Raw genomic sequence first — 127,406 nt, 5'->3', positions numbered from 1 at the left:
GCACAAGATAGCAACATTGTTGGTAGAAAGTATACTCAATCAGGTACAGGGTACTGCATGTGAAATCCCAGGGATGTACAATTTCTTCAGTCCTTTCTTTCTTTCCTTTGCAATGGAGGTGTCTCCTTGCTGCCTGTCCATGCCCCACATAGGACACATGCCAAGAGCACATAAATCTCCATGACTGTGATTGCACCAAGAGTCTTCAGTCTTGAATTTTCACTTTTTTTCTCCTGTCCAACTCCCTCAAATCTTTCCCCATTTTCAGTCACCACTTACATGTTGGAATGGGCATGGAGAGGGTAGCTAGAGTAACGCAGTTTTTATTTACAGCAAATTGCACAGTGATTTTTTTTTCCATCTGGCACTTGGGGTACATATCAAAATTCCACACCCAGATCTTTCCTAATCCTATTATTCCCTTATTTTTTGAGGGGAGGAAGTCCTTAAAATTCTCATTTAATGTTCTACCTTTAAATTCAGTACCATTAGCTTAGCATTCATGAGCAACCCTGTAAATCAAATCAATGTGTGCGTGTGATAGAGAATAAAGTTACAATCAGAGAAACAGTTTCTAGCTTCCAAAAGATGTTTATAAACAGCTGCTCAAAACTTAGCTCGTAAGTCACTCAGTCACAATTGCAGAAACTCCACATTTTTTAAAAAAGCGCTGTTGAAATTGACTCACAGCAGAGTACTTCAGCTCTTTAAAACCAAAATCTATGCAGTATTAAAATGTAACTTTCTAATGAAGGATTGAAATCATAACCATAAAACTCAAAACATTTTAAAGTAAATGTAAACTGACGTCTAATCCATTGAAATAGCTTTTTCCCCAAGATGCTCTTCCCCCCCCCCCCCAATATCTTTCTCTATTTATCTATCTTCCCTGCCTCTACCCAATTTTGAGAAAATATTGTGTTAATCTTGACTGATAACCAACAGAAATAGTTGCACTCTGTAGTAACTATGAAAGTAGTTTGTTTTACTATCCCTAGTCAGGCACTTGTTTGGTCGATATGTGAGGATAGGGAAGGACTATCATCTACTTTTTACCAGCAGGGAACTGACACACAAATTCAGTGACTTGCCAAAAGTTACACAGGAAGCCAGCGACAGTTTGGTTATTGAATTTAATATATCATGGATTGTAATAAAGTGCCTTAACCACAACTCCTCCCCTTCCCCAGATAGTGATGCAGACTGGTATCAAACTGGGCCAGAATCTGGGCAATGGAGAAACAACCTAAATATTCCATCAGATCTAGATGTAAAACATTATGGTTGCATGGTTTAAACACTTTCAATCAGGATATACATAAATTATGCTTGCATGTTTGTATGCATTACAATGGTCTGAGAATATGAGCAAATATTTCTCAAGTAATACAGTAGTATAATACCTAGCACTTACATAGTGCTTATAAACTAGCTCTGTTTCACAAAGGAAAGGAAGAGAAATTATATACTTCTACACCCTTGGATATATGGGTGTAGTTTTGTGTACTGTGCATATGCTAGAAACCCCCTTGTAATTAATTTCTACACAGCTGGGCAGTGTATGAAGTGGGGATCTTAGAAGGTGGAGGAAGTATGATTTGAAAATGTTTAGTATGTAGCTAAGTTAGCCATCCATGAGTAGTCCAGTCTTCCTTAGTTGAAAATCACAAGCTTAGCATGATTATTGTTTAAAAATGTACTGTACTTGTGCAAAGTGGCTTTTCTTAAAAACAATTATAATTTGTCCAGTCAAAATACATTTTTACTGGAATGCTCAAAGGCACTTCTTAATGAGGACTATTCTCTGCCAAACTTCAGCCATCTACTCCAGCTGCTTCAGGACTAAAGCTGACTTTTGTCTTCTATAAAAAGTCACAATGAGAAGTGGAGGGAATATGGGTGTTTTTCACTTTGTTCTCAAACTGCTCAATCATTTTGCCTGACTTCAAGAACAAAACAAAAAAACTCTTGTGAACAAAGATTAGAGTCTAGGTTAGACATTTTTGGGAGGTTATGAATAACTCAGAATGGAGTTAGAATGGAAATGCTTAGGCAACCTTAATTGTAAAGTGGGAATACTAACAACAGCTACAATATTTCCTCCTTTGGGATATCAGACTGGAGTTCTGTAATGGAGAACTTATTGACATGCAGTGTTGAATGCAAGGATTATGTAGCTTAAATTCTCCTGTAGACAAACCTGTTTCTTTTCTCAATCTGAGGGATGAAGACACTGTTTGCTTTTCCTGGGGGTGGCATCTGTTGATATTGGTGAATAGGTATGGTTTGTTCCTGAAATAGCTACGGTTTGTTCCTGTAGCTGGTCCTTGGAGCAGCACTTGTGAGTAAAATTACAAGACGGAGAAGGTGTGATAAGATGAAATTGCAAATCTGAGTAACATCTTTTCAAATCTAAATGTACTTTCCCCACCGGTAAAACAGTGACCCTTTCATACTCTGTTACACTGTTGTGTATTCTTGTTCTGTGCCTGTGCCACTGCTTTTCGAAACGCCATTGCTGTACAGCTCTAGAGGGTGCCTTGCTGGTGGCCTGTTTGTGCTGCCAGGCCTTCCTGGTCATCATTGTTCCATCATAGGATGGTAAAGGCAACATGTGGCAGCAGTAATGTGAGCCAGTAACTTTCAAAGCACACTTCTGTGCCCCAGTTCACTTCCAAAGTCTTAGCCTACAGCCCCACTGTAATGGCAACCAACATGTATAGCTGTGTGGGGAGAAGTTTTGGCTGGAACACTGGGGACAAACTCCAAGTGATACGGCATTAGCACACTAATTGAGACAATACAGAACCTTTGGGGGGGTGGTTTTTTTTTTTAAGATCTCCATTTGAAAGACCCATCTTAGCAGCAGCCTGCATTGTACTGTCCATTTATCTCTAAGGGTAGAAGGGTGTGGGGTGAGCAGTTGGCACTTGAAGCTGTGTTAGCAAGGTGCGAAGGTCATAACAAACCTGATGCTTGCAGATTTAAACCAGGTGGTCTTACTGCTAGGATTTATGAAGAAGGAAATCACTTAAAAGGCGCAGCAGATAATGGTGCTGGTATAACAGGTTCTGGTTGGGCTTCACTTGCAGTGTTTGTCACCTAAGAATCTTTAATAAATAATAATAATTAATAATAAAAAGGCATTTGCAGAAGATGCCGAGCCAGGAAGGTATTTTAAATTACATGTTTTTGTTTTAAATTTTAACAGATGGAGAATAAAGTCTGACCACCTGCACCTTTCTTCGTGACTAGGAAATAAAACTGGAGGGAGGAGGGCTATTTAATTGAGGCGTTCTAGTATCTGGTTTATAGATGAGTACTAATGTGTGTTAGGTTGTTTGTTTTTTTTTAAGGACTACAGATGGAACTACTGGGAATTCCTAATAACTGTAAACATCTAAGAACTTTTAAACTACATCGTGAATAAAATATGAAAGTAATCTCTCGGTAACAACAAATTATTTTGAGTCACTGGAATATTATTTCAGGTTTCAGAGTAACAGCCGTGTTAGTCTGTATTTGCAAAAAGAAAAGGAGTACTTGTGGCACCTTAGAGACTAACCAGTTTATTTGAGCATAAGCTTTCATGAGCTACAGCATCTGATGCATCCGATACTGTAGCTCACGAAAGCTTATGCTCAAATAAACTGGTTAGTCTCTAAGGTGCCACAAGTACTCCTTTTCTTTTTGGAATATTATTCTCCCTCCCCATTTTTCTTGTTTCCTAAAATTGTATCATTTTGTAGTGTTATGAATTTCACAATTCTGTCTTACACTGAGAAGTATCTTACAGCTCGAGTAGTCCAACTGGAATCTATTGCTCTGTTCTTACAGTAAAGGGCTACTTGCTGTTAGGGTGGTAGAATCAGGCCCCTAATTTGTCAAGGGGCACTTTATTTTAAAGCAAACTTAAAATTCCAAGCTTTCCAGTCTGTGCCTCAGTGTTTGTCTCAAATTTACCTGTCAACCAAAATAAGACACTGCAGCATAGCCTATTTTCATAATGAGATGTTACTCTTAGTACTGATTTGCTTACAGCACATATGAAATAGTCCTTGGGATTTACCCCCTTTAATCAGACAGGTTCTTCATTGGTTTGTAATGAGGCATTAAGTATGAATTCATTCTATTTGGATTTCCAGTAAATTCTTGTTAACACTAAAGCTCGGGATCTATTATTTACTTGTGAGTTATGTGTTGTAATTCCTCCATGACATAAATCAGCCTTTTAGAGTAACTACTCCTACTGTGTTCTTTAACTATGGACACCAAGTAGAGAGAGAATGAAATACTTGCTGTGCAGCTCAGAGTTCATAATAACTAAGCAGGATCATGTGGCGGCACATGTCACTGGATAACAAACCAGCACTGTTTGATCTCAATGTTCCTTTTATCCCTTTGATTCCAGGACAGCTGGAACTTTTGCTGGCTCTTATTTACCGATTAAACCATTGCACTCAAAAGGGATTCCTGAAAAAGCAACAAGGGAAGAATCTGTTTTAACCCATACTTCATTTCACTTCTCTTGAATCTAGATACAAGTGCGTAGTAGATGGGCAACAAATGCCTGGGATATTGCTGAATAACTCATTAGGTTAAGAGACAAAGTGGATGAGGTAATATCTTTTATTGGACCAACTTCTGTTAGGGTGAGAGACAAGCTTTCCATCTACCCAGAGCTCTTCCGATCTGGGAAAGATAATCCGAGTGTTACAGCTAAATACAAGGTTATGCTAAAGAGATGGAGTTAACATGTAAGAGACCATTCTAGGTGAAGTGGGCAGTTAACACTGCTGCAGTCATAGGACAAAAGAGGGTTAGTGGGTTACAGATTGTTGTAGTAAGCCATAAATCCAGTATTTTTGATTTTTAGCATCTAACAAAGTTATGAATTTAACCTGGGCTTGTCTTTTGAAGGTGTTGTGCAGGTTTCCTCTGAGCACAAGGACTGAGAGATGATACGGAATAATCATTTTGAGAAAAAGTGTTCGCCCATAGGTGATATGTCTGCAGGTTTTGCATCTGTTGTTCTGGCAGGGGCTGTGTTCCTTTGAATTGGTGGATCCTGGTCTGTGGGCAGCTTGCTTTTAATGACGAGATTGAAGTGTTGTTTGAAGGCAAAAAGCGGGGAGTAAGGATAATATTTATTTCAGAATGTAGTCCTCATTGTGTATGAGTAGTAATTGTCTGGGTTCCAGTGTGGGGTGGTAGGTGACGAGTAGGGGTGTGCGGTTGCATAGGTTTCGTTTCTTCTTGCATTGAAACAGGTTCTTTTAGGGTATTTGAGTGGTGTGTTCCATGATGTGATCTACTTCTCTGATGAAGTATCCTTGTTTTGATGAAGGCGATTTTAAGTGTGTTAAGGTGTATATCCTGGACTTTCTCCTCAGAACATATGCTCTGATATCTGAGTGCCTGGCTGCAGATAAGATTTCTGGGTGTGTTTGGGTGGTTACTGGATCAGTGAAGGTAAGTGTGGTGATCTGCAGATTTCTTGTCTGTAGGGTTCCATTGTTGAAGCTGATTGTGATGTCCAGGAAGTTCATGCTGCGAGAGACGACTGGTGCCTGCTGTGTGTGTGTGGGGGGGTGTATTTAAAGGCTTGGCTCCCCAACAGCTTGAGTCACTCCCCCCCCCCGGCACTTCCCCCTTTTTACCCTCAGCGGCCCCTCCTTGTGCCTTCCAGTGTTTAGCTCTGCAGGAAGAGGCAGCAGCTAACAACTGGATGCTTCAGGGAGAGCCACTGGCTCTATAGGGAGAGCAAAAAGGTTCTATAGCAGTGGTGGGCAACCTGCAGCCCGTCAGGGTAATCTGCTGGCGGGCCACCAGACAAATGTTTGTTTACATTTGCACGGCCACCCGCAGCCATAGGTGCAGACTCTGTGGGTGCTTTGGGGCTGAAGCACCCACAGGGAAAAATTAGCGAGTGCTCCATACCACCGGCAGCTAAGCTCCCCGCTCCTTTCCTCCTTCTCCCCCGAGCGTGCCGCGTCCCCACTCCTCCCCCTTCCTCCCAGCACTTCCTTCCCCTCTCTCGCCTAACAGCTGTTTGGCGGCGCTTCGGACTTTCTGGAGGGAGGAGGAGAGGTGGGGATGCGGCACACTCGGAGGAGGAGGAGGAGAAGAGGCAGGGCAGGGACAGGGACTTGGGGGAAAGGGGTGGGGCTGGGGTGGGAAAAGGCGGGGTGGGGCGGGGACTTTGGGAAAGGAGTGGAAGGGGGGTGAGGCGAGGGCAGTGCAGGGGCAAGAAGAGGTGGGGGGGGGTCAAGCACCCACCGGGCAGAGGGGAATTCGGTGCCTATGCCCGCATCTCCCGGTGGCTGCAGTTCACCGTTCCAAGCCAAGGGGAGCTGTGGGAAGCAGCGTGGTGGCTGCTGCTTCCTGCAGCCCCCAGTGGCCGGGAATGACGAACCACGGCCACTGTGAGCTGCAGGAGGCTGTGTAAATGTAAACAAAGTGTCTGGCAGCCCACCAGCAGATTATCGTGAGGAGCCACAGGGTGCCCACCCCTGCTCTATAGACTTGATTTAGCAAAACACTTGCCAGTGTGCTTAAGTTAATTGAATCAATGGGCTGTTAGCATGTGCTTAAAGCCTCTGAGTTGGGGACTACAGTAACTCCTTGCTTAACGTAGTTATGTTCCTGAAAAATGCTACTGTAAGTGAATCCAGTTTTCCCATAAGAATTAATGTAGATGGGGGAGGGGGTTAGGTTCCAGGAAAAAAAATTTCACCAGACAAGACATACATTCATTTTATTTATATAAAATATAAATACACTCACTCTCTCAAGTTTTTTAAACAATTTAAACAAACAATTTAATACTGGTACACAGCGATGATGATTGTGAAGCTTGGTTGAGGTGGTGAAGTCAGAGGGTGGGATATTTCCCAGGTAATGCCTTGCTGCTAAATGATGAACTAGCACTCGGCGGAGTCCTCAAGGGTTAACACATTGTTGTTAATGTAGCCTCACACTCTACAAGGCAGCACTGGATTGAGGCAGGAAGGAGGAGACAGAATAGATGCACGGCAGTGGCTGCAAACACTTCCCTGTGGAAACTGAACATGATGATGAACCCTCGCTATCCCACTGGAGCGCATCACACACTCCTCCGGATGGCGCATGCATGGTTGAATACGCACCGACTTTCCAGAGTGCCAGGGAGGTGCGTGTGTGTGTGAGAGAGAGAGAGACAGACAGACAGAGATGCACATTGCCCCTTTAAGTACGCTGACCCCACTTTAAGTATGCTGCCCTCTCAAGTAGATCAGCAAGTTCAGACAGGAGCTGCTGCCAGCAAGCTCCCTCTGTCCTGAGCCCTGTCGTGTTCCCCCTGCTTTGCGGAGATGGGGTACAGGTAAAGGAGCGGGGGAAGGGGGACACCCTGACATCAGCACCCCTCTTCTTCGCAGCTGCCCAGTCACACAGGGAACTTAGGGGGGCTGCCGGCCCACCCTGGTTCCAAGCCCCCACCAACTAGGTCCAATGGGCTGGTCTTTCTGCAAGCAGCGGACAGAGCAGGCGGCTGTCAAAAAACGTTATAAGGGAGCATTGCACAACTTTAAACGAGCATGTTCTCTAATATATCAGTAATGAAATGATGTTGACCTGGACGACATTAAGTGAGGAGTTACTGTATATGCTGTTTACCAATGCTCTGAACTTTCCAGTCCAACCCTTTAAATAACATTAACATATGTATTGAAATAAAAGTGAGAGAAATGTATATGAAGATCAGGATTATGACTATGAAGTGTATTCATCTTGTCATAGTGTTTGTCATAGTCTCTGCTCTTAGGGAATTTATAATAATGCCACTACTTCAGAGCTGGCATCTGAACCTGATTCTCCTCTCTGGAACATTTTAACTGTTAATGATTCAGTAAATATTTTTTTCTCAAATATCCTTCTTCACTCTATACCCTTTAAAAAGTAGTATTTGCTAAGCTGTATGGAATAGTGGTGCGCTATTATGTCACTTTTGAGAAATCTGGGTTCAAATCCTGATTAGGTCACAAGTGTTAGTGTGATGTTTGCACCAGTGTCAAGAAATCACTGCACAGATGGGCATAATTCACAGCCTTTGCTTTTGGGAGCACCATGAATGACAGCTCAGTAGGGAAGCCTCCAGTCTTCTGCCACTATCCACTGAGAAGTTTCTCTTTTCTGTGAGACCCAAACTTACATCCCTTTCAAACAATGTTTTACATATTTTGGTCATTCTTTCCTTCCGCAAAATTAGCAGGGGAAAAGTATTATTTTAAAGACTCGCAGATAGTCTTTTTAGTACCTGCAATATTAAAGCAGAGCTTCTTATGTCTGAGGGAGGTTAAATAAATTTTCTAGAACGGAATTTAAAATATTTCACACAAATCCAGCACTTGCATAGTTTGCATTGTGGCCAGTGGGTGGTGCTATTGTTTTACATATTTTTTGTCAGCCCATAGCTATTCAGAATTGTTTTTCTCGAGCCACTGGTTTAATGTTTTTAGTATTCTGGCTCTTCAGACTATTTCCTGTTTACTATAATGACTTTGGTCATCACATTAATGTGCTTTTTTTTTCCTGTTATAGCACATCCTCAACCTGGAATCTGGGCCAGATGGGCCATTCAGGTCTTTTCCTGTGAATCTAAAATCCAATTCTTTTTCACGGTAAAATGAGAGATTAATGTGTGGGTATGGAGATGTCCAATACGCATTGACATGAATGGGCGCTATGCCCCTAAAACGCTGCATACCTATTGAACATTTATCCCTGAATTTCTCAACATATGTACACAGCTGTGTCTACCTCTCCCCTGCTCAACCATATGCTCAAATAAGTTTTTGTTAATCTTGTGATTAAATACTTTGGATTCAATGGAATACTTTTTGATGCCTGCACTAGTGTGTATGGCTCTGTTCCAGCTTCCCTTTGCCAAGGGTTTATAAATCTGTGGCTTAACAAATTCTGTTTTATAGCTTTCAAGCTTCAGTGCAAGCTTACATTGCAGTGTATGGGGAAACTAAAAGGCTTTTGGCATTAGATTATTTGAGAAACGCTTATCAATTCAGTAGGAAAGAGCCTGCTACTTTGGGTGAAGGTGGGAGGAATGAATGAACAGATGGATTTCTGACTTTCAAATGGTTGAGAGGAGATAAGATGTTAACCACACGAAGAGATTAAGACATTTTTGTGGGGTGCCCTGGACTGTGAGGCACCTTGTTACTCCCCTGCCACCAGCAAGAAGATTTGCATAATTGGATGTCAGCTCCCTGGCAACTCCAGTCTGTAAGTTACCCAAACAATCTCCTCAAGGCTCTGCCAGCCCTTACTTTGTCTTGCAAGATAACAGAAAGTGCACTGCAGTCCTGAGTGCCCTTGAAGCATTCCCCTGCAGTGTTCAGCCCTTAACACCTGGACTCCCCCAGAAATGACCAGGTAAGCTGTTCCCAAAGGAACAGGGGACACACCAACTTGTTGGAGCTGATCCTCATCCCAATCAAATATAACATTTACAGCACTGATGTATATTTATGGTGAAAACAGTTATAAAATTATCAAAGACTAAGGCCTTGTCTACACTACACAGTTTTGTCGACAAAAGTCAGTTTTCATCAACAAAACAGTGGAGGTGTACACACAACAATGTTCCTCCTGCTGATTTAACTCTCCTGCTATGCTGACATCATGAAACCACCTCGACGAGCAGCAGAGAGCTTTTTGCGATGAGGTTAGAGCAACACAGTGACAGTGTAGGCAATGCCCTGGCTTAGGGCCTAAGTGGCTTCCAGGAGGTGTCCCACAATGCCCATCATGACCACTGTGGTAAACAGTTTCTAGTCCATTTCTCTGTAGCTAGGTACCCAGGGCAAGCACCCCTCCCTCTTTAAAGCCCCAGGAATTTTTGAAATTGTACTTCCTGTTTGCTTGGCGTGGACAGCTCACACTGCATCTTCCTAGCTGACCATGCCAGCTTTCCACAGCAAACACACTCCTGCCTGGAGTACACCAGAGTTGCTGGATCTATTGGGTCCATGGGGAGAGAAGGCTGTGCAGTTGCAGCTCCAATCCAGCCGTAGGAACTTTGACGCCTACGAGCAGATTGTTCGTGGCATGGATGAGAAGGGGCAGAAAAGGTACATGCAGCAGTGCCATGCTAAGCGCAAGGAGCGGAGGCAGGCGTACCAGAAGGCAAGGAATGCTATCCATCATTCTGGTGCAGCAGTGAAAACATGTTGCTTCTAGAAGGAGCTGCATGCCATCCTCTGCAGCAACCCCAGCTCAACTGCCAAGAGCCCCATGGATACTTTGTGGGGACTGGAGGCAACAGCCAGGAGAGTCAACCCTGAGGACAAAGTGGTGGAAGAGGAGGTCGAGTTGGAGGAGGATGTAGGACAGACAACAGGCTCATCAGGTGATGTGGCAAGCCAAAACCTCTTTTTGACTCCGGAGGACTCTAGCCAGTCCAGCTCTGGCACGCCTGAAGCAGGAGAGGGGAACGCTGGTAAGTACTCATTTTTCTTTGATAGTGCATGGTTACATGAGGTAGAGGGGGTCCTTTATTTTGTTATATGATGAATGTGGGAGAAGGGCTTGAAATTAACAATGCTAGGCACTGTTTGCATCTGTTTCTCCTTCCCCTGTGCGCATGGGCGACAGGTCACATAAGCTGGGGGAGGCTTTGCCTCCCCAAACACCCAGGTGAGGCCCCACCTGCTGCTGTGCGCAGCTCAAGTCCTCCAGCTCCAGTCCCCTAGTACTGGACGGGGGCCCTGCGCTGCCTATTCTCCTGTGCTCCGGAGCTGGGGGAGGGGCACTGGGTCTGAGCGCCTCCCGCACTCTGGAGGTAAACAGTGAGTGGCAAAATTTGCAGATGATACAAAATTGCTCAAGATAATGAAGTCCCAGGCAGACTGCAAAGAGCTACAAAAGGATCTCTAAAAACTGGGTGACTGGGCAACAAAATGGCAGATGAAATCAATGTTGATAAATGCAAAGTAATGCACATTGGAAAGCATAATCCCAACTATACATACAAAATGATGGGGTCTAAATTGGCTGTTACCACTGAAGAAAGAGATCTTGGAGTCATTGTGGATAGTTCTCTGAAAACATGCAATGTGCAGCAGCCATCAAAAAAGCGAACGGAATGTTGGGAGTCATTAAGAAAGGGATAGATAATAAGACCAAAAATATCTTGCCTCTATATAAATCCATGGTACACCCAGATCTTGAATACTACCTGCAGATGTGGTCGTCTCATCTCAAAAAAGATATACTGGAATTGGAAAAGGTTCAGAAAAGGGCAACTAAAATGATTAGGGGTATGTAACGGCTTCTGTATGAGGAGAGATTGGGACTTTTCAGTTTGGAAAAGAGACGACCAAGGGTGGATATGCTATAGGTCTATAAAATCATGACTGGTGTGGAGAAAGTAAATAAGGAAGTGTTATTTACTCCTTCTCATAACACACAAACTAGGGGCCACCAAATGAAATTAATAAGCAGCAGGTTTAAAACAAACAAAATGCACAGTCAACCTGTGGAACTCCTTGCCAGAGGATGTTGTGAAGGGTTCAAAAAAAGAACTAGATAAGTTCATGAAGGATAGGTCCATCAACGGCTATTAGCTGGGATGGACAGGGCTGGTGTCCCTAGCCTCTGTTTGCCAGAAACTGGGAATGGGCAACAGGGGATGGATCACTTGGTGGTTACCTGTTCTGTTCATTCCCTCTTGGGGCCCCTGGCATTGGCCACTGTCAGAAGACAAGATACTGGGCTAGATGGACCTTTGGTCTGACCCAGTATAGCCATTCTTATGTTCTTATCAGAATGTCATGTGGGACTGTGTCAAAATCCTGGAACTGGGGAGGCAGGGGCTGCGCACCACCCATCCTCCGGGGCTGGAGAAGCTGGGGCCATGCACCTGCCCTCCCAGGGTCCTTTGGGGCTGGGGGCGAGCTGTGGGACTGGACCAGTGACAGCGGTGGGGGTGTGGGCAGCGACTCTGGGCTGTCTAGGATTGCAGGAAGGTTTCCTTGGCTGAAGGTTCCTTTGCAGAGCTGCTTTGTTTCTTCCTCCATTGTAGGAAACTTTGCCATGACAATTGGCAATTACTTCAGCAGGAACCAAAGCAGTACACAGGTGAGCAGCATACGGACTTGGTCTGAAGCCACAGACATGCAGGAGATGCACTCTTGCATCCTTGGTTACCCTCAGTAGTGTGATTTCAGCTTCGATCGCCCCTGGTTGTGGAAAATGGTGCCAGTGTTCGGAGTAGTGTCCCCAGGTGCTTGTACTGATCCCCTTCTGAAACCACCCAGGCCCTTTGTCCCATCTTGCACCCTTGTGTGTTTGCCAAGGGAAAGTGAGAAAGAGGCGTATGTCACTTTTATGATTCAAGACTGTGAATGCATTTCATCCCTAGGGACATTTTCCATAACTACAGCTGGACTTTCACACAGCTGTGAGATTCTCATTTCAGAATGCCTGTCACTGTCCATGTGTCTTGTAAGAAATGTTAATCTGTGTATTGCTGTTTAATAAAAAATGAGTCTTACAAAGAGTGATTCTTTATTTGTGACCTACACATGGTGTTTACAGCAGAAATTCATACACAGTGGCAGTCTGCACATTTGCAGACTACAATTAACGCTCAGACAGGAATCATTACAAGGTCATTCAAGGTGGCAAGTAAACAATGCCTGGTTGAATGCAGTACAGAAAGACACATTACTGGGGCTCATTATCAAAATGCTGCCTCAAAGCCTCCCTGATTCAAATAGCCCCCCACTGAGCCCCTCGAGCAGCCAGACACCAAGGCTATTAAAAACCAGCTGCCAGGTGATCCACCCCGGGGAAGTGTTTCCCCCTTGGCTTTACAAATGTTATGTAGAGCACAGCAGGCTGTTATTACCATTGGAATATTTTCCTTATTGAAGTCTAACTTGCCAAACACACATTCTACCATCATTCTGCACCTGCTGAGCCTGTTGTTAGAGCGCTCCTTGCTGCTGTCAAGGTTTCTGACTTAAGGCTTCATGAGCCATGGGAGCAAGGGGTAGGCTGGGCCTCCCAGGATTGCTATGGGCATTTCAACATGCCTTATCGGAATCTTCTGGTCTGGAAAGAAAGTTCCTGCATGCAGCTTTCTTTACAAGGCAGTGTTCATGCACCTTCTCTGACCACCCAGTGTTGATGTCAGTGAAACAACCCAGGCGATCTACCAACACCGGCAATATCGTAGAGAAGTAGCTCTTTCTGTTGATGTACTCAGTTGCAAGATGGTTGGCCAAAATTGGGATGTGCATGCCATTTATCATCCTGCCACAGTTAGGGAATCCTATTGCCACAAAGCCATCCACTATTTCCCACACATTGCCAGAGTCACACTCCTTCATAGCAAGAGGAGATTAATGGCCCTGCACACTTGCATCACTGCAGCCCCCATGGTGGACTTCCCAACTCCAAACTATTTCGCAGCTGACAGATAGCAGTCTGGAGTTGCCAGCTTCCACATGCTTTTCCACCATTAGGGCAGTTCTTATTCTGGTGTCCTTCCACCACACCGCAGGGCAGGGCTGAGCTCTACACACAGTTTAAGGAAGGTGGCTTTGAGTATACAACAGTTCTGCAGTCACTGCTCATCATCCCATACCTAAATCACAATCCATTTCCACTGCTCAGTGCTTGTTTCCTGAGCCCTGTAGTGACGTCCACCATGTGCAGCTGCTTTGTGAATGCCAACTGTCATAAATATAAAAGGAAGGCTAACCACTTTTAAATCCCTCCTGGCCAGAGGAAAAAACCCTTTCACCTGTAAAGGGTTAAGAAGCTAAAGATAACCTCGCTGGCACCTGACCAAAATGACCAATGAGGAGACAAGATACTTTCAAAGCTGGAGGGGGGGTGGAAAACAAAGGGTTCTCTCTGTCTGTGCCTGGACCAGAGCAGGAATGCAGGTTACAACTCCTGTAAAGGGCTAATAAGCAATCTAGTTAGATATGCGTTAGATTCTGTTTTGTTTAAATGGCTGATAAAATAAGTTGTGCTGAATGGAATATATATTTCTGTTTTTGTGTCTCTTTGTCACTTAAGGTTTTGCCTAGAGGGATTCTCTATGTTTTTGAATCTGATTACCCTGTAAGGTATTTACCATCCTGATTTTACAGAGGTGATTCTTTTACTTTTTCTTCAATTAAAATTCTTCTTTTAAGAACCTGATTGCTTTTTCATTGTTCTTAAGATCCAAGGGTTTGGGTCTGTGTTCACCTATGCAAATTGGTGAGGATTTTTATCAAGCCTTCCCCAGGAAAGGAGGTGTAGGGTTTGGGAGGATTTTGGGTGGGGGGAGAAAGACGTTTCCAAGCGGGCTTTTTCCCTGTTATATATTTGTTAGACGCTTGGTGGTGGCAGCAATAAAGTCCAAGGGCAAAAGGTAAAATAGTTTGTACCTTGGGGAAGTTTTAACCTAAGCTGGAAAAATAAGCTTAGGGGGTTTTTCATGCAGGTCCCCACAACTGTACCCTAGAGTTCAGAGTGGGGAAGGAATCTTGACACCAACATCAATCTTGAATTATTTCTTTCCATGGCACACAGCAGGGCAGGCACCTCAGATTCCTGTTCAGATTCACAGCTCATGAAATACTGCAGGATCAGCCACATTGTGCTCATAACGCTCATCTCAACACTGGAGAGCAGTGCAGGATCTATGCTTTCAGGCAGAGATGGCAGGCGCAAAATTTATGGGGCAGTTGAAAATCAGCACGAAGCGTAGTCAGAATCCCTTGGAATTACGGGATAGAGAAAACTGCATCATGGGGTGGGGATCACGCTCCCATGATGCACTCCGATCCATTCCCAGAACTCCTAGTGGCAGAAGGTGGTGATTCGCATGGTGGGATAGCTATCCACAATGCACTGCTGTCTCTGTCAGTGCTAAAGCACCAGCTGTCGATTGTGCTCCACTGGCACAAACAGCATTGTGTGAACATGTACAAGCGATGTAATGACACTGGTTTATGATCATCGATGTAACTTAAATCGACTTAACTCTGTAGTGTAGACATAGCCAAGGATTTAAGAGATAGTGAGTGGGGATAACAGAAACAGACAATAGAAACAGGAATGGTTACACAAAACTAAAATTATGTTTTCTAGAATCTAAACTTAACTTCAGCAGGCTAAACCCTTGTCTAAAGTGGTTTCTCAGCTAAAGCAATTTCCCAATGGCTCCAGCCAACATGTCTGGGATCCCTCTTTCATGAATGCAAAAAAAGCTGTCCTTTTTGCTTCCTCAGAGAAGAATAAAGGTATCCTTTTGCCTTCTGCTTCTATCCCCAAAGTTCATTGTTTTGTCCCCAGAGCCAGAATGACCGCCTTGGCATGCTGGCTCCATGTTGCCTTCACATCCTTATGTTGACATCATATGTGTGGCTTACAATGATTATTTTACAGGTGAACCAAGGCAGACAGGTAAATATACCTCCTTTGCCTGGTTAAAACTTGGTTGTCAACTCTGCTTCAATTCAGACTTTAAAGCATATTTTCCAATATATACACACAACTCCTTAAATATCATCTGTACATACATTTCACAGTGATTTTGAGGCTAGTATAGCATAAGCTTTTATTAGAGACCTCAGCTGACACTCTTTGGATAAATACTATGACAGCAATGTGTGGGGTGTAATGAGTTTGTCAGGAGTTACTGTTTCAGAATAGTAAACACTTTGCAGGCTGGCATTGAGGGGTTCTTAGGGACACAGAAATAAGTGAGGATGGAAGAGTGGAAGGATGTCACAGATGCAAAAAATAATTTTGTTCACTATGACGACAGGGCTTCTGCCATTTCTCACTATGTTTTTTATTGTCAGAGGAATTACACACCTGATTCTTCCCATCAGCACCATCCCCTGCTTAAAACCTATGACCCATCATAACATTTTAGTTTATGGAGAGGGTGTATCCTTCCCCATTAAATGCTCTTTGAAAAGTCTAAAGGTAAAATAGGATATCCTTGATCAGATCTATTTTACCTTTAGACTTTTCAAAGAGCATTTAATGGGGAAGGATACACCCTCCCACTGCACTTCAGTACAAGGGCTTCATCCACGCCTCTGCAAATATGTCAAACACTGACAGAAAACAAGTATCTGAAATCAGCAGCCTCTCTGCTTTCTGTCAAAACCTCCACAACTCTCACAGAAGACAAAGGCACCTGTCAAGGACTGGCTCTCAATAAACAATGACAGGAATGTTTCACGGCTCAATTTTATTTGAAATTTGAAGACAAGGCTCAGGATTTTATTTCAGCCATGCACAGGCCAGAAAACTCAATGTTCTTCTCTAGTCACCTGCCCCTGTTCCCGCACAGGTGGCCCATTCAATTTATTTACTTTCTAAAACATCACTATTGAAGAGTTTGTTTTCTGAACTCCCGTTTCAAGAGTTAGTCAGCTAAACCCAGATCCCGCAGCGACATCAAGACAAAGGCCAAGAAAGCAAAAAGAACAGGAGTACTTGTGGCACCTTAGAGACTAACAAATTTATTTGAGCATAAGCTTTCGTGAGCTCCCGAAAGCCTATGTTCAGATAAATTTGTTAGTCTTTAAGGTGCCACAAGTACTCCTGTTCTTAGGATTGCAGCTGCTAGAATCTCTCAGTTTCAAAGAATCAGCCCCAGAATTGCCTGGGAGGTGGGGTTTTTGGTAAGAGGGAACCTTGTAGTAAGGAGTGTTAGTAGAAGCTAGGCAGCTGTATTTGGGGAAGGAACTTCTCCTTGTTGCAAACCACATGTATATCTAGGCCAGTGTTTTTAATAATAAAATATTAATAATAGAGAGAAGAAAATATTTTTACCTGACTCTTATTAAATAAGTAAATATGTACAAAGGAATTTCTGAATTATGTTGTTGCATCTGGGTTGCTAATTATCCAAAAATTTGAGTTTTCAATAAAAAATTACAATGAAATACTTATTTTATTAAATCTAAATAACAGAAACATTACTTTTGAAGAGTTACTGTGAACTAACCCACTATATTATTTATACTTTATTATGATAGTCCAGATGTTGAGTAATTCATTTTTCTTTCCAGAAAGTATATACTATATGAGCATAGGAGGGCCTCTGTATGTAATTAATTAATTGATTGGACTGACTGCTTAAATTCAGGGTGGTAAAGAGAGAATTTTTTTCTCCATCATTTATATTCCGCTTTGGATGTGCCCTAAGCAGGGGGTGAGTTATCCCTGCTCAGTAATAAAGCTTAGTGAAGATGAATACCTGGTTATAACTAATCAGCCATCTTAAGCCAACAGCAAGAACTTCATAATATTTGAAAGAGAAATGAAAACCCAGCTAGGTTTCTTCTAAGCTGTCAAGTGATGCAGTAACAGTTTAAAATGAAAAAAAAAAAAAACCCAAAACACAACTTTTGTATTACAGCACTAACATACTCTACAGGGCACACATTATATTGTAATTGTTTCATGTCTCTCCACGCGCCCCAACTGTGCCATTATCACAGTATTACTCAGACCCTGTTGTGGGCTATAAAACAGCCACTGCTAAGGAAGCCAGAGTTAGCTTTTACATTGAAAACTACAGACACTCACCCCTCCCAGAAACACACAATGTGGTAATGGTGTTAGAGGAAGCTGTTACTCTGTACTGTATATAAAAGCAGCACTGACAGTATGGCCATATGTAGTCAGTCAGTAAGTCCTAAAAGTAATTCATTCTGGACCTTAGAGACTGACCTGGTTACAGTATAACAGAACATATGTTAAAAGATCAGAACAGAGAAGGTCTTACAGGAAAATACAGAATTTAGTGTAATGTCTCTGAAAATATGTAATCTGGAAATCTGCGAACTTTTTCCTTTGACCACTGATATGCAAAATTCCTCTAAACCAGCCCAGTTTATTGATAACTTAATACTTGTGATAGCTCTTGTTAACAAAGTGGATTTTTCTTAATCTCATTTAATGCAAATATATTGAACACACTATAATACCACATCATGATGATGATGATGAAGACATGCCTGTGTTTACAATTACTGTTGGGAGAAGGAAGGTAACATAGGTGACTAGAAAATATTATGCAGCAACCCCTATTGACAACACCACTTGCCATTTTTCTGATAATGAAGACCTAATTAAAAAATGTTTGTATCATCGGTCTCTTGCCGTGCAATCAGTAACATTGGACATCGTTTGCAAAGAGGGGGTAAAAAGAATAGGCCTGCTTGGCCATTGCTGTGTACCTTGTGTAATCACTTACACCTGAGCAAAAGACAGTGTAGATCACTACTAGGTCAGAATTGTAGAGTTTTACATCCAGTTTGCAGAAGCATTAATGACTGCACAAGGTGTAGGGCAATGGAGAATAGAGCCTGCTCAGTTGAATAACTCCTTCCATCTGCCTTGTAAAGGGCTGATTCTTTTCTCACTCAGAACAGTTTACATCTGTTGTAACTTCTCTGACTTAATAGAAGTGGATGCTGATTTATACCAGAATGTGACGTTATCTGATTAAAATATAACCATATCGATCATTGTTGCAACCACTGTTATATATTTGTGGCAAATCTTGTACAAAGGTTGTCAAGTGAGGTGTCTGTGAAAAGGTTATGATTTGCTGGTTATGATTATGCTATCTGTATGCATGTACCATTTTTGTATCTGAAGTCATGAATATTGACTCTATGTCTGGATTTCAAATGTTTGCTCCTGGAGTAATGCTCACAAGGTAGCTAGGCAGCACATCTTGGAGGGACTATTCAAATTGAGTAGCCCATCGAAAGAACATTTAACTGACAATGGACCGTGGATGACACCTATCTACATTTAATGGAATTTTCTGCAATGACTAGGTGAAATGCATGGACATGTGACTTGCCCATATGACACCAAACTCCATCTTACTTTGGAAAATTACAACAACAAGAACAATGGGATTCCCTCCACATGGCCGAAGCTATAAAAGGCCCTGGAAACGCCTCCATTTAGCCTCTCTCCTGCGCCAGGCTCTTTCTTGCCCAAACCTCTGGACTATACTAATGGGAGCATTCTAACCAAGGGACTGAGGTCCTTCCAATGATTTGGAAGCAACCAGAGATTTATTAAGCCAGCAATTTATTCTATCACTGCTACAAGTAATTACTGTATGTATTTGATTCTTTTAACCAATTTTAACTCTCACCCTTCTTTCTTTTTATGAGTAAACCTTTAGATTTTAGATACTAAAGGACTGGCATCTGTGTGATTTCCGGGTAAGATCTAAGTTATATATTAACTTGGGTGTGTGGCTGGTCCTTTGGGATCAGAAGAACCTTTCATTTGATGAGACTGGTTGTAAAGAACCACCCATCCTGGAATCCAGTGGTTTTGGTGGTGATATAAGAACTGCTTTTATGACTTCTTGTTAGCCAGTGTAGTAGAACAGGAGTTTGTTTTTGTTGCTGGTTTGGTATATCTTATAAAAGAATAACCACCAGTTTTGGGTTGTGTTTGCCCTATATCTTGGCAGTTTGTCCTGAATTTAGCATCCTCAATTGTGACCCACTGAGGCACAGTTACACAGAGTAAGATTAGAGTCAGGCTCCAAGTTTCTATTGGGCTTCAGCTCCTTACTAGTAAGCACTGTCTATTTCACCTGATAAATTATCTAGGGCCTGGCCATGTGATGGTATTAATCAGTGCAGATCTATCCCCCTCTATTTTAGATATTGACAATTTCCTGTATCATCATAGTTTTTAAAAAAATGGACCTATCCAGAACTTTCTTCCATATAATTGTGGTAAGACTTGAACAAATTATAGATATATAGATATATATATTTAAATGCAGGGTCTGGATTGTGCTTATTTATGCTGAATCTACTTCCCTCCCTTTGGGGAAGCTGTGAAATGGCAGTAATATCATACTCAGATAATTTACTAAAATTACCTATTTTTAGTAAATTAGTCACTTATCAGTTACCGTATGATAATCTGCTGAAACCTTTAATCGTCAATAGGTGTGAAGCGAAGAAAGAGGCCCCTGGATTTTCAGTGTGGAAAGGCTGGCAGATCAGCATTTTCCAGTGTAGAAGTACTGTATGTTGACTTTTAGATTGCTGAAAAAATTGCTTTTTCTTTTGTTTTAATTCACTTTGACTTTGCCTTCCAGCAAGTGTTAGAATACAATTACACCAGGTACAGTAGGTATTGTACTCTTGTAGTATGACTAGAATTATACTCTCGAATGTTATATTTGGACTGCCAATATATTTTATGGTTCCTACAAGAGTTTGACAAGTTGTAGACTTCAAATCTTATATTTTTTCAAGCAATGAGCCAAATTTTGCTTTCAGTTACTATGGTGAAACCTCTCTTGGAGCTGTATGGTGTAACTAAGAACAGAATTTAGTGGATGATGATTGAGATATTGCTGAATGTAATGACTGACAAGTGACAGTCCTTTGTAGAAGCATACTTAGGTTACATGTTGTAATGAGTTTTCTGATTCAAACAACAGAATTACACACATACAGCTCTCCCTTTTGCTGTCTTTTTGTTTTCTCTCACTTCCTTCCCTGTCTGTGTCTCATTATGTTTTTCTTTTTTTTTTCTTCTTTCCTCTGACCCTCTTTTTCACACAGATAGGTAAGATGTTAATGAATATTATTAACCTCCACTTCAACACAACAATATTCTCTTCTTTTTTCATTGCTATCCTTTTTTTTTTTTTTTGTTCCCTTAAATACTGACAGACATGTTGGACCCAATTGAAACTTTTAGTATTTCCCTTTAAAGGTTTCCCACCCAGTTTCATGTGCTGATTTCCATTGATGTTTCTTTTTCTGGACTTGATCCAAACTACTCTCATGTCATTCAACCCATCCTATGTGCTTCTGAGCATAACTTCTCAGCCCAGTAGTGGTGGAGGTCACCCCAGGTAGTGATTGGTTCCATGGTTAAGACAGCACACAACACACAGCTGTAAACATTCAGCTGTGGTCTCTTAATTATTTTGTTTCAAGTAATAGTGCAAGCAGCTTTGAGAGCCACTTACCAGTAACACCCTGAAAGCCTGAAATGAACTCAGTTAAACAATTAAAGAAATACAGTATGGGGAAACACTAGAATATAAATGAAAAAGCTATTTGTACCTGTTCATGCATGGTTGTAAAAAAAGATAAAGTGCTTTAATAAGAAAGGCAAAGAGGCATTTACTTTCTCTCAGCTGTAGAGAAGTTAAGGAGCTTGTCAGTACTGGATTGTGCTCATTTATGCTGAATGTACTATTCATCCACCAGTATTATCTGTGTCTATATAAAATAGGTGTACTACCATTAATTTAGCTTTTTACATGTAGCACTGAACAAGCATTTATCTCATACTCACTCATCTTGCTGTATTTCTGAGGCCAGTGGTTGTCTACCATATCTTTTGCTGGGACATCACTGTTAGAGGCAGCTGTGTCCCAGCAAGAAACGGGTTGTCAGTGCAGAAAATGTAAGTGTGGGCTGGTTTAAAATGTTTAAAAAGCTTTTTATGTGAGTTTTCCCTCTTGTCAAATGTCAACACCCTCTCTTGGGGACAATTTCTGTCTTTGGCTATTCGGGTCACCACTGTTCACAGATGAAACACCAGGCAGAGAGATGCGGTGGAAATCAGGTTCTGAATCTATTCTGTAGGTCTTTGGGGGAAATATGTTATTCTCTGGCTGCTTTTGCTTACTAAGAAATCATTCTGCTTTTCTCAAATAGCTTCAGCAAAGTCATGACTCGCAGAGCTAATCTGCATAGTGGATTGCTCAATCAACCTGGAATGCCTTCATCTAATTCTGAGTTCTCCTGTAACTTTCTACAGTGCTACTTTGTAGTAAAGATTGAAAAAAATACCTGCTGTGCAGAAACAGAACCCGAATGGAAGGAAGTGGCTGCTCCATCAGCTCTGGCTGACTTCTGAGTAGTACGGCAGGCAAAGATACTGCAACTGTGGGTGTAGTCTGTAGCACCATTTCTAACTTAGGCCATGTCTCCACTACAAGCTTTTGCTGATGCAAGTTATGTCAGCATTAAGCTGCCGCTGTTAGTATATCACTTGTGTGTGTGTGTGTTTACTTGGCTTCTTGCATCGGTACTATACGTACTCACCAGGAGTGCTTGTGTTGATGCACAGTGTGGTGCACCATTGGTAGGTATCCCCGTGCACAACTCACCACTGCCCAGTGCACTGTCTTTTGGAAAGTTTTGGCAATGCAAGGTGGGGTGGAAATAAGTCATTCAGGGGAGACTGGGAGCAAGGGGTCATCTTCCCAGCATGCAACTGTTTCCATCCCATAATTTTTGCCTTTTAAATAATCCTATGAACTCACATGGCCCACCTTGCTGTCCGCCATCTCTGATAGAAGCATGGAGCTTGCACAGCTGTGCACTATTGTCATGAGTGTTGCAAACACAGTATGCACAATCCTCTGGTATTAGCAGAGTTGGAAGAAGAACTGAATCTGTGGGGAACATGAAGATTCCGTGGAGGACAGATTGCTGTGGGACATAGTGAGAGCCAATTCATGGTTGGTGGTGGCATTCATGGAGCAGCTGTAGACAGTGGAGTGCAGCTTCTGGGCCCGAGAAACACGTACTGACTGGTGGGATTGGATCCAGTGCAGGGACTCAAAAACTAGAGCTGCACTGAGAATGGAAGAGTGAGTGGCAACTGCACTGTGGAAACTTGACAATGGATTGCTACCAGTCAGGGAGAAATCATTCTGGAGCTGGAAAATCCCCAGTGGTGGCTGTTGCCATGCAAGCGTGCAGGGCAATTGATTGTTTCCTGCTATGTAGGAGTCTGACTCTTTGGCATCTTTTCTATGGTTATGCAAGTGTTAGTGGATCACTGGGGATGCTCCACCAACATCAGTGTTGGCTGGTCAGGGCAGGTACATGACGCTTGCATTTTTAAGGACACAGGACTATTCAGAAAGCTACATGCAGGGATGTTCTTTCTCGCCTGGTGGATTACTATGGACAGTGTTGAAATGTCAGCTCTCCTGGCTCATGAGGCCATACACTGACCACCTTGACAGCACCAAGGAAAGATTGAACTACAGGCTCTGCAGGTGCAGAATGACAGTTGAATGTGCTATTGGTAGACTGAAGGGGTGCTGGCATGGTTTACTCACAAGATTGGATCTCAGTGAAAAAGAATCCCAATGATTATAACTGTCTGCTGTGTAGACAGCTTTTGGTTCAGCTTGGGGTTCAGGCCTGTCATCCATAACATTATTTATTATTAATCAAACCATCCAGAGTATTTCTTTTGATCAACCATTTTCAGTGTGCTCTTCTGCTGACAATTAGCTGGTGGCCTGAGCTCACCTCTGTGGACATTGGAGACAGAGACTTTCTTCCTCCTGCTGGGGAGACACCAGGCCGTCAGGGCACCCAGAAAGTTCACAAGGGGGTGCTGCTCCTTCCATGCCACTATAAGCTTATAATTTTGGTCAAATGAAATTATAAAAGACAAAATAATTTGATGTCGATACTTTTGTTCATGAACTGCACTCGATAAATGAATTGTACACATTGTCTGATCCTAAAGGCTCTCTCTTGCTGCTAAACACATTATTTAGTATAATAAGAACATTAAATCAGGTCTGGACAGACCTGATGAAGAGCTCTGTGTAAGCTCAAAAGCTTGTCTCTCACACCAACAGAAGTTGGTCCAATAAAAGATATTACCTCACCCACCTTGTCTCTAATATCCTGGGACCAACATGGCTAGAACAACACTGCATTCAGGAAGAGAGAGTTAACTTAGAGCATATGTTTAATTTCCCCATCTACAATTGGCCACTTATTTCTATATACATTTCTCTGCCAGTTATTTCCAGTTGCAGAAGGCTTTTTTTTGTTTCTATTTTTTTTTTTTTTGGCTTCAGCTTTTATACGTAGCTTGAGAAGATCTTGATGAACACGTGTGAAATCCTGTGTGGATTAGCAGAGGACTATCTGGCATGGGCTACCATGGTTGCAAACTTCCAGTAATGGAGATGCCACATAAGAAGAGGAGCAGCCTTTTCCCCTTGATGGGTGTTTATTTGAATTGTTTTGTTGTAAAATGTCAGTGGGACAAAACCATTCATGCAGGAATTAATTTTAATTCTCTTTCTGGTTTTCATCGTTCCAATAATTGCAGATGCAACAACCTGGGCAACACCATGCATTCTCCGATGAAAGAGTGGACTCTGTTAATGGGTAGGATCTTTATCACAATATGGAAGCATATTTTAGTCTTTAGTCTTTAGTCTAAGTCTTTCATCTGCTTCACTGGCACGTCTCCAAAGGAATTGATTTAGGTTTAACAACACTCCGGATGGCAATGAGTGCTGTTCTGTTGGGAGGTAATTCCACCTAACTGGGTCATCTGCAAATGATGAAGTGATAGTAGGTCTGTGCCTTGAGTATCATGCTAAAGCTGTGTGTCCGCTCCTTTAACAATGTTTATTTCTTGGCTGTGATATATGCGGAAAACATATGAACTGCCTTCTCACTTCCTGATCCTGGCTTTTGGCACCTTCCATTCCACCTATAATAATTTATATATACTGAGCTGCAGCCCTGGACACCTCTCAGCTGCCCTTGCCAGTAGCACAGGGCTAGCAGCAGGCTCAGTCCTTGTCTTATTACACATTCTCCAGTAATGACACTGATTAGCCCAAGCTGTGCAGTTTTCTGTTGGACAACATTAATAGGAACCAAAATTACGTCTTGTTTTAGCTGGGAATTCTGCTTAGTCAGGACAGAAGTCCTGCCACCAAGGTGCCTGATTAAGCAGATTGTGCTGAATTGACCATGAGAAAATATTAACTATCGACTTCATAGGTTATTAGATGAACCTCTACTGTTTTGGCTCATTACATCTATTTTCTTCTATTGTTACAGTATAGAGCTTTTGCCTTATGAATAAACAAAACATTTCAAGGTGATAAAGGATTTACAGGTTTCAGAGTAACAGCCGTGTTAGTCTGTATTCGCAAAAAGAAAAGGAGTACTTGTGGCACCTTAGAGACTAACCAATTTATTTGAGCATAAGCTTTCGTGAGCTACAGCTCACTTCATCGGATGCATACTGTGGAAACTGCAGAAGACAACTGTTGTCTTTATGTAAATGTTAGGTGCAAAGTCATAAATGATTGTGTTAATTTACTGTACTTATTTTAAATTAAAACATTTTAATTACAAAAGGACTTGCGCTATAAAAAGGACAACATCCTTCCCTCCGCCTTCTTGCACAGCTTTCATTTGACATCAATAAGGATTTCAGCCCAGATTAGGGGAGTAGATGGCTCTAAGTAAATGACAGATTTGATCACAGATTGTACATTGTTCAGGACACAGACCCTGCTTTTCTATCTGCAGATGCAGAGCCTCACACAATGGGGCCTTAATCCTGAACTGAGCCTTTCGGCACTGCTACAATACAAATTATAATCAATAATAAATATGTGCATTGGATCTCTGCTAGATGGCTCTCTTTTAAAAATAGACTTCAAATTACTGCTAAAGGATTATATTGTCGTTCTTATAGTAAAGGAACATATAGTAAAGGAACAAATAAGAAAGAACATACAAAATGTACATACATAACATACAAAAAGTCAGCATTCTTGAATCTGTGGGCACTGGGGAGAGGGAATACAGAGACCGTGTGAAGAATGTGTTTTGCTGTTTAACTGGGAAGATATATCTGATAATAACTCTGGTATTGAAGTTCTCACTGTGCTAGACTGACAAAATCCTAAAGAAATCTTATAGAATTAAGATAACTTTATTGAAATACATTAGACCTCATAGAATTAGGGTTAATACCTTTGGGGTACATAGTACTAGAAGGCAATTGTGCATGCGTGTTGCTGTGACATTGTACAGTATGTACCTTTTCTTGTAGGGAGTGGGGATGCTAATGTACTTACTTCATTATCTACCCTTTGAAGCCAACCCCTGGGGAGATATGCATATACTAGTTCAAACTGGATGCTCCAGGAACCAACAGAGAAAGGGTTTTTGGATAAACAGCCTAATTTTAAACTGGCTCAGGGCCTTCTTCCTGATCTAGCAAATGGACAGGACCCCTGGTCCATGGAGGGCCCTAATCTTTAGGATAGGATTGGATGGACTGGGCCTACTGAGGCCTCATAAGACTGGAGGCTTGTTCTGCGCTGAAGCTGTGATGAACTGGTAACAACAAGCAGGGCCGTCCCTACCCATACGCAAAGTACGCAGCTGCGTCGGGCACCAGAAAATTTGGGGCACCAAATTTCCTGGTGCCCTACACAGCCGCATACTGCTCCAGCCCCTGTTCCGCTTCTTCCCCATGGCCGCACCCCTGCTCCGCCCCACTCCACCCCTTCCCCAAAACCCCTGCCCCTGCTCTGCCCTCTTCCTGCCCCTGGTCCGCCCCAGCCCCGCCCCCACTCCCCTGAGGACTGCAGCAGGGGGCGGGCCCGCACTCACCAATGGTGGTAAGTGGAGCGACCCAGCCCCAGCCTGCTCCACTCTGCCAGCTCCCAGCCATGCCACTGGTGAGTGCTGGGGGGCAGTTACCCTCTGCCCCCCAAGCCCTAAGGCTGAGAGCTGGGGGAGCAGAGCTGAGCAGGCTGGGGCCAGGTCACTCCATTTACCGCTGCCCTGTGAGTGCGAGGTCAGGCCTGCCCTGCGTTCACCCAGCGGCAGGAAGTGGAACGACCCGGCCCCAACCCGCTCCACTCTGCTGGCTCATGCTGGGGGGCGGTTTTCACCCTGCCCCCCAAGTCAGCCCCCTCCCATGGAGGCCTGGGGCCTCATGCAGCCCCCCACAGGGGGGCTGCTTAGGGCGCCAAAATGGCTAGGGACGGCCCTGACAACAAGGAATCCCCTGGGGTGGGATTCGGGAGTTGAAGGACTGCTCCTGCCCGAATCCATGTTAGGATGAATTTATTAGCATGTGTGTAGGTTCTTTTATTGTTTTTAATGTTCTCTTTGTAATGCTTTTTACCTTAAGAATAACGTAGACTTGCATAGGAAGTACTGTGTGGGACCCCATAGCTGTAGCAATTACGCTGTCTCTGAAGAGAAAGCAAGCAGGTGTCCTTGGGCAACCTGTCTGTGCTGGGAAATACACTGTGAAGGCAGGACCTGTGCAGCCTGGAAATAAAAGACAAACGATCTGCAGTTATTTGCAAACATCTGATTTATGATCCTCCAAGAAACCCAAAGCAAAACAAAAAGCAGTAATGCATTTTATTTTTCTAGTGCCTATTTGCCAAGACCTTCTGGGCAATTTGCAAATGACATAAAATGTTCATATAGTACTCATTCATGAATATAATTTAAAATATTGGATACAATAAATTCTATAGACTTTTCTGAAGAGATACAACATTCCTGTAATGAATGAGACCCTTGTGGATCTCTGTTTACATTTTCTTTTTGTATACGTATTTTTCCTTTTGGACAACCTTGAGTAAAATAAAAAACTTCCCATGATATAAAGCATATAAAGTTACAAATCTAAATCATTCTCAGCTATGTGGAACTCCACCGTCTCTTCACAAAGTCTTCCCTTGCCTGCTAATCATTTAATCTCTGTGCTTCTGTTTTCCTTCCCAATTTTCGTGTCTCTGATTTATACTGTAAGATCTTCAGGGCAGGGACTCTCACTATGTACTTTGCCTAGTACAGTGGAGTTACTATTACAGTTGGGGCCTCTAGGCACTACTATTATATTAGTAATAATTAACTGCCTTGCCTCTCTAACATGCACTGTTTAAGAGAAAAGTAATGGAAAAGGTCCAGGATCATTTCAACAATGCCATCCAAAAGAAGGTTCTAATCTGGGGCAGGTCTTAAATTGGAACTTTACTGGCCAGGATCGCGAGAAGCGTAGTTGTTTTAGACTGGGGTCAATGGGCCCTTTATGGTCACATGCAACGAGGCATTTTTGTCATGCTAGAACTCTAAGCTGCTCCTGATATGACTGACAATGGGTTATTGCTTCAGTAACTCATGGACTGGTTGGTTATTATGTCTGCTATTGCCCTCCAGCGGTTGAAGTCATAACTAGAAGATAATAGTCAATGAGTGAAGATGGAAAATTGTACATCATCTCTGGGAGCCTTGAAATACACTGTCACTCTTTCATCTCGCCATTATCACTCATGTTGCTCCAATGTGTAATGAGGCCTTTTGAAGAGATAATTTCCAAATATAAGGCAGAGTAACGACAGTAAGCTAATTATACACAATTCTGCATCTCTTGACCATGCACTCATGATTTCAATAGAAGTTTTGAGTGGGCAAGGGTTGTATGAGCTGGCCTTCATCAGTCAACAGAGTTACCATGGTGATGAGCTCAATAAAATTCCATATGATGGAAATAATAGCACTGGGTGAATCACTAGCTACTGCAGTCTTTAAAGGAACTTGTATATTGTGTGGATTAGTCCCTCTCACCACATCAATTCTCACCACTGTAAAATTCTGTAGAAAGTTCCTGTATACATTTATACATTCCTGTATACATGAATATTTGACATTACGCCCAATTCATTTTCTGTTATTCAAATAATTTTCATTATGCAATGGAGTACACTTTTAAACTGCAAAGATAGAGGTTTTGTAAATAGGGATAATAAGTTTTGTCCAATATTCAGTTTTTAAAATTCCAGAAGTAGATTTTTTTTTAATACTGCCATAAATTAGGAGTTTGTTTTAATCTTTTTATGGTATCTTTTTTGAAACAGTGTTTTCATCTTTAAATACACATGGATGCTGTCATTTCCTCTTGATGTGTGCAGCATTGTAGGAATGTTGGTCCTAGACATTAGAGAGTCTGGCCACTTCACCTTGAATAGTCCTGTAGTGAGGTGGAGTGGCCTCCCTCCCCACTTGAGGGCGAGGGACCACGACAAGTCCTTTACAGTATGTGATAATTACTTATGCTAAACAAATCTGTTCCACCTTGTATTTAGCTGTAACATTCTTTGTACCTTTCCCAGATCTGAAGAAGAGTTCTGTATAAGCTCAAAATCTTGTCTGTCTCACTGACAGAAATTGGTCCAATAAAGTATATTACCTCACCAATTTTGTCTCTCTAATTATCATTCCCACTGAGATAATTCTCCATTTATGGTCCTCTTTGACTATATGCTGGGAAATCAGCAATGAAAGGTGGCTGAACAGGTTCACTTGAGAGAAATGAGAAGAGGAAGCCTTGTGTTTTTTTCTTCCTGCTGGAATGCTTTCAACCAGCGGACATAACCACCTTCTTCCCCCACAAATGGCTATCAGTCTAACATCTAATCTTTTTTTCACATTAATCACCATCCTGGCAGACTACCTCTGTTGCCCTTCAGTTACATATCTTAAAACCCAAGCCAACAACTAAAAGTACATAGAGAAAATGAACAGATAAAACTTATGTTGCCTTTAAAGTGTCTGGAGATCTCTTGGTTTCTCAGCTCAGCTTTAATCTTCTGAGCTACAAGTGCAGCAAGGATTCTGAGTCACTCAAGACAAAGACTCTACATCATATCAAAGCTTTTTGACATGGGGCTTTTTGATATGGGGCTTCTATAGACTCTGTAGATTCTCTCTGATGAGAACTGTCATGACTATTGCCAATTATCTATTCTGGTATTGAAGAAAAGAAAGTGCGGCGCATTCTTCCTTATCAGCATGGAAGATGTGTAGCTACATGGCAGTGTATGTTGCATTTTCTGCCAAATTCTAATGGGCCAAATCTCATCTAATCCTTCTCTGTGGGGACCCGAACGACCTGAAATACAGGAGAGCTGCTGGGGTTTTGCTGCCTGGGAGGAAGTGGTGCCAGGAAGAAGCTGCTTGGAGGGACCCCATACCACTTGTATACTGTGGAGTAGTGTCCATGGTCCTTTCCTCTTTGCAATAGTATGCAGAAAAATTCTGGCTGTAGCACTTGTGAGCAGGGCTAGCCCTTCAGTCTTGCAAAGCCTGTGACTACAGACCTCACTGCTTGGAGGGAGCTAGAAAGACTCTCAGGTTACATTCCTTTCAAAAAGCTATGCTTTTATCCCTTTTCCTTGTGAAGAGAAACTTGAAAGCATAAATTGATGTAACCCAATTGCTCTGGTTGAAAGGAATGAGTAGCTGGACTCTGCTTCTGGAGCCGAAGGCATTATGGGAGGAGGGCTGTTGTGGGGCATACTCACTAGCAAAGTGTCCCCTAGAAGCAGAGTGTGATGTTGCCACTATAGAAATCCATGGTATGCCCACACCTTGAATACTGCATGCACTTCTGGTTGTTCATCTCAGAAAAAGATATACTAGAATCGGAAAAGGTCAGGGAAAAGCAACAGGAATGATTACTGGGATGGAACAGCTTCTATATGAAGAGAGATTAAAAAGACTAGGACTGTTCTGCTTAGAAAAGAGATGACTAGGGGATATGACTGTGGTTTGTAAAATCACAAATGATATGGAGAAAGGGAATAGGGAAGTGTTGTTTACCCCTTCACATAACACAAAAATCAGGGCTCACCTAATGAAATTAATGGGGAGAGGGTTTAAAACAAACATAAGGAAGTACTTTTTCACACAGCACACAGTCAGCCTGTGCAACTCATTTTCAGTGGATGTTGTGAAATCCAAAAGTGTTGTTTGGAATAAAAAAAATTAGGTAAATTCATGGAGATAGGTCCATCAATGGTTGTTAGCCAAGATGGGCAGGGACACAATCCCATGCTCGGGGTATCCCTAAATCTCTGACTGCCAGAAGCTGGGGCAGGATGACGGGATAGATCACACAATACATTGCCCTGTTCTATTAATTGCCTCTGAAGTATCTGGCATTGGCCACTGTCAGAAGACAGGATACTGTGGTAGATGGACCATTGGTCTGACCCCATATGGCCATTCTTATGCTCTCATGAGTAGAGGTTGCACACCACAGAATCATAGAAGATTAGGGTTGGAAGAGCCCTCAGGAGGTCATCTAGTCCAACCCCCTGCTCAAAGTAGGACCAACACCAACTAAATCAACCAGTAAGAACCTGTCCTTGAATCTCTAGCAGTTTAATGTAGTTTAATTAAAATCATGTTTGAATTAAAGGAGGAGGAAGGTGAAACATGTCGTGTGTAATATAATTTCAAGGTCATATATCTTAAGTGCTAGAAGCAGTCTGGAATGATCTAGGAAGTTCCGTCACAAATAGGTTCCATGCTGGTATCCAAATGACAATTGACCTGCTATCAACCCTTGTGCTGAAAGGTGATCCATTACAAAAACACACCCACACACACACATGTTTGGATTGCATTCTTACTAATTCCACCTCTAAAAATTTCCCAGAGGATTCTAGAGATCATAGGGGGGAAGGTAAGGTGAGGGGTGTTTGTAGCATGATGCTGTAGGCCCTGGGCAGTCCCCTCCTTTGCAGAATATATCAGAGTTAAGGTGTAGGGGTCCTAGGTCCTGTAGTGGTAAAATGTTTAGCATCCCAAAGCAGAGAGGTCAAAGAGGAGAATGGCCATCCGAAATACATGGAGCTGAATGCTTTTGGTTGGTCTAGTTCTGGAGAGCTTACTCAATGGGACAATTCGTGTGTAAGTACTACTCAGTGTCAGTAAGGATTTGCAGAATTGAGTCCTAAGTGATACTGGGAAGCATCCAGTTCTCCCTAATAATATATTTGACAAATGTCCTAGTCCGGGTTGTTAACCCTTCACTCTATGTACAGTTAAGTCTGGCAAAGGTAACTTTTCTCAGTATTCTTTTCAGGATACTTGGGGTCCTTTTGGTGGCTGTGCAATTTGTGGAGAGGGAGTAAGGAACTTTCCCCTGCACAGCTCATAGAAGGGTGGCCCGAGTTACCCCCACTCCCGCCCTTGGGGAGTGCATGGTTGCTACCTTGAATGTGGTTCATGGGCCCCAAAGGGGCTACTGAGGGCAGGATGTAGGCAGAGCTATGTCTTCCCTCCCTCAACTAGCAGTTCAGGAGAAAGATAAGAATGCTGTACCCCTTAAAGGGGTGTGTTAGTAGTTGCATTCCCTCAGCGAGCTCAAGGAGGCATTCTGTGAAGCAGAACGTTATGGTAGTCTCACTGGAGCATCATGGTTCTGTACGGTCCCTAATGCAGGGCTGCGCTGAACAAGCACATCCTAGCTTTCAGGGTTTCAGTTATTTTATTCCTTTTGAAAGCACACTTACACCAGGGTGACAAAGGTTAGAAGAAAAAGAATTAAACACTATCAAGAAATCTTGGAAAACTCTCTGCTGCAGCCGCCTTTATATATTTTACTGAAACATTTGTGAAGCCAACCTCTGAAGTTTCTCCAGACTCATTTGATTAGCGTCTGCAGAATATTTGTGAGTACTAGCTTGCACTCCTCAACCATGTGCAAATTTTAATTACAGCTGGGCCATACTGAGAGTTATGACTCTGAATCAAAATTTCTTCAAGGTCAGAAGGACTCTGGATGTGATGTTCTGGTTCAGTCCTGCTTCTAGTTTGTACACAAGCTGGAGAGAGAGAGAAGAAAAATTGAATTGGAATTATTGTCATCGGGAATTGTGAGTAATGGTTATGTGGGTGTGTAAGGTGATTAATGAAGAGAGAGAAACAGATCAGATGAGATCATAGGAAAGAAAATAATCAACCCATTCCCTTTGTGTTAACTAGAGATGGGCCTATTTCCAGAAACCTGAATCTGCACATCTGCAGTCTTTGAGGAGGTAAACATCTGGACCTGAATATTGAGCCAAATTTCATGAAGACCTGTATTACATGAATATATATTATCTCCACAAGGGGCCAAATCAGCTCTGCAAATCTGAGCACCCCTGATCTCTGGGTGAAAGGAAAGGAAGGTCAAAATCTGGACCCAAACCTAGATCAGAATTTTGTGAATAGACCCTATTACACGGGCAAGATTGTGGCTGGATAGCAGAGTAAGGATTTTCCCCTGCTTTGCATGGCCACATTAGATCCTAGCAGCTCTCAGCAAGTGAATGGGGAGTCAGTGGAGTGGAACTAGCTGGACATGAGAGGGGAGGGGGAAATATGTCGCATCCTACAAAGGAGCATTCAAATTACTTGCCATTCCACGCTGGTGCAACAGGGGAGTATAGGAGAAACGTTCTATGAGGGGTGTCTTGAATTACACTGCCTCCTAGTACTCCCTTTGGGCTGCACCTCAATGGCACAGCGTAACCCTATATTACTGGCTGGACTCAAACTTACTTTGGGCCAATTTCTAATATTAGCAAGTCCAGATCTGCTTGTTTTGAGAGCTACTGAGATGGCACGAGCACATACACTTTTGGTAGCAGGGACTGCCTTTGTTTGTGTTTGTGCAGTGTCCAGCATAGTGTGATCCCAGTCCTGAATGGGCCCCTTGGCACTTCTGTAGTATAAATCTGAAATAGTAATGCTGGGTTGCCTTTCTAAATACTCATTGCATGTTTGTAATCATGCTGTGAAGCCATCTGCTAGTGCAGTTTTTTGTTAGAACCATTATTATCTTTTAAAACTCATGATTTCCTTACCCAAAAGAAATGCAAGACAAGGGACAGGGAAGATTTGGTTTTAGGTCTCCCTGTATGCAAAAGTGTTCTTAGCCTGGAACCTGGAATATGGAATTAATGGAAAAATGAGAATGAGCAGGATTTGACATTTCGCCAGATTAGCAACTAGTAAGGGATGATATTTATTGAGCACAGGCTATTTTCTCTTATGTGATTCAAGTAATTAAAGTTGTTTCTTTGACTTACTTAATATTCCCATCCAATAGACTTTTCTTAAATAACATGATCAGCCTAGGCACCATATGTCTTCTCAAAATTGCAGTTTTAATTTTTTCATGCCTTAATTCCTTTAGCAAAAGGGTAAGAGATATGAAAATACTGTAACTGACTGCCAGCGGGGCTTAGAAATGTAAAGGTGCAGTAGCTATAAATACAGTGCAATTAGAAAAGTATAAATTTTAATGACTTCAATAAACAAGATTGAGTTAGTGCTAATTTAGAGACCACTTCTGCATTCTTAGTGACACAAATCTCCCATTAAAATAATGAGCCAAATTCTGATCTCAGTTAAACTAGTGTAAAGTTAGACAAATTTTACTGAAGTGGAGTTATTTTGGTGCTGTACTATTATGACAGCAGAATTAGGCCCACTGGTAGTTTAGGATGCTCCACGAATGAAGGATTAGGCCCTAAACCCATTCTCCCAGAGTTCAGTACTTGGGAGCTTGGTGGAGGGACTGGTGTCCATGTTATCTTGCTGAATTTGTCTATATAAATTTTTATTATTCAATAATAAAACTGTTCTGGAGTTTGGTTCTTTATGTTCTAGAGATACCATAAATGGCTCTCATTTGTTTCAGGGACTGTTAAACTGGCTATTTTATTATTTTTCCTATGGCAAAGAAGTATTCATGAAAGCTGAGAAAGACCACAGACTTTGGAATGACTATACACCAATATTATCTGGACCTATCAGAATTGCATACAGGACCACATCCAGCAGTTTACACACACACTTTAGTCAAAAAGGTGAAACTGATCCTGCAAATAGTAAGACTAGTTCTGGATGAAATTTTTTGGCTGAGAAATGCAGGTTTGGGTCAACTGAAACATTCTGTGAATTTGGGTCAAGTTTGCCAAATATTTTATTTGGGGGAAAATATCAGAAAAATAATCAAAATATTTTGTTTCAACATTTTTTAAGTAAAACGGTTAGATTCTTTTTATTTGAAACACCTTTTTGTTTTGAAATTTCATTCAACATTAACAATTTTTTAAAATGTTTTTTAAAAACTCTGAAATAGAAATGAAATATTTTGTTTCAGGTCAAACGAAATATTTTGTTCAACCTGAAACTTTTTTTTTTTTTTTTTTAACTTTTCAGTTCACCAAAAAGTTCTAAGTTTTTTTTAAATTTTAGGTCAACCTAAAATTAATTTATTTTTTATTGTTTGTGTTTTAGTACAGCCAGTGGACCAAAAAAACATTTATTCACACAGCTTAACTAAGACCTGTGGGACTGAGAGTACATTTGCTGGGTATATGTGTGTTAGAGAGGTAGCAGCCTTGCCTCCTTTTTAGCCCCCAAACCTTTCAGAATGGAGGGGAAGATTTTAAAGGAACTCTGTGAGATTCATCTCTAGGTGGTCGCCAGAACTCTCAAATCCTCTCTCTTAGTGATGGTATAATTTAACCCACATTTTGACATGCTTTCTTCCCAATTCCATAGCAACCAGTGAAGCAAAAATGTGTTGCAATTCACATTGAAAAGTGAGATTGTTCCTAAAGTTCATCCAGAAGCTGTCTAGGATCTCTGTCTGCTTAAACGGTGTGATTGATGTTCAAACAGGCTCTTGTTTTGTGGCCTGTTTATAAAATACTGATGAGAGCGCCCATTTATTTTTCTATAAGAATGTAGATAAAGTGCTCTGGAAAAAAACCAGTGAGACAATGAGTTTTCCTGAGGTCATATAACACTTTGGGAACTTTCACGTTTAGTGCTGAGGTAAGGAGTAAAATATAGACAAATTCTATACTTCTGGAATAATTCCACTGAAACCAATTGCATTATTCTAGAATTGCACTGGTGCAAATGAGAGTGGAATATGTAGAAGTAAATTGCATAAGATCATATTATTGAGAAATCTTTGCACTAGAAAGGTGATGGATAAGGTGACTTAATACATAGATGTGTTTTCTCTAACTTTTGGGGGATTTGATGATAGTCTTCTACATCTTCTCAGTTTTTGCTTAAGGGATTTAGGCCTTGTGTATACTACTGGGGTAAGTCAACCTAAATTACGCTAAATTACTTGAATAATGCAGCTGGAGTCGACGAAGCTTAGGTTGACTTATCACGGTGTCTTTACTGCTCTGCGTCGACAGCAGACTCTCTCCAGTCAACTGCAGCAGCATTGATCTTCTGGTAGTGAAGACAAGCCCTTAGGTTCACTGAAAAGCTAATCAGTTTGACTCCTGTTGGCTGTTGATGTGGTTGATAGCTGTAGAATTCCCCAAGCCAATCATTATTCAGAACTTTTCAGTGTTCATCTTGATTTTCCAAAATGTACAGCACTTTCCTTACTTTCACATAGCAAAAGCTTTGGCACATAAAAGGGTAATTTTGTTGAAGTCACAATATGATCATACTCATACAAGTGCTCCTATTTGGCAGGATTCCAAGAAGACTTAGCGGGAAATGAATGCTGTGAGATAATAAAAAAAAATAATTTCAGCCTAGGAAAGGATTATCGTTGCCCACAGAATAGTTGTTCAAAATGGATCACAAGTTACATTTTGGTTCCAACACTTTTGTATTTAGCTTGAGCACTTTGGGAGCTCAGGAATTTTGAAGTGTCTTTCCCCCCGCTATTTTATTTAGCGAATAAAGCAGTAGAAGAAAGAGTATGACTATATCCTTAAATTGTTCCTTTGAAAAATCATGACGTTCTATGCAACATACAGCCAGTCATTTTGTTTGAATGGCTGGATATTTCTAACTGCAATTTTTAATCAGTTTAATCAGTTTAATCAAACTTGCACTGTTTGTAATGAATACCTCTGTCTGGCTTGTGATGTGTGTGTGTGTGTGTGTGTGTGTGTGTGAGTGTGTGTGTGTGTGCACACCACTGATCTTTACTTGAGCACTGCTGTTGGCCCTACATTACTAAATTGAGATGCTCTTTTAGCTTAAGTGGTAGAAGTCTGTGTGTCTGTAACAGGAAATCTGAATTCTAGTTTTGTAAAGTTCAGCGTGATCAGAGCATACAGCATGATGACAGCTATAAAGTATTAGATAGTTCTGATTTCATACACAATTTTGGTTTCTCTTCTTCCTGTTTCATTTTGGAGAGAACTGCTTAGAGTCACTGTAGGGTGTTACATTCCGAACCACTCTCTCTAATCTATACAATAGAAAGTGCTCTCTGGTTACTGAATACATTTATATTACACAAAAATGAGTACTACAACATATGCCTATTGGTACATAGATCATTTAAATGCATTGGATTATGCTGGTAAGAAAAACAAGCTTGTTTTTGTCTTTCAAGACTCCCAGGGCCAGTCTTTTAAAGGTATTTAGGCATCTTAAGATGCAGATAGGCACCTAGCAGGAGTTTCAAAAGCACTTAGGCACCTAATTCCCATTGATTTCAATACACCTCGGTGCTTTTGAAACACCGGTAGGTGCCTATCTGCATTGCTGGTGCCTAAATACCCATAAAAATCTGGCTCTAAGTGACTTTACTCTAAATATCTTTCAGATTTATGTCTGCCAACTACTGCGTGTTAAGCATTAGTCTGGAATTCTTTAACTCCAAGGGTAATGAAATTCAAGTAAAAAAGCCCATGTGTCTGTCTTTTCTAGTTGGCTATGACATTTGGTAGTTTGATAAATTAATAGTATTATTCTGTCTGCTGGAACGGGACACTGCTCTTGAGGTATTAATAAAATAAAGCACCTTTGTGCACCTTAACCTTTAGAGAACTGAGGCTAATGGCACTCATCCTTAGTATTCTGAAATGCAAAAGTGAGTATTCATCACGCTCCTCCCATGCACCTTCCTAATTCCCGTTCCTTTCTTTATCCTTTCAAAGACAAGACCTTCTTTTTTCCCTATTTCCTTTCCCCTTTAGCACTGGAAGTATTGCCCCACGCCAAGCAGTCAGAGACTCTCAGTGACTGTCTTTGTGCCAGAAACTTCTTTGCTGTAGATGTGCACCTCTGTACCTGCCACTTACTAGCCTGAAGGAGATGAGGCCTGGCAGCCTTATCTCTTAGGGTTTATCTAAATGGGATTTTTAAACTGGATTAGACTGAGTTAATCAGGTTTTAAAATTCTTGTGTACACATGATGTAATCCATCAGTTCACACTAACTCAGTTTATCATGACTTCTGGAGTCCTCTTGCGAAGTGGACTAGATGTGCTTCATATTGAATTTGTTTGGTCTATTGTTCATGTGGATGCAATTTCTGTGCATGACTTTTTGCATGCTTCCTATGACTATCCCACAACGCTTTTCAGGTCGACTGTTATTGACCTGTCTGTTTACTTGTGTGCCCAGCCTGCTCTGGTGTCTGGTTCCCAGGTTGACCCTTCCCCCTCATTTAATGTCCAGACATCCTTTCTCCTCCCTCCCCACAATGCCTAGCCCTCTGGATATTAAGCAGTTCCAGCTAGAGATTAACTGGATGCCCAAGGGTTAAGGTACATGTACTTATGCAGTACAGAATTGCCAAAATTACTACACTATCAGCCTGTATCAATAACAGCTATATTTTATGCTGTATAATGTATTGAAAACAGATATTTAATTTGGTTTAAATTAACATTAGGTTATACTTGTTTGTTTCTGAGACAAATAAGTTATATTATACTGCTAAAAAATTATATCCTTATTGCCTTTGCCTGTAAAGGAATAATAAACTCAAATCCCACACGAACTTTGAGTCTATTAATTGTGCTGCCTCTGATGCTTTCAATTCACGTTACAGAGAAATTATTTTAGGTTATTTAACTGAAGGAATAATGATCACATCTGTAGAGATTGTTTAAAGAGAGCTCTGAGAGAAATCATTAGCAGATTTGAGTGAAGTTAAGCCGATGTTTTTTGTTTCTTTAGAATCTACATTATAGTGTATGATAAAAATGAATACAATGAATAGATGTATGCTGTCGGGATTCTCTTACCCGTTGCAGATTGTAGTACCCTTTCTATGTTCAGTTACATGCAATGCTGAGAAGAAAGAATAACCATTTACTATCCTTAGGAAAAAGAAGACAGAGTAGAAAGGATTTATATGAATTTATATCAATTTCAGTAAAATTGGGGTATCTGAAATTTAAATGAAATGTTTCATGCTAAATTAAGTTATTTTACAGTAGCATTTTAGCAGAGCTCCCCAGGAAAGAGTGCAATTTTCTGTATTTTATATTACTTGAAAGATGAATGATCTACAAAGCCTTGGGCCTGATTCTCATTTACTCTACATCCCCTTTGCGCTTGTCTCCCTTTATTAAAAAAAAAAGGGGGGGGGCCTTAATTTACTTTCTCTTGAAGGCCCCTTTAGGCTGTCTCAGTAGCCCAAAAGGGGCTTAGTGTACATGATGATTGGTCCAAAATGGGATTTTCGTGTGGGTGATTTCCCTTTTGGGCACAGAGACTTAGCATGGGAGTGTAAATCTACAGCACACTAGCCTGCTGCACATTAAATTGCCATGTCAGCCCTGCTACTGATTCAAATGGCAGTAGGTCAAAGCGCACTATGGAATTTTTAGTGTGTGGTAGCAGGGTTCACACTGTGACTTAGTGCATAACAAGCTAGCAAGCTGTCCAGCCACACCATGGCTTGCTGCACTAGGTCACTGTGTGGACAAGCTCTGAAATGTTGAGATTGGTTTAGTTTGGGATCCTTTCATAAAACACTAAAGCCTTATTTTCATTAACACTGCATATTGTGTACATACTGTAGCTGTGATAATGTTAATTTAAAAAACCAGAGGTGTGGGAGGAACTTTCCACCTCCATTTCTTGACCATTCATGTTAGTTGCTTGCTTGCTTTTATTATTGGAAATTAGTGCAACTATTAATAATGCAAGTTCTTGGTTTAATGGGAATTAGAGTCCCTCTGACTTTTTTTTTCACCTGCATTATACTGATTGACTAGCAGCATACTAAGATGATGATAAACCATAAATACTGTATCAGAGATCAAATTAATACACATTACATGAAAGGGAGAAATGCAAACCTACCTGTATAGAATTTAGGGGAAACCTGCAGGTTGTTGAGGAATGTGTTGGCTGGGTGGTAGATGAGAAGAACTTTTACATCTGCCCTGACCTCTACCAATATTTGACAGGGAAATTTATTTGCCATTTTAGTGTTAGACTATAGAGTTAGACTGTACTGGCTGGGGTTTAGTGCCAGTTCTGTATTTTTATTTAATGGTTTTATGTATTTAGCCTCTCAGGATAGTTTTAGCTTAATATGTTGGATTAAATATATGTCTTGCTGAAATGAAAGGTATTAAAGTAAGAGGACTGATTCTGCTGTCACTGAAACCAGAACAAAACATCAAACATTCACATCAAAATGGGAAGTCTATGGATGGGATTGTCAAAAGTATTTCAGTAAGGTAGTCCTATTGGTTTTCAATGAGACTGGCACTTCTAAGTCACATAAGTGATTTGAAAATTGAACCGTATGGTCATCACAGAATGAAGTAAAATTTTTAACTAGCCTTCCCAAAAGCTTTGTAAATAATTCCCATTAAGGGGACTCTTTGTTCCATTTAAATGTTGTTTTGTTAGTGGCATTCTGGTAGCAGCAGGGAGCGAATACAGTTTGTCTGGACTTGGAGAACTAGATAGAATGGCAGTTATTTTGTGATCGTTTCTTTGCAACTGGATTGTCCATTGTAATCTGCCCTTGCATTGATAACCTGCTACCACTGTATAACACTTCATAAAAAGAGGTTTTTTAAAAAATGTGGGCATGAGCAGAGGTGCTGGAACAATTTGTGTAGCGGGGTGCGGAGAGCCATTGAACCAAACTGTAAATCCTGTATATAATGGAAGCCACTTCAAGCAGGGGGTGCAGCAGCACCCCTAGTTCCAGCACCTGTGGGCATGAGACTTGATAACTCAAGCACTTCAGACGACAAAATACATAAGATGGATCTAAAAACAAAAGACTGCTATAAAATACAGTTGCTACATCTTTGTGGAACATCATCCTGGAATGTCTGCTTTTGGCTGCTCTCTCGCTGTCTTACACATGGATGTTACGCTATTCTAGCTTTTGCAGTAAAGCATATATCCTAATGGTGACTATGATGCGATTTATCCTGTGCTTTAGGAGGGAATGAAGATGAATTGATGCGGAACTCATCTGAAGAGTAATAGTAGCCTCAAACTCATAGTGTACCAACACCGCTGCCGCAATGAGATGATGCCACTACGCTTAACAAATTCCTTGTTAAGCAGATCCTGACACCCTTTTTTCCCTTCCACTGAGTAATTTCCAAGCTCCAGTCCTCCTGGTGTTGGCTGCTGGACTGAGAGACATTAAAAGGCAGTTGGTCTCTCAGTAGCAACCCTATTCTCCCGCCAGTGTAGAGCTATTCAATCTTGATGGCACCTTGATGGCCCTGCTTCAGCTTCCCAGATTTAGTCTGTTCCTGCTACTAAATGGAAGTTCTAATCCACAATGGTTAGGATCAATCATAAATTGTATGGTTACTCCTGGCTGGTCCCAGGGATGAATGAGCAAGTGGCCCTCATGGCTGGTCCCTGTACCCAGAATGTCCTAGTGGATGCAAATACTGACTGTTTCTTTCTTCTTTGTGGGATGGAGTAAGCAGCTTGTTCTAGGAAAGTCCCTGGAGAAAGGGATATGTGGTTCACATGGTTGGTCCTTGCTTCCCCTAATGTTCTGGCACCTGTTGCTCCTGACCTCTTCTCTTCCCACATTCCTCCCTGAACTGGTACAGAAAGCCACTGCCCTCTCCTCACTTAAATACCTCTTGAAGACCCGCTTCTTCCATGGTACCTGTAGAAAACTAGCTAACTCAGAAGCCGATTGAACTCCCATTGAAGTCAACAGAAATAAACTCACTGGCTTCAACGGAAGTTGGATTGGATCTTTAGTCATCTACTTATCTATTTCATTTATCTCATGAGTGAACTGCTCTTGTGTGTTGAAGGAGGGGACCATGGGCACTGGAATTGAAGCTGCAAATTGTTTACTGCATCCTGTATGATGCATAGCCATCTGAGAATTGGTTTTAGGCAATCAGCTAGAACAGAAAGAAGCAGAGCCAGAGACAGCATTGTCCCTTAAGAACAGGGCTGAAAATCACAATAACATAATTTCAGTTATAATAATCTCATTATGAAAAAGTATTGATGATGAATTGATATTCCTTTTAAATAAAAAATTGCCATTATTGCTCATCCCAATTTGTTTAACCCAGAAATAATTTCATTCTTTAAGAAATTGGATGTTTTCTGAAAAATTGGTCCCTAAATCCAAATATATCCTACCCTGTTTGCTCCTAAATGTATGTTCATATGGTGAGTTTTCACATACTCCATTCTAAAACTACTAATGGAAAAACTGAGACATTGTAACAAGTCTTTTAATTTCATTAAGAAAAGATAGGCAGGTAGGCCATCTTTGTGCCACTTCAGCTGGGAGCGCTTATTTTGCACTTGGGAAAACAGTGGGGTATTCAGGATATTCATTCTGAATCTGATCTATGATATAACCATTTACCATTGAGAATTTGCACTGAATGCTCTTTGGAAAGGATATGGAAGGTGGAGAGAAATAATATATCTAAAACAATATCTCACCAGTGATCCTATTTGACTCACTGCATTGCCAGACTTTGTGTCCACATGTTTAGATGTTTTATCAGTGCAAACACTGAAGAAAACAAACAATCATTGAATGTCTACATAGAAATAAAAGTCCTGGTGCATGGCTGTGGCTGGTCTACGTAAGCTGACTTGGGCTCATGGGGCTCCAGCTGCAAGGCTAAAAATCACTGTGAAGACTTTTGGGTTTGGGCTGGAGCCTGAGCTCAAGGAGCCTCCCTCCACCATTGCTATTCATAAGCTTGAAATCTTGTTACCCTCACCAACAAACATTACCTCACCCATTATCTTTGTCTCGCTAATATTCAGGGACTAACACAGCTACAACAACACTACACAAAAGATGAAAGACTTTAGTCACAATCAACTTGGCTGTCATGGTATTTGTTTGGAACAAGGGAGAAAGTGGGGGCAAGGCCAGCAAACTGAATAGACTGGACATGAATTAGCAGAGTGCCAACTTTGTCCTGTTATACACAAATAAAGGAAAAAACAATGTGTTGCTTTATGGCTTTAGAAATTGTTTTGTGAGACCTGATATAAATAAGAGCCTAAATGAATAGATCACTTTTCCAGTAGGGCTTTTGAAAAGGAGGTCTGCAAATCAGTAAGTTTCCATTTAGAAAAATAAATTTTAAAATAGGCAAAATGGTTGTTTGCAAAGAATCAGGCTTGATTATTAAGGAGAGGACAAGCAACCACAAAGAATTTCCAAATCCTTTTTGAGTTCTAAAGAACTTTCTTTTTACTTCATTTGAGCCTAAGATCTCAGATGAAGAGGGTTGCCATGATACCACTTGGGGGAGCATTTTACCTAAAGAGATTAACTAGCATTGCTTACCCATAAAGTATGTGGTAATCTAAAGAGCTGGATTTAGTTCCACTTGGCTCATTTTGCTGTGCTATAAAACCACTACACTGTGAAATCAAAGTAAAAAATTGACAGCATACCAAAATTTGCCCCAAAATTAATCCTGTCTAGAAGTAAACAAGTTTGATCATGTATTTAACCGAGCTTAAAATATCCATGATTATAGTTGTGTAATGAACCATCATATACACTTACTTTAGAAGTACCTTTTTTAACAATAGAGATTTCAGTTTCACAAATTTTGTTTTGTTGCTGCATACAAATTGTGGAACGCTTGACTGCACACATTTAATCACAGTATTGTATTATGTGTGGATGCATTTTCCTAGAGAATTTTTTGAGCTTGGTTTCAGGCTTCAAAATTGCAGCCTGAAACTAGTCAGATATTCCTTATCTATCAAGTTTATTAATCTCTAAGTGACGACATAGAATTAGAGATTAAAAATAGAAACACTCAGAGGTTGTAATGATATTGTCTTACATTTCTCGTATCCAGAGTACTTTGTGAGATATAGCTAAGCAAAATAACTATGATAGAATGTGGCTCTTTTGACTTAAAATCTTCCTGCTGGAAAATCATGATCATAACTAAATTTCAGAGAATAAAGAAAATTCTTGTGTATTCCTCCATACATGAAAAATGCATCTTGAATTGTCCATCTCTACAACATCAAATAATATAATTCCATCGTGATTTTCACCAATACAGATACCTTCAATTTTGCATGTTATAATGGATTAAGCTTGTAGGATGTTTTTAAGATGGTCTTTTGGCTATTTGCATGAAGGATAAAGCAGGGAAGGTATGGCACTTCAAAGATACAGAACAATGCTTTGCGAGTGATTAGAATTGGTGCTAGTACCACTGGAAAAGAAGAAAAGGGAGAATTGGATTATCCAAAAATAAAAGGTTTCAGAGTAGCAGCCATGTTAGTCTGTATTTGCAAAAAGAAAAGGAGTACTAGTGGCACCCTAGAGACTAACCAATTTATTTGAGCATAAGCTTCTGTGAGCTGGCTGTAGCTCACGAAAGCTTATGCTCAAATAAATTGGTTAGTCTCTAAGGTGCCACTAGTACTCCTTTTCTTTTTTCCAAAAATAAAACTGGGCCTTAATTTAAAAAATAAAACAAAACAATAGGCAATCTTAAAGAAAGTCACTGTATTGTATTTTTATAGAGTCAAGGTTTTGAAATTTGCCTGACATCCACTAACTGGAGAACTAAACCTGCTGCTAAGGGGCATGTTGTGCAGAGGCAGGTACTGTAAATTGTCCAACATAACAAAAGCCCAAATCAGCCAGTTACATAGAATTCTGTGTGAAAGTCAGCAAAAGTTGGAGAGAAATAGATGATTGGTACAAACTAGGTTGTGATAAGGGGTCTTCAGAGCTTCTGGTAAAGTCATGGGTTGGCATGACAATGAGCTGAAAGATTCTAGAAATGGAAGGAAATGTTCATAGCTGTAATCACCAAACTGATGTAAAAAACTGTTTTGACCGGTTAACTTTAAAAGGATGAGGTTTCCACCACTTTTTTGGACATTGCTATCTGGGAGTCACTAAAAGGAACGAGGAGGATACATAGACTGGAAGAAGCTTTACCATCATGGCTACCACCCCCACTGTCTCCTGAGTATGGAGAAGAAATTCATGTTATTTGTCTAAAGATGAATGAAATCGTTTTTTGAAAAACCCTGGGGGAATTGATTGTTGAGGCTAAGTAGAAACTACTTATCTGTGTTTCTGTGGGTGTTGCTAATGAATGTGTATTGGGAGTTAGACTTGATTTGGAAGGAGGAGCTGAGGAGAATTGATTTTGCCTACTGGTAAAAACTGATTGCATGTGGGTGGAGGTTTGATAATTGATTGTATGGGAAGAAAGGGGAAATGATTTCAAATGTGATCAGGAGGAGGAGAACTGATTGAGAGAGGTGGGGGAATGGTTTGTGAGCAGAATAATTTTGAGCAGAAGAGATGAGAGAAAATTGTGCAGCATGTGCTGAAAAAGAGGAAAGGGAACAACAGATGGGAAGACAAAGTGAGATGAAAATTGTAACACAGAATAAACGTAATTTCATTTAACATTAATTGCAGTTGTGCATGTCTTAGATCAGAGGCTCTCAAAGTGCGGGAGAGGGTGCGGAATGTATTCTGGTGGGGAGGGCTGAGAAGCTTTGTGGGGGGGAAAGCGTATTGCTCACATTTTATCCACAGCAATGAATAACTAGCAAAGCTGATTCCTCCAGATGTATCAGATCCTCAGAACGCGCTGTGCATTTGCCTCTAGCTGGCATTGTGCATTTTGATGGCTTTGATAAGCTTGCATAGTATTATACAAAATCATTGCCAGCTGTACGTTAATCCGTTTGCTACAATGCGGTGTGCACATTTAATTGTAAGCATTGACCACAATCTCGGTTTTGCTTTTGCTCTTATTACAATGGATCATTGGCTCTATTTGAAACAGTGCCTTACTGTTTTTAATATTTAGGGAGAGTTGCATGGTTGTTTTTTTAATTAGTATGTGTACTTGTGTGGTAGGGGTCAGGGGTGTAAACTACTACAGACACAAAGAAGGGGGGTGTGATCAAATATGTTTGAAAATCATAGTTTTAGATGATATATCTTTAATTTCCCAGGTATTTTAACCAAACATATACATAAGAAAAGTGCTTTTGGAAAAATACTTAAAAAAACCAAACAAACCATTCAGAAGCCACTGACTATTTTTAGTTCAGCTTCCTATAACCAATACAAAAAGAGGAGAAATCAGTTACTATTTTAAGTCCATCTCTTTGAGGACTCCACTTTGCTACAACTCATTTGTGATTGGCTTCTATGTCCTGACATCAGAAACAAATCTGTTGGCCATCCAAAGGTCTTTCTTTTTTTAATGATGAGTACTAGCGATAACTGTTTGGTTTTTTTATTTGTTAAGAAAATATGTGCTTTACAAATATTGAACTGTGCTATTGCTACCTGTAACTTGACTTAATTTGTATTCTACAGTAAAATTGGTACAACTAACAGAGGCATTGTCAGATGCAACTGAAAAGCAGGGCTGCTTGAAACTTTTCTGTCAAACCCTTTTTTGGACAGAAAACTGGGTTTTTGACTAAACAAAACCATTTTGTGGAAATTTTCTGTTTTCTTTGAACACTTGATTTTTCATCAGAAAACTGAATTTTTTACTGAAAATTTCATGATTTTCAACAAATTGTTTTCATAGAATCATAGAATATCAGGGTTGGAAGGGACCTCAGGAGGTCATCTAGTCCAACCCTCTGCTCAAAGCAAGACCAATCTACAACTAAATCATCCCAGCCAGGGCTTTGTCAAGCCTGACCTTAAAAACTTCAAAGGAAGGAGATTCCACCACCTCCCTAGGTAACCCATTCCAGTGCTTCACCACCCTCCTAGTGAAAAAGTTTTTCCTAATATCCAACCTAAACCTCCCCCACTGCAACTTGAGACCATTACTCCTCGTTCTGTCATCTGCTACCACTGAGAACAGTCTAGATCCATCCTCTTTGGAACCCCCTTTCAGGTAGTTGAAAGCAGCTATCAAATCCCACCTCGTTCTTCTTTTCTGCAGACTAAACAATCCCAGTTCCCTCAGCCTCTCCTCATAAGTCATGTGTTCCAGTCCCCTAATCATTCTTGTTGCCCTCTTCTGGATGCTTTCCAATTTTTTCACATCCTTCTCGTAGTATGGGGGCCAAAACTGGACACAGTACTCCAGATGAGGCCTCACCAATGTCGTATAGAGGGGAATGATCATGTCCCTCGATCTCCTGGCAATGCCCCTCCTTATACAGCCCAAAATGCCGTTAGCCTTCTTGGCAACAAGGGCACACTGTTGACTCATATCCAGCTTCTCATCCACTGTAACCCAAAAGTCCTTTTCTGCAGAACTGCTGCCTAGCCACTCGGTCCCTAGTCTGTAGCGGTGCATGGGATTCTTCCCTCCTAAGTGCAGGACTCTGCACTTGTCCTTGTTGAACCTCATCAGATTTCTTTTGGCCCAATCCTCCAATTTGTCTAGGGCCCTCTGTATCCTATCCCTACCCTCCAGCGTATCTACCTCTCCTCCCAGTTTAGTGTCATCTGTAAACTTGCTGAGGGTGCAATCCTCACCATCCTCCAGATCATTAATGAAGATATTGAACAAAACTGACCTCAGGACCAACCCTTGGGGCACTCCGCTTGATACTGGCTGCCAACTAGACATGGAGCCATTGATCACTACCTGTTGAGCCCGACAATCTAGCCAACTTTCTCTCCACCTTATAGTCCATTCATCCAGCCCATACTTCTTTAACTTGCTGTGGGAGACCGTGTTAAAAGCTTTGCTAAAGTCAAGGAATAACACGTCCACTGTTTTCCCCTCATCCACAGAGCCAGTTATCTAGTCATAGAAGGCAATAGATTAGTCAGGCATCAGTTGCCCTTGGTGAATCCATGCTGACTGTTCCTGATCATTTTCCTCTCCTCTAAGTGCTTCAGAATTGATTCCTTGAGGACCTGCTCCATGATTTTTCCAGGGACTGAGGTGAGGCTGACTGGCCTGTAGTTCCCAGGATCCTCCTTCTTCCCTTTTTAAAAGATGGGCACTACAGTAGCCTTTTTCCAGTCATCTGGAACCTCCCCCGATCGCCATGAGTTTTCAAAGATAATGGCCAATGGCTCTGCAATCACATCCGCCAACTCCTTTAGCATTCTCGGATGCAGTGCATCCAGCCCCATGGACTTGTGCTTGTCCAGCTTTTCTAAATATTTCATTTTTTATTTATCAAAAAATAATTATGTATTAATTTGGGGAGAGGGTTGATGAAAAGTTCAAATTTCCACAGGAGGAGGGAGCAGGGGAAAGAAAGAAACACAACAATCAACTCTACTGAAAAGCTTTCATAATGCTAATCGAATATGTTCTTTCTATGTACAGAAAAATAGATAATATATTTGAGAACTGGAAAAACACAGTATTAGAGTCTAGAGAATTATCACGTATCTTCTATCTCCCAGGAACATGAAAAATATAATGTATTCAATAACTCCATTTATATTGATTTTAAAAATTCCAGGAAAAATATTTATATAAAGAAACTAAGAAAATCTTAATTTTCCACAGAAATATTTTCCAAAGATTGAGGCAGTGTCCTGTGAGGGAGAAGAGAGAGGGAAGTATTTTTAGTGTTAGCTTTGTCATCTTTCTTTTGTTTGTAGTGGAACATGTTGGCAGAGATATCTAAAGGGAAGATTGATCTTGGACTTTTTCAAGTGTACAGGAGAGCTCAATGCTTGTAAAACACTTCCTTTTCCCCTTCATAGCTGCCATATGGTGAGTTTACCACTTGCCGCTAGAAGAGAGAGCCACAGACTGAAATGACAGCTTCTTTAGCATGGCAGTCTCTCTCGTAGCTTCATTAATTTCCATCCGCTTCGCTGTTGAAACCGGGACATAGTGCAATGTGTTAGTGGTTTCACTGTCTTGATCCTCTTTCCCCCCAACTTGCTGATGTTGGGTATATGTTCCCTGCCCAGGGTGTCAGATAACACTAGTAATTGTCCTGGACAATATCTGATTTCTGTTGGGTCAGCACATGCTGCAATCTCTTTGGAGCACTAAAAAACGGCTTTGCCATGATTATATCTAGGGGTCCGTGGTCTGATTGAACTATTCAGTGTACCATAAGTGTACTGATGGAATCGCCGCACTCCAAATACCATAGCCAGAAACTTTTTTTTTTCTATTTGGTGTCCCCATGTTCAGTCTCTGACAGGGCTCTACTGGCATAAGTGACCAGCTGCTCCTGCAAAAGAGCTATTCCCAATCCTTTCTCTGATGCATCATGCTGGAATGTCAGTGGCTGTCCTGGCTGGCAGTACTTCAGGACATGGGCATCTATTGTCCTTTGTCTGAGTGTGTCAAATGCTTGCTGTTGGGGACCTACCCAATACCACTCAACATCCTGTCTTGTGAGCTGATCTATGGGTTCCATTACAGCAGCTAGGTGCAGACAGAACTTGGACAGAAAATTTATCATTCCTATGAAGATCTGTACCCCTTTCATATCCACTGGAGCTGGCATGTCTCTGACTGCCTTCATCTTGTTGGAAACTGCTTTCAGTCCCTCTGTTAGGAGCAGATGTCCACCATTTGTCACCTCATGCTGTTTGCATTGTTTCTAGGTTGAGTTTTATGTTCTTGTCCCTACATTACTGTAGAAAATCTTGTAGTTCTTGTTCAGCTTCTGTATCAATAGTCCCTTTACCTATCATGAGGACAGCATGTGCAATTATTTTCATCCCAGGCAGCCCTTCCAGCACTTGGCTGAGTCTTCTCTGGAGCACCTCTGGTGCTGGGCTTATGCCCATTGGCCTGTGCAGCCACCTACAGTGACCAAATGGTGTTGCAAAGGCTGTCAGCATGCTGGGTGCTTAATCCAGGTTTATGTGCAAAAACCCATTCCTCACAGCACAGTAAAGAGTCTGGCTTTGGAGAGTCCTGGCAAGATGCCATCAATTTGAGCAGTGGATAGTGGCAATTTTCCAATGCCTGGTTCAGTGGCTTTAGGTCTGTGTGGATGCGTAATTTGCCTGGTGGCTTCTTTACCACCAGAATGCTGCTTAGTGGTTTCTGTACTGGTCTCTACAGGTGCTCTGCTGACTTTCAAACTCCTTGCATACTGGATTATGTAGTACCACTGGAGTTTCCCCGCATGGGAAGCACACAGATTCCACTGTGGCATCTACTTCCAGCCTCAGCTTTCTTTTGAGGCACCTGTCACCTTTTGAAAACATCCCCATATGCTTTTAAAATTCTCTCTCTTGTCCAGGAGACTCCTCCTTTTGCTTCTTGCACTACAGCTACAAAATTCTGATGCTTACACCCTGATCAGACCCATGCTTTGTGTGGCTGTATTCCCCAGGAGACGTCTGTGGTACCTACCACCCACCACCCCCACAAACTTTAGTTGGTACTGTCTGTTATTTTTTGGGTTAGTTACTATGAGGTCACATTTCTCATGCCTGGCAATCAGTAAGTTTGTGAAAAGAGGATTATATTCTCATTGAGAATGAAGTAATGCTGGGAATAGCTAGTGTCTGACCATATCTTTGTCCACTGTGGAAAGTTTCCCTGTGTTCAGGATACAAAAATGGAAAACATACAGCTAATTAATAGGAAAGTGATTTAGGCAACTAAGAACAAAGTGAAAAATGCATTACCTCTGTAAACACAATTTGTTAGCATTCTTATTGATCTGGACTTTTGTTTTCAAATGTTTTCTCTGTTTATATGAATATACCACTTTTATGAGACATAGGTAAGAGAATTGCAATGAAAAATGTGGGTTGGAAATTGATATCTCTACCACTGTGTCTGAATCAATAATAGGACTTGTACTTTTATAGTATTCTTCGGCATCTCAAAATACTTAGACGATCATTAATTAAACAGCACAAATCCCCTCTAGAAGCCTCATCCAGCTCCTATTGAAGTTAATGGAGAACTCCATTGATTTCAGTGGGAACAAAGTTGGGCTTTCTGCTAAACGATAAAACATATGGTCTTGAAAAACTCACTCATCAGTGAAAGTAGCTAACAATCTCTGGCACAGGAGGGAGCAGTTAAGCCACCATCTTCTACAAAACAAAAAAAGTCATCAAAAAATAAAAAGCCCATTTGGTTGCAAAGGCCAATATTATAGCCCTAGAATATGAGAACAAATGTAGTGCTGTCATCTTGAATCTGAAGATAATTTCTGAGCTTCTGCTCTCTCACGGTACAGCAAGGAAATTGACAACAGTGGGAACTTTAGCTGCTGCTATTAAAAGCTATGTGGGCAGCTGTGAAACCGACAAGAGACATGGCAACTTTCCGCTGCTTTGACTTGATCTAACTACAAGCAACATCAGAGGCAGATGGTGGTTGTTGCTCATTGTAATGGCTACAGAAGGCCAAAGCGGCTGCACAAGGCAGCAGCCAATCAAGGAGGGCCTGTTAGAGAGCCAATCAAGGCTGAGCAGGAGGCAGCCAATCAGGGCCGGGCTCAGCCCTATATAAAGGCTGCCCAGGCGAGAGGCAGTCAGTCTCTCCCAGACCTTCAAAGGGGAAGGTCTGTCTCCTGAGCGAGAAGCGCAGCGCAGCCTCGCCTCATGGGAGCAGAAGGGAACTCCAGCCCAGTACCTGCCAGGCTGCAGGCCCTGATAGAAGGGTCCACAGGGTGCAAAGGGGCCGAAGGGGAAGCGGCCCAGGGTGGAGAGGCGGACAAGGGGAGTGAAGGAGGGCAGGGAGGCTGCTGCCAGAGGGTCCCTGGGCCGGGACCCAGAGTAGAGGGAGGGCCTGGGTCCCCCCTTTGTATTACACCCGGCTGTTAAAAGTGGCCATAGCGGACTGCACCCGACTCCTGACAGAAGGGGTTAGACTTTAGGGGTGTGGTTGGCCACTGCGGCAGTGGTGAAGCAGAAAGACTGCTGTTAACCGCCACCCCCTGGAAGGGGGTGAGTGTGAACTAGGGGGCTCTGCCAGAGGGCAGTGTCCTGAAGAGGAAGCCGCGAGAAGGGAGCAACATGGGTCCAGACGCCAACGGAGGGCGAGAGATGGACGGGACACCACCAGTGGAGGGTGCTCCACATGGACTGAGTTAATTCCCGGAGGTACCAACAGGAGGCACTGCGGTGGTGAGTCCAAATCCCGTCACACTCACTATGAAGGAGGAGGAGTCAATTAAATAAAAAAGAGGAATTGTGGATGTGATGGGTTGTCCCCCACTCAGGGGTGCCACCTGATATACCAGGATCCCATTGAGCCCACCTATTCCACCAGCTGGGGCTCCCTCACCCTGTCCTGCTGAGCCAGGCCCTCAAGCCTCCTCCAGCATTTACACACACGTTTGTACACATGTTTGCAACCCAGCTGCAGAAAGACACAGGCACTGAGATCAGCTCTGTGTGGGAAGACTCAGCTCGGTGATTGCCCAGCACTCAAATGCACACCCCCCTCTAGAGTGTAAACCTAAAATTTGTGTTGTCTTGCACTGCACAGAGATCTGTACAGCATAAGTGCATGAAATTCACTCCCTCCCTCAATGTGGAGGAAGATACGCACAGCTTTTTGTCCTGCCCCTCCACCCCCGTTATGAATTGTACAAACTGGGTTTTAGAAAAAAAACAAGTTTATTAACTACAACCAATAGATTTTAAGTGATTCTAAGGGATAGCAAACGGATCAAAGTAAATTACTGAGCAAATAAATCAAACATGCAAACTAAGCTTAATACACTTAAAGAAACTGGCTACTAGTAGTAATTTCTCACCCTAAATGTTGTTTTAAGCAGGTTGCAGAGATTCTTGAAGACAAACTTCTTTTGCTTGCAGTTCAGAATTCCAGATATTCCCTTCACAGGCTAGACACCTTCTAGCCGGGTCCAGCTCTTCCCCAGTTCAGCCTTAAGGGTTTTTAGCAGTCATCTCGGGCAGGGATTCAGTGAAAAACTGACCCTGATTAACTCAATTCCTAGCCTTAAATGGGATTTACATATGGTGGGAATCCTTTGTTTCCCAGCTTGATCCCCACCCCCTGCCAGTGGAAAAATACCAGCAGCCCAAGATGGTGTCCAGTACTAGGTTACACGATCACATGACCCTGCAGTGTCAAAGCTGCATCCCAGAAAGCTTCTCAGAAAAGTGGGAGATTAGCATCTTCAAAGTCCTGTTGTCCTTCCTAATTGCCCATCCAAGCTGATTGCCTACTGTCTGGTGGGCATTCCCGAGGTGTAAACCCTTTAGTAATTGATACATAGTCAATATTCCTAACTTCAGATACATAAATGATACATGCATACAAATAGGATAATCGCATTCAGTAAATCATAACCTTTCCAATGATACCTCACGTGACCCGTCTTGCATAAAATGTATCTTAGTTATGCCATATTCACATCATAACAATATCTCTATGAAGAATATGGGGCATAGTGCCACAGCAGAGACTAGCTTCTGCATTAGCATTATTATACTCATTTCATAGAGAGGGAAACGGGATCAGAGAACATGCTATGGTCACACAGCAAATCAGCGACAGAGCTGGAAAGAAAACTCAATGATCCAGAAGCCCTGTTGCCTCCTCTAATTGCTAGACAACATTGTGCCTATCTACTATACAAAAGACCTGATTAGAAGTCCACAGGAGTCATTGGCGTTGCATCAGGTCCAATATTGTCATGTTGTAATTGGACCACATTTATCCCTGGTGTAATTTTATCATATTAAAATACTGATCAGTAATTTTAATAATTTGGCTTATTGATTTTATAATGTCCATAGATAGGAAAAATGTATACAAACCCCACATACATACTCCCAAAATGGGTAAATGCACAAGCCAAATATTACCTGCACATTTACTTGCTTTGTGAGCTCAAATGGCTACATCCACCAAATGTAATGGCACATCTTTATGGTCTACTGAAAATCTGGCCCCCCAACTTCAAGATCAGAGTATATTATTTGGGATATGTGGATTATAAATTTTCAGATGTACTGCCTATTGCTATTTTAAACTGAACATTTACATTATTTGCAACAGCAAGTAATCACAGTAATACAATAGAAAAATAGGGACAAAAGGAATGGCCATTGTAATATTTAAATAGTGTATATCCTTTGGATCAGGAACTATCTTCATTTGCGTTTGGAAAGTGTCTGGCACACAGTAGTTGCTATTGCAATCTAAACAATTAATAATAATTAAAATGAATACAACATCCTCCTTTGATATACATGCACCTCGTCACTACATTTAACACTGATTCACAGAAGATTGATCTCCCTTTAGGTTTTAATTTCTTCTGTGAAAAAGTACAAGTCTGAAACTGCTTTAAACTTGATTCTTTTACAGGAGACGTTAAATCTAAAAGCAATTGCTCTTGTTATGGGAGGAAAGAAAGGAATGGAAAAGAGGATTAGAAAGGCAGGGGAAATTGTAAACACTTTGCTAAAAATGCCAATAGTATGTTAGCAAAAAAAAAAAACCAAGGAGTCCTTGTGGCACCTTAGAGCCTAACAAATTTATTTGGGCATAAGCTTTCGTGAGCTAAAACCCACTTCATTGGATGCATGCAGTGGAAAATACAGTAGGAAGATAAATATACACAGAGAACATGAAAAAAATGGGTGTTGCCATACCAACTGTAACAAGACCAATTAATTAAGGTGGGCTGTTATCAGCAGGAGATGGGTCTCTAATAAAAATCAGTTAGCCCATTCAAGCCACACAACTAATTGTACCCTTCAATTCCTTCTCCTATTTTCTGCTCCCACTTATACCCAGATGCCTGAATTAAACTTTTGACCTTCCAGAGATGTTGCAAGTGTTTGTATTAGAAATGAGCAGATTAAGAACACGTTACAGAGCAAAACACTTCTGTTAACATGCATCAATTTTCTATTAATATTTTTATCTACCTTTTATAAATAGTGTATAGTATATGAAAATATTTTGCACTTGTAGGCCCCTATTCAGCAAAGCACTTAAACGTGCAACATTTTAAGCATGTGTGTAGTCTCATTTAAGTCAATGGGAATACTCATGATTCAAGTTAAGCATGTGCTTTGCTGAATCAGAACCAAAGGGACTGATCCAAAGCCTATCAAAATAGTTGAAATACTTGCATTGACTTCAGTGGGCTTTGGATCAGACCCAATCGTTACATCCAAGAAACAAAGGTTTACATCCACAAGGGGATTTAAATGCTTAACTACCACTTTAGGTGACTAAGTCCAAAATTTAGATCCTCAAGATGCTCATCTTCTGCCTAGCCCTGTAGCGGTCTAAGCTGCTGCTGGCAAACTCCCCTAAATTTTCATGCAAAGCTGCCTAAGTCCTGATGCTGCCAAGCTGCTCATGCCTAACCCCTTGCAGGATTCTCAAACTAGGCATTCCCCTGCTTACCTTCCCTGCAGGGCCCGATCTGGTAGAGGCAATAAAGTCACTGTTGCTTCACATTCATGCATTCTTTATTAATTCATCACACAAATAGGGGGATAACTACCAAGGTAGCCCAGGAGGGGTGGTGGAGGAGAGAAGCACCAGGAGTGATGGTGGAGGAGGGAAGGACAAGCAGCACTTTTAAACTTTTAAACTTATTGAATGCCAGCCTTCTGTTGCTTGGGCAATCCTCTGGGGTGGAGTGGCTGGGTGGCCAGAGGCCCCCGCACCGCGTTCTTGGGCGTCTGGCTGAGGAGGCTATTCAACTTGGGGAGGATGGCGGTTGGTTACACAGGGGCTGTAGTGGCAGTCTATGCTCCTGCTGCCTTTCCTGCAGCTCAACCATACTCTGGAGCATATTAGTTTGATCCTCCAGCAGCCTCAGCATTGAATCCTGCCTCCTCTCATCACGCTGTCACCACCTTTCAGCTTCAGCCCTCTCTTCAGCCCGCCACTTACTCTCTTCAGCCCGCCACCTCTCCTCCCGATCATTTTGTGCTTTCCTGCACTCTGACATTGTCTGCCTCCATGCATTCGTCTGTGCTCTGTCAGTGTGGGAGGACAGCATGAGCTCAGAGAACATTTCATCATGAGTGCATTTTTTTTGCCTTCTAATCTTCGCTAGCTTCTGGGAAGGAGAAGATCCTGTGATCCTTGAAACACATGCAGCTGGTGGAGAGAAAAAAAGGGACAGTGGTATTTAAAAAGACACATTTTATAGAACAATGGCTACACTCTTTCACGGTAAACCTTGCTGTTAACATTACATACATAGCACATGTGCTTTCGTTACAATGTCGCATTTTACCTCCCCCCACCACGTGGCTAGCCCCTCTCCCCTCCCCGTGCCTAACAGTGGGGAACATTTCTGGTCAGCCACAGGCAAACAGCCCAGCAGGAATGGGCACCTCTGAATGTCCCCTTAAGAAAAGCACCCTATTTCAACCAGGTGACCATGAATGATATCACTCTCCTGAGGATAACACAGAGAGATAAAGAACAGATGTTGTTTGAACGCCAGCAAACATACACTGCAATGCTTTGTTCTACAATGATTCCCGAGTACATGCAACTGGCCTGGAGTGGTAAAGTGTCCTACCACGGTGGATGGAATAAGGCTGCCCTCCCCAGAAACCTTTTGCAAAGGCTTTGGGAGTATATCCAGGAGAGCCGCGAATGCCAGGGCAAATTAATCATTAAACATGCTTACTTTTAAACCATGTATAGTATTTTAAAAGGTATACTCACCAGAGGTCCCTTCTCCACCTGGTGGGTCCAGGAGGCAGCCTTGGGTGGGTTCGAGGGGTACTGGCTCCAGGTCCAGGGTGAGAAACAGTTCCTGGCTGTCGGGAAAAATGGTTTCTCCGCTTGCTTGCTGTGAGTTATCTACAACCTCATCATCATCATCATCTTCCTCGTCCCCAAAACCTGCTTCCATGTTGCCTTCATCTCCATTGAAGGACTCAAACAACACGGCTGGGGTAGTGGTGGCTGAACCCCCTAAAATGGCATGCAGCTCATCATAGAAGCGGCATGTTTGGGGCTCGGACCCAGAGCAGCTGTTGGCCTCTCTGGTTTTCTGGTAGGCTTGCCTCAGCTCCTTAAGTTTCACTTGGCACTACTTCGGGTCCCTGTTATGGCCTCTGTCCTTCATGCCCTGGGAGATTTTGACAAATGTTTTGGCATTTCGAAAACTGGAACGGAGTTCTGATAGCACAGATTCCACTCCCCATACAGCGATCAGATCCTGGACCTCCTGTTCAGTCCATGCTGGAGCTCTTTTGCGATTCTGGGACTCCATCATGGTGAGCTCTGCATGGTCACCTGCAGCTTGCCATGGCTTGAAATTCAAAAGTTTGCGGGCCTTTTCCTGTCTACCTTGCCAGTGCATCTGAGTTGAGAGTCCTGTTCAGAGAGGTCACAATGGAGCACGGTGGGATAGCTCCCAGAGGCCAATACTGTCTAATTGCGTCCACAGTACCCCAAATTCGACCCAGCAAGGCCAATTTCAGCGCTAATCCCCTTGTTGGGGGTGGAGTAAGGAAATCGATTTTAAGAGCCCTTTAAGTCGAAAAAAGGGCTTCGTCGTGTGGACCGGTGCAGGGTTAAATCGATTCAACGCTGCTAAATTCGACCTCATCTTCTAGTGTAGACCAGGGCTAACTCTTTTTACAGGAGTTCTGACCTGCATTCCTGCTTTGGTCCCGGCAAAAGCATCACACAGACAGAGAGGACCCTTTGTTCCCCCCCTACCCCACTCCAGCTTTGAAAGTATCTTGTCTTCTCATTGGTCATTTTGGTCAGGTGCCAGCGAGGTTCTCCTAGCTTCTTAACCCTTTATAGGTGAAAGGGTTTTTCCTCTGGCCAGGAGGGATTTAAAGGTGTTTACCCTTCCCTTTATATTTATGACAGGGTCTCTCTCAATCTCTTCAGCTGAAGCTGTTCTTCTTTATATGAAATACAATATTCGCTGGAACTTCGGTCTCCCAGAAGAGTGCACTAAACACTAGGTTATAGGGACAGTCTCACTCTCTCTGACTCAATGTTTATTAAAATATTTTTCAGATGAGTAAACTCCATGCAGATGGATGGCCCTAGCATCTGTGGATCTTGGGAGATCTGTTGATTATGGAGCCTGAATCCCTTGTTTCTACATGAGGTAGGGGGAACCCGACACCTCTGCCCCAGGGGCAACTGCTGAATTTCTAATCTCCCACATGAGTAGTCTTTGGGACAGGGCCTGTGCCTTCCTACGTGTGCAGATAGTGTTTATGGGTGCTATTGGACACACATAAATAAGAGTAATAGTAACTCCTACTTAGAAAATGATTTCACTCTATAGGTCACCCATCAGCCATAATAATATAAGAATAGCCATACTGGGTCAGACCAAAGGTCCATCCAGCCGATTATCCTGTCTACCGACAGTGGCCAATGCCAGGCGCCCCAGAGGAAGTGAACCTAACAGGTAATGATCTAGTGATCTCTCTCCTGCCATCCATCTCCACCGTCTGACAAGCAGAGGCTAGGGACACCATTCCTTGCCCATCCTGGCTAATAGTCATTAATGGATGAATTTATCCAGTTCTCTTTTAAACCCTGTTATAGTCCTAGCCTTCACAACCTCCTCAGGCAAGGAGTTCCACAGGTTAACTGTGCGTTGAGTGAAGAAGAACTTCCTTTTATTTGTTTTAAACCTGCTGCCCATTAATTTCATTTGGTGGCCCCACATTCTTATATCATGGGAACAAGTAAATAACTTTTCCTTATTCAATTTCTACACACCAGTCATGATTTTATATACCTCTATCTCATCCCCCCTTAGTCTCCTCTTTTCCAAGCTGAAAAGTCCTAGCCTCTTTAATCTCTCCTCATATGGGACCCATTCCAAACTCCTAATCCTTTTAGTTGCCCTTTTCTGAACCTTTTCCAATGCTAGTATATCTTTTCTGAGATGAGGGAGACCACATCTGTATGTAGTATTCAAGATGTGGGTGTACCATGGATTTATCTAAGGGCAATAAGATATTCTCCATCTTATTCTCTATCCCTTTTTAAATGATTCCTAACATCCCGTTTGCTTTTTTGACTGCTGCTGCACACTGCATGGACATCTTCAGAGAGCTATCCACAATGACTCCGAGATCTTTCTCCTGATTAGTTGTAGTTAAATTAACCCCCATCATATTGTATGTATAGTTGGGGTTATTTTTCCAGTGTGTATTACTTTACATTTATCCACATTAAATTTCATTTGCCATTTTGTTGCCCAATCACTTAATTTTGTGAGATCTTTTTGAAGTTCTTCACAGTCTGCTTTGGTCTTAACTATCTTGAGCAGTTTAGTATCATCTGCAAACTTTGACACCTCACTGTTTACCCCTTTCTCCAGATCATTTATGAGTAAATTGAATAGGATTGGTCCTAGGACTGACCCTTGGGGAACACCACTAGTTACCCCTCTCCATTTTGAAAATTTATCATTTATTCCTACCCTTTGTTCCCTGTCTTTTAACCAGTTCTCAATCCATGAAAGGATCTTCCCTCTTATCCCATGACAACTTAATTTACGTATGAGCCTTTGGTGAGGGACCTTGTCAAAGGCTTTCTGGAAATCTAAGTACACTACGTCCACTGGAGCCCCCTTGTCCACATGTTTGTTGACTCCCTCAAAGAACTCTAATAGATTAGTAAGACATGATCTCCCTTTACAGAAACCATGTTGACTTTTGCGCAACAATTTATGTTCTTTACTATTGTTTCAACTAATTTGCCTGGTACTGATGTTAGACTTACCGGTCTGTAATTGCCAGGTTCACCTCTAGAGCCCTTTTTAAATATTGGCGTTACATTACATAACATAGCCATAACAACAGGAGTCAAACTGTGTTTATTAATCCTGAGATTAATATTCTAACAGGAGATTAACTGCCTGGAAGTACTGTTTATTCCAGATTTTTCTTTTGAAACCAGCACATAATGAATAGAATACTTCTGCTAAAGTTTTTTTAGTACAATTCCAAAGAATGACTGCTTGCAGAAGGGTCTGAAACGAAGAGCTGACTGTTATTCATTAACTTTAATGATGCTGTCTTAAAGAGCTAGAACTATGGCAGTGTGGTCAGCGAAGTGACCAGCATCTTTTCCCTTAACATAGATGCTCCTTGTAGGTCCGTTATGTTTGATATTTTACTACTGTTACTGATGAAAAGGAAAGTTAGCACAGCAGTGCCGAGGAAGATTGTGCTGGATTCTATCATGTCTAGCTTATTGTCAGCAAAACTGTCAACTAATTTCTGATGGCAAAATCTTTAAGTGTTACAAGGGATGATGTATGTGTCAGAAAACAGTCTGATGTTCAGATCACAGGGCAGGTTTGCGTGGCTGAAAGTTGGGAAAATCCTCTTTTGATTAGGGTATTTTGAGTAAATGTGGCATGGCTTTCATTGAGTGAAAATAAACATGGAACCCAACAATGCCCTTCTTACAGTCAGGTCTCTATCTGGAACTCCAGTTTTAAATCCAGACACTTGGTCCTTGTCTGTACTAGGATTTCCATGGCTGTTTCCGTACAAACCTCTAGTGCAGACATCGTCTGCCGCACAACATGCATTAGAATAACTTACTCTGGTTTGAAATTATGTCAACATTAAAGTTGTATACGGGTGTAGGTGCAGCCGAGGCTAAGATCTCCACGTAGATAAGGCTTATATTATTTATTTATTTATGGTAAGGTTTAGGTTATTTTAGACATTGATTACGTGGAAACAATATACAAAATATATTATTCAGTGGGGATGAAATTCACCCGTGGGCTGAGGGTCCACATTTAAATCCTGTTTTCTATTCCATTCATAATAGAATCGGAAATGTCACTGACTCCTCTTGAAAATCTCAAGCCTTGTTTTGTGTATTTTACATAAGTAGAGGACACTCCATCTGGTAGCTCTTCAATGAGGAGAGGCAACTCTTATATAAATTTCCATGACCTGATAGTAACAAATGAAGGTTTCACTTACTTGGGTGCACTTTTAAAAAAAAAAAATCAATATTCTACTGAAAGGAAAAAAGGAGATGGGAAAGGGGGGTGAAGGAGAGAAGAACAGTGAGCCCCTCTCAGAAGATATTGAAAAAAGAGGGCATTGGACTGTCTGGGTTCTGGGACCAGCGTTGAGATTCGTACAGGCAAATGCCTGTTTCACGCGGGAAAGGCGGTGCAGTTTGTGAAGTCCCAGCCCTGGGGCTGCACTGGAGCACGGGACCACCCTGTGGAGGATCAGGTAAGTGGCTCTTTGTTGTCTTGAGTGCATTGTCCGGTGTTTCACAGACTTTAACCGCGGGGCTGTGCAGCGGTAATACAAACTTTGCCAACTCCCAGATGATGGTTTGAAGATCACTGTTAACCGACAACGAGGCAAAGAGTGAAGGCAGAAAACCAGACCGGCTAACCCCAGGGGAGACTGCAGGGCTCGCTCCTTCGCCGCCCCCTCCCCGCCAGGGTCTTGCCAAAGGAGCGAGCCGCTCGGCCGCCGGGGCGGCCCCCCTCCCGGGAAGGCCGCAAACGCCGGCGACCCCAGCTGCTCTCGGGGGCTAGAAACTGCTGGGGGCTTGGGGGGGGCGCTCAAGGGGAAGATTGCGCTGATTGGCTGATAGCCCAGATAAAGCCCCAGCCGGCGCCGCTCCCACTCCTCAGCTTGGCTGTAAACTTGCAGCCTTGAGCTGGTTTTTCTCCGCGCTCCCGGCCCGTTAAAGGGGAACGGGTCCAGGTTGCCCCCCAGCCTGGGCTACGTTCAAACCAATGACCAGGCGCTAGCTTGTCAATTTCACTCCTCCAGTCTTTCCCCTCGTTCCTTCTTTCCCAGCAAATAGCAACCCAGCCCCCGACTATTCTCCATTGTTCTCGGCCCTCTAAGGGGCATTTCTCCCCGTGCCCCCGTGGCTGAGCGGCAAAGGCAGCCGCCCGAGCCTGCAGGAGCGCCGGCCATGCGGAGCCCTGCAGGTCAACAGCCCTAGTGCGCGCCCGCCCCGGCCCGGGCAGCTCCGCGCTCTGCCCCGCGGCCGGACTCTCGGCTGAGAGGCTGGCCGAGGGGAGCGGCGCCCCGGAGGCCCCCCCCATGCGGTCGCTGAACATCACCCCGGAGCAGTTCGCCCGGCTGCTGCGGGAGAACAACGTGACGCGGGAGCAGTTCATCGCGCTCTACGGGCTGCAGCCGCTGGTCTACATCCCGGAGCTGCCCGGCCGCGCCAAGCTGGCCTTCGTGCTGGTCTGCGGGCTCATCTTCGCCCTGGCGCTCTTTGGCAACGGCCTGGTGCTCTACGTGGTGACCCGCAGGAAAGCCATGAGGACCGTCACCAACATCTTCATCTGCTCCCTGGCGCTCAGCGACCTGCTCATCGCCTTCTTCTGCGTCCCCTTCACCATGCTCCAGAACGTTTCCTCTAACTGGCTGGCGGGTGAGTAAGCCCCCCGCTCCCGCCTCTCGCCGGCCGGGGATCTCTGGAGGGACCCAGCCTCTCCTGCACCTGCCTCTGCCCCTCTCCCCCCGTCCCGTTCTTGCAGGGGGAGCCCGGGAGTTCGCATCTCTCTTTCCCCCCACTCCTTGCCGCCATCAAACACACCTGCCTGCAACAGATCTCTGCTGGAGGAACAGAGCGGGGGATGCGGGGGGGAAATGCCAGGTAGATCGCTTTGGTCCCACAGGGCTAAGGAATGGGCTGTGTGTCACCCGGGAAGATGCTACTATTTCGCACTTCTCATCTTCAGAGCAACCTGCAAATGCCTTTTGTGTGCGGGATCCAGTCAAAAGGTGACGTGCGGTGTATCTGTAGGGGTGCGTCGGTCCCAGGGTATTAGAGAGACAAGGTGGGTGAGGTCATAACTTGTATTGGACCAGGGGGAGAGACAAGCTTTCCAGCGTACACAGAGCTCTTCTTCAGGTCTTTTTCTAAAGATAGGCTTTATCTCTCTCACCAAAAGGAAGTTGGTCCAATAAAAGATACTGCCTCATCCAGCTGTAGCTCACAAAAGCTTATGCTCAAATAAATTTGTTAGTCTCTAAGGTGCCACAAGTCCTCCTTTTCTTTTTACCTCATCCACCTTGTCTCTCCAAAGGAGGCAAGCATTTATTTAGCTGCCCCTCTACCTAGCTGCTGACAAAACACCTGGTTTTTAGGGTTTATATTTTCTTGGGAAATTGTTTTCCTCTTAGGACACATGGATTGTTTTGACTAGACAAGGCAGAGCGCAGCGATCTTCTTGTGAAAAGGCAGCCATTTTCTTTTCCTGAAACTCTTTTGTACTGGGGGGATCTGGCAACATTACTTCATAATGCTCCATTGGTAGGTATCACTACAAGGGTGAAAGCTCTCATACTTTCATAGCTCAGAACTGATGCTTCAAACCTTTGAAAGTCTCTGTTCACAACAGGTAACTTTCCTGGTTCACTCTAGAGCTGTTGCTTTTGCCTACTCATTTGTAGTCTGTTATTGCATTTTAGGATTAGGGCTCTGAATCTACAAATCTGACCCATTAATCTAAATTTACAGTGTACTCCTTATTCTGCAGAGTTTCAAGAATGGCTAGATCACATCACCATTGGACTAAATTAACAGATTGTATTCAACTTGAAACAGCTGTGTCCTGAGTCTGGTGAAAGTTGCAATAAACAGAATTTTGGATGTAGTATGGTGGTGACATAACACATGTATCCTGTAGTTTTTTGTTCCAAGGATACATTCTTGCTGACAAGTGCAAAAGAAGGTCTGAGCCAAAACTTGTTGAAGTCAATTCCATTGATGTGAATACGCTTCAGGTCAGGTCGTTTTTGCCTTTGTTAGCAAAAATGGGTCCTTTGGTTGATTGCATTACAGGGGGTCCCATTCATTTGGGGCTGGCCAAAGTCACTGACCAGACAGAATGAGGAGAGGAAAAGCCCCTCTTCAAAGTCAGCTCATTTATACTTTAGGACAAAGTGTCTTTAGTTTTTAAAGGTGTTTCACAGACTAAATTTCTTTAATAAATGGCTTTCCTTTTGTTTTATAGTGCATAGATAATATGATGAATGGGTGAAATAGATAAATGTTCACGAACTGCAGGGCTTTGGAAGTTTTCATGTTATGATCTGAATGTGAAAGTTAAGAGCAGTGTATAAAGGCACTGTCTTTAGGATTTACTTGCCTCTTGTGGGTGATGGACCACTGGCCAGACTCCCATTGAATTCAGTGGAAGTTTAGAGTGTATATTGTTGTCACAACACAGAGCTGCAGAGACGTGAAGTTAAAGAAAAGGACAGGCAGATGCAGTAATGCTACTAAACAACAATTCTGAAGAGAGTGGCTCAACTCAGTCTCTTTTTTTTTGATCTTTGCGCTCAATATGACAATTGCAAGTGAAGAAATAAAAGGGATGATTCCGCCATGCATAGCAGCCAGGAATGCTGATTATAGTGGAAATGCATGTTGGATTTCAGAGCCTATGCTCCAACCTGAGCGGGAATGTCTACACTGCTTTTTTAGCCCTATGGCACAAGCTCTTTAAGCCTGAGTCAATTGATCCAGGCTCTGAGACTCACAGTTGTGGTGTTTTTTTGTTTGTTTGTTGTTTTTTTGCAGTGTAGATATACCTTTAGACTTATTGTTGCAACAGCTAACTTTTAGGCCCCCTAATGCCTAGAGGAACCCACAGACCTGAGTTAGGCCCCTAGGCTCCTTATACAATGCATGTGAAGAAGTCCCTTAGAATGGGACTTACAAAAGCCAGCACAATGAATAGGGAGTTACCCAAGATAGCCACTAGGAATTGCTGAGGAGAGGGGTGGGACTTATGCCCAGCCCCTCAAATGGTACTTAGGATAGATAGGGTGACCAGATAGCAAGTGTGAAAAATCGTGACACATTTTTCGCAGGGAAGGAGTATAGTGTGTCTTATATAGGAAAGCTCCTAATATTGGGATGGTCCCAATAATATCAGGACATCTGGTCACCCTCACTTAAGTGCCTAATGGGAGGTCACTCCTGCTACTTGGTATTCATGGCTGTGAACCCTTTCTTGGAGGTAGAGGCCTAAGTTAGGTCAGTCCTTTTTCATGAAAAATGGTATTGGTGTTCCTTAAATGGCAGCAGAGGCAATGTGTGTGTGTGTGTGTTTGGGGGGGGCATTTAGGGTCACATGCACCCCCAGATTTCTGCTAGGGGTCACACTAAAATGTCAGAACCATCTGGTGAGGGCTGCTGTCCTCGTTCCCTTTGCCTTGCCCAGGAGCTGCCCTTGGCCCATGTCTTTGCAGAGCTCATCCTTTCTTTCTCCCCACCACCCCCCGCAGCTGGAGAGAGACATCCCTTCCTCCTTTGCACAGCAAAATGCAGCTAACACCTCCAGGCTGCTGCTGGCCACTGGCATAACGCCGCTGCCTCCTGTCCCCTGGCTGCAGCATGGGCAGGAAGGGGTTAAGGATGGATTGTGCCCTAGGGTCCCTGGGAACCTGAAGGGGTGGTTGGGCTCTCTCAGAGAGGAAGTGACACTGAATCCCAGCCTGCGGAGAGTGTGGTGAGGGGTCCGACCAGTGCAGCCTGGCTCCTTCCCTTCCCTGCCAGTGGCACCGATGCCATCCTGGGCTGGAGGTGCTTCCTGTCATGGCCTGTCCTTCCACACAGCCAGTAGCAGCTGCCAGATAGGGTGGCCTCCTGCATGTGCCCCTGACTGTGGGGGCTAAGGGTTACAGACAGGGTACAGGGGTACAGCATGCTCCAGACAGCCCAAGCTACCTGCTGAAGGTGGGGGAAGGATGGAGGGGCACTGCCCAATGAACAACGAGCATTCAGAGATACCCCAGGCTGGCAGAAATCTGGGAGTCTCAGTGCAGCGTGGATGGTCTCTGAGGCTGGCTGACCAGGCTTGTCTCCCTAGAGCAGCAATCAGATTGCCCTGCTCCAGCAGCATGTCTCTGGAGGTCTCAAAGTGCTTTACAAGCTGCAGTGTACTGCTGGGAGTGGGGTGGGGTTTGCCCATTATAGCGAGGGGGAGGCCTTGCATTTAACTTCACGCAGCTATGCGGGCAGTGTGTGTTCAGGGGCTGCACCTGCAACTCTGAGAACTTGGCTCAGCTGCCTTGTTCAGAGTCCATCACAGAACCAGGAATAGAGCTGGGGTGGGTGGAGGGAGGGCTCAGATCCTGTGGCCAAAGGCTGGCGGGACCGGGATCTTGTGGACAAAGGTGGGACAGGCCAGGAGCTGGCTCTGAGCTGGGAGGTGCTGGGAAGCTGCTCTGCATTGCACTGAATAAAACTCAGCAAGTGACTGTGAGGCCAGGCTGCAGCCCATGGGGCAGTATGGCATACTTTACCCAGGCATCGCCTCTGCTACCAGGTTCCCACCAGAACCTTTAAATTGTGCCCCACACTATCAACAGTTGTGCTTCGCCTCTGAGTGGAAGTTAGGTGCCTAAATCCCTTTGTGAATCTTGTCCAAGGTCAAGAAGAGGGGACATGAGCAGGTAAATCGGGTACTTCTATTTACCCTCTCTCACAGTACAAGAATAAGGAGATTGTTCAATGAAATCAAAAGGTTATTGTTTAAAACTGATAAGAGGAAATATTTTTTTCTCATTGCACAATTATTCTGTGGAGTTCATTGCCAGATGACATCACTGAAGTCAAGGCCTTAGCAAGATTCAAAAAAAGGGTTAGGTGCTTAATTTTTTTAGTGTGGTTTTACAATGTTTTTTCTCTCCCCTGTTGTGAGTGAGTTTTCACATGTCAAACAAAAGGTGGTGACTCGGGCCCCTATCCAACAACTGGATCCACATGGGTGGATACCTGCATCCATGTGGAGCCCTATTGACTTTGACAGTGGTCTGCCTGGTTAGGTAGAATCAGTTATAACATGGATCAGCGTTCATGTCACACTCCCTGTCAGAACCCGGAAGCTAATGATCCAACCACTGGACCAAATTCGGTGATGAATCCTGGCCATGTGCCATCTGACCCCCATGGGGGAACAGAACACTGGTGCAAATAGGCCAAAATCTCAACAAGATGCATGCCAGAGAGTTTGAACACTAGCTGACACCTATGCAGACTCAAAAGAGCCTTTGAAATGATCTGAGTTACATGAGAAGAGAATGGAAAAATGAGATGATGGGGTCTGTCGATAAGAGAGGTTCCAAATATAAAGGGCATTGAAAGAGTCAGCAGAAACTGTGATAAGCTTATTCACAGATGCTGGATACTAGCAAATATCTTTGTCCATCGGCTAATATAAAACACAACTTCCTAGCTAAAATACTAACACATGCAGTACACACTTTCACATCCAAGTAACCAGAAGGTAAACCTGACTATTGGCCACCAGAAAACAGGCTGTGTGTAGGGGGTGGGAGGTCATTGACATAAGGGTGGGTGTCTGAGGCCTTGTCCACACTAGGAATGTGTACCCACCAGCAATAGTGAAGGAGTGTTTACCACCATATTATCTAATCCTGTTGGAAAAATGAAAGGAAGTTCCAAGTGCGGAGGCATACTGTGATGCTGCAGTACTATGAACAGGGGTCTAAACATGCAGACTGTATTCCTTGGCCTAACTGAACTGTTACCATAATGATTTTGATGTGCTGTGTTAGGCAATGCTGGGTGCAATCTTAGTCAAAGGGATGTCTTCTACCAATTAGCCTTGGTTAGCTTTAATTTTTCTTATGATTTTGTATTTATTTCTTTTAAAAAGCAGTGAGGGTGGGTGGCAGCAGTATCTGAGACTTTGTACATCCTTGATATAAGCACAAGAACAGACTTCACCCTTTCTTCCCTCCCCTGATATAAAACAGGTTACCTTGCTTTATCTGAGCTACTGTAGGTTTTATTTAGACCATTGTTGTAGCCTGTTCTCAAACAGAGAGAGAACTAACTTTGGTTTAATTTCTGACCTGTTTCATTCAGTCCAAAAGGCTCCCTCCCCAAAACATGCTGTTGCATACATTATGGTAAGGACCAAAGTGAGTGATGGGAATAGAGGACTGAACTGAAGATCAGTTTAACAGGAATTTAAATCGCCAAGTGTCTGTTTTCTCTACAACGCCTGACATGATTTTTACATTCTACTATGTGCCTAAGAAGCTGTGGAAGAATTCTCACTTTAGCCCATTATCAGAGTGCAATTTAATCCTGGCAGAGATTGGAAGGATTCTGCCATTGTCACCTTACATTGAAGCTTCTTCAGCTTATTTGACATAGTGTAGGATTTCAGTTTCACATGCACTAGTTGTGGTCTGCGGGAAGCTGAATATTTGCCACCTTTTGTCATTGTGATGTGAAGTGGTCACAGAAAGCTATTAACTCCATGGAGTCAGTGACTGGGAACACCTCCATCTCTACCACAGGTAGGTGAGTCACAGTCACTTCTGAGCCTCTCGATGAACTCCTGCTGCTTCAGGAGTCTTGTAAAGCTGTGCAGGTCTGATAATGGGAGAGTAGATGCTGCAGTGAGTTTGATTTATACTTTGGAACTGCAAATTCAATTACTTTGAGAAAACCTTTGCTCTTTAAACTAAAAGTACTTTATCAAAGGTAAATTTATCAAATTACCTTTACTCGCAAAACATTGTGGGCGATAGATTACAGTTGTGGCGTTGGTGTAAATGAGGGGTGTCCAACCTGTGGCCCCGGAGCCACATGCGGCTCTTCAGACGTTAATATACGGCTCCTTGTATAGGCACCGACTCCAGGGCTGGACCTAGAGGCGCCAACTTTCCAATGTGCCGGGGGGTGCTCACTGCTCAACCCCTGGCTCTGCCACAGGCCCTGCCCCCACTCCACCCTTTCCCTCCCCTGAGCCTGCCATGTCCTTGCTCCTCCCTCTTCCCCCCCCCCAACCCCAAGCCTCCTGCACACCACAAAACAGCTGATCAGGAGGTGTGGGGAGGGAGGGGGAGGCACTGATCAGCAGGGCTGCCGGTGGACAGGGGGTGGGGGGGAGCTGATGGGGGGCTGCTGATGTATTGCTGTGGCTCTTTGGCAATGTACATTGGTAAATTCTGGCTCCATAGGTGCCGACTCCGACAGGGGTGCTCTGGGGCTGGAGCACCCTCGGGGAAAAATTAGCAGGTGCGCCGCACCCACCAGCAGCCAAGCTGCCCCCTTCTTGCCTCCTTCTCCCCCACATCCTGAGCGCACCGCGTCCCTGCTCCTCCCCCTCCCTCCCAGCACTTTCCACCCCCCCCGCCGCCTAACAGCAGTTTGGTGATGCTTAGGACTTTCCAGGAGGGAGGGGGAGGAGCAGGGATGGGGCACGCTCAGGGGAGGAGGTGGAGAAGAGGCGGGGCAGGGGTGAGGACTTGTGGGAAGGGTGTAGAATGGGGGCGGGAAGGGGGTGGGGACTTTGGGGAAGGGGTGGAATGGGGGTGGGGTGAGGGCAGTGCCGGGGCGGGAAGAGGCGGGGCAGGGGTGAGGACTTGGGGTGTGAGGGGGTCGAGCCCCTCTGCCCGGTGGGTAAAGTCAGCATCTATGTCTGGCTCCTTCTCAGGCTCAGGTTGGCCACCCCGGTGTAAATGATTTCCTGGATTCAATTTAAATTAATGTCTGGTGCCTCCACCTTGTTTATTTCCTGGAAATTTCCAGATCTGCTTTTTCCAGAGGTGACTACAGAACAACTAACATGCCACAGACTATTGGGCTGAGTTTCACAAACTCTCTGGCAGGATCACACAGGGTGGCATGTTTATTGGGGGAAGAAAAGGAAGTCAGAGAAGAGGTTAAGTGATATGTATTGTTTTGCTTTGTCATTTACTGTACGTATCTCAGCATAAACTACAATAACTCAGTACATTGCCTCCTCCCACATATCTAGTCAAAGTCCTCTGCACACTCAGCAAAGTAGAAGGAAAGGGGTGATTTACATTGTTCTTGATTGTGATGCTGTTTTATATCTGAATAAAAACAAAGATGAGTTCAGGTTCAACTCTATTATAAATGGGGATCCTCCTTTTTCCCCCCCAGTAGGGGCAAAGTCCACAAGACTTGCTCCTGTCTCAAATTGCTTAGGAACCCTCAGCAGTATCTTTGTGCTACTGCCTGGGGGAGCTGGTGGATGGAAAATTGCTTTAGATACTGTGGCTTGGTGGCACTGGCAAGGGGCCAGGGTGAAAGAGGCCCGGTTGTGCTGGAGTTGGTAGCCTGCAGGGCTTCTCTCGGCATTTCCCCTCTCCCAGTCAAGATAGTCTCCTCAGGACAGATGCCAGGGACTCAGGGAGTGACACTGCTCCTCTGCCATGGACCTTCTCTTAGGGCTTGTTTACATGAGAAGTTGGTATTCCTAATCACTACCTTGTGTGGATGCTCTTATTTCAGAATAAGATGACCACACAGGGCATTAATCAGGAGTAACTACTCAACTTTAAATTTGGATTAAGATTGGATGTGAATTTACTTTATACTTTATAGACAAGACTTTAGAGAGAAGCAAGTTATCTGAGAGAGGGTCCCTAGGAGTTTCCACTGTCCTGATAGCATCAAAATGCTGGAATGACGCCAGGGTTATACATAGTAGCCAGGTCTGTGTTTAGGGTGGCTATAGGATGCTTTCTGCTCTTTAGTTTAACAGTTTGTATTAGACAACATGCCGTCCCACTTGCAGAGAGCTTTTGAAAATCTCACCTTTAGAATTTTATGATTACTTTATGATGCCTTTTATTTAAAAGAAAAACTCTTTTGCCTTTTTCCCTAATTACCTTGCATTGTACAAATGAGTGCTTTCTTTTAAGCTTTGTAAATTACTTTTTTTCTTGTGAGCATTTGGAAATGAAACATTCACAATTCTTTCACACTGCTTGGATATAAACAATGACATACATTGCTACAAACGAGAATAAAAAATTAGTACAATTGTTTAATATTTTCCAAAGTGTTGTGCATTTAAAATTAAATTTCAGTGGGGCCGCATGGGATATGCTTATGAAATTCACTTCTTGAATTTAAAGGCACAAAAGTCCTGAAGGACTTCTAAACAAGACACATTTTATGACTGTTTTAATATAAACTTTCTAAAGTTTTATGTTTATATTCATTTGAAAGAGCTCCGCGTGTTTTCTTAATCTTTTGTACAACTGAACAATTTCAGAGAATGGACTGAATAATAAAACAGGTTGTTAAGAAGAAACTTCAGACACTTTCAGAACAGTCTGTGCCAGGACTTTGATAACTAAGTTTGATCAGAATTTCCAACTTTTGCACATGTGCAAACTGCTGACTAATACCAGTTAAATTTATTTAAAAAGAAAAGTCAGGATTCACTCATTTTATAATTAACATTGCTCTCATAAACTCTCTGAATTATTTGTGTCTAGATATGCAGTTATTATTTCTGTTCCAGCTTACCTATAGAAGAGTGACCTCTGCACATAACAAGTGTCATTCCTAGGAAGTGTAAGCTCTGGTCTACAATAGGAGTTGAGGTCAAATTTAGCAGCGTTAAATTGATTTAACCCTGCACCCGTCCACACAACGAAGCCCTTTTTTTCGACTCAAAGGGCTCTTAAAATCGATTTCCTTACTCCACCCCCGACAAGGGGATTAGTGCTGAAATCGGCCTTGCTGGGTTGAATTTGGGGTACTGTGGACACAATTAGACGGTGTTGGCCTCCGTGAGCTATCCCAGAGTGCTCCATTGTGACCGCTCTGGACAGCACTCTCAACTCAGATGCACTGGCCAGGTAGACAGGAAAAGGCACGCAAACTTTTGAATTTCAAGTTCCTGTTTGCCCACCGTGGCAAGAGCTCATTAGCAGAGGTGACCATGATGGAGTCCCAGAATCGCAAAAGAGCTCCAGCATGGACCGAACGGGAGGTACAGGATCTGATCGCTGTATGGGGAGAGGAATCTGTGCTATCAGAACTACATTCCAGTTTTCGAAATGCCAAAATCTTTGTCAAAATCTCCCAGGGCATGAAGGACAGAGGCCATAACAGGGACCTGAAGCAGTGCCGCGTGAAACTTAAGAAGCTGAGGCAAGCCTACCAGAAAACCAGCGAGGTGAACGGCCGCTCCGGGTCCAAGCCCCAAACATGCCGCTTCTATGATGAGCTGCATGCCATTTTAGGGGGTTCAGCCACCACTACCCCAGCCGTGTTGTTTGAGTCCTTCAATGGAGATGGAGGCAACATGGAAGCAGGTTCTGGGGACGAGGAAGATGATGATGATGATGATGATGAGGTTGTAGATAGCTCACAGCAAGCAAGCGGAGAAACCGGTTTTCCCGACAGCCAGGAACTGTTTCTCACCCTGGACCTGGAGCCAGTACCCCCCGAACCCACCCAAGGCTGCCTCCTGGACCTGCCAGGTGGAGAAGGGACCTCCGGTGAGTGTACCTTTTAAAATACTATACATGGTTTAAAAGTAAGCATGTTTAATGATTAATTTGCCCTGGCATTCGCGGCTCTCCTGGATATACTCCCAAAGCCTTTGCAAAAGGTTTCTGGGGAGGGCAGCCTTATTCCATCCACCATGGTAGGACACTTTACCACTCCAGGCTAGTAGCACGTACTCGGGAATCATTGTAGAACAAAGCATTGCAGTATATGTCTGCTGGTGTTCAAACAACATCTGTTCTTTATCTCTCTGTGTTATCCTCAGGAGAGTGATATCATTCATGGTCACCTGGTTGAAATAGGGTGCTTTTCTTAAGGGGACATTCAGAGGTGCCCGTTCCTGCTGGGCTGTTTGCCTGTGGCTGACCAGAAATGTTCCCCGCTGTTAGCCACAGGCAGGGGGGAGAGGGGAGGGGCTAGCCACGTGGTGGGGGGAGGCAAAATGCGACCTTGGAATGAAAGCACATGTGCTATGTATGTAATGTTAACAGCAAGGTTTACCGTGAAAGAGTGTAGCCATTGTTCTATAAAATGTGTCTTTTTAAATACCACTGTCCCTTTTTTCTCTCCACCAGCTGCATGTGTTTCAAGGATCACAGGATCTTCTCCTTCCCAGAGGCTAGCGAAGATCAGAAGGCAAAAAAAACACACTCGTGATGAAATGTTCTCTGAGCTCATGCTGTCCTCCCACACTGACAGAGCACAGACGAATGCGTGGAGGCAGACAATGTCAGAGTGTAGGAAAGCACAAAATGATCGGGAGGAGAGGTGGTGAGCTGAAGAGAGTAAGTGGCGGGCTGAAGAGAGGGCTGAAGCTGAAAGGTGGTGGCAGCGTGAAGAGAGGAGGCAGGATTCAATGCTGAGGCTGCTGGAGGATCAAACTAATATGCTCCAGCATATGGTTGAGCTGCAGGAAAGGCAGCAGGAGCATAGACTGCCACTACAGCCCCTGTGTAACCAACTGCCCTCCTCCCCAAGTTCTGTAGCCTCCTCACCCAGATGCTCGAGAACGCGGTGGGGGGGCCTCCGGCTACCCAGCCACTCTACCCCAGAGTATTGCCCAAGCAACAGAAGGCTGGCATTCAATAAGTTTTAAAGTTTTAAACTTTTAAAGTGCTGCTTGTCCTTCTCTCCTCCACCACCCCTCCTGGTGCTTCTCTCCTCCACCACCCCTCCTGGGCTACCTTGGTAGTTATCCCCCTATTTGTGTGATGAATTAATAAAGAATGCATGAATGTGAAGCAACAATAACTTTATTGCCTCTGCAAGCGGTGATCGAAGGGAGGAGGGGAGGGTGGTTAGCTTACAAGGAAGTAGAGTGAACCAAGGGGCGGAGGGTTTCATCAAGGAGAAACAAACAGAACTTTCACACCGTAGCCTGGCCAGTCATGAAACTGGTTTTCAAAGCGTCTCTGATGCGCACCGCGCCCTCCTGTGCTCTTCTAACCGCCCTGGTGTCTGGCTGTGCATAACCAGCAGCCAGGCGATTTGCCTCAACCTCCCACCCCACCATAAACTTCTCCCCCTTGCTCTCACAGATATTGTGGAGCGCACAGCAAGCAGTAATTACAGTGGGAATATTGGTTTCGCTGAGGTCTAACTGAGTCAGTAAACTGCGCCAGTGCGCTTTTAAACATCCAAATGCACATTCTACCACCATTCCGCACTTGCTTAGCCTGTAGTTGAACAGCTCCTGACTACTGTCCAGGCTGCCTGTGTACGGCTTCATAAGCCATGGCATTAAGGGGTAGGCTGGGTCCCCAAGGACAACTATAGGCATTTCAACGTCCCCAATGGTTATTTTCTGGTCTGGGAATAAAGTCCCTTCCTGCAGCTTTTGAAACAGACCAGAGTTCCTGAAGATGAGAGCGTCATTTACCTTTCCTGGCCATCCCACGTTGATGTTGGTGAAACGTCCCTTGTGATCCACTAGTGCTTGCAACACTATTGAAAAGTACCCCTTGCGGTTTATGTACTCGCCGGCTTGGTTCTCTGGTGCCAAGATAGGGATATGGGTTCCGTCTATGGCCCCACCACATTTAGGGAATTCCATTGCAGCAAAGCCATCTACTATGACCTGCACATTTCCCAGGGTCACTACCCCTGATATCAGCAGATCTTTGATTGTGTTGGCCACTTGCATCACAGCAGCCCCCACAGTAGATTTGCCCACTCCAAATTGATTCCCGACTGACCTGTAGCTGTCTGGCCTTGCAAGCTTCCACAGGGCTATTGCCACTCACTTCTCAACTGTGAAGGCTGCTCTCATCTTGTTATTATTGCTCCTCAGGGCAGGGGAAAGCAAATCACAAAGTTCCATGAAAGTGCCCTTACGCATGCGAAAGTTTGGCAGCCACTGGGAATCGTCCCAGACCTGCAATACTATGCCGTCCCACCAGTCTGTGCTTGTTTGCCGAGCCCAGAATCAGCATTCCACCGCATGAACCTGCCCCATTAGCACCATGATGCCCACATTGCCAGAGCCCATGCTTTGAGAGAAGTCTGTGTCCATGTCCTCATCACTCTCGTCACCGTGCTGATGTCGCCTACTTGCCCGGGTTCGCTTTGCCAGGTTCTGGTGCTGCATATACTGCTGGATAATGTGTGTGGTGTTTAATGTGCTCCTAATTGCCAAAGTGATCTGAGCGGGCTCCATGCTTGCTGTGGTATGGCGTCTGCACAGAAAGAAGATGCGGAACGATTGTCTGCCGTTGCCCTGACAGAGGGAGGGGCGACTGACAACATGGCTTACAGGGTTGGCTTACAGGGAATTCAAATCAACAAAGGGGGTGGCTTTGCGAGAAACTGAATGGCCCCCTCAAGGATAGAACTCAAAACCTCAAGGATAGAATTCAAAACTGGGTTTAGCAGGCCGTTGATTTCACAGAGGGAGGGAGGGAGGAGAAAATGAATACAAAACAAATCTGGTCTATTTCTTGTTTTTAGCCACTTAATCTATCTTTATACATCTTGCTGGCAGCAGACTGTGCAGTACGACCGCTAGCCATCGTCATCTCCTGAGTGCTTGGCAGAAGACAGTGCAGTATGACTACTGGCCATCATCTTCTGCTAGCTGCAGATTAAAAGACAGCGCACTGCCGGTAGGACTCAATCGCCATGAGACGAAACAAGGGAAATGACCTGGCTCAGTCACTCCCATGTTTGCCCAGGTGCTCCGACCTCATCGAGGTCGGTTAAAAGAGCACCCAGGACTACGTCGATGACGGCTACCTGTCTGCTGCCAAAGGGCAATAAACTGCTGCTGTGTAGCAATGCAGTACCACGTCTGCCAGCACCCAGGAGACATACGGTGATGGTTAGCTGAGCGGGCTCCATGCTTGCGGTGGTATGGCGTCTGCACAGGTAACTCAAGAAAAAAGGCGCAAAACGCTTGTCTGCCCTTGCTTTCACGGAAGGAGGGAGGGAAAGGGGGCCTGACGATATGTACCCAGAACCACCCACAACAATGTTTTAGCCCCATCAGGCACTGGGATTTCTACCCAGAATTCAAATGGGTGGCGGAGACTGCGGAAAGTGTGGGATAGCTACGCACAGTGCAACGCTCCGGAAGTCAACGGTTGCCTCGGTACTGTGGACACACTCCGCCAACTACATGCACTTAGAGCATTTGTGTGGGGACACACAATCGACTGTATAAAAACACTTTCTAGAAAACCGACTTCTATAAATTTGACCTCATTTCATAGTGTAGACATACCCTAATGTTTGCCTTGCCCCCACAAGGAAGATCTGGAAGCAAGAGAGTCCATAGCCCACTGCTAATCCCCCTCTGTCATCTTGTCCATCGCAAAAACATTAGCTGAACTGTGTTTCAACTATTAATCCCTAGACGCTTCTGATTAATTGGTGTTTTTTTCTCAACTCTAACAAATAGGCAATCTTTAGACTTTGGTATATTTTGCTCGGTTGTAATTATTGTCCCAAACAGTAAGCAATCCCAATCTATCTAATTATATTGGGACTATGCAGTGTTATGTAAAAGATGTGACAATTTTACAGTTCAGGAAAAGGTGTAATAATTATGAATCACACTAAATATTAAGATTTGGGGATCTCTCTGTTTCCAGACTTAAAGCATCTTATAGTTTTACTTTTAAGGCAACTATTATGGAGTATACTATACATAGCTCAGGGACTTAGTGGTATAATGCTTTATAGTCTCTTCTTTGTATTCTCAAGATTGCTTAGCAGATCTTGGTCACTCAACCCCTCTTGATTCAAGTGGACTAATGCATAAACCACAACTGAACGCTTTATTTTTGAGAAAATTAAAGAGCCTAACTCTTGTGTCTATCAAAATATACCAGAAAAAAAAAAAAGAAAGACTCTGTTTCATTCCATCTTGTATGAGAAGCCTTTAAGGAAGCCGTCTACTGTGGGGATAGTAGTGTGTCTTCTGCCCTAAAGTCAGATAGAAAAAGCATACTCTGTTTACACTTAATGAGTCAGAAAGAGCTCATCAATTACTATTAATTAATAATGAAAAAATCTTCTTTCACCAGGATAATGTCATAATTTCTAATATGCAAGAGTTCTAGTAATCTCTGTGTTGAGATTTCCAAAGTCCTAGCCTTTTGGAGTCTTCTGAATGTCAACATGAAGATTTTCAGAATCATTACAGGATTAATTTGAAAAGATTAAACATTTTTCAAAAGGTAGTTTTGTTGAAATCCTATTCCTACATCGTGTAACAAATCAGCCCAATAATACACTTTGCCAAGATACCCTTCCCCCCCCCCAACTTAAAACAGTTTAAATAAACTCAGGCCATCAAATTACAAAGCAGAGATGCTAAGAAATTAAATGATAAAATAAAAAGCATATCCCATATCACAATAAGTAGATCTGCATTGTGCATTATGAAACAAATCATACCGCTAAAAAGAATTCACCACTCTACGCCAGTGACACTTGAGGCTCAGAAGTCCCTTTGCTCTTTTCCAAATTTTAAAGTATTTTCCAGTGTGTGAAATCTCCAGTCTCAAAAATGTTTCTATGATAGGTTAGATTACTTGCTATTTAGGCCACTTTTCCAATTATTTTATTTTAAGTTATCTGGAGAAAAAATGTGTGTGTTCAGTAATCAGAGTAATTTGACTTTTTTCTCATTTTCTCTAAAAATTAAAATCTGTTATCCTACTGTCATAATTACAGGAAGTTGTTTACGTGTTTCTACCTTACTTTTAGCTCATGGAAGAGCAGAAAAAGATTTTAAATTGGACAATCTGAGTTCAGTGGGAAACATTTTCCCTTTTTAACTAAGCCACAGTCATTCTGAAGTAAACTGCCCAATAAGATTGCTTGGGTCTCCCAGTCTCAGTCTCCTTGAGGCGAATGAGAATTTTGTTTTTTAACTCAATGGGTTTTAAATGCCAACAGAAAGCCAGTAGAAGTTTTTCTAATTTGTCAAAGAAAATCTTGGGTATTAAATTTACTCTGTGATTCATCTTTATGTCTATTTGAAACTAGAATTCTTCTGTCAATTTAGGGCAATACATAAGCAGGCTGTGTAGTCCTTGTAAATTGGTGCCTTGTGAGAATGGTTGCCATGGATAGTGATGACAGGAACACGAGGCTGCTAGGTAAGTTAGACATTTGAGTGCCCACTCCTCCTCAAATCAAAAGGCCTATTTTGCCTGCTGGAAACATGGTAGCAAAAGAAAAATAAAATCTGTCTCTGCCTTGTTCTCATCAAGAGCAAGAGGGAAGTAAAACACTAACCCTAAGGCTATAACTACACTAGAGAGTTTACAACAGTGCAGCTGCAATGATGCAGCTGTGCCGCTGTAAGTTCTCTTGTGTAACTGCTCTAAGCCGACGGGAGAGAGCTCATCCATTGGCTTAATTAATCCACCGTGAATGACTGGTGGTAGCTATGTCAGCGGGAGATGCTCTCCCGCCGACATAGCGCTGTCCACACCGGCGTTTAAGTTAGGGTAACTTACATCACTTGAGGGTGGGGGTGGCTTATTCACATCTTGATCGTCATAAATTATGCCGGCATAAATGGTAGTGTAGACATAATCTAATTGTCCCCCATGGCTCTGGAGGCTATAACGGGTCCGCCTGGGAAAACAAGTGTCAAGAAAAGCAGAATGCTCTGCCTTGAAGTTCAGCTGATTATGACACAGCTTTTCTTAAATGATTTCCCTTGAGACCAATACCCCTGCCCCACTTCATTTCCAAATGGAAAAGAGGAGAGAAGAGGAGGAGGAGGAGAAGTTCCTAAGGACCAGCATGCTGCATGTTGCCAATCTGGGCTGAAGCAAAACCCAGGCTCAAGCCTATACCCACAGTCATGCCTACTAATCTGAGTTGAAAACAGCATTAATCTTGGGTTCCTTGTTTCTCTGTGTGGATGGAATGAGTGGAATTAGGGGAAACTCAGGCTATAACATGGGCTGACTCTCCAGTGAAGATGTACCTTCAGTGACTAATGCAGGGGTAGGCAATCTTTTTGGCCTGAGGGCCACATTGACATTGCAAAACTGTATGGAGGGTCGGGTAGGGAAGGCTGTGCCTCCCCAAACAGCCTGGCCCCCGCCCCCTATCTGCCCCCTCCCACCTCTTGCCCCCTGACTGACCCCCTTCAAAACCCCCATCCAACCCCACCTCTCCAACCCCACCTACTCCTTGTCCCCTGACCACCCCCTTCCGGGACCCCTGCCCCTAACCGCCCCCTGGGACCCCACCTCCTATCCAACCCCCCCCTGTACCCTGACTGCCCCGATCCCATCCACACCCCCGCCCCATGACAGCCCCCCAGGGATCCCCACACCTATCCAATGCCCCCTGTTTCCCGTCCTCTGACTTCCCCCCACCCCCCAGAACCTCTGCCCCATCCAACTGCGCCCTGGGACTCCTACACCTATCCAACCACCCCCTGCCCCCTGACTTCCCCCCGGGACCCCCTGCCCCTTATCCAAAACCCACCCACCCCCACCCTCTTACTATGCTGCTCAGAGCAGCAGGAGCTCGCAGCCCCGCTTCCCGGCAGGAGCGGCGGGCCAGAACGCTGGTAGCGCAGCACGCTGAGGCTGCGGGAGAGGGGGAGGGGCTGGGGGCTAGCCTCCCTAGCCAGGAGCTCAGGGTCCGGGCAGGATGGTCCTGTGGGCTGGACATGGCCTGCGGGCCGTAGTTTGCCCACCTCTGGACTAACAGCTATTCACCCCTCTAGGATGGTCAGTGTGGCAATCTTAGTTTAAAAGCACCTGGACTGTAGTAAAACAAGATTTATTTGGAACATGACGAGATAATTAAAACAAAGAAATAGTATGTGTCAAATCTTTTGTGTCGTTAGAGGAAACCAAGAAACCTCTGACATTTCTCAAGTGTGCCTCCTTTCCCCTCAGCCTGTCTCTCTCTGTCTCTGTATCTCTCGCTGACCTTTTCATTTTGCTGGCAGTACATCAGAAGGGCCATCTCTGGTAAAGGTGTCTTGTTTCACTGTTCTCTTTCCTCCTTCCCTGATTCATAGACTGTTGTAGTTTCTCAGGTTTTAGAGCATCTGGCTTGGTGTACCAGATTCCCACCACATTATGGTGAACGCTGGTGCTGCCCAAAAGAACATCTATCCCTCATGGCATGTCTACTCAATGGTTTTCTTAAAATCATTCACAGTTGTAATCAGTGCTTGGGATAACAGGTTTAGTTCTTGCTTATCCTGTGCCACTTTTAAAATGTAGGCCTCATCTACACTGAGGATTTGGGCCAGCTTTATAGTTGCACAGATGCAAACCCCTGTAAACAGGCAAAGCCACTATAAACCACAACTTGCATCAGTCCAGCTCTCCCCGGCTTAAAACCAGTGCCAATCACAGCTTACAGTAGTTTTGCCTGTCTATGCTAGGGATTTGCACTATTGCTGCTGGCTGATCAGTTCTAGCTTTTGCTGCGGCAAAGCGGCAGCATAGGAAGAGTCCTTTTGAAGGTGTATACAAAGGATAGTTGTTTCCTTTGCATTCTCTCCCATTCCACAGGTCATCTGCCCTTTGTTCTAACCTGACTGCCATGCTTTAGCATGTTTGCAGTATTGTTGTAGTGAGGTAATATCTTTTGCTGGACCAACTTCTGTTGGTGAAAGAGGCAAGCTTTCAAGGTCGGACAGAAGTTGGTCCAGTAAAGATATTACCTCACCCACCTTGTCTCTCTCATGCTTTCATATGTTAACTTTGTCCTACCTGGAGTTGTCAGGCTGAGACTGACTATGTTAAGGGCAGCCTACAAAGAAGATTAAAAAAAAAAAAAAAAAAAAGTGGCGGGGGGAGGGGTGTCTTTAAGCCCTTTTTGTTTCTGTATGGTATGTAAATAAGGCCAGAAAATAATTCTTTATTTTCCTGCTTGCTTCTTGCCTTACAAAAAACAAGGGAAATCTGTTGTTTCTCAGAGAAAGACATCCTTTATACAAAAGGTTAACTAGCTAAATGAAGTTAAAATGATACAAAGAAAAAGTTTAAAGCAATCTAATTAAAAATCTTCCCCGTTTAGTAGCTCTGTTTTCACTCTCTTGGGCCTTGTGATGTCACTATTTTACTAGTTCTTCAGTTTTCCAGATAGAATGTAAAAAACAAGCAGATTTTAAAAAACAAACACACACCATTCAGGTTGCCTTTATCTATCATAAGGAGACACAAAACAAATCATCACACAAAAGAAGATACAACCCCTTTTCCCCCTCTCCTCTTTCAGGTCACCTTTAACTTCATTCTGTCCTAGACCAAATACAAACTGGCAAATTAACATTTATGTCATTGTAACATTGATAGTATAAGTGTATCAGAATTGGATGCAAAAGAACTGCAATGTACACCAAAGCCACAACCATCTCCAGAAAGCCGGCTGAGCTATTCATGCTGTATGAACTCTGTATCCCTGCCGGTATTATGGGTTTCTAAGCAATCACTATTGGAAAAATATCTGTGGTAGATACAGTAATCTGGGAAAAACAAAATATCTGTGCTTCTGCAATAACACTGCAAAATAAGGAGGAACTCAGCAAGTGGTTTTAGTTAAAAAAACAATGAATATGTTGATGTAAATAAGCAAAGTTTTTAATGCATTGGATTTGCATCAATATCTGCCCCAAGAAGTATGCTAGATGGCTGGTATCGTGCTGGGAAACACAAACAGATAAAGCTGTCAGTTGATGAACTCAGAAAAAGACTTGAATGACATTAGTCTTAACTCCCATAAACATCAACATGTAATCATCACATCTGAGGAAAGAAGATACTCTGTGCTATGCATAAGCATCAGCAACAGCAGGATGCTTTCCTTTAAGATTCTTCTGCTAGCTTTCCATAACCTGAATACAAACACATGAAAAGCACAGCCTGACAAATCTGACACAGCAATACTGTTTTTTTCCTGTCTGTCTTACTTTAATCACACTCAAATTATGACTTTTTTAAAAAAAATGTGATCTACTTATTTACAACTTCATAGGCCTTTTGATAACCCGGAAATTGGAATTCACCAGGGGGACTTAGGTGGTACAACTCTTTGAAAGGCCTACCTTTTAGGCATCCTACTGTCTAGTGGAATTCACAACCCTGAGTTAGGCCCCCAGGCTCCCTATAGAACAGATGGGGAGAGTTAGTTACTGAGGAACAGGATTCACAAAAGCGAGCGTGTTGAGCCGTCTAAATTAGCCTTTTAAATTAGCCAGTAAGAAATGCTGAGGAGAAGGTTGTGGTCTAAGCTGTGCCCCACAAAAGGATTTAGGGCCTAACTCCTGGCAGAATTCGGACCCTGGACTTCAGAAAAGCAGACTTTGACTCCCTCAGGGAACTGATGGGCAGGATCCCCTGGGAGAATAACATGAGGGGGAAGGGAGTCCAGGAGAACTGGCTGTATTTTAAAGAATCCTTATTGAGGTTACAGGGACAAACCATCCCGATGTGTAGAAAGAATAGTAAATATGGCAGGCAACCAGCTTGGCTTAACAGTGAAATCCTTCCTGATCTTAAACACAAAAAAGAAGCTTACAAGAAGTGGAAGATTGGACAAATGACCAGGGAAGAGTATAAAAATATTGCTTGGGCATGCAGGAGTGAAATCAGGAAGGCCAAATCATACCTGGAGTTGCAGCTAGCAAGAGATGTTAAGAGTAACAAGAAGGGTTTCTTCAGGTAAGTTAGCAACAAGAAGAAAGCCAGGGAAAGTGTGGGCCCCTTACTGAATGAGGGAGGCAACCTAGTGACAGAGGATGTGGAAAAAGCTAATGTACGCAATGATTTTTTTGCCTCTGTTTTCACGAACAAGGTCAGCTCCCAGACTACTGCACTGGGCAGCACAGCATGGGGAGGAGGTGACCAGCCCTCTGTGGAGAAAGAAGTGGTTTGGGACTATTTAGAAAATCTGGACGAGCACAAGTCCATGGAACCAGATGCGCAGCATCCGAGAGTGCTAAAGGAGTTGGCAGATGTGATTGCAGAGCCATTGGCCATTATCTTTGAAAACTCATGGCGATCAGGGGAGGTCCCAGATGACTGGAAAAAGGCTAATGTAGTGCCCATCTTTAAAAAAGGGAAGAAGGAAGATCTGGGAAACTACAGGCCAGTCAGCCTCACCTGGAAAAAATCATGGAGCAGGTCCTCAAGGAATCAATTCTGAAGCACTCAGAGGAGAAGAAAGTGATCAGGAACAGTCAGCATGGATTCACCAAGCGCAAGTCATGCCTGACTAGTCTAATTGCCTTCTATGACGAGATAACTGGCTTTGTGGATGAGGGGAAAGCGGTGGACGTGTTGTTCCTTGACTTTAGCAAAGCTTTTAACACGGTCTCCCACAGTATTCTTGCCAGCAAGTTAAAGAAGTATGGGCTGGATGAATGGACTATAAGGTGGATAGAAAGTTGGCTAGATTGTCGGGCTCAACAGGTAGTGATCAATGGCTCCATGTCTAGTTGGCAGCCGGTATCAAGTGGAGTGCCCCAAGGGTCGGTCCTCGGGCCGGTTTTGTTCAATATCTTCATAAATGATCTGGAGGATGGTGTGGATTGCACCCTCAGCAAGTTTGCAGATGACACTAAACTGGGAGGAGAGGTAGATACGCTGGAGGGTAGGGATAGGATACAGAGGGCCCTAGACAAATTCGAGGATTGGGCCAAAAGAAATCTGATGAGGTTCAACAAAGACAAGTGCAGAGTCCTGCACTTAGGACGGAAGAATCCCATGCACCGCTATAGACTAGGGACCGAATGGCTCGGCAGCAGTTCTGCAGAAAAGGACCTAGGGGGTTACAGTGGATGAGAAGCTGGATATGAGTCAACAGTGTGCCCTCGTTGCCAAGAAGGCCAATGGCATTTTGGGATGTATATGTAGGGGCATTGCCAGCAGATCGAAGGATGTGATCGTTCCCCTCTGTTCAACATTGATGAGGCCTCATCTGGAGTACTGTGTCCAGTTTTGGGCCCCACACAAGAAGGATGTGGAAAAATTGGAAAGAGTCCAGCGGAGGGCAACAAAAATGATTAGGGGACTGGAACACATGACTTATGAGGAGAGGCTGAGGGAACTGGGATTGTTTAGTCTGCGGAAGAGAAGAATAAGGGGGGATTTGATAGCTGCTTTCAACTACCTGAAAGGGGGTTCCAAAGAGGATGGATCTAGACTGTTCTCAATGTTAGCTGATGACAGAACAAGGAGTAATGGTCTGAAGTTGCAGTGGGGGAGGTTTAGGTTGGATATTAGGAAAAACTTTTTCACTAGGAGGGTGGTGAAACACTGGAATGCGTTACCTAGGGAGGTGGCGGAATCTCCTTCCTTAGATATTTTTAAGGTCAGGCTTGATAAAGCCCTGGCTGGGATGATTTAGTTGTAGATTGGTCCTGCTTTGAGCAGGGGGTTGGACTAGATGACCTCCTGAGGTCCCTTCCAACCCTGATATTCTATGATTCTAAGTTAGGAGCCTAAATACCTTTGAGGTGCTGGGCCTAAGTGCAAACTCCCAGTTGGAAGAAGATACCTATCTGCACTCAGGATTCACAGCCATGAACTCTCTCCTGGAGTTATCCATCTAAGCCAAGACTGTCCTTAAAAATAATGGAGGTCCTCCTCCTTTTGCCTTTAACCAAAGTTGTTCGAGCACTCACCTAGGAAGCGAGTGAATCAAGATTGGTTCCCCCTCTCCCCCATGCAAAGCAAGGATTTGACCTTGGGTCTCTCGCTTCTTCAGAGAGTACCTGACCACAGGGTGTAGAATTATTCTCACACTCTCATTGGCCCAATGACTATTTATTTATTGTTAACAAATACACCCTACATGCTATTGTAGTAATCTTTGTGAAAAATATGCATTGTAAGGTATCATTTGATAACCAATAACTCACCGGTCAAAAATATCATAGCAAAATGTGTGTAGCAACATTACATATAAAGTTATGAACATACGCTGAAATTACGACTGAAATGTATTTACCACACAAGTCTGGGGAGGGGGGTAAACTTGTTTCTCAAAGACAAAGGGCAAGATGATGCCTCTAACCAGGTGTCTTCAAAGCTGATTGACAATCATCGGTCAAGTGGCAATTCTTGGGCAAAGGAGGGGGACAGAAACAGATTGACCTGCATTTTAACAAACAACAACATGGAACCGCTTTCACCATGAGACTCCATGTCTCTGTTCTCACACTGGGAAGGAACTTGAGCTAGAGGTAACCCTCAGGAAAATGCATTTCAAAGGGTGATTGGACTATAAAAGAGAGGGGGGAAAACAAACCAGTATTCTCTCTTTCTCTCCCTATCTCCTTCTCTCTCTCTCTCTTTCACCTAAGACAAAGGAACCAGCTTTTGGACCTTGTGTGAGATTTTGATATGAAAATTTGGTCAGCCCTGTTGCTGGGATCATGTGGTAAGGGTCTTACTTGAACCAAGTCTGGTTTCTTAAGTTTTAGCTACTAGAAAGCGTTTAATCTTTAAAAAGAAAAGGAGTACTTGTGGCACCTTAGAGACTAACCAATTTATTTGAGCATAAGCTTTCGTGAGCTACAGCTCACTTCATCGGATGCATTAAGTGGAAAATACAGTGAGGCATCCGATGAAGTGAGCTGTAGCTCACGAAAGCTTATGCTCAAATAAATTGGTTAATCTTTATTTCTCTTGTAGCCATTTCTGACTTTAATGCCTTATACTTGTACTCACTTAAAATCTATCTCTTTAGTAGTTAAATAAACTTGTTTTATTTTTTTAAATCAAAATTAATCCAGTGTTTGTGTTTCAACTGAGCTGTTTGGTAGCTCCATTTCAAGTAGCAAACTGATGGATATTGACCCCTTACAGGGGCAATGGACCTCTCATATCTGATCTGCTCAGGAGAGGGCTGGACAGTGCAGACCACGTTTCTGTGGAAAATTTGGGACTGGAAGTGTGTTGGGGTCACCCTGCAGGTAGTAACCAAGGCTGCTGGAAGCCAGAGTGTGGCTGGTATGTTGCTGACAGGCTGCTGGGGTCAGAGCTGCTGGATCAGGGCTGCAGCTATACTCAGATATTCAGAGTGTGACTTACACGTTGACAGGCTGTTTGTGAGTGGCCCAGCTTGGAGCTACAACAGCAAAGCCTTGTGAGGCACCCCAGGTTGTAGGGCAGGCGGTGACACAGCCCCCATTGGTCTGGATTGCACCCTGGAATGTAACATTTATGTATACACAGTGGAAAAGTTTCAACAAGAGACACCCAGCCCAGAATACTCCAGTGGCTAGGACACTCTGTTGGGAAGTGTGAGATCCAAGTTCATATCACTGCTTCATATTATTCAGAGGTTTGACTTGAACCTGGGTTTCCCACATCCTTGAACCTGGGTTAAAACTTATAAGAGGGACATCTCCAGTTTCTTTGTGTGGGGTTAGTTGTGCTTGGATCATGTTTACCAAATTGGGTTCTGACGGCAACATATGTGGTGGAATGCCTTGTTTGTGAATCCTGCTGGGGCTTAGGTCTAGCTTCTGGTTCAAGTACAGTTACTCAGTGTTTAAGCCTTTCTTTTTATTCTGACTGCTGAACCGCAAGCAGAATGAATCTTCTTCTGCATTTGTAATAGCCACTGCCACAAAGAAGTGTTTTGCCAAGTGCACAGCTAGGTGGTCATCAGAACACAGTCAGATTTTGATTAATCTCTGGTGTGAGGTGATCAAACAGTTCGACTTCAATAAGAGTTATAGGGATGACCACATATACAAAGAAATAGTGAAGAAGCTGGCAGAGTTGGGGATTCATTATGTTGGTGGCCAGTACAGGGAGTGGATTAAGTTGCTCAAGAGTGATTACTGGAAAGCCAGGGATGAGAACTGCACCTCTGGGAACCCCCCATCACCCTCTCTATTTTACGAGGAGTTTGACCAGGGGCTGGGTACTGAGCTAAGCACTGAGCCACCAGTGAATCACGACAGCCTGGTCAGCTGGGACAGTAACCTTCTGATCCTAGAATCCAGGATAGCACTGGAGGGGAACCGGGCTGGGAAATGCTGGATCAGGCTGTTGAAATGACACTGGTGCTTATGTGGGTCCCCAAAGAGGCTTTGCAGACGGAGCAGCTGCAGCACATCCTGGGTCCCTATTCAGAGAATCTTTTTCATGATTCCACAGAGGAGTAGCCTGCTATGGAACTGGCAGCAGAAACACAAGAAGCAAAAATAGCCCCTCAGCCTGGTAAGTTTCTGGCTCCATGTTTGTTTTTGTTATATGGGTGGGAGGGATTTCCAGTTTATGACAGGCCCAGTGCAACATTTATTACAAGCCATGGGCAGCAGTGTGTAATCACTAATGGCAGACTGCATGCTAGCACCTTGGTGTACCCTCCCTCTTCCCCCTCCCCCGCTCCTTCCCCCCAGATGTGGAATTCAAATGGAAACTGTGAAGAACAAACAACAGTCAAACAAGCATTTAAAATTAATTTTTTACAAGAAACTCCCACATTCTTACAGGGGAGCTGAAGTGTTAAAAGATGTTATGTTATGTTGCCTTCTCTTTTAGTATGCCATGCTACACAAATTGGCCATTGTTGGATCATATTAAAGAAGTTCTGTATTAAAATCACAAATGAGTTTGATTCCCCATAGTTTAAATTCCAGGGTATTACTAATTAAGAGGTCTCTTGGTTTTTGGTACTGTTTCTCTCCCTCTGTATGTGAAACTTGCAAGCTGCTAATTGCGTTAGTACATTCTAAGACAGAGTCTGTTCTCAAAGCAATTCACAGAGAGAGACTCAAAGCAATACTCTAACAACAGACACAGCACCCAGAGACTCCTCGCCCTTTTGTTGTATTAACAATTGTGATTAAAATAGAGATAGAGGATGTATGTGGATGGATGCTTGGTGTGGATAATAACTGAATGATCAGGGAGGTGCCAGCCTAAGAATCCAGTGTCCATCGGCTGAAGAAGGCGTCAAGTGGAAATAACCAGAGGACCCCCGGAGGGCAGACTGGAATCCACCCAACAGCCTCAAGAATGGGAGAACCAAAGAACAAGATAACATCTAGCAGCACGGAGCCGTCAGGAATGTGCCATCTGCTGATTGATTCAGCAACAGCATGATGAAGCAATTCCCACAGACTGGCCTAGGAAGAAATTCCTATAAAAAGAGACTCTAAAAAGTGAGAACTTTGGGGTCTGATTCTGCAAACCAACTTCCAGGAGCATCAGATGAGCATCTGACAAGGCCCTGCTCCCTCCTCATGTCCAGGCCACCTGGCCAGTGGCTTGGCATGAGCAACTCTAAGGCTGGTAACTATGATAACAACCTTGCAGAACCTGTGTGTGTGTGTGTGTGTGTGTGTGTGTGTGTGTGAATGTGTGAATAAATATGAGATTGAATGGAATGTTATAGCTATAACTAACTGCTTACTATGATAACAACCTTGCAGAACCTGTGTGTGTGTGTGTGTGTGTTTGTATGAATGAATGAGTGAATAAAGATGAGATTGAATGGAATGTTACAGCTGTAACTAACTGCTTACTATGATTCTTTCTGTATTCACAATAAATGTGGTATTTTGCCTTTTTCCCTTTAATAAGATCCTGCTGGTTTTTAATTTATTGGTACAACACCATGCCACAATGTAATGAGCTGCATGTAAGTGCTGTCTGGGAGGCGGAGGGGAGGTTAAATGTAGTCCATAGGTGATGGAATCAATATCCGAAGTACAGCTGGAGGTTTGAATGTAGTCCAGAAATGTGCCTTTTGGGATAAGGAGAGGGAATGCCTATGTAATTCTTTGAGAATCCATATTATCGTGTTGTGTTTGCATGTAGTCACTGGATAGATGCATTCAGAGCAGCCTGCACTGGGATCCTTAGGGAGGCAGTAACTCAAGTGGACACCAGTACTGCATCCTGTCAATTTCCCCATGAATTTTGGCCCAATTCCTGGTGCTGATAGCCACGAATAGCTGATAGCCCATAGTAGGAACTCCAGATAGGTACTCACATTTTGGGGAAGTGTGTACTTTCCAGGCTCTATAGGTCACCAGCCCCCTCCACTTGTATTTGTGCTGTTCAGTCACCATATGTCTGAAAACCTCTGTGGCATACACGGCTGGCTTGCCAGGGGCAGCTTGCAATAAAGTATCCCTTTGCCATTCTGCAATCTCTAGAATTGTGATGTCTTCCAGAATGTGGAATGCCAGAAACATTAGAGAAAGCTAAGTTTGTAAGCTGTGCCCCCTCCCCAAAGACAAATCTGATTTGCAATTTTTCAACAAAAAGCAATTTAAAATTTTAACTCACCATTGTTGGTGCACTCTTTTCACGGCAATTAACTCCATTGTTTCTACGCAGGTTCTGGGAACTGAATATATTGAGGTTCAGTTTTATAAAATATCATTTTTTGGCTTTTGGATTCCAAAAAACACTTGTTCCTGCAGATTGCACTGAATCTGTTTTAAAGTACTTAAATGGTAGTGCACTGGTTGATATCTGTTTTTAGGTTCTTCAAACTTTGCTGGTCCCTCTCCCACTACTGCTCCTCCCACCACTGCTTTTCTGTCCACCTCAGCAGTAAGGGCATTGCAGCAGGTACCTGGGATGCAGAACAATCACAGACTGGTCCAAGCAAAAGTGTTTCCCTGATGAACTTATGGTGGACATTCTGGACAGGCTCAGCAAGCAGGTGTAATACTAGAGGGAGAGGGATTCACAACAAGTGGAAAGGCACTGACAGGTCTGCAGAGAGAGGGGGCAAAATTGCAGTGCTCAAGGAGAGGCTTGCGACACAGTCTCTGGAGCAGGAATATCAACTGAAGAAGAAGATAGAGTGTAGCAGAAAGACCTGCTCAAGAGGCTGCTCATGCTTATGGCCACAAGAGTGCTCCTGTACCATGGCCTGGATCCCTTTCACAATAACATGTGCTGCAGATCAGGAACACTCTGGAAATTCCATAGTTGGGTGGCCCGTGCAAATGGGATTTAGCAGCTGGACAGGGTAAATCTACCCTGTGCAGGCCTCCATCCTCGTGCAGACTCCCAGTAAGCCTCCACCCCCATGCAGTGGCACCAAGAGCATTCTCGAGGTAGAAGAAAATGCAAAGAGAAGTGGGGAAGAGGGTCAAGGGACATGCAATGGGAAGGGATTGATCTGTTGGCAATGAGTTCACTGTTTGCCCTATTCAGTGTTTGATGAATGGACTTTGTTTTATTAATGGTTTTGTGTGTGGGTATGCTAATGTTAGCTGGCCTGCCTGGTGATAGCTTAATATTTTTTTAAAAATTGTATTCAGAATGTTTATTACCATCCTTGCATCACATCATACAATGTGTATTTCAAATAATAAAGATAAACACATGATAAGGGACAACTGGGAAGTTTTATCCAACATAATTTCTCAATATTTTTCTCTGCCTCAATTCATATTGTAAATCCACAGGTCTTGCCACTCACCTGCCTCCCCAGTTCATAATGAGTCATGTTGTCCATAAGTAGAATGCAAGGCAATCAGCCACACCACCCTTCATAATCAGTCATATCATCTGTAAGCACAATGCATAGCAATCAACCCCTCTCCCACCAGTTCATAGTCATGTCATCTGTAAGCACGATGTGTGGCAATCAACCCCACCCTCCATTTCATTGCATGATGTGACCATATCTTATTTACTGTAAATGTTGTACAAGCACTTTCATAAATATACTATTCTTCTTCCGTTGGCCCATGCAAGTCCATAATGTGGGTGCACAGAGCATCCCTGATTTGTGCTGTCTGGGTGCATCCTACCCAAGCTATGATCGGAGCCCTTTCTAGTTGAGTGTACCAGATTAGCAATCCATTACTGTAACAGGCCTATTTAGGGGCAAATGGCTCACCTTTGGCTTCACAAACATTGCCAAGAGCACAGCAGGCCACAATAATGCAGGCAGAATTGATGACCCTGGAATCCAAATTGGTCTGCAGACAGTGCCAGTGGGATTTCAAGCTGCGAAATGCACGTTCAGCACCTGCTGAGCGTGTAATTAAATCTTCCTTCGCAAGACCTTCTGAGATCAGGATATGGTTTCATGAGCCAACGCAAAAGTGGGTATGTCAGAATAACACTGGGGACAGTAGCTCCATTTATGACAATGTCATTTGGTGGCAATACTGTCCCAGCCTGTCCATGTATGTAGATTCCCGATCATCGGAAAACACTGGCATCATGAACTTTTCCAATGCAGCCCACACTGGCATCCATAAATCAGCCTCTGTGGTCCACAGGGGCCTATATAATAATGGAGTGGTACCCTTTGCAGTTTATAAACTCAGATGCTGCTAGAGGAGGGCAAACTATGGGCACATACATCCCATCAGTAGCCCTGGTGCAGTTTAGAAACCCCATTCGCTCAAAAGCAGCAATTACTTCAGGGATATTTTGTTTATGCCAGCCACTTTTGGGTAAATCACATGACAGATTGCCTCAGAAACCTCTGCTAGCCCCTTGCTCACAGTTGACTTTCCAACACCAAACTGGTTAGCTATACACCCATAGCAGTCTGGAGTAGCCAGCTCCAGCTGGTTATAGCAACCCACTTCTTGATGGCCACCTGTGATGGGGTGTACAGCCTGAAGGGGTTAAGGTGGCTAGCTGAGCCAAATAATCACCTAATCTGCACCTGAATGGGGAGTCAGGAAGTAATGAAGGGAAATTAAAGAGGAAGCACAGCTGGACAGGAACAGGCAAGGCCTGTATAAAGTAGAGGGGGACTGCAGAGAGAAAGAAGCTCCGGTCATCATAGGCGCCAGCTTCCTTTGGGCCCTGGGGGTGCTCAACCCTCCCACTCTGCCCCAGGTCCCACCCTCACCTGCCCTTTTACCCCAAATCCCCACCCCCATCTCACCTATTCCCATCCCCGCTCTGCCCCAGGCCCCGCCCCCACCCCTTCTCCCAAGTCCCCATCCTTGTCCTACCTCTTCACACTCAGTTCCACCCCGTCCCCTGAGCGTGCCCTGTCCCCCCTCCTCCCCCGCCCTCCCAGAGCCTCCTGCATGCTGCGAAACAGCTGGGGAGGAGGGGGAGAAGGTGGCTGCCAGTGGGTGCTAAGCACCCACTGTGATGTTATTGACTTGAACTGTGACCGTATAGAACATTGTTGCAACCAAGGTCCTGTAGTGGCACCAAATCTTGTATAAAGGGGGTCAAATGAGGTGTCTAAGACAAGGTTATGGTTTGCTGATTATGATTATGCTGTCTATATGTGTGTATCATTTTTGTAGTTAAAGTTATGAATATTGGCTCTCTACTGTCTGTATTTCAAACTTATGCTATGCTTCTGGGTGACACCCCAGACAAGTTGGTGTCAGCTCTGCCTAACCTGCTTGATGGCCCATTAAGGACCATTAATTGACCCATTGAGAGAAGGCAGACATGCCTTGGGACTCAGCAAGGTATGCAGGGACATGCCTATGGACAGAACTCTGAGGTTTTTCCATGTGATGTGGTAAGCTTGTCTTTGGAACAAAGAAAGAAAGACCACATGGCAAGAGAATATAAAAAGCTGCTGCAGCTCCTCCATCTTGTCTTCAGTTCTGCCTCTTACCTTTGGAGGGACTTTGCTACACTGAAGCTTTGAACCAAGGACAGAAAGACCCATCCCAGCTGTGGATGTACTCCAGAGACTTGATTTGAACCTGCAGTTTATTCTACCACTGCTACAAGCCTGAACCAAGAACTTTGCCATTACTGTGTGTAATTGATTCCATTTAACCAATTCTTGCTCTCATCTGTATCTTTTTGCTTTTATGAATAAACCTGTAGACTGTAGATTCTAAAGGACTGACAACAGTGTGATCTGTGGGTAAGATCTGATTTATATATTGACCTGGGTCTGGGGCTTGATCCTTTGGGATCGAGAGAAACTTTTTTCTTTTCCTGGGGTATTGGTTTTCATAACCATCTGTCCCCATAATGAGTGGCACTGGTGGTGATACTGGGAAACTGGAGTGTCTAAGGGAATTGCTTGTGTGACTTGTGGTTAGCCAGCGGGGTAAAACCAAAGTCCTCTGTGTCTGGCTGGTTTGGTTTGCCTTAGAGGTGGGAAAACCCCAGCCTTGGGCTGTAACTGCCCTGCTTGAAGCAGTTTGTCCTGAATTGGCACTCTCCATTGGGTCCCGCCAGAACCAGCCTCGTTACAGCCCCACATTCCCCTCCCCGCTCCCGGGTACTCCAGCCCTGGAGCACCGTGGAGTCGGTGCCTGTGCCTGTCACTGCCAGGGAGAGAAGGCAAGGTAGGAAGTAGCCCAGGGATACAGCAATAAGGGAGAGGACATGCCTGAAGTCAGTCAGGGAATGATTTAACTTCCATCAAAGAGAGCTGGGCAAAGGTCCTGCTCTGCTGTGTTCTGGAGAAGCTGCTCTGCTGCCAGCCAGAAGAAGATTCCCACCTGATATCAAGGCAGGTGTATAGACAGTAAAGTGTCACCTTAGGGACTCTCTGAGAGAAAGAGGAAGCATTCTTCTTCTCTTTTCTCTGTTCAGGGAAATGATAGAACCAGGAGGCATGAATAGCCTAGAAACTGCGTGCTTAGTTACACCAGAGGAATGTGCTTCTTGCCAGAGACAGAGGGCCAGCTATGTTCTTCAGCCCTCTAAGTCTGCTTGTATAGCACAAAGTGAACTTAAACGAGCTGGAAAAGCTCCCTGATGAAGCCCCCTATGTAGGAGGGCTGGTATAAAGCTGGTGGAGGTGGCTCTGTTGCCACCTCTGCCAGCTCCCCCACCTGCTGCTTTCTCTGCTGGAGCTGTGCCCCGCGGCATGAGGTGTGTCAAGTGAGGGGAGGCAAGGGAGAGAAGGAAGTGATTCTCTGCATGTGGAAGGTCTTTTGCCAGCTGTGTCACTTAAAGCTGCCCCCCTGCAGGTTGGGCAGAGCAGAATCAGGGAGTGGTAATCAGGGTGTGGTGATCAGGTCTCTGTCAGTTCCCCGTTTCCACTGGGGTGGAGAGTTAACTGCTTATTTTGGGCCCTTTGGCTAAAGTGGGCCTGCGTTCGGCAACTGTTCCCCTTGAACTAAGCTGAGGAAAGCTCTCACGTTACCTTGCTGTAAACTGGCCAAAGGAGAGAAGCTCCATGATTAAATACGATGTTTTATCTCCCTCTGTTGTGTTTCCTCTTCTCTGCTAGTGGTTGGCACTACAGCCTCAGGCCAACCTTGTAGTGATGGGCTCTGTAAAGAGTGTTGGATGTATTTCCGTAAAAGGACTCAAACTACCATGAGACAGACAAGCTGAGTGGGCAGGAGGCATAAATTATAAAAGATTGCTGAGGCAAAAGAGAACATCAATGTCTTATTGGCAAATGTGCTTTTCTTTTTTTCAAAAGAGAGCTGAATGGCAGCCAGCTGAGAAAAGAACTTCAGTCTTGTTAGATGGTCTTTTAATGTTCTCTACGGGTTTTTTTAATTCATTTTGTAAATCGATTTGGTTATATGAGAATGTGTGACAAAACTATATTGAATTGCTGCTCCCCTGGAGAAAAGATAGATTCTCTAGGTAGGTGTCTGTCTCGTACTCTAGGACCTATGGACCAAAGATAGCCTTTCATGTGTGGACCCCACTGATGTTATTGGCTCACTCCATGGTGGAACTTGGTCCCATATGTGAGTGCGTGCTCTCTGCTTGGCCACTGATGTCAGTTGAAAAACTGGGTTTTGGATCAAGCCCTTCCATTCTAAGCATTTTGTATTTCCAAAAGATGTTGCCTCATAGTGCAGAGTGCTCCTGTACAAATTAAAGATTATTCACTTACTAAAAAGTCACTGAAATGTGCTACAGTATCTCCCAAATGGCACACAAGAGCACTCAATAATTTCAAAAGTAGACAAGTATGGTGCCTTTTGTACAGGGTCATCATTTAAAAATTCAATAAGTAACAGTAAGGAGACCAGCCCTAATGCAATACAATCACATTAATACAAAAGAAATGTTGGTATTGGGAGAGCCCTTGGCCAAGGTGACCACATGGACTGCAGGGAGATTGGAATAGTTCAATTTTTAAAGAACTTTTTATGGTAGCTCCTAGAAACTTGCCAAAAATGCATCTCCTAACTTTTTTCTTATAACAAGAGTGAGAACGGCTTTTGCTACATTTTCAACCACTCAGGTAATCAGAATGCATGCCATGTAATTCCAATCATCTGTTGCCATTCCAATCAACTTGGTATTCAAATTGAATTCAGAAGAGGGCTTAAACTTTTTGTTTCAAGTTTCTGTAGGAAAGTGGAGATGCCTTATTTAGCTCACGAGAAGTATCAGTCTAGAGATGTTCTGTTTTCCTTGACCGCCATTTTCTCTCCAGTTTCTTTTTAAGTTTTGTTTTTAACACAATTATTTGGCTCATGGACTGTTAGTTGGGTAATTTCATGCAGATGGCCCCAAAGAGACGAGGACTCCATTATCTGTAAGTGTCAGGTGACCAAGACAAGGGCAGAGAAGGCGCCCGGTCTAGGGGTCAGAGCAGACACCAGGAACCAAGGCCTAGGGTCAGAGCCAGAGTCAGTAGTTGGAAGCTGGAGCCAAGAGTCAAGCTAATACCAAAGCCAAACCAGGGTCAAGACAGAGGACAGGAACTGGGTACCAGAGCCATGGGTCAATTCAGAGTCCGCAGTCAGAAGCCAGAGCCAAGGGACAAACTGGAAGTAAGGAACTGGAGCAAGCAGGGTAGCGGGCAAGGAGGGACTCAAGGCAAGGGCAGGACAGAGGGAAGGTTGGATGCAAGGCAGGAGCAGCAGGAACCAGGTAACACAGGAGCAGGCGAAGTGGTCAGCATGAGCATTGAGCCCCTCCAGCTAATCAGGTGGCATGCCTAATCAGGCAGCTGACTGCGGCCTGCTGTATGATGAAGCTGGCCTGGAGACTAGCTCTGCTGCAGGCCCAGATTCCTGACCCTAAGGAGAGGTGAAGGGTCAGGAATTTCTGGAGCCTCATTCCCTACTCCAGGTCTCAGTAAAGGGGCATGGACAGAGGTGCCCTCTCCTAGTAAGGCATGTTGGAAACTGCTGTAGGTAGGCAAAAACCAAAAGAGATGGGAGTTGGACGGGGTGTGGATGACAATTATCTAAATTATTTTTCCCACTCTTGGCCAGGTTGGACTGGTTGTCAAATAAACATGAAACTTCCAGTAGAGTATTTACAGTATCACTAAAAATCATAGACTCCTTACTCATATTACACTTTCCCTTTATTACCTTAAAAAAGCATAGTACATTGATATCTCTAGAAATCTTGAGTATTATAATGTTTGTTCAAGTGGACTTATTAAAAATTGCATGATTTAAACGGGAACTATTATATGCCTTAAGTCTGTTTTATAGACTATGAGGAGCAACATATGACAGTGTTTTGTTTTTTGCTACAAGTGAAATAGAACAATTTGGGCTTTTCTGTTGTGAATTATTAACATACTAGTTTTCACTCCATTGGCTTCAATGGAATTAATTTTTGCTTTATCCATGTACATCCCCTCTTCGCCCTCTTTGGTAGTCTGATCAAAAGCCCACTGAAGTCAATGAAAACATTCCCTTTGATTCACTGGGATTTGAATCAGGCCCTACATCATTTTGCCTTTAGTTTCTGACACTAAGATGCTGATTTTTCAAAGACAACCCAGGTTTATGTGGTATAATTTTTACCTGCTTATTTTTTCACTTAGCAACGGTGTTAGGGGTTATTTTTTATTACTTTACTGAGGAGGTAAATATACCAACTTTGCAGAGCAGATATAATGCAACTACAGGAGTGCATGTTATCTCCCATGCTGCACTGGACATAAAGAGGTATTGTTTAGTGAGCTATTGGATCAATCTCGTTAAGGATTTGCGGTAGACATTCAAGAAAGTGTAGGAAGAAGTGGTTGATATTTTATTATGAGTCATGGTTGTCATCAGGTTGTCCTTATGTTTCACAGGGGCCTTATCCTGCTGTTTGTAGCCATTCAGTAAAATATCTAGTAGTACAAATCCTTCCCTGCCCAGCAGAACAATGGATAGATGCAATCCAGTGGATCTTCTTCCATGTGGTTCCTGCTGGCCAGGCTAAGACTGCATGTGGGTATCTGGGTATTGTACTGTGAGGTGCATTTTGCTACTCCTCTGAGCTGTCCCTGATGTACTTGCCATCTGCCTACAGTGGGAATTAGGTGCTTTAATAACCTTTGAGGATTATTTGGGCCATATACCCTAACTCTTGACCAACATGACTTTGGAGCTTACTCCTACAACACTGTACTCAAAGGAATTTGTGCCAATTGAAATCAATGAGCAGTAGCAAGCCCATGGTGTACAGGCTGGTGCTTAAACTGGGCTTCCATCCTTCCTCATTCCTATGTGCTGTGATGGCAGCATATCCTGCTGGTCACATTCAGGGAAGTTTCCCCATACCTGTTCCCATCACCACTTTGTACAGCAGAGGGCAGGATTGAGCCTTGGTTTGATTTCTTGGGTTCCCCCCCTTGTTTTCTGCATTTCATTGTTTGTGTAATGTGCGCCTAAACGCTTTTTAAACTTAATTTTCAAACAAATCGACTATATAGGGAAAGAAATAATGTTCTCAGTTTCACCCATACGACTTTTTGGCTTTATTGGGACTGCCTCTGGGTTAGGGTTGCAAACTTTCTAATTGCACAAAACTGAACACCCTAGCCGCTCCCCTTTACTGAGGCCCTGCCCCCTATTCCATCCCTTCCCCAAGGCCCTGCCCCCAGCTCACTACATTCTCCCTCCCTCACTGGCTTGCTCTCCCCCACCCGCACTCACTTTCACTGGGCTTGGGCAGGGCAGGGCAGGGCTGGGGTGTGGGAGGGGTGAGGGTTCCGGTTGGGGGTGCGGGCTCAGGGCTGGGGCTGGATGGTTTGGGATGCAGGAGAAGGCTCCAGGCGGGAGGGTGGGAGTTGGGATGCAGCAGGGAGTGAGGGCTCTGGGGTGGGGCCAGGGATGAGGTGTTCAGGGTGTGGGAGGGGACTCTGGGCTTGTGCAGGGGGGTGAGGGCTCTGGGCTGGCTGGGGGTGCGGGCTCTGGGGTGGGGCTGGGGATGAGGGCTTTGGGATGCAGGAAGGGACTCTGGGTTGAGGGGGGGCTCAGGGCTGGGGCCACGGGTTGGGGTGCGGGCTTACCTCGGGCAGCTCCCGGTCAGCGGTGCAGCGGGGCTAAGGCAGGCTGCCTACCAGTCCTGGCACTGTGCTGCGCCCTGGAAGCGACCAGCTGGTCCAGCACTAGTAGGTGGCGGTGGAGGGCAGGAGGCTCCGTGTGCTGCTCTTGCCCACAGGCACTGGCCCCCTCCACCTCCCATTGGCTGGGAACCACCCAATGGAGAGCAGAGTCGGTGCTTGGGGCCCCCGATCCTAGGAGCTGGACATGCTGGCTGCTTCGGGGGCGCAGCGCATTGCCAGGACACATAGGGACTAGCCTGCCTTAGCACCGCTGACCAGACCTTTAATGGCGTGGTCGGCGGTGCTGACCGGAGCCGCCAGGGTCCCTTTTCCACCGGTGTTCCCGTCGAAAACCGGACACCTGCTCACCCTACTCTGGGTACAGTTCGCAAAAAATCTTTATTAATAATCTAGTAAAGGAAATAGGGCAATTACTGATTAAATTCACAAATTATTCTAAACATGGAAGAATCTAAAATGACATCAGGATTAGAAATATTGGACAGAAAATGACAAGATTCAGTTTGGAAACAAGTTAATATAAGAGAATACATTTGGGAAAGAATAATCCAAACTACAGCTATTATCTTGGGAGATACTTAAAAATCAATACTTGAGAATGACTAAATAATACTAGGCTGCAAATTAAATATACATTTGCGATGAGTTAGAGCAGCAATAAAAAAACAAAGTACGATTGTTTGGGGCCAACTCTGCAGAAGCATAATGTCTTGTGGCAGGAATCTCCATGTGAACGTTTTGGAATTGGAATATTGCTGACAGTCTTGCTAACACAATATCTTGACAAATAGGAATAAGGTTAGAAAAGTGCAAAATAGTTAAGGTGTTGATTTATGAGAGAACTTTTAAAAGAGTGAAAAGTGCACAGATTGGCTAAATGGTGCCTAAAAGGAGCACCTAAGGCTATGAATATTTTGGAGGATATAAACACTTAGGAGGGAAGAGAATAACTGGGGATATAACTAGAAGTAATGAGATGATCAAGAAAAGGAAAAATTCAGATGAATACCAGGAAAAACTACCTGATAGATAGATGAGACTGGAAAACAACCTTTTAAGGGAAATGATTATATCATGTAACATGGGGTATTTAAAAGTAGACTGAACAAAACCCTAATAAAATAGTAGGGAAGAGTCTTAAATTGTTATGGAGCTGGGCAAGATGACATAAGAGGTCTTTTTCATCTTTAAATTGTACGAAAGGGGAGAATCTTGAATAGTTCTAAATACAGTATTATAGAAATACAAGGGGCCACATGTGACAAGCACTTGAAAGGAGCTTCCTAGAAGTCTAGGTATTGAAATAAATGTATCCGAGGAAGACAGGTTAGTTTGTTCTTGATATTACTTTATTGACTCCCTGAGCTTATTATTTTAACTAACCTCAATGATTACATACTTTACTTTTTAATCATTACAGGTGCATTTGCTTGCAAGATGGTACCATTTGTTCAATCTGCTGCTATTGTTGCGGAGATTCTCACGATGACCTTCATTGCTGTGGAAAGGCATCAGGGAATTGTGCATCCGTTAAAAATGAAATGGCAGTACACCAACAGAAGAGCTTTCACGATGCTGGGTAAAATCATAGGCAACTCCAGTATTCATACAACACACATCATTGGCAGGTTGAATGATTCTGTTGTGTGTAACTGGTGTGGGAGGTTTGCATAGTAGAGAAGGTATTGATCTGTGCAATGGTACAGAGTTACAGCTGAGTCTAGCCATATTACATGAAGCAGCTCAGAAATACTGTCCATGCAAGACTGGGACAATCCCTTGCCTTTCTACTTCACCTCTATCCCCTTTTTTAAAATTAACACCATCCACAACTTTCTCAATCTGCTTGCCTCAAAAGCCTGATTTTGTTTTTTCACAAACTAACAGGCTAATGTAAATCAAAGTTAAGTTCCCTGTTCTGCTGAGCATTAAAAAGATGTTTGTTTGTTTGTTTACAGGAATAGTCTGGTTGCTGGCAGTTATTGTTGGGTCACCTATGTGGCATGTACAGCGACTGGAGGTATGGTATGATATATAATGTAATCACACTCTCAGAGGGAGCCCTTGTTTCAGACTTCGCTCTTGCAGGGTCTCAGCAACAAGGCTGAATAAACTCCAAACATTTATGAGAGGTGATAAAGCAGAATGTGGTCACAAGCTGCTGTAAAAGTTGAGTCAGTGTTTCTTACATAGAGTAATTGATTTTGTAATCTGACTTTCTGGGCCCGCATTGTAAAAAGAGAAAATGGAGACACACTTTTAATATTGTCACTGGCAAAGGATTGTGTGCAATTTTGGAAAGCCTTTACTTCAGGGTGTGGGCCGAATTTGGCACCTGGGGCATTTGGATTGCCTCCCTGTAACCTTGTGATGGCTTTCCATACTATAGTGCCTACTTGTAGTTGTGCTTCTCTCCCTATCTTGAAGATGAAGAGTGGCATCTGTGCCTTGCACTGCACCTTCCCATTGCTTTTTATCAGCAATGACACACAATAGCTTGGGACTTTGAAAATGAATATCGTTACGTGACATGGCATGTTCCTATAAATATTTCTCCATAGCTATTACATTTTAAGCAACGGTTACTCCATTCAAAACCTTCATTAACTGTTAGAAGCAGCTATTCGGGAGTCTGGATTTTTAAAAAATCCTTTAAAAAGTGTAACTTGGCATATTGGTGTTGGAGAAAGGGTCACAGTAGTCTATACAGATGAGCTATGTACTCTTGGTTACAAGCTGTGTGTGTGTGTGTGTGGACAGTTATTTTTTCGGAAATCCTTGTTTGTTGGCTGACAAGACAAATTTGTTCTGAAAACTGATTTAAGTTTGAGAAGTTTTCAGTCAGCCTCCATAATTACAACTGTACAACTGTGTACAGATACCTGCATTTATGCATGCAAACCAAAGCCCTGACCCTGCAGTCTGATCCACCTGGGCAGATGCCCTGCACCAGTGCAGGGTCAGGCTGACTTCAGTAGGATTCTGTGTGCGTGGCAGGGGGAGCAGGCTGCTTATGTGGATTTAGTTGCAGGATCAGGGCCCAGATCACATGGTTAGATATGCAGCTGTACCTTTTGTTCACATGAAAATGGATGTGCCGACCAAATTGGCATTTAAATTATATATATATTAAAAAATGCCAGGGTTAAACAATGTTTTTAGATATGTTTGGCTTTTTTTAGCCTTCCAAGAAGCTTTTGATAAATTACCTCAAATAAGGTTATTTATCAAAAGTCTCTTGGAAGGCTAAATAAATTGGCTGCACTGTTTCTTTTTCATCCACTATTTAGTTCTGTGTTTTATATTTGTCATTAACTTATTGATTTGTATTAACTATTAATATTACTACTACTTATTAATGTTACTTTAGCCACTTTAAAAGTGTGATAGGTGCTATTGAAAAACAGTTCTTGCCCCAACCCCAGTTGTAGAGAAAAATTAAAATAATACATTTGGGGCAGGCTGATGCTTCCTTTGTGGTAATGTAAATCAACCTGACTTTGACCAGTGGTACACAGAGCGCCAGTGTACCTGATCCACAGAAAACGTGAGCCCACTACAGCCCTAGCTAGAAAACACTGTATCTGTTTAGCTCAAGCTGTACAGACTCATGTTTGGCTCTGGAGGACCCAGTTCAATTCCTGTTGTATTGGCCAAGATGGCCAGCACAACCTTAAAACAGCCCAAACAGCACATTGTTTCAGCACATCTTAGCAGCTGCCTCCAGGAGAAACTGACACTTCCCTCCCCAGCATAAACCTGAAGGAGGGTGTCAGTTAAAACACCTCTTGCTCTTCTTGGAGGGCAATCCCTTCGCTGCAGAGAGGAAGTACAGTTTTTACCCTGCATAAACTATGGTGAATGCTACCCTTTACATGGAAAATGCATTAGAAGAATAGTCTCACTAGAAAGGTGTCTCTACTGAATTCCTGCTATAAAGCAAGGGGCTTTAGAACATGTGACACTCTTCATAGTTAGGGTCCTTATTAAAGTGACTCATTTCTATTTCATTTGTTATAGATTAAATATGATTTTCTGTATGAAAAAGAGTATGTTTGCTGCTTGGAAGAGTGGACCAGTGCTGTTCACCAAAAGATATATACCACCTTCATTCTTGTCATACTCTTCCTTCTTCCACTGATGCTGATGCTTCTGTTGTACAGTAAGATTGGTTATGAACTCTGGATTAAGAAACGAGTGGGAGATGCTTCAGTTCTTCAAACCATTCATGGGAATGAAATGTCTAAAATATCAAGGTTTGTAAAGTAAAACCAAAGAATTAGAACTTTCAGTCTTGAAAAGCAAATCTGGGGCCTGGAAAGAAGAAAAGTTACGGACAAGATTTTCAAAAGTGACTAATGACTAGGGCCCTACCAAATTCACCGTCCATTTTGGTCAATTTCACAGTCATAGGATTTTTAAAATTGTAAATTTCATTATTTCAGCTATTTAAATCTGAATTTTCTCTGTGTTACAATTGTAGGGGTCCTGACCCAAAAAGGAGTTGTGGGGGGTTACAAGGTTATTGTAGGGGGGGTTGCAGTACTGCTACCCTTACTTCTGTGCTGCTGGCAGTGGCGCTGCCTTCAGAGCTGGGTGGCTGGAAAGCGGCAGCTGCTGGCCGGGAGCCCAGCTCTGAAGGCAGAGCCACTGCCAGCAGCAGCACAGAAGTAAGGTGGCATGGTACGGTATTGCCACCCTTCTGCGCTGCTTCTGCTGGGGCGCTGCAACGCAGAAGTAAGAGTCGCAATACCGTGATGCCCCTAACATAACCTTGCGATCCCCTTGCAACTCCCTTTTGGGTCAGGACTCCCAATTTAAGAAACACTGATCTCCCCCTTGAAATCTGTATTGTATAGAGTAAAAGCACACAATAGACCAGATTCCATGGGGGGAGACCAGATTTCATGGTCTGTGACATTTTTTTCATGGCTGTGAATTTGGTAGGGCCCTACTAATGACTTGATATTTGGTGCCCAATTTGAGACAAAGGGCCTGATTTTCAAATAGTGCTAAGCACCCAATCTGAAAATTGAACCCTTTTCAGGTGTGCCACATTGTGCACCTAAAATTTACACTTTTAAAAATGCAGGTCATGAGTTGGGAGGAAGAAGCAGTTCCTGAGGCAGATTGGGAGTGATCAAATGCAGTTCCTTTTAGAATCCACCTGGAATAAGAACAATAATATCAAAAGTTTTCTAAGGTGAGTTCATTATTTGTGTGTCTATAACCACTGTTCTATCAGCCTTTTAAAAATGAAAGTAGTATATTAAAAAAGAATCAGAACTTACCTGAAAACTAATTTGATACATTTTAATTGGGTAGTTTCGAAAGAGATCTAAATGCCCTCAGTCTTTTTCTGCCTCATGAAACCATCCAGATGGGAACTTTGTGTTTGAAATGCAATTTAAAAAATGAATAATTAAGAAGTAGGCAACAAAATGGTATAGTTATTTACACTTCTTTGTAATTTAGTGTAGCAATTACCCTACTTTATATATTACACTGTAGTTTTTCTTTAATTTGGCAAGTTTGTTTCCTGGGGTGATGGCAACTTCTAGCAATACATGCACAGAAAACAGGATAGTACCACATTAAATACTGAATCCAAGGAGAATAATAAGTAGCAGCTTAAAGAGAAAAGATTGCTCAGTCAAGTGGCTAACATCAATCAAAATAAGGATGAGGATGACAATGAAGTTGCAAAACTGAACGAAATAGTAATGTACCATGCTTGTCAAGTGTGTGCCAATCCCCAGCTAGTGACTCCTCCACGTAGAGGATAAGGTTCTACTACTTCTGTCCGCCAATAGAGTTGCTACTTTAGCTCAAGTGATAGAAATTTATATTGGGTTCGTAACACCTGGCGGTAATAATGTTTTATGGGAGTTCACGAATAATGATGATTCCAGGCATACTCTGAGCCTGCAAAGTGTTTTGGTGAAAGCAGGACATGTACCCCTAACAGATGGTGCAGACCCCATTCCTCCAAACACTATCCTATAGGAGCAAAAATTATTAGGCAATGAGGTTCCATCCAGCTCCTTATCCATGTTGGACATTGACAGAGTAATGAGACGTTACAGACACAGTCAATATTCCAGGTCCCAGGAAAAGATCCTTGCTTTTTGATATATCGTGGATTTTTGAGAAGTTTCTCCATCTCTAGGTATCAGAATTAGACTTGCTTGAACAGCTATAACAACAAAATTGATTTTTAAAATACAATATTCTCTACGCTGCTTACCATAACTTAAATACTTACCTTTTACATTAAAAGTGTTAAGTAAAAGCTGTTAAATTATTAAATACCACATACTTACATATATATCTGAAACAGCTACATAGAATGATCCGTCCATATTTTTAATATATCATGTGGTGTCTGGGCACCTTAACTTCAGCCCCAAACAGAAACTTTGGGCCAAGATTTTCAACAGTGACTCATGTTTTGGGTACCTGTGACCCAGGAGCCCTTCTTTCACCAAAATATATTTTGTTTTCCTCTGGGTTGGCTGGGGCATAGGGCCCACAGTATCCATTGCCACCCTAAGAAATGCCTCCTTGATCACAGGTAAGGGTTGTATGGAGTTTTTTGAGACCCTGCAGGTCCTTGGACTTTGGACATAAATCACAAGACCTGCAATAGTCTCCCATCTCATATCTGGCCAATAAAAGTTCCTTTTCAACCTTTCATAAGTCTTCCGAGTCCCCAAGTGACCTGCAAAAGGACAGTTGTGGGGTAATGTCATTAGCTTCCTGCAATGCTTAACAGGCACAATCAGCTGCTTGTAAAGCTTTCCACGATTTTTAATTTTCCCCATAGGACTTTCTCTATACATCCTTCCCTCCTCTTCAAAAAACCTTTCCTTGTTTCCCCTAACCGGGGTTCCCCCAAGGATAGGTCTCATGCTATCTAGGGGTGGGTCTGCTCTCTACTCTGGTGCAAATTCCTGCTGTCAGCTCTGATCGGAGCCTACTCCACTGGGACTGGGAGTGGCTCTGTCCCACTTGTCCTTGGAGAGTCACTGTGTCTGTCTGATAAGTCAGGCCAAGGATGTCCCTTTCCCCTGAGCTGTTTCTCTGTCTTTACAATTCCTTTCTGGAACTACAGAGCAACATTCACTTTTACTGCAGGTTACTATTTTAATAGCTTTAGACATAGTTAGTACATTACTTCCCACAAGAATTTCTGCTGGAATGCAATTCAATACACTAAATTTTAAAATGCCTTCCAAACCTTCGCACTCTAAGTACACTTTAGGTAAAGGTACAGTGGTTTTAAAACTTCCCAAAGCCAGGAGTTCTACTCTTTTTCCATACAGCATGCCAATCTCCCTAACAATGCCTTCTCTGAATCACTTACAAATCTAAGTTACCAGTGCTTGAAGCGTGAACCTTAGTCAACCAGCATGTTGTGTGAAAATCCTGTCCAGAGTACGCTATCTGTGACTTCTAGCTCAGGACACACACAACTGTGGTATTGCTCTGCCTCAGTTCCCTGACACAATAGCTTGTCTGTCTTGCCAGAGAACACTTTTGGACTCTGCCAGTCCAAATCTTGCTTTCCAAACCCCATTTCCTGAGGTCCACAGAGACATCACCCTGTAGTGTCCAGTCCCTCTTACTGGACACTCACCGAAGTTACTGAGTTCACTACCACCAAAGAGACAGTGCATGCACCAGCATGTTAGGTTAGCTGAGGTCTTGCCTTCCACTGTTAATACACAGCACTGAGATGGTTTTGTAATAAAAACAAATTAGTTTAATAATGAAGAATAGATATTTAAGTGATAGGTATGGTTAGAAATAAAACAAAACACTCTTTCTAGTGACTGACACTCAATTTTAGCAAGTTACAATCTTTGTCTAAGCAGGTTTTGCACTTACATCAAGTTACCAGCAGCTCTTGTCTTTCAGGCCAAGATGACCCAGCTTTCATAGGCTCAAAGGGTGCTGTCCCCTATCATCCTCTCAGTTATGGAAAACTAAACGGTCTTTTTGCTCCCCTTGTCTTACTCAAAGTCCATTGTCTCTTCCTCTAGAGCCAGAAAGGCTTCCTGGGGTGCTGTTTCTATCCCTCACTGTGATTGTGTTTTCCTACCCAGCTTGTTTAGCTTGATGGGTTTGTTTACCTTATATGTAAAAGTACTTTCATTGTTTGTTGCCTGTAACCAAGACATTCAGACAGGAAAATACATATTCTTTGTTTAGAACAGGCTGGTTTTATGTTCTGCCTCCCACACACATTTTAAGACCATATTTCCAGCACACCTCTATATAACTCATTATGCACAACCCAGACATACATCACACAATTATTTTCAGGACTAGTGTGTCACCAGTTTATGTAGGATACCTTACATGGCACCCTTGGGATACATATTGTCATAACAGTGTGCTGTGGCAATGAATGTGTCAGGCCTGATGTGAGTTACAGTATGGGGGAAAGGGAGTTGCCCTCTGCCAGTTGGCATTGAGGGTTTCCTGGGGTCACAGTACCTCAGTTTATGAGTGCCCAACTTCAGACCCCCAGAAGAGACCTGATTTTTCAGAAAGTACTGAGCCTCCACCTTTTGAAAGTCAAACCCATTTAAGGTGTTGCAAATTGGGCACCCAAAAACTGAGACACTCAATGACTAGTCACTTTTGAAAATCTTTCAAAGTCTGTGTGTGCTCATAAGTATCTGCTTGGGAAAAAACTGCATTTCAATGCACCAACAAATACTTGCCTGTCCAAATATTTAGAGCTGAATAAGTAAATGACAGAGTTTATTAGTGCAATTGCATGAAGGTAAGTAGATTTTGCATTTCAAATTGGATCCTGAGTTAGGAAAATATGACATTGCTGCTGTTATTTATTACTTATTTGATATGGTTCAGTGATTTCAAGGAGGTTTAAGCAAGTGGGCACTTTTGAAAATCCCATTAAGTGCCTATCTGCATCTTTGGGCACCTAAATACCTTTAGAAGCAGACCCTGAGTCACTTGTACTATTCAACAGTTTACTCAAAGTTATTCTGTAAAAACTACCTTAGTGTAATTTCAGGAAGAAGAAGCGAGCGATCATTATGATGGTGATGGTGGTGGTTTTATTTGCAGTCTGCTGGGCCCCCTTCCATGTGATTCACATGATGATAGAATACAGTGAGTACCTACCACATTTCTTAAATTAAAGCATTTCCTTTTGAGTGTCTCTTTTTCTTTTTAGTAATGGAATCACTGATATTGTGTCAAACTCTAGTGCTACTGCAGCATTAAATTGTTTAAAGCACCCATTGCCAGCTAAGGTGAATATGTGCTTTTAAATCTGGAATAATAAACACTCTGTTGTGATAGAACAGTGGTTTTCAACTTATTTATCATTGTGGGCCGCATATGCAGCCTACAATGTGTTATGTGGGCTGCAGGTTGAGAACCACAGCGCCCCACACCTGCCACAGACCATTATGCCCAGCACCCCCCACCCAGAGACCCCCTCCTCAGAGTGGGGACAGGAGTAGAGCCCTGGGCATGGGGCCGGGCAACCAGGACCCAAGTCCCGGACCCCGCTGTGTGGGCCCAGGCAGCTGGGACCCGGATTTTTTTTAGCACATAGCTGGGCTGCAGCTGTGCGCTAATTGGGCCACATGAGGCCCACAGGCTGTGAGAACCAATGTGATAGATGTACATGCTCATAATCAACATATTATTTGACCAGGGTGGGAGTGGTGTCTGAGTGGCAGAGAGACATAGCTGCAGCTTACACTGTAAATATAATTATCTAGCAGACACCTCTTTTCAGGTATAGTATGAGCGACCCATCTTGTAGCTGAGAGATACAGAGTAGACCTGTATGGTTTATTTTTTTATTTTTTTCATAGATAGTAAATTTGCTGGAAAATGCTTCTTTGGGGGCACCAAATCTATTTGTGAATTTAAGTGGAATTCAGCAAATAGTTTCATCTGGGGGGAAAAAAGATTTTTTTCCCCAAAAAAGTTGAAATAGTTCATTTTGCCCATTGTTTCAAAACAATCATTTAGAAATTTAGCTATATTTATTAAAAAAACAACAACCAAACAAACTAAAAAAGGGTAAAACCCCCACCCTTAAATGAACTGAAAAACTGACTCAAAGGAAAAATAAATCTGTATTGAAGAAAACATGCCTTTTTGGAAGATATATTTTTAGCCCTAAGATGTGACCAGGAAAAGCTGGCTTGTGTTATAAATGATGATATAAGTACACAGACCATGCCTAGTAGATCAAACAAAACCATTTTTTTTTCTTTAAAAAAATATTATGGACTATCGTTCCAGGAAACTGTACCATGTCTGATGTAGGATATAACTCTCCTCTAAGATTCACTGTGAATCTCTTTGGCAAGTTCATGCATGCAGTCACAACCAGTTCAGCTGGGTTGGGGGGGAGTGGAAGGCTTCAGCCAGCCTTTAACAACTTTGTCATCTTCTTCTTGTGTTTTATGGTGAAGCAGACTTACTTGCTGAGTCTATGATCCCCAAGCACTGGACACCATATGTAATTAAAAATTAAAGGCTTTCACTTTTAATTCATAGCATTCTGAAAGAATTTCAGTATTTCTTTTTAATAGGGCCTCATTTCTCGATGCTCTTACTAGGTGTTTCCATGAAAAAAATTTGAACTTTAAGGCCTCTATTTTTTTCCCCATATAAAATACCTCTTTCAATAGTGCACTCTTTGTACTCCCAAAGGAGATGATCATCCGTTTCCTGGACCTTGCACATCCCACATAATCTGTCTTTGTTTGTTTGTTAGAAATAAATTACTATTTAATCTACAATGGCCAGTTACAATTCTAAGTAGTCACTACACTCTATCTCTCAGGGCCTTGGAGTATATCAGCATATTTTACTCATGGGCATATTTCATATTCTCCTTTGTTTCTTTTGCCCATAGTTCTTGCCATTCTTCTCAACTCCTTTTAATTAGATTTTTAACCTCTAGTTTATTTAAAGGGCTCTCTAAATCAATTTGCTCATTTTCAACAGCAATTTTTTTGCTATTTTGTCAGCCCGGTAATTGCCCACTACCCTGTGTGTGCTGGGATCCATGCTATTACTATGATTACACCCAACTACATCAAATCTATCGTTAACAGTAATATTTCATTCAGAATATCATTTCTGCTCTCTGAAGAGCCATTGCTGATTGCCAGTAGTCCAGAAAAGGAATCAGAGAAGATGACTGTAGCACCTGGGTGCACATCTATGAACCAATTTAATGCCAGCATTATCCCTGCCAATGCAGCTGTCAAAACAGCTACAAAATTTTATAGTTATGCAGTTTACTTGACTCTGAGTGCAGGAATACAGAAAGCTGTTTCCATTTTTCCTGTTCGTACACCTTTGTAGCAATGAGTATATATTGGACAGTAGCATTCCCATTTATCACCAATGTATTCATTTGCTATAGCTTGCACATGTAACGCTCCTTTTCCAATCGTAATATATTTTCCCAAAGCTATAGATTTTAATCTCTTTTAGGTCTTTGCTTGCACCAAGATCTTTTCTCCACACTTTAACCTTGCTTACATGAGGCATTCTGAGGTTTTGCCCTACACACTGCCCACTTAATTCCCAGCATTCATCCTATATTAGTTTGGCGTTTTCATCTTCACAGTTTCCAATGACTAAAATGTCTAAAAGCTTTATTCTTAAAGCAATGGACAGTTCACCGGCAGCTATTTGCCCTACACACTGCCCACTTAATTCCCAGCATTCATCCTATATTAGTTTGGCGTTTTCATCTTCACAGTTTCCAATGACTAAAATGTCTAAAAGCTTTATTCTTAAAGCAATGGACAGTTCACCGGCAGCTATCTGCATTCCACGAGGAAGGCACCACGAGCAATTTGCAACCCCAGAGCTTGGACTGAGTCAAGCTTTCTCAAATTCATTTTTGAGGCTGAACCAAAAGCCTGGTACCTGTGCTGAACAATTGGTCTTATTGGAGTTCTATATAACATCACAAATACTCTCTTATCCACCCGCCAGGAGGTTCGAGAAGTACTTCCAATATGATTCTTCCAAGTAAGCGTGCTATCAAATATCACGCCTAAAAATCTGTAGCTTTTAACTGTACTTATTTGCTATCCATATAGATATGATTTATAATCTTTTAAAATTTTACTTTTAGTGAATATCATTCCCTTAGTTTTGTCAATTTAGAATTTAAAGCCTCACATTTTTCCATTCTGCACCTGTCCTTAGTGCTTCATTTACTCTTTTAGCAGCCCTTTCCGGGTGTCTGTTTGTGACGCCTGTGGCAAAATCATCAGCAAATAAAGTGATGCCTATTCCTGTACTTACCTCTTTTGGAAGATCATTCATCCTGATCACCCTGTGGAGTGCCGTTTGTTAGTGTACATATACTGGAGTAGGCTTTTCCTACTCACACCTGCATCGTTTTCTTACTTAAATCCCTTAGCCACCTAGACTTCCTTCCTTTTATACCCATGGCAGCCACTTTATGAAGTAAACCCTCTCTCCAGAATATTCCATAAGCTGTTTCAATATCCAGAAAAGTTACTATCGTAAATTTAGGTTTCAGAGTAGTGGCCGTGTTAGTCTGTATTTGCAAAAAGAAAAGGAGTACTTGTGGCATCTTAGAGACTAACCAATTTATTTGAGCATAAGCTTTTGTGAGCTACAGCTCACTTCATCGGATGCATTTAGTGGAAATTTAGTTTTCATACTTTTTTGTTTCCGCTTCTAGCCTTACAGTGTGGTCAATCACACTCCTTCCCCTCCTAAACCCACTTTATGAGCTATTTATGAGTCTACTTCTCTCTACGTCTCGCACCAACCTCTCAGTTACCACTGTTTGCATGCTTTTACCCAAGCATGCTGCAAGGGCAATTGGCCTGTGTGCATCAGGTCAAGATCTCAGCTTGCCTGGTTTCCTTGCTGTAACAGTAACTGCATGCTTCCACTCGACTGACATATCACCTTTCCCCCATATGCTATTGCCCAATTTTAGTATCATCCTCAGACTTCCTTCAGACAGTTGTTTAAGCATTTCAAAGCTCATACCATCTGGCCTGGAGCAGTATTTTTCCTCTTTTTCATAGCTTTTGGAAGTTCCCTCATACTGAAGTTTTCATTTAAAATTAATGAGGAGTCCTTGTGGCACCTTAGAGACTAACAAATTTATTTTGGCATAAGTTTTCGTGGGTTAGAACCCACTTCATCAGATGCACGGAGTGAAAATACAGGAGCAGATATAAATACATGAAAGGATGGGGCTTGCTTTACCAAGTGTGAGGTCAGTTTAACAAGATAAATCAATTAACAGCAGGATACCAACGGAGGAAAGATAACTTTTGAAGTGGTAAGAGAGTGGCCCATTACAGACAGTTGACTAGAAGGTGTGAGTAACAGTAGGGAGAAATTAGTATTGGGGAAATTAAGTTTAGGTTTTGTAATGACCCAACCACTCCCAGTCTCTGTTCAGGCCTAATCTGATGGTATCCAGTTTGCAAATTAATTCCAGTTCTGCAGCTTCACGTTGGAGTCTGTTTTTGAAGTTTTTTGTTGAAGAATTGCCACTTTTAGGTCTGTTATTGAGTGACCAGAGAGATTGAAGTGTTCTCCTACTGGTTTTTGAACGTTATGATTCCTGATGTCAGATTTGTGTCCATTTATTCTTTTGCACAGAGACTGACTGGTTTGGCCAATGTACATGGCAGAGGGGCATTGCTGGCACATGATGGCATATATCACATTGGTAGATATGCAGGTGAACGAGCCCTTGATGGTGTGGCTGATGTGGTTAGGTCCTATGATGGTGTCCCTTGAATAGATATGTGGACAGAGTTGGCATCAGGGTTTGTAGCAGGGTTAGGTTCCTGGGTTGGTGTTTGTGTTGTGTGGTGTGTAGTTGCTGGCGAGTATTTGCTTCAGGTTGGGGGGGGCTGTCTGTAAGCAAGGACTGGCCTGTCACCCAAGGTCTGTGAGAGTGAGGGATCGTCCTTCAGGATAGGTTGTAGATCCTTGATGATGTGCTGGAGAGGTTTTTGTTGGGGGCTGAAGGTGATGGCTAGTGGTGTTCTGTTAACTTTCTTTGTTGGGCCTGTCTTGTAGCAGGTGACTTCTTGGTACCTGTTTCATCTTCCTCCCACCTGTTCAATATCCCATTGTTTTCTTCAGTGTATTTTCTTTTCCTCTCACAGATACCTATACTCTCATTCTCATCATTACTAGCTCTTTCAGCCCTGAACTGAGTCAGCCTCTCTCCTTTATTCCCTCTCCAGGTTTGGCATTGGCTGCAGGTATAGTGAGGTGAGGCTACCTGGGCCCATAGACTCTCCTTTACCCCTTTTCTGTGAATGTGGGGCCTCTTTGCCCCATCACAGTCCCCAATTGGGGACAGCAATTAAGACAACTGGTATCAAATGAGGAAGACACTGACACCCGCTCCCAAATCTGAATTTAAAATGTCTCCTTCCTACTGTTGCTACTTCTCAAGCCCAAGTCAAATCTCACAAGACAGGGAGTTGGCACCCGCAAATCTATTCTTGTGCCCGGGGTCTAGGAGGCCCCTCTTAGGCTTGCCTTTCTCACACTCTCTCCTTTTATGGTGTGTGGAGGAGGAGCAAAGAACAAGCACTCATAGTCAGCATGGGAGTGCTGTGCTCAAGAAGTGGCAGAATGCAAGTACTGGAAATACTGGAAGTGCCATAGCACCTTCCAGCTCCCCCAGACAGTGCCAGAACAATGACCCTGGATATTCCAGCAGGACTCAAGCACTGCTCATGGTACTCTGTCTCCCTGTGGGGGCTCCTCTCACCCTGGACATAAAGGGTCTGCAGCTGTAAGAACTGGCTCTGCAGACAGTGCAATACCAGAGTATACTACAGAGCTGCTTTGCAGGTAAGACATCCTCAGTGCAAATCAGAGACTATCTGTGGGTTTTGTCCTAAGTTATTTTTGGCTGCTGCCACTGCTGTCTCATAGAAATTTCAAACCAATTGTGGATCCTGACTACTGCAGTCCTTCTTTGCTTCTACGTGCTTCAGACACCAAGGGTCTCCTTTAAAACACTAGCAACTAAGTATCAGCGCAGAGCAAAGGGGCTGATGCATTTCTCTTTCTCACTACATTGATTAATCAGTTGAAAACACACAATTCACTACAACCAAAGCCATTCATCCATTATATAAAATCACTTTTTTTGGAACTATTAGCCTGTACCTTAAGTGAGCTGTAGCTCACGAAAGCTCATGCTCAAATAAATTGGTTAGTCTCTAAGGTGCCACAAGTCCTCCTGTTCTTTTTACTTCTCTCCATGTCACTAATCACTCTCTGCTGCTTGGACACCTCTCTGATCAAACTACTTTATCGTTGAACAAAACAAAGCAACAAACAAAAACCCCCACCTGTCACCTTCCATTGTAAACTTGTAGTACGTGGACCCTATTTCTAGAATTGAAAGAGGAAAATCACTTTTTAATATTTTCTGACACTGAATATTCAGAAATTGGGGTGAGAGCCAGATGAGAAATAATAGGTAAGAAAAGAGTTTATAGGGGCGTGTATACTTGCATGTTCTTACAAATGTGTATGAATGGAGAGAGAGAGAAACAGAAAAAATTATGTTGGGCCAATGTTTCCACTTCACGGAGGAAGCTGGTTTCCTGTGCTCTGTAACTGTCATCAAACACTGGTCTGATTACATCCATTTCAGTGTGAACTGTACTTATATACTTCCTGAATTTCTGCATTGATGCAGCATGTGACTGACTGAGATTATCAGTAAATACTGTGTTTTAAAGCTGTATCCTGATTTGACCAATGTGGTTAGTTACAGCCAGACAGTAATCCATTCCTTAAGGAGATTTTGTGCATGCAACAGGACATGCATGTTTATATAAAGTACAGGTCACCCATTCCTTGAAGCCGAAACCCTGCTTCTACACTGACCAGAGATGAGACTCTGAAATGAATTCAATTCCTGGTGGACAAAAGTGAGGCTTGGTGAGTTAAGCACAGGATTGTGAGTTGGTTTCAAGTTGTAATCCCAGCTCTGCTACTGACTCATTGCATGGCTTGTCACTTCCCCTTTCTTCCTTTCCCCTGTCTGTAAAATGGGGCTAATATTTACTCAGCTAATGATAACTTGCTTTTATAGTGCTTTTCATCTGTTGATCTCAAAGCACTTTACAAAGGAGTCAGTATCATTATCTCCATTTTACAAAGGGGGAAACTGAAGTACAGAGATTTTCCCAGCAGGCCAGTGGCAGAGCTGGGAATAGGACCCAGCTCTTGTTAGTCCCAATACAGTGCACTCTCTATTAGGCCACACTGCCAGCGACTATGTCAAGTGCTTTAAAAATGTGAAGTTCTCTATAAATACTCATGTTGATTGCTATTTATTTTAAATGGCTAGAGCATTACCTGCTTATATGTAGTCTGGATTGGACCCAAAGTGTGTGAGTACAGAGAAGAGAGCTAGTTTCCCACTGTGTGAGCTGTAAAAAAGGCAGAGGACAGTGTTTGTGACAAAAACAGTGTTTACAAATCTGAAGTGAAGATAGAACATGGGGGATAATGGGGTTTAAATAAACAATGTATGTAACTGACTGGTAGCTTTGTGTCACTCAGCTGTCTGTTAATTTTACAATTCATAAATTGTAATTTTCAGACTATCTTTATACGACTGTATTTTGTTTTGCTTTCTGGTCAAAACCCATTATTAAAATGGATAAAAACATCTAAGAACTTTTTCTTGAAGCTGAACAAGAACTTCTGACCTGCAAGGGTGGGTGGGTATAGTGTGTGGGTATCTATATAACTATATTTCCTTTTTCCCAGGTGATTTTGAAAGTGTGTATGATGATGTCACAATCAAGATGATCTTTGCTATTGTTCAGATCATTGGGTTTTTCAATTCCATTTGTAACCCTATGGTATATGCCTTTATGAACGAGAACTTCAAGAAAAATTTCCTCTCTGCAATTTGCTTTTGTATTGTCAAGGAAAACCCATCCCCTTCCAGGCGACTTGGAAACTCAGGGATTAACATGATGCAGCAAAAGGCAAGTCTTTCTCAAAGAGAGCCCACTGCTTTAGACGAGGCCAGGAGAGAAGCATTCAGTGATGGCAATATTGAAGTCAAATTCTGTGATCAGCCAGCTGCAAAAAAGAATACAAAAAGGCACCTTGCTTTGTTTGCTTCTGAACTCACTGTGCACTCTGCATTAGAGAATGGACACTAACATCATGAACCGTGGTTGGGTTTTTTTTTTTTCAGTATTAGAGAATTGCTTCCTATATTTGATATCTTTCAACAAACCATTTTATTTTATTTTCTACTTTGCACATTGAAGTGAGAAAAGAGAATATATTTTATGGTTTATGGCAATGCTAGAATGTTTTCAAAACAGTAATATATTTTACAGGGGTTAAGAATAAAACTTTGGAAAACAAGTTCCATTATGATTACTAGAAATATTTTTCTTATGCCAAATTCTGGCTCTGTGGGGTTTACCCCCAAATGCGGGCAAACTAACATTGTTTTTCTATTAGCAACTCTGTTTACTTTGTGCCTGTGTTCTGGCTGGCCATGGGAATGTGTACAGCTGACTGTGCAAATTGCCTGAAGGTATAATCAATGGGGTGAGCACATACAACCTCTGGGAAGGTCTGGATTCCGTATGGACTATGCTACTTCTACCAAGGCTTGCCCTCTGCAGCTCAGTGGACAAAGGGACTGCAGATTAGTCTGGGAGGAGGCAAGATTGAGACACATCAGGTATATTATGCATTTTTCTTGTGCTATGTATGTGAAAGGCCAGCCAGAATTCGACTGTATGGAATACTGTATGCATACTAAGGCTTTTGTTAAGGGAAGTCAATTTGATATCAACAATGTACTACTTGTGTGTGTCTAACTGATGTGCTGTCATCACAGGATAATTATCTGAATACAAATATAAATGTTACAGTGGACTGGCCTGTAAACTGCATCACTTTCATTGAAAAATGCACAGAAGTGCAGTAAAGTCATCAATACAATGTGGAAGCTGGAGGATGTGCTCCCTAAAATATAGTTGTTAGTTTAAGGTCCCAATTTAGATACATTGCCTGATTAACTGCAGCAATGCCATCACTATAGGGCATGGGTGGGCCCACGAGCTCCCGCTGGGGAGCGGGGTCTGGAGCTTGTCCCGCTTCAGCGCTCTAGCTGGGCCACTGGGTCGGGGGGGGGAGGGGGGCACCATGCGGCTCAGCCCTGCTGTGGCGCTCGAGCAGGGCCACTGAGTTGGGAGGGCTGCACCATGTGGCTTGGCCCGCTCTGGTGCTCCAGGTGGGCTACTGGGTCGGGGGCTGCTCTGGTGCTCCAGCTGAGGTGCTGGGTTCGGGGCCGTACCATGCGGCTTGGCTCTGCTCCGCCACTCCAGCCGGGGCGCAGGGTTGGGGGCCACACCACGCGGCTCCCAGAAGCAGCGGCATGGCCCCGCTCCGGCTCCTATGCGCTCCAGTGGCCTCCTCCAGTGCTCCAATGGGAGCTGCAGGGGCGGTACCTGCATAGGAGCTGGAGAAGGGACATGCCACTGCTTCCGGGAGACGCTTGAGGTAAGCGCTGCTTGGGGCCTGCACCATGCCCCAACCCCCAGCCCCAGCCCTGATCCCCCTCCCACTCTCCAAACCCCTCAATCTCAGCTCAGAGCATGCTCCTGCACCCCAAACGTCTCATCCTCAGTCCCACCCCAGAGCCCACACCCATAGCTGGAACCCGCAGTACTTCCCGCACCCCTGCCCCAACCCTGATCCCCCTCCCACCCTCGGTCCCAGCCCAGAGCACCCTCCTTCACCCCAAACTCCTCATCCCCAGCCCCACCCCAGAGCCCACACCCCCAACCAGAGCTTTCACCCCCACCCCAATTTTGTGAGCATTCATGGCCCGCCATACAATTTCTATTCCCTGATGTGGCTCTCAGGCCAAAAAGTTTGCCCACCCCTGCTATAGGGCCTGTATAGAGTACAGGGCCTGATCCAATACCCACTGAAGTCAATAGGAGTCTTTCCATTCCTTTCAGTGGGCTTTGGATCAGGCCCCTTCTCAGTAAAATCTTAAGTAGAATCTTCTAGTTTTATTTTTCTGTGTAGCATTTCCTTACTCCCTAAATGGATTGCTTTGTCTCCAGGGATAGCCCAGTACTCACTCACTCCGAGTTTTTAGCAAACTACAAGGTTGAAGTGGCACACAGTGAAAATGTGAAGTCAGTACAAATGTGAACAACTAGAAGTGGGCGAAAACTAGAACTTTGAATTTGAACTTATTTGTATTTCTGGGCCAGGGAGAAGAAGCATGTTTAGATTCTTATCCTCTGATATGATTACACCAGAATTGATTCAAAATTGGATCCAAAACCAAAACTTGCTTATTTTTTTGTTTCAGTTTAGATGCAGCTGGAATCCCTGAACAAGAGGTCAAGATTTCAGTGCCCTTTGATCGTCACCTCATACCTCACCCTAACTGTGATTGGCTGAATTCAAATCTGAGAGATGACCCTTCCCACTGCTCTGGCATTGTAATTTACACCTATCTTAAGGCTCCTTTACACTGCCAGTCTTGTTAAGGGAACTTAAATATAAATGAGAATCTGACCCTAAATCTGTTTCACATCAGAATACTTCCACATTTTCACATCTGAAAAGAAATTTCAGTGCTGGTTTGAGAGCCTATTTTAAAAGGCTATTTATTATTTATAGGGCACAAAATTGTCAAAAATGATAAAATGATAGTTTCAAGTTACAGACTTACTCATAAATGGAAGCCAGATTTGAAGACAGGTGACTCTGATCTTATTTACACCAGTGTATGAGTTTGATAAAATAGTGATTTCAGCAGAGCTACAACTGTGTAAATCAGTGTAACAGAGATCAGAATCAGGCTCAGAGACAAACACAGTAGTAGAGAACATTACTGGCAAACTTTGGGGACAATTTCTGCCCCTGGCTATACATGCCCAACTTCCTCTGAAGTCTGTTGGATTTGTGCATCTGTCTGAGGAGATTATCTGATCCTAGCTTTTGGTTTTCATGTTTCCAACCGGCAGGAAATCGCTCTGTAAGGCTTTTGTACATTTATATTGTGATTGGAGAATGCAGCTTAGTGATGTTAGTTTGTTCTCATATACTGTACATTAGCTGGGGGAAATTGTCTGGTCAGTGATATGAGAGTCTGTTCTTTGACAGATTCTGTAACTGAAAAGCACCCTGTTATTTGTAGCTTTGCTTGAGTCTTTTTGTTTACTTGCACTGATAAATTCAAGGACAGACTTTGACCAAAAATATTCGTAGTTATATTGTCAAATTTTCAAGTGAACGCTGCTTTGTGTACTGCTTATTCTCTTATCATAAAGCATAGTGTATAAAGAACTGAATATGTGGCACTGTTTAAATTTTACAGTAAAAATGATCTGCTGTAGCATTGTTCACATTGTGATGCTCCTAATGGTGGTGCAAGAGCGTAAATACCAACCTCAGGGCAGACTGTTAAGAAAACAGGGCACAAAACCCAAATTGTTTGAGTTCTTAACTTATATTTCACCAACACAACTGCACCAAGTGCAAGCTCCTCAGGCACTTCAACAGCTTTAACAGAGTCTTAGACAGTTCCCTTGGGTGCTCTGGTCTGTCTTGCCACCCAGGTGAGTGCATTGCTGTGATAGATGGCCCTTTAAACCAAGAATCACAGCAATATTCAGATTACTCCCAGTCCCAAAGGACCAGTCATTTACCCCAGATCAATTGCGCTTTAGGTCTCACACCAAGGATAATGCTTGTAGCCAATCCTATAGTAAAGGATTTACTAAATATTTATTAAATAGGAAAAGGATATTAGACACTTATTTACAAGGTTAAGGCAAGCAAATATAGACACACTGAGTTACAGCCTTAGGTTATAAAGGTAATTGAGGCTTCTATAATCAGCAAGATTTGTCCTTTGGGGTAACCTAGGCTAAGCAGCTGGGGATCTCTTGCTTATGCCTCGAAACCCCTTGCTTCCCAGAGTCCCAGCAACATAGAGAATATTAGTTCCTTTTGTTTGAGGTTTTTATCTTCCTCTGGCCACGTGTTCTCTGCTTATGGGAGTATGGGTGGCGCATGAACCACTGGCTTGGGGAGGCTAGCGCCCAGCCCCGCCTCATCTGCCTGAAGCGCTGCCCCTTCCATACCCTCCCCCTGCCCCCCGCCAGAGCCCAGAGCCTGGAGCTTCAGGAGGGCAGGCAGTGTGGCCCAAGCCCCCTTCCCTCCTGCAGTGCTGGCAGGGTGGGTGGCATAGCCCCAGCCCCAGGCCACCAGCTCCAGCACATGGGAAGAGCTGACTCGCAGTAGAGCGAGAAGCAGAAGTGGGTCTGGGGGTGGAGCATAGGTGGGGCCATGCCTGGCTGTTTGGGGAGGCTCAGCCTCCCCCAGCCTATGATAGCCCCACCCCATGTATGGGAGGAGTCCACTAGCAAGATTCATCTTCATGGGGAGGAGAGCAGAACAAGAATAAGAGTTTTTCGGCCTTTGGTTGACAATTCTTCAATACAGATGTAGGGAGTTTCTAGGTGTTACATCCAACCACAGCCTGTCTGGTATGAATGAGTCTCCTCTTTTGGGAGGGGCATACTAATTTCTGAGAAGAGCAGCTCTTCACCTCTCCTGTACAGTGATTCAGAGAGTCACAGAGGCTCACATTAGAACCACTCACTCTACACTCACTTATTTGCAATATCTGCATTCCATATTGTAATGTAATAGCATTACAGTATGGGATACAGATATTGCAAGTAAGAGTAATGCATGCAGCAACTCACAAGCGTTTAATAGAGCCCAAACACGAAACACTTTCTTGTAATTCTAATATCTATCCTATCAATACTAACATGGGTGGTGGGTGGAGCCCCCCCTTTGGAGAGGCTAGCCCCTGGCCCCGCCCCTTTCACCTGCACCCTCCCCGTGGCTGAGGAGCCCTTACCCCCGTGGCTGGAGCCACAAGCCCCTGCCCAGAGACCCCCCTCCCCAGTCACAGAAGCCCCAGGCCAGTGGAAACCCTGGCCTCTCCCTACCACCCATGAACACTAACCCACAAGTGAATGAGACAGATTCTAGCTATGTATCTGTCAGTGTCCAGCTGAGACATGGGGACCTGGGCATGATCTACCAGTGTCACACACATCAGTAATATTAGTACCAGACATATTCCAGAATTGCTTTGTGTTAAAGATTCTCAGCATCAACTGGCCTGACTTTCTCCAGGACCGAAGTTCTGTTAAAAGTACTAGTTGCTGCTGTTATCCTGAAAGATGTAATTTGGATGAGACCCTATATAAAAAAAAAAGAAAAGAAAGGGAGACCACAAAGCTCTAATGACTTTTGAAAGCTGGCAGATTATGTAGGACAGTGATATGTGGTTAACAAATTTAGATTAACTGCAATACAAACAATGACAGATTTCGTCAGATTTAATATCCCAAAAAGTCAGTGTATGTCTGATACCTCGTTCTGAGAAAACCAGTATAATCAGTTTGAGGACATGGGGTGGAATCCTGGCCTCACTGAATTCAGTGGCCAAACTTCTATAGACTTCTATGGGGCTTGAATTTCACCTATGGATTTTAAGATAATTGGACCAAGGGTATTAAGGACACAGGAATTGCTATATTGGATGGTCTAGCTAGTCATGTACCCTGTCCCTCACAATGGCTAGTACTATAGGCATTGATCCGTAGGTGCTCTAGGAGTCAAGCACCCACCAAAAAAAAATAGGGGGTGCTCAGCACCCCCAGGGCCGGATTAATCTTTTGTGGGCTCCTACATCTGGAACATGGCCTTACCTCCTGCTCCGCCCACATGCTGCCCCCAAAGCCCCCCCTCAGCTTCTTCACCCCAAGGCCCCACCTGCTGCTCCGCCCCAAGGCCCTGCCCCCACTAGACCACTTCCCCCTAGGCCCTGCCCACAGGGCTGGATTAATTTTTGTGGGCCCCAACACCCTGACCGTGGCCCTGCTCCCCATTCCATGCATGCTCTGCCCAAGGCCCTGCCCCCAACTGGCCTCTTCCCCCTGAGGCTCTGCCTGCAGCTTGCACGGGGGAGGAGGAATGGAGGGGAGCCCCCTCTGGCAAAACAAAAGTCAACACCTGTAGCCAGTACCAAATATTTCCAGGGAAAGTTCAAGAAACACCTGCCCCAGGGTGATAGGGTGTCCACCCCAGCCCCTGAAAGGGTTAAGGTGGTGAGCTGGGCCAATAAACCACCTAGGCTACACCTGGAGGAGGAGCCCAGGTGCAATGAGGGCTAATTAAAGGATGAAGCTCACCTGAACAGCAGCAGGTAGGGCTTGGATAAAACCAGGTAGCTGAGGGCAGAAATAGGTTCTAGAGAGGCAGTCTATAGTTACTCTCTCTGAGGCTAGGATGTAAGAGTATGCTCAGAGGTGAATGGCGCAGCAACCTGATAGAGGTAATGTAGGAAGTAGTTTGGGGAAACAGCAGCAAGCTGTGGGGCAGTGCAGACCTTAACTGCTGGTTGTAGGGTACCTGGGCTGGAACCTGGAGAAGAGAGTGGGCCTAAGTTCCCCTACCAGCAGTACTACTGAGGGGGAGTGAACTGACAAACTGCCTGAGATGGCTGGTATAGAGAGACTTTGGTACATGAACCCTCTTGGAGGGGAAAACTACAGTGATCTGGCTAGAGGGCCAAGCCACAAAGAGGAGGCAGTTGAGTTGTATGTGAGAGACACACACGTAGTGAACACAGGCAGAAAAGGGTGTCACACTAACAGAACTAATCCCCAGTTGTAGCCACAAGGAGGTGCTCCAGGGGTGAATAGAGCACCCTGTGACACCAGGGGAAGTTTCTTTCTAACCCCTGTTAATTAGAAACTGGCTTATGCTTTTAACCTGGAAGCCTTATATACTTCTAAAGGTCTTGGGTTTTTTATCCTACTATTATAACTACTTATAGTTCATAAAAATGTCCAGTTTTTATCTGAATCCTGATTAAAAATGAAGTCAGGAACTTACCTTGTGACCATGAATTCCATAGGCTAATTGTGTGGCATGCAGAAGTACATCTAGTGCTATCCCACTGATTCAATTACCAACAGTTTAATTCTTTGGTATAGAGGACTGATTGATTTTTATGCAGTCAATCTGGGCATTACTATTCACCACTTACCTTTCTGACTAATGTACAACATGACTAGAAGCTAATTTTATGCTTATTAAGAGAGATTTTAATAAGCCAGGAATGATATCTTAAAAGTTCCATTATTGAAAATGTTTAACTCTTAATAGGTGAGTAATCCTATTGATTTAAATCAAACTACTTATATGCATAAAGTTACTCCATGTAGGATGGAAATCACAAAATATTTAGGTATCTAAACATCAGACAGTGCTAAACCTGAAGTTTTAGATGCCTAAGTCCTGGTGTTAGGCTCTACTGTGATCCAGGAATCTCCCACAGAATATTTTAGGTGCCTAAACTCACTTAAAGCTTCAGTTTTCAGGGTAAAAGTGGCCTAGGTTTCCACCTCTGAGCATGTGCACTGGTGCCTCACTCCAGCCATCTAGATGTCCTATCACCTGCCTAAGCCCCAGAGCAACTCACAAATGGAGGGAAGATAGGTGTCAACCTGCCTAACTTGCATGCAGGGCCTGATCTGGTAGGCAACCCCTAAGCACACCTATCAGAGTGAGTCCCATTCAAAATCTGAATGCTGCAGGAGAATAGGTATTACCACTCACTTTATAACTTGCAATTCAGTGGTTAGAGCATGTACCTGGAATGTGGGAGACCTAGGTTCAATCCCCACACTGTCCAGGTGGAGAGAGGATTTGAACAGGTGTCTCCTACTTCTTAAAGTGCTGTCACTGTGACCTATTGTGAGGTGGGGCTCTCCATCTTTCCTGTTAAAGTTGTTTTGCTTTAGATTAAATATTGAGTCAGTGGGCTAGAGAGAGTTGCTGTACCCTAGTGGTTAGGGCACCCGCCTTGGGGAGACAGGGTCCAGATCCCTGTGTTCCAATGACTCTTGAATTATTTATCCAAACTGGAACAGCTTCAACAGCATTGATTGTGAGGGAGCCACATCAGAATATCCCGGTGATTAGAGCACCCACCCGAGAGATGGGACACTTGGTGAAATCCCTTCCCCTCAGGCAGGGGTGGGAACTGAACCTGCATCCCCCACATCCTGGGTAAATGCTCTATTAGGCTACAAGTTATAAGCAGCAGCTCCTCCTCTGGCTGTTTTGTGTGGCAGCAGGCACCTTTCTAACTCATTATCACATGAAATACCTTAGATGCCTAAGCGGCCTGACTCCAGGAGGGGGGTCCTGGTTATGGATCACTAACAGAGACAGTATCGGGGTAGCCATGTTAGTCTGTATCCACAAAAACAACAAGGAGTCCGGTGGCACCTTAAAGACTAACAGATTTATTTGGGCATAAGCTTTCGTGGGTAAAAAACCCACTTCTTCAGATGGATGGAGTGAAAATTACAGATGCAGACATTATTATACTGTCACATGAAGGGAAGGGAGAACCAGTGTTGACAGGGCCAATTCGATCAGGGTGGATGTAGTCCACTCCCAATAATTGATGAGGAGGTGTCAATTCCAGGAGAGGCAAAGCTGCTTTTGTAGTGAGCCAGCCACTCTCAGTCCCTATTCAAGCCAAAATTAATGTTGTTAAATTTGCAAATGAATTTTAGTTCTGCAGTTTCTCTTTGAAGTCTGTTTTCTGAAGTGTTTTTTTTGTTTAAGTATGGCTACTTTTAAATCTGTTATAGAATGTCCAGGAAGATTGAAGTGTTCTCCTACTGGCTTTTGTATGTTACCATTCCTGATGTCCGATTTGTGTCCATTTATTCTTTTACGTAGAGACTGTCCGGTTTGGCCAATGTACATGCCAGCAATGCCCCTCTGCCATGTACATTGGCCAAACCGGACAGTCTCTATGTAAGAATAAATGGACACAAATTGGACATCAGAGAGAGGTGCTTAAATCCAGGTTACAGGAAGATTCCTATCTCAGTCAGTGTGGCAGGATTTAGCATACATGCCTGTCATTGGCATCTCCCATTGACCAGTTTAGGTAGCATTCTGGCTTTTGTGGGCTGCAGTCTAAGGCCCCTATCTCTCCCCATTCGCTGTATAGGCTTTGTGAATCAGTCTTTTTTTTTCCAGTGATTTTTCTAAGTGCCTGAAAGTTAGGTACTGACACTGAGCATCAAATGTCCTAAGATCATTTGTGAATCTAGCTTGTAGATAAGTGTTTACAGGAGTGGGTCATTTGTTTCACTTTGTAAAAACCATAGCAAATTGACTAATTTCATTTCAAGTTTTTCAGTGTTGGGTGACTGGGCAACTTAATTTGGATGAGTGAAATGTGTGATGGGGTAGAGGTAGCTAACAGCAGGTAAGGTTAGATAGTGCATGGGCTCCCAATAAACTCCAGCTGAGGCTCATAAGGCAGTAGACTGAAGACGGACATAAGTGGTAAGTTGGAATGAGTTGAGTTTTTCTGTGGCAGGAATAGCTTCCTTCTCCCTGACTTGTAAAAATAAGAAACCCTACAAGAGCAGGCAGACTATTTTGGAACAAGATCAAATCAACTGAAACTGCTCTTTATGCATGCTTGGAGAGTGCAGGGTTTGTTAAGCCCAAAAGACAATAACCAAATCTGGACATATGCTGTATGAAAAGATGGAAGAAAATATGTGCTGCTAGCATAGACAAATTGGAAGTGGAAGTAAGCTGGGAGAAGACCACATCTCCTGTAATTGCACTGAAGAGAACATATACAGGATGGTGAAAGTTGTAGGGGGAAATGGACATGCTACCTAATTTCCCCTGCACTGGCTGTGTTTGTCAGCAATCAAACGTAACCTGTAAGGATACTTTTTTCTTTTTCTAAAGCCTGTTAGTCTCGGGCCTATTTAGCTTGAGACTGAAACTTGATAGAGACGGAATCCCTGAGATCAGTACCGGGAAGGAGGAAATTCTTGTGTCGTGTCCAAGATGCATAGATTTTTGTTTGTTAAATACTAAAGCAAAGTACTAAGGCAATTACTCCGAAACGATAAAGTTCCTTCTCATTGGGAAGGAAGGATATAATGTTGGCTCATTTCACAGTAGGAGAGTATTAAAGCACTCCAAATGGTTACTGAAGACTGAATAGGGGCTTGGTGATTTTTGAAGACTCAGCTGGCTGAAATATGCTGCTGCCTGACAAAGTTCTAACATAAGGTAACTGTCTAAAATTTTCACATAGTGGGATGGGCACTGAATTTGAGGAGAGATGAGAGCATTACTGGGTAGCATGGTAAAGATAAGAGCATGATAGACGTCTGCCCAGTATGCCAGAACAGGTAAAACAAGCTAATAGAATTTTGAGCTGTATTAAAAGGGGATCGAAAAATACCCTAATCCAGAATACATTTCAGTGACTTTGGGTATATGTAAAAACTGAACACTCTTATATGGAGTCTTTTATTCTATCATGGTTAGCTTCTGTAGCAGCCGTACCCTTTAAAGGAAGAAGGCAGTTAACCACACTTAACTCATGATAGTTAAGTGTGGTTGCTCTTAATTCTTACGCTTAAAAATCACTTCCCCAGTGCTTCACCAACACATAGCCCGCAGGTGCTTCAGAGCAGGGAATGCATCCAAGGGCAAGATCCTAGAAGAAGCCCTGTGTATGAGACACCTACTTCTGTGTGAAACCCCACTGACATCAGAGAGGCTCCACAAGGGGGCAAAGTTCCATCTTTGTGGATCCATTTGCAAGGCCAGGGCCGAAGACAAGACACAATGCAATCATTTAGGTAAAAGAGGCCATGGGAAGCAATAATTGATGACTGGGATTCATGTAAGAAAGGTTTGCAGCAATGACTTGAATGCTTAGTGTGTGAGACTGCAAAACCCACAATTATTTAGCTCTGAAAAGGAAAGAGCTAGAAGGGATTTAACTAGGATGTAAGATTATGAAGGGTATAGTATAAATAATACTATCTTCTTTCCTGTTGGGTCCACCAAAGCTATTGGCAGGTAAAATAAATAAGAAGAAATGCTACTTAACACAATGCATTACTAGCCTGTGGAACTCAAACAAATGTTGTAGGTGGCAATAAAAAAAAAGGTTGATAATGCTATGACTGTAGGGATGTTTTGAACCACCTTAAGCGGTGGGAAGTCTTAAGTAAACTGCCTTCCCTGGATCCCACCATGCTGGCTTGTAGATCCTTGAATCTTTAATGGGCTAGAGCTTGATCCACAAAGGTTACAACACTTAGGTGCCTGCTGTCTATTGAAATCCTCCACCCTGAGTTAGGCATTCAGGCTCCCTGTACAAAGCAAGGTAAGAGTTAGGCACCTAGGAAAGGGATTCACAGATGCCAGCAAGCTGAGTAGGGAGCAGCCCAAGGGTATGTCTCCACTTCAAGTTGGGGGTGTGATTACCAGCTCAGAGATGTGCTCGTGGTAGCTCTGACTGGGCTAAAAATAAAATGTAGCCACCCTGACAGTAGGGGCTAGCCATCCCAATATATGCCTCTTGTCTCATAGACATAGACCCTGAGCTAGTCAAGAGGAAATGCCAGGGAGAGGGCTCTGACATAAGCATTGCCCCTCAAAGGGAGGAAGGAATCTAATTCTGGGTGGGAGACATTTAAGCCAGGTCATGCTGCTCTCATGAAACATCAGAATGAGAGAGAGAGACCCCCACACATTATAGCACTGTAGTTAGGGAATTCACCTGGCATGTGAGCCCCCAAGTTAGAGTCCCTGCTCTAAATCAGGAAGAGTGGAGATTTGAAGACCGGACCTGCCACATCCCAGGTGAATGGTCTAAGCACTGGGCTATTGGGTATTCAAGGACACAGCACCAGCCCACAAAAATCCCCAATCTGGCTGCCTCCGGCTATCCTTTGGGCAGGTTAGGCATGCTCTGAACACACCTACCAGACAGGGCTCTGCAGGGGAGAGAGGCAGGGGAACACCTGGTTTGAAAATACCACTGGGATTTAGGCACGCATGAGGGCTCTGAGCAGTTTGTGACATTAGGACTTAGGTTTCAGAGTGGTAGCTGTGTTAGTCTGTATCATCAGAAAGAATGAGGAATACTTGTGGCACCTTAAAGACTAACACATTTATTTGAGCATCAGCTTTCGTGGGCTAAAGCCCACTTCATCAGATGTATGCCGTGGAAAATACAGTAGGAAGATACACACACACACACAGAACATGAAAAAATGGGGGTTACCATACCAACTCTTAACAAGAACAATCAATTAAGGCGGGCTATTATCAGCAGGAGAAAAAACCCCACCTTTTGTAGTGATGATCAGGATGACCCATTTCAAACAGTTGACAAGAAGGTGTGAGTAACAGTAGGAGGAAAATTAGCATGGGGAAATAGGTTTTAGTTTGTGTAATGACTCATCCACTCCCAGTCTTTATTCAAGCCTAATTTAATGGTGTCCAGTTTGCAGATTAATTCCAGTTCTGCTGTTTCTCGTTGGAGTCTGTTTTTGAAGTTTTTTTTGTAGAATAATTGCGACTTTTAGGTCTGTAATTGAGTGTCCAGGGAGGTTGAAGTGTT

The 127,406-nt window shown here is 43.4% G+C and overlaps 2 protein-coding genes across 2 annotated transcripts; both read left to right on the top strand.

The window, feature by feature from the left end:
- The first annotated feature begins 61,896 nt into the window (after nucleotides 1-61,896).
- Nucleotides 61,897-115,738, top strand: QRFPR (pyroglutamylated RFamide peptide receptor). Its single transcript, XM_074950022.1, has 6 exons — nucleotides 61,897-62,236; nucleotides 99,201-99,359; nucleotides 99,739-99,800; nucleotides 101,801-102,036; nucleotides 106,830-106,927; nucleotides 114,614-115,738. Exons 1-6 carry the CDS (start codon nucleotides 61,897-61,899, stop codon nucleotides 115,015-115,017), a joined length of 1,299 nt encoding a protein of 432 aa, XP_074806123.1. The 3' UTR covers nucleotides 115,018-115,738.
- LOC141985824 (uncharacterized) lies at nucleotides 63,052-73,300 on the top strand. The gene is made up of 3 exons (XM_074950023.1): nucleotides 63,052-63,121; nucleotides 71,709-72,123; nucleotides 72,709-73,300. The coding sequence occupies exons 2-3, from the start codon at nucleotides 71,712-71,714 to the stop codon at nucleotides 72,906-72,908; spliced, it is 612 nt and encodes a 203-aa protein (XP_074806124.1). The 5' UTR covers nucleotides 63,052-63,121; nucleotides 71,709-71,711; the 3' UTR covers nucleotides 72,909-73,300.
- Nucleotides 115,739-127,406: the final 11,668 nt, after the last annotated feature.

Source organism: Natator depressus, chromosome 4, assembly GCF_965152275.1.
Source record: "Natator depressus isolate rNatDep1 chromosome 4, rNatDep2.hap1, whole genome shotgun sequence".
NCBI classification, from domain to species: Eukaryota; Metazoa; Chordata; order Testudines; family Cheloniidae; genus Natator; species Natator depressus.
The sequence above is the reverse complement of the archived record's forward strand: the minus strand, read 5'-3'. Positions and strand labels throughout refer to the sequence as shown.

What these genes read in the sequence shown, in the direction of transcription:
- QRFPR (XM_074950022.1), top strand. Translation starts at nt 61,897, where the DNA reads ATGCGGTCGCTGAACATCACCCCGGAGCAGTTCGCCCGGCTGCTGCGG. An exon ending in AAGAGCTTTCACGATGCTGG is followed by an intron (nt 99,360 to 99,738) that starts GTAAAATCATAG and finishes GTTTGTTTACAG; the next exon opens with GAATAGTCTGGTTGCTGGCA. An exon ending in TCACATGATGATAGAATACA is followed by an intron (nt 106,928 to 114,613) that starts GTGAGTACCTAC and finishes CCTTTTTCCCAG; the next exon opens with GTGATTTTGAAAGTGTGTAT.
- LOC141985824 (XM_074950023.1), top strand. Translation starts at nt 71,712, where the DNA reads ATGAAGGACAGAGGCCATAACAGGGACCTGAAGCAGTGCCGCGTGAAA. An exon ending in AGGTGGAGAAGGGACCTCCG is followed by an intron (nt 72,124 to 72,708) that starts GTGAGTGTACCT and finishes TCTCTCCACCAG; the next exon opens with CTGCATGTGTTTCAAGGATC.